This window comes from Petromyzon marinus, unplaced genomic scaffold, assembly GCF_048934315.1.
Source record: "Petromyzon marinus isolate PM22_M1 ecotype Great Lakes invasive population unplaced genomic scaffold, UKy_Petmar_22M1.pri1.0 PM_G_Scaffold_49, whole genome shotgun sequence".
Classification (NCBI taxonomy): domain Eukaryota; kingdom Metazoa; phylum Chordata; class Hyperoartia; order Petromyzontiformes; family Petromyzontidae; genus Petromyzon; species Petromyzon marinus.
Genome location: NW_027423001.1, coordinates 213,965 through 357,284, shown reverse-complemented (window position 1 = coordinate 357,284; position 143,320 = coordinate 213,965). Strand labels below are relative to the sequence as shown.

The 143,320-nt window shown below is 49.7% G+C and overlaps 3 protein-coding genes across 5 annotated transcripts; 1 reads left to right on the top strand and 2 right to left on the bottom strand.

Annotated features, from left to right (window-relative positions):
- Positions 1-33,831: 33,831 nt before the first annotated feature.
- On the bottom strand, positions 33,832-101,220 carry LOC142917410 (coxsackievirus and adenovirus receptor homolog). 2 transcript variants are annotated; one of them, XM_076062068.1, is made up of 8 exons: positions 101,121-101,220; positions 83,560-83,687; positions 78,522-78,717; positions 71,922-72,074; positions 52,824-52,937; positions 48,367-48,514; positions 47,088-47,127; positions 37,132-37,216 (listed from the first exon to the last, which is right to left on the bottom strand). In XM_076062068.1, the coding sequence occupies exons 1-8, from the start codon at positions 101,209-101,211 to the stop codon at positions 37,211-37,213; spliced, it is 876 nt and encodes a 291-aa protein (XP_075918183.1). In that variant the 5' UTR covers positions 101,212-101,220; the 3' UTR covers positions 37,132-37,210. The 2 variants fall into 2 exon arrangements, with proteins under 2 accessions (XP_075918182.1, XP_075918183.1); XM_076062067.1 differs by lacking the exon at positions 47,088-47,127 and having other exon boundaries at positions 33,832-37,216.
- Positions 101,221-105,874: 4,654 nt separating this feature from the next.
- Positions 105,875-125,341, bottom strand: LOC142917396 (uncharacterized). The gene is made up of 7 exons (XM_076062047.1): positions 125,271-125,341; positions 117,971-118,100; positions 115,478-115,662; positions 114,193-114,394; positions 112,146-112,324; positions 107,570-107,645; positions 105,875-105,938 (listed from the first exon to the last, which is right to left on the bottom strand). Exons 2-6 carry the CDS (start codon positions 118,020-118,022, stop codon positions 107,598-107,600), a joined length of 666 nt encoding a protein of 221 aa, XP_075918162.1. The 5' UTR covers positions 118,023-118,100; positions 125,271-125,341; the 3' UTR covers positions 105,875-105,938; positions 107,570-107,597.
- Positions 125,342-129,063: 3,722 nt separating this feature from the next.
- On the top strand, positions 129,064-137,752 carry LOC142917409 (speckle-type POZ protein-like). Of its 2 annotated transcripts, none has more exons than XM_076062065.1 (8): positions 129,064-129,162; positions 129,728-129,849; positions 130,024-130,175; positions 133,381-133,508; positions 134,293-134,470; positions 135,880-135,935; positions 136,363-136,485; positions 137,509-137,752. In XM_076062065.1, exons 1-8 carry the CDS (start codon positions 129,085-129,087, stop codon positions 137,662-137,664), a joined length of 993 nt encoding a protein of 330 aa, XP_075918180.1. In that variant the 5' UTR covers positions 129,064-129,084; the 3' UTR covers positions 137,665-137,752. The 2 variants fall into 2 exon arrangements, with proteins under 2 accessions (XP_075918180.1, XP_075918181.1); XM_076062066.1 differs by lacking the exon at positions 129,064-129,162 and adding an exon at positions 129,248-129,302 and having other exon boundaries at positions 137,509-137,750.
- Positions 137,753-143,320: the final 5,568 nt, after the last annotated feature.

Genomic DNA, 143,320 nt, shown 5'->3' with positions numbered 1-143,320 from the left:
GGGTAGTAATAGGATCGGGAAGGAGAGTAGTAATAGGATCGTGAAGGAGAGTAGTAATAGGATCGGGAAGGAGAGTAGTGAGTAGGATCGTGAAGGAGTGTAGTAATAGGATCGGAAAGGAGTTTAGTAATAGGATCGTGAAGGAGGGTAGTAATAGAATCGGGAAGGAGAGTAGTGAATAGGATCGTGAAGGAGTGTAGTAATAGGATCGGGAAGGAGAGTAGTGAATAGGATCGTGAAGGAGTGTAGTAATAGGATCGGGAAGGAGAGTAGTAATAGGATCGGGAAGGAGAGTAGTGAATAGGATCGTGAAGGAGGGTAGTAATAGGATCGGGAAGGAGTGTAGTAATAGGATCGTGAAGGAGAGTAGTAATATAATCGGGAAGGAGAGTAGTGAATAGGATCGTGAAGGAGTGTAGTAATAGGATCGGGAAGGAGTTTAGTAATAGGATCGTGAAGGAGGGTAGTAATAAGATCGTGAAGGAGTGTAGTAATAGGATAAGGACAAGGCGAGTGAGGGAGCGAACGAGCGACGGGCCTAGCAGGCGAGTGTTGTGTAATGAACTGTGATAAAGTGGACAGAAGACAAGAAATCGTCTTTATTTTCCACGCTGCAGGTAAGCACGAAGAGCAGCACGCATCAACTGGTTCAAGGCCAGCGTGCTTTGTCAACAATCTCGGCAAAAGCACCGGCGCTTGTGTCGCCGCAGAGTGTCCCCTATGGGGATGGAAAAATAAAAAAATGAATGCGGTCAAGCAATTGGCTTATTGCACCCCCCCCATCACTTTCGACTCAAGAGCTCACTCAGCATCTGGCTGTGATCGTGCTGCTGCACGCTGAGCGGCTGTCCAAGAGAAGCAAACAGCGGCTTCTTGACACCACCACCACCACCACCACCGCTACCCCCAGCACCACCACTCTCGGTGTCAGCGTCGGCAGATTGACGTCGTTTGGATGCTCACCGAGGAGCAGCGGCAGCGGCAGCTTGCCGCTCCACATGCTCCAGGTCATGCTCCATCCGCTGGAGCTTGCTGCCACTCCGGATGCTCCAGCCGCTGCTGCCGCTGCTGCTCCCGAAGATCCAGCTGCTCTAGCCGCTGCTGCTCCCGGAGCGCCAGCTGCTGCGGCCGCTGATGCTGCCGGTGCCTCAGCACCAGGTGCAGCTCCAGGTGTGGGTCCAGCTGCTGCTCCTCAAACTCAAACCGCTGCTGCTGCTCCAGCTGATGCTGTTGCTGCAGCAGCTCCATCTGCTGCTGCAGCTCCAGCTCCAGCTGCTGCTGCTGCGCCAGCTGCTGCTGGTGCCGCAGCTCCAGCGGCTGCTGCTGCTGCCGAAGTTCCAGCGGCTGCTGCTGCTGCAGCTGCTGCTGCTGCAGCTCCAGCTCCTGCTGCTGTTGCTCCAGCGCCTGCTGGTGCCGCAGCTCCAGATGCTGCTGCAGCTCCTGCTGCTGTTGCCGGAGCTCCGCCTGCTCCAGCCACTCATGGTGCTGAAGCCTCATCACCAGGTGCAGCTCCAGGCTCGCGTCCAGCTGCTGGAAAAGCAGCTCCTCCTGCTGACGCCTCAGCTGCTGCTGCTGCTGCAGCTCCAGCTGCTGCTGCTGGAATTCCAGCTGCTGCTGCTGCAGCTCCAGCTGCTGCTGCAGCTGCGGGAGATAACACATGAGCTCTAGGCAATACACTCCCCTATTCATCATCACGCAGCATCATCATCATCAGCAGCATCCATCATCACCCATCATCATGCAGTAACAAGCAGCATCATCAGCAGCAGCATCCATCATCACCCATCATCATGCAGTAACAAGCATCAGCATCATCATCATCAGCAGCAGCACCATCATCACCCATCATCATGCAGTAACAAGCATCATCATCATCAGCAGCAGCACCATCATCACCCATCATCATGCAGTAACAAGCAGCATCATCATCAGCTGCAGCAGCACCATCATCACCCATCATCATGCAGTAACAAGCAGCATCATCATCATCAGCAGCATCCATCATCACCCATCATCATGCAGTAACAAGCAGCATCATCATCAGCAGCAGCAGCACCATCGCTGTTTGCCTTTTCCGAAAATGTAACGAAGAATGATTCTGCCCGTTTGGGTGTCATCAGGACGTAGCGCGGAGGCGTGGAGAGGGAGCACACCGCTCACGGCCCGCTGCATCACCCCTCGCCACAGACACAGAGAGATAACACAGAGACAACAACAACAACCGCCGTTCGCCACTAAGTGGCGGTGACGTCACCACGACGCTTGTGCCAGGCCATGTGCACCCTGAGGCCACGTGAAGTGTCGAACGCCCGCTGGCAGGGGGTCACGGGGCAGACCCAGGTGCCACGGGTCGACTGACTGAGATGACTGGCTGATGCACCACCTGTGCCCCCTACTGTGCCAACCTGCTGTGCTTTAGCCACCCGGCGCTCCGCTCGCTGTTGTGAGCGTCGCTCCTCCGCCCTCCGTTGTTGTTGGAGGGCGACTGCCTCCAACTGGCCTGCAGCGTCCTTCACGAGCCTCCTCCACAGAGGCCGATCTTGACACCGCTGGTACCGGTCATCGGCAAGTCCACTCAGGTCCACGTCTTTCTGTACCACATCACTCCATCTTTTCTCTAGCCCGTGCCGCGCCCGTTTAGCCCCCTCAATCCGGCCGAACAAAAGCTGTTTAGGCATGTGGTGGCTGGGCATGCAGGCTACATGACCCAGCCAACGCAGCCTTGCCTGCCTGGAGGAGCTCACCGATGGGACTTTGTCCAGATCTTTCGAGGATTTGTGAGCTGCTCACACAATCCAGCCTGGTTAAACGCAGGATTGATCGTAGGCAGGCCAGCCTAAATGTTTTTAACCGGCGAAGATATTCCATTAGGGGGGTCCATGTTTCGCAAGCGTAGAGATGCGGAGCGACAGACCATGTAGCTTCCACACAGCGTTACGCAACCGATGAAAAGATAATGCCGCTCGACTGATTCGGAGTGAGACCTCTGCTGTTAAACCGGAGCCGGCCATGAGCACACTGCCCAGGTATGGGAAACTCTCCACTCTCTCCACAACTGTCCCATCACCGATTGGGAGTTTTGGGGGTGGAGTGCCCGATGGTACAAAATACCCAGGCAGGTGCTTAGTTTTGGTGGGGCTGATGGTAAGGCCCCACCTCTTAGTGGCACACTCCAGTTTCAGCAGCAGCACCTCCAACGCCTCCTCTGAGTGAACCCCAATTACCAGGTCGTCGGCATACATAACGTGGTTGACCAATAGGGAGCCATCCCTTGACTGCACCCGGGCATCGACCAGCCTCCCATTGTATCTGTACCAGATGGAAATTCCCCTGGTACAGCTACTGAAGGTTTCACGAACTACGTGGTCAAAATAGATGTTAAATCATGTGGGAGCCAGAGGACATCCCTGTCGCACCCCAAGGTGTACAGGGAATGGCTCTGACTCCCGGCCACGGGAGTCAGAGACCTGGCGATGCTGCGATGTATCGCGACAATATAAGTTCCGTTTTCATGACGGTAGTCATTCGGTGATTATCTTTGCGCGTATATTTTGTTCTAAAACATCGCATTTCCTGACGAAACGTTTATGAAATAACAAACCCAATGGTTAATGAAGCAAGCAAACATTCTATTATCCGTGAAATTAATGCTGTGTAACACGTTTTCATGGGTATATGACGTGGCGATTCTATTATGTAATCAACTTCCGTAGTTAATTTGCCCCTTCTGTTACTTTCCGTGTAACTGTCAGCACGTGTTTGCAGCATTACGGCGGGCACAGGCTGAGCGAACTGTGGTTGAATAACTATTGCGCAATCTCTATTCGCACCGAGACCGAAACAAGTTTTAAAAAGGCGCAAGATAAAAGCGAATCAACGAGTAAAAGTGACTTTGCGAAAAAACCGTCATCGCAAAACGTGTCACGTGGCACTGCCATCTGTCCGCCACATTGAATCCGCAGCTGAATGAAGGCTTCCCTGCGATGTGTCTGCTGCACTCGTCGTGACAAAGAGCACACAGCGCATTGTGGGGCGCAAGGCAGCTTGAGTGTCTTACGGATCTCAATACCTACGTAGTTACTTTAACTTGACGCTTGTTTACCCAGGAGCGTGTAACTTGGGCGCGAATACTTTTTCAGGAAAGCCCTGCCAAACTCTTTGGTTCTATTCGGTAAAGTCACGTAGGTAAAAAAATAAAACAACAACAAAAAATCACGACGTTTCGGCCACAACACAAGTGGCCTTCATCAGGTGAAGGGACCGTGCTGTCATGAGGAGAGCGTTGTCCTCGTGACAGGACAGGGCTGTCCTCGTGACTTTACCGAAAGAACCAAGAATATAATTACGTGTTGTTAAAGGCACTGCTCTGCGTGCGGGAGGGAGACGGAGTAACCCAGAGAAAAAAAAACTCGAGCGGATGATGGGATTTCACTCTTAAGTGGCACGCAGATCGATTCAAGAAGCCAATTTGCTGCACAGCTTTCTTTTGGCCACCTTGCAGTCAGGCAGATTTGGGCATTTAACAAATCTGCGATCCACCAACCGTGCTTCAAAACCACAGGGATGCGCCACAATGCCCGGTTGCTTAACGTGGCCTTAAAGTGCACGTAGCTTGGCACAAGCGTCGTGGTGACATCACCGCTGCGCAGTGGCGAATGGCAGGCGTAGTTGTTGGCAGCTTAATGCCTCAGCACGATTTCAGTTTTTCTTTCCTAACAAACTGTAACAGTGGAATAGGACTGTGGATGTCATTATTGTTTTGAATTCTGCACGTAAGAAGCAATTGCTTTTTCACTCATACATACGCCGTGGTGGAGCGGTGGGGCACTGGTTGACGTACTGAATTTTTTACCCGGTGACCAGACTCGGATTCGCTGCCACGGCTAACTGGTCCTCTGCCTTTACCAGCCCTTACTGACCATTGTGGTGAAGTATGGTCAAACACACCCCCAGAACTGTACGTACGTGTGATGAACTTCTATTCGCACCGTACGTAGCCAACCGCGCTAATCGAACACGCCATGGGGAGGCTTTCATCCATCAGGGAATTTACAAACGGCTGAAAATTATTATCATGGTTACATACTGCATGTTATTAGTTCTTGTAAATTATGCAGCCACTGTAAACTCCACATACACCACTGGCGCCAACTGAGACTTCAAGGATTACTTCTCATGCGAATTGCTGAACGTGTGAATGGCATCACATCCCAATGCACGGCCTGGCTCTTGAACATATTCTTGAGACTCAAGGAGGTTTTCCTGAATGCATCAACATATTACTGGGGGTGTAAACGATTCATCCATTAACGTGTGTGTGTGAAAATCGATTTTTTCTATAAATCACATTCGTTGTATGTCAGTTGGTCACGTGACCCCTGCTGCCACTAGAGGCGCGACATTCAGAGGCTTAAAAAAAATGTGTTGAGTGCAATCGCAACCTCGAATCGCAAACAGGGCGAATGTTCATGTTCAAGGTGAATGCCCTGATGATGGCACGATTGTGGTGAGTAAAATCTTCCCCGATCTAAATACGTGCTTCCGATCGAGTAGCAGGAGACCTCGTTGACAAAAAAAAAAAACCACGCAGTTTATTTCGGTTTTGCACTCGATTTATCAAGATTGCAGCTCTTACGAATGTAAATCTTCGGTTTGACTGCCATGCAACAATCCCATTGCAATGCATAGAAAGTGCGCCCCCTACTGTGTAAAGGTAAAAAGGGCACACGAAGGTTTCTTTGGTAAAAGTCCTGTAAAAATATAAATTCTGCAACTATTCCATGACACATGGGGTGCACTGCTCTAACATCCTGTGTCTCAAGGCATTGCTGCCAATAGCACACGGGAAGAACGCTAAACTAAACTATTGTTTATTTTACCGGGTGAGTCCCACTGAGCTACGTAGCTCTTTTACTGAAGCAACCTGGCCACACATACAGCTCGACAAAGTGGCTTCTAAGGTGGGAGTTTATCGCAGCCAAATACTCTAAACGCGTGTTTCCAAATGCGGAGGGGAAAACCGGAGGTCCTGGTGAGAATTTCACGCGACCACGGGGAAAACATGGAAATTCCAATTATGTGTAGTGCATCAGGATTGGGATCGAACCCACGACCTTTGACATACCAGGCGAGGGGGTTAACATCTCTCCACCGTGGCAATACTGAGGGAGCAAGACCCAAACTGTGAACAAATAGAAACGTTCTTTGGTTCCATTCGGTAAAGTCACGTAGGTAAAAAAATAAAACAATAAAAAAATCACGACGTTTCGGCCAAAACACAAGCGGCCTTCATCAGGTCCTCTGGACAGTCCGGTCCCTTCACCTGATGAAGGCCACTTGTGTTGTGGCCGAAACGTCGTGATTTTTATTGCTTTATTTTTTTACCCACGTAACTTTACCGAATAGAACCAAAGAGTATGGATCCCTGCAGTCACGAACGCTTCAAATCTCTTTAAAGAAACGTTGCTTGATTCCATGAGGCTGAACTCACGTGTGCATTTGGATGCCTTCTCTCAGCGAGTCAGGCAAACACATGTGTGCAATGGTGCAGGTGCAGGGGGTGAGGCTCGAGCAAGGAGGAGGTGGGGAGGAGGACCGTGGGGAGACCCTCGCATCCATCTCAGCTGACGGTCGTGTCACCCGCTAGGCCGTCCGCAGAGGCCTTGACTGCCAGGGTGAGACGCGGACACACACACACACGGCGGTATCGTGCGGCGTGTGCGCGTGTGGAATTATCGCCGTCAGTTGAGCAACGGTCTTTTCAGTTGTGTTGTAACGCGCAGTAAAACCTAATGTCTAACACGCACACACACACGCGCGTCAGATCTGACGAGGCTGAAGCAGGGAACGTAAGGATGAGGATGAGGCGCTCATTTGGAGGCTGGCTCGTGGAACCTGCGTCGACTTCCATCCTCAGAGTACGCATGCCTAATTGAATCCAGTTCAATAACTAAACTATTAAACTACTATTTAAATTTGTTTTTTGTTTACCACGTAAGGCCCACTGAGTGTGGAAATTTATAGCAGCCAAATACTCTTAAACGCGCGGTGACGTTGATCCTAAATACGGAGGGAAAAACCAGAGGACCCGGAGAAAAATCCACGCGACCACAGGGAGAGAGAGAGAGACACCGCAAACTCCAAGCATACAGCAGCAGCAGCAGGCGTCGTCAGGGTTGGGGTCCAACCCGCGACCGCTTGTGTACGAGGCGAGGCAGTTAACATCCAGTGGTCATCATCACCACTGAGGCCACCGCGCCTCACCATCACTCTCCTCCTCATGCCGGTTATGCGACCGGACATTTCGTTGACGAGCCCTACCGTCGACGAATCCAAGCGAGGCAAGCGAGCGGCCCGCACATTGAAGCGTCTGCGTGTACGCGTGTACACGCTCACCTGCGCGTCTGTGTGTACGCACGGACGCGCTCACCTGCGCGCGTTCATCTCTGCGTGCGCTCGCACTCATGAGCGCACGTGCAAGGACGGCGACGTGCACCTGGCCCGGGCACGGAGGAGGGCTCCGTCCACAGGTGCACGTGCTCTTGCAGCGAGCAGCACCTGCGCAGCGGCCCCGCTCACCAGGTGAGGCGTACGCCCCCACAACGCCACGCGCCAGGCTGCGCACGGCCACCATTTGCTGCGTCCGCTGCCATCTCTCACGTTCCAACGCTCTTTCCCTCGTTGCGCATTTCAACTTTTTTTTTGTTATCCGAAATATCCATTGGCTCACGATGTAAGTCACCTACGTGACTTTACCGAATAGAACCAAAGAGTGTGGATCCTTGCGGTCACGAAAGCTTCAAATCTAGAAGAGATGTAAAGCGCTTCAAGATATTTGATCTATTTACCCATTAATTTTAGTTTCGCGGAAAAGTAATCGTCAGTGACATCACGGTGCGCATTTTTTTGCTATCCGACATCGTATTTTATGGTGCGACGTCACAATGGTCATCGTCCTCCGTGCTCATCGTGTGCTATTCTCTACGCCGCGACTGCGCCCTTTGCCACCACATCAGAAACAGTCGAGGCAGAGGGTGCGCGTCACGACTGCTGTGTGTCACATTGCAAGCGAAACACCGATGTCGTTCTGGGTGGTGCCATGGCCCAGCGGTAACACGCTCGCCGCTCGGTGCAGAGGTTCGCGGTTCAAATCCAGCGGGGGCCACCCTGGTTATATTACTGTGGACGTATTATTACTACGCGCCATCGGTTACACCATGTCACGGTCAAATCCCGCGACATCATTCGCAAGAGGAGGCCATTGTGTCCCATTGGCGTCATGGCCCCGCAAATCACTCTGTCGGAATAGACGCAGCGATCATCGCCCCCTACGGCAAGAACTTGGCAAAGGAGGTCTAATGATGTAGATGCTCACCCCGAGCCCTCATTACTTTGATAGCGGCATTGTCTTTGAGCTGTGTGACGTCTTCTGGCGTCATCTGGTCGAGCACCAATTGGGTCGAGGCTCAAAAAGAAAGCCGTCACTTGGTGTGGACCAATCAGTTTCAAGGACAATGCATCATATATTATTATAGTGTGTTTTTGTTTGCATTTTGACTGCAGGTATTGTGGTTAATGCAGTGACATGAATCCTTGTAAAAAGGTTTCAGTTTTGTTGCCAGAAAAAAGGGGAAAAACCCTCTTATTATTACAACTTGGCAGGATCTTCCTATGCAAGTCACACGGCACTCGGTGAACACAAGTGCAGCAGTAGTAGTAACAATAAAATGACGAGCTGAATTTCTACCGGGCCTGAAGCAATCAGACCCACGCCGTGCAGATCCGTTCCTGAGAAGGCCAAGCCCAGCTCAGGTTTCTCCCCCGGGCCACTGGCTCGACCCCTCCCTTCCGCCCCCCTCCTCGCCATCACGGCGGAGAAGTGATCAGAATTGAAGGTTCAATGCATGTTTGGGGTTAGCCGGTGTTACCCCCGCCCCCCCCCCCCCAAAGCTTTCGTTTTTTTAGCTCTTTCGGTAAAGTCACGTTGAAGGGAAACAATAAAATATATAATATATATAAAACAATAAAAAATTCTCACGATGTTTCGACCATAACACAAACGGTCGTCATCACGTGTGTCGTTTGTGTTATGGTCGAAACGTCGTGAGAATTTTTATTGTTTTATGTATATTTTATTATTTTATTGTTTCCCTTCAGCGTGACTTTACCGAAAGAGCTAAGAATATGAATTACTGCAGTACGAAAGCTTTAAATCAAAATTTCGTTTTTTTACGTCGCTTTCGAGATTTTTCCGCATTCACTTTTTTGAACGTTGAAAAACGCGGATCCGTGAGTCGCATAACCGACAGACGCCGTTAGCAAACGCGCATCTTTGCCGTGAAGCCACGAGGCTTTCCGAGGGTCGGGCCCCGCTCAGAGTGGCTGGAGCCCCCCGCCGTTGGCGAAGTGGGCCATGCGGCCCACGTGAAATGATGACGCCGAAAATTACTCGGGCAGAGCTCGCGGACTTTCGTGGGAATTTGTGATTTGCGACTGTGCGTTCGTGTCTGAACTTGCCTGCATTATCACCAGCTGTGGTCTCAACAGGGGTTTCCCCCCGGGTGTGTAATAAAGTAAACCTGTCAACCTAAAATAACCATTTGTCACGTTAGACGTGGCTTAAAAACGTGCGTTGACGGAGACAAACTTGTACGCACGCACGTTGAACTTCTTTAGCACCGTACGTAGCCAACCGCGCTAACCGGAGGCGCGGTCGGCTAAATCGCCACCCGACGTCCGTGCGGCACAGGGCCCAGTCTACCGCGTGCCGCGGCCTCCCTTCGAGCCGGGAATCTTCCCGAGCGGCTCCTCCGACGGGAGCGTGCGGCTGTGGGAGGGTGGACCACGACGTCCCCCCGTGCCCACCCTGCGGTGCGGCGGTCAGGCTGCGCTGGACGCCGCCTGGTCCCCCCACAGCTCCGCGCTCGCTCGTGGCCGCGCTCGCCGCGGAGGCTTCGCGCGCGCGGGAACTGTCCAGCGGCACGTGCGTCAGGCCGTGTGCACGCCGCAGTGGCCGGGGTGTTAACCACACCTCGCCCGTTATGCAGCTCGCGGTGCGATCCCGAGGCCTGCGTATTTGGAGTTTTGCAGGCCTCTCTCCCCGCGTGGTTGCGTGGATTTTTCCTCCGGCTCCTCCGGTTTTTCCCTCCGCACGTAGGAAACATCGCGTCGGTCAGCTTCACAGTGGAACAGACTTCAGCAGCACGTCGCTATGCCAAGGAGCGTGAAAGGCAGCAGCGGAGAGGCCGGTCGTCGCTGTGCCGGTTTTTTGTCGACGCTAGAAGCTAGCCGCTAGGAGGGCGCTGAAGGCGACGGTCTGTCAGCAGCGGCCACGGCCGGTTCTGGATTCTGGCTCGTTCGGGAGGCAGTTACGGGTTGATGATTGGGGTCAAGTCTAGCGAGCAATGGCACGATCCATCGGCTTGGAGGTGGGCATCAAGCGGGACAGCCATGGCCGACAATTACCTCGATGGATTTAACCCTGTACGGTAATATACTGAACATGCATGGGCATACCAAGTACTTGCACCATATATTGATAGACGTTATGCTGTTTTAAAGCGTGAATTCTTGGGGACTTTTTTATGGGCCATCAGCCATCACGACAATTTCCATCTGCTTATGACAGCGTAACGTGCCGACTTATCCCGAGATCCACAAACAAAAAATATTTTGCGATCCACCCATGAATCACGATCCACGCATTGGCCACCGCTGACCTGCTCGCGCAACAGAATTGTTAACCGGTATAAAGCAGGAGATGTTTTGTGGACCACTCAAAATCCAGGGCCCCGAACGGCAGCCCCGGCTGCCCCTGGCGATTGTTTACGTACAATCCTTTTCACTTCAGTCGTAAAATTAAAGATTTTTTGTTAAACAATGGGCAGTGCCACCCGTTCCCAAGTTTGGTGTTTCCCGACTCCAGGGCGGTGCGGAGCGATCCTGAGAGATGCTGACAGATGCTGAGACACGTACCGCGTCGTCCCTCTACCCTGTCCGTGCATCAATCATGAGAGACGCTGGAAGATGCTGAGACACGCACCGCGTCGCCCTCTACCCTGTCTGTGCATCGATCCTGAGAGACGCTGACAGATGCTGAGACACGCACCGCGTCGCCCTCTACCCTGACCGTGCATCGATCCTGAGAGATGCTGACAGATGCTGAGACACGCACCGCGTCGCCCTCTACCCTGTCCGTGCATGTCTCGACATCTTAAGGCGTGAAAATTATTTCTAGCCAAGGGGGGGGGGATGGTTTGGCACACAAAGGACGTAGATTTATTTATCCCACATATGCACAATGTCTTAACAGCTGCAAAAAAACTGTCAATTTGTAATGAACGCCTTTTCAAAGGAGAAGTTTTTCATCAGTAAAGAAATGTCCATAATACAGGTTAACTCTCCAATGAGTGACACTTTTTGACAATACATTCAATGTGTATGTATTATACAGTTTTTCAGTACAAACAATGTTAGAAATAACATTTTTTTTTGGCGTGACATCAAACGTGCAGTGTGCAAATGTGTGACCGTGTGCGTCTATGGATGTCCTTTGTGGTTTCACGTCACGTGGCCTCAACGTGCACATAGCCTGGCACAAGCGCCGTGGTGACATCAATGCCACTTAGTGGCGAATGGCGGTTGTTGTTGTTGTGTTCTATGTTTGTACGCGTGGCTCTGGTTCTGTGTCTTTTGATGTCCTTGTCTGTGAGTGCAGAAATTGTGGCACTGTCGGATGTCATCGGTACCATAACGACCTCCCACAATGAGCAAACAGCAGCGATGGGGGAAACGTCGTGAACCAACCGCACTGCATCATCATACCTCGTGACGTTATGCCCTGTGGCAGCTTGTCATTACACTTTGGCTGGGGCCTAGACTTTGACTCAAAATTGACAGAAATTATTTACAATGCGTATTTTTATTCTTGGTTCTTTCGATAAAGTCACCACGTAGAAGGGAAACAATAAAATAATAAAAAACAATAAAATGTATCACGACGTTTAGACTGCAACACAAGCAATCATCATCAGGTGTGAAAACCACAGCAAGAAAATTTCAAATTGTTCTTGCTGTGGTTTTCACACCTGATGATGATTGCTTCTTGTGTTGCAGTCGAAACGTCGTGAGAATTGTATTGTTTTATATTTTTATCATTTTATTGTTTCCCTTCTACGTGGTGACTTTACCGAAAGAACCAAGAATATGAATCCCTGCAGTCACGAAAGCTTTAAATCAAAATTTAATGCATATTTTGTTTTTCTGAACAAAAATACGAGCGTGTTGTGTGTTGAATCCTAGGGTCAGAGTCTATGCCACACGTGCAGTCTCAAGTTACCTATTGACAACTTTTACTCAGCCTACCCTGTCAACTCCCATCATTCACTTTACTGGACTTCACCCAAGCTCGACTGCCAAGGTCTACACAAGTCTCACAATTTATCGATTTAAAGCTTTCGTGACTGCAGGGATTCATCTTCTTGGATTATTTCGGTAAAGTCACCACGTAGAAGGGAAAAAATAAAATAATAAAATAATTTTTTATTATGTTTTATTTGTATTACTTATGTTTTATTTGTATTATTGATGTAGTGGAGTAGATAATGCGCATGGGAATTGGCCATGTACAGTACATACAGACAGACAAGGAGAACGGATCACACGAGGGCGAACAGGTGGTCGAGTCGCAAGTGCCGTAACCAAACCCAAGTAATTAAGAGAGTTGTGACACGAGGGCTGTGATTGGTCGAGAGGCTGTTAGCGTTAAGTGGTGGCGTCGGAATGTCTGATGAGGGGGACAGGTGCGGGCTGGCGGGAAACGGCCAGCGAGCCACGTGGCAATTAATTAAGGCTAATGCGAGAGGGGATAAAACGCGAGGTGGTTTGAACAGAGGGGGGTTGCTGTTGGGGAGTTGCGGTTGGAGAGTTGCTGCTGGGAAGTTGTTGCTGGGCAGTTGTTGGCGAGAGGTGAAGAGATACGGAGAAGACAGCTGGAAATGTTCTGGAAGAATAGATAGAGAGCCGGATCCCAAAGACAGCAAATAGCGATAGGGAGAGTCAGCGTTAGCGGAGATAGATAGAGTGACTGTGTGTGGATAGATGGAAGTCACTGCGTGTGAAGAGATAGCAGCGATACTGTGTGTGAGGAGATAGAAGGCAAACCACTGTGTGTGGAAGAGATAGAAGACGAACCACTGTGTATGGAAGGGAAGACACTGTGTGTGAAGAGATAGGCGAAGAAACACTGTGTGTGGAAGGAGATGCACGGACGATGCTGAAGTAAATCGGAGCGTCCGAGTTGGCGGAGCACGGAGAGAATTACTGTGTGTATGGAACGATGGAATAAAAGTGACGGCGGAAAAAGAGACGGTTGTCGTCCGAGTGAATTCACGGCACTACATTTGGTGTCAGAAAACGTACGGAACACGCCACAATGTCAGGAAAGCGGCAAAGAAGAGAAATGTGCCAGTGGACTCGAGCGGCGACAGCGACAACAACGATTTGCAGCCCGGCCAGATGGCCGGCAGTACTCTGGACGGTGACAGCGGTTCGGGTGGTGCTGAAGGCCCGGGATCGCCGGAAGATTGGCGAGTCCTCATGACCCAGTGGGAGGCCAGAATGGAGAAGTTGTTGGAGGAATTCCAGAACTTCTTGACGGAGAACCGCATTCAACTACCCGTACCGGGTCCACCGCCGGAGGTTGCCGCTCAGCCGGAGCGGTTGGAAGAATCTGACGACGAAGACGACCCGTCGGAGGGACCGCCACGACGGCTACACGTACAACGATTTGAGGCCAAGGTGGGAGATTGGACGGCCCCTGCCGGGGCTGCGAGCACGGTGGCGGTGGTGGTGGACGAGGCGCCGCCGATGGCAGCGGCGGCCGGGGTGTCGACCGGAGACCGACGGCGTCGTCCCGGGGCATATGGAGATGGCGTGCATTGGACATGCTACGAGTGTGGGCAGAGGGGTCATCTCGCCCGCGACTGCTGGAGACGAAGAGGTTGTCCTCCATGGGCGCCGAACTACTACAGCGGGCGGTTCCCCCAAGACCAAGGATCCCGGGTGAGTCGAGATGCATTCAATACAGGGCCGCCCTATCCACATCACTCATCCGCGTCATCTCACCCGTATTCATCAGGTTCGGATAGTACGCATGGCCGGGATACGTGGGGCGCGTTGGTACATCGTGTGTTGGGGGCCGCGCCAGGATCGTTGGATGTGATGGCATGTATTCAAGGTGTTATGGTACGGGTTATTGTGGATACCGGGGCGTCGGCGACTCTCATTTCGTTGCAAACTTTTCGGTCGCTGCCGACGTCGCCTGGCTCGTTAGCGCCAGTGGAAGGGCCATGCGTAGCGGCAATCGGGGGTAGTTTGGGCATTATGGGCTGCGTGGTTGCGACAATTCAAATTGGGGAGGTGATTGTGACGGGAAGTGTTTTGGTTTCAACGGCCTTGGCGGTACCGTGTTTGTTGGGCACAGATTTCTTGCAAAAGATGCCAATTAAGATTTCAGTGGAAAGAGGTTGTTTGGAATTACCGTCGGGGAGATGTATGAAATTTTTGGGGACACCTTCGAAATTTGCGGTGGCGAACGCTGTGGTGCAGGCCGTGGTGAGCCGCACCGTGCGTGTCCCACCTGCATCGCAAATATTGATACCTCTACGGTTAAAGAAGGAATTGCCTTGGGATGAGCTGCAGGAGGGATTGCTGTTAACACCCTCAAATGCTGTATCGAGAATGCCCACCGTGGTAGGGGCTTTGACCATAATACCAACGTATTGCGATCCTTTCATTCAAATTGTAAACACGGGGCACGAAGAGGTTGTTATTCAAGAGGGCACTACGTTGGCGCACGCGATGGGTGCGCCGGGTCCAGAAACGAAAACATGCTTGCCTAGGGGACAGGATGAAATGTTGTCAAGGGAAGAAGACGATCCGGAATGGTTAAGGGATCTTTACAAACAAAACCCAGAGTTATTGCCTGTGCAGCAGTCGGGTTTGCATGCGTTGCTAGTGGAATTTAAAGATGTGTTCAGTTCAGGGAAATACGACGTGGGTCGAACGACGTTGTTGCAGCATCGTATTGACATGGGGAACGCACCCCCGATCAGGTTAAATTCGCATCGTGTAGGTCCTCTTGAGAAAGAATGTATTCGGCGATCTGTTGATGAAATGCTAGAGCACGATATTATTGCCCCATCGTCCAGCCCCTATTGTCCTCGTTAAAAAACGTGACTGAACCATGCGATTTTGTTTTGACTATCGGAAATTGAATAAAGTTTCGGTGGCGGAAGCGTACCCGCTTCCACGAATTGATGATTCGCTGGACGCCCTGTCCGGCACCAGAATCTTTTCAACCCTCGATTTGTTGTAGGGCTTTTGGCAATTGCCCCTGGATAAAGAGTCAAAACCTAAAACGGCATTTCGGACACCACAAGGATTGTATCAATTTAACGTGCTCCCGATGGGACTCCACTCAGCGCCGGCGACCTTCCAGCGATTAATGGAACTCGTGTTGTCGGGCCTGCAGTGGGAGTCGTGCTTGATATATTTAGATGATGTGATTGTTTTCAGTAGGAATTTCGATGAACATTTGCAACGGCTGCGCGCCGTTTTTGGCAGAGTGCGGCGCGCTGGATTGAAATTTAAACCACAGAAGTGCCAATTGTTGAGAACATCGGTGAAGTATTTGGGGCACGTCGTTAGTGCGTCAGGAGTGGCCACTGATCCGGAAAAGATGAGTTGTGTGCGTACATGGCCAGTGCCGAAAACAGCAGGGGAAGTGCGTAGCTTTGTGGGCTTTGCATCGTATTATCGGCGGTTCATTAAGGATTTTGCCACGATTGCTCGACCATTGCATACGCTGACCGGGAAAGGTGTGAAGTTTCAATGGGGGATTGCAGAACAAAAATCGTTCAAAGCGTTGCGGGCCGCACTGGCGGACGCACCGCCGTTGGGATACCCGGATTTTACGAAGCGATTTATACTTGACATGGATGCCAGTGATATGGGCATAGGCGCGGTTTTGTCACAAATGGTTGATGGCGTCGAGAGAGTAGTGGCATATGGCAGCCGGGTGTTATCGCCGGTGGAGCAAAAATACTGTGTGACGCGTTGAGAATTGTTAGCGATTGTCCATTTTGTTCGGCAGTACCGACCGTATCTGTATGGCAGGGAATTTTTGATCCGCACTGATCACGCGGCACTACAGTACTCGCTGCGCGTGGATCAGCCGTCGGGGCAGATGGCTCGCTGGCTTGAGACCCTCCAGGAGTACTCTTTCACGATCCAACATAGGAAAGGAACGCGCCATGTAAACGCGGATGCTTTGTCGAGGTTGCCGCGACCGGCTGAGACGTGTCGGTGCGCAGAGGGCTCGCTGCGTTGCGGCCTGCCGCTGCAGGAGGTTCCGCAAATGGTCGCTGCAACGGGTTCACGAGTGCCGGGGATAATCCCTGGAGCAGAAATTGGATTGTTGGGGTTGTCATTGAAACAGTGGAAGCAACTGCAGGTAGAGGATTCCTCGCTGACCAGGATGAGGCTGCGTGCCTCTCGTTCAAGGGGATCGGAGGATCGCTCATTTTTGATGTTGACGGAGGGGTTGCTTGTTCGCTGAAATGTGGAAGCACAAACATTTTGTATTGTTGTCCCAAGGATGTTGTGGGGGAAACTCATTAACGAGATACATGAGAAATTGATGCATTTGGGGGAGAAGAAAACCGCGTTGACAGTGGGGAATGAATTTTACTGGCCGGGAATGTTTAATGATGTGAAACAGTATGTAAAAGCGTGCCAGGAATGTGCGCGGAGGAAAGCGCTGGCACGGCCATATCGTGTCCCATTGCAATCGATTCAAGTTTCGAGAGTGAACGAAATTGTGGCACTAGATATTTTGGGTCCGTTCCCCGTCACCCCCCGAGGGCACAAATATTTTCTCGTCGGGGTGGAATACTTAACTCGTTGGCCGATGGCCTGGCTGCTAGTAGACCAGTCAGCGACATTGATCGCTGAGGCTTTCTTGAAAGGGTACGTCTTGTATAAGGGGGCCCCGGAACAATTGCTTACTGACCAAGGCAGAAATTTTCATCGATATTGATTAAAGACGTGTGTGACTCGCTGGGGACCAAAAAGATCCGGACGTCCCCATACGACCCGCAGACTGATGGGATGGTCGAGCGGCTGCATAGGACACTGACGTCCATGCTTTGTCACCAAGTAAACACCACTCAAGATGTTTGGGACCTGCATGTTGCAGCGACGCTGGCCGCGTATAGATTGGCCCCGCATGCCTCAATGGGGTACTCGCCATTTTTTCTAATGTATGGACGGGAACCAGAAGCGCCGGCTATTGTTAAATTGGGAATTCGGAAGCGAGAGAAATCTACGACGGTGCCTGCTCCAATGCAGGTGGCTTTAGACCGTCTGAGGGAAGCCAGGGAGACTGCATTGAAAAATACGGCACGACGACAAGCCGCTAACGAAAGATTGTACGGCAGGCAGCAGTCACGAGAGCCATGGAGTGTTGGAGATAAAGCCTGGTTGCACTGCCCCATGGTGCCGGTGGGAACGTCCCCGAAATTTCACCGCCCCTGGCAGGGGCCCGTTGATATTGTGGAGGTTTTACGGGATCAGAGTGTGCGAATAAAATTCGGTCGTCGGACACGGTTTGTTCACCCGTCGCGCTTGAAGAAATTTGTGTTACCATATGACGCGTCATCCCCGAGAGCGGCCTGTATTGGATGTGTCCGACGAACCTGTGGGGAGGTCACAAGTGCGCGTGTCCCAGAGATCTGCCCCCCGTGTGCCTGCAGGATCGCCCTTTTTGGGCAGGGTTACCGACCGGACGCCGATTGAACGGCCGCAAATCCGGACCAATGGCCATCCCTACCATGAACGATGGACAGCCCCGCCAGCGGAGTGTCGCTGGGACAGGGATGGGCGCAGGGTGGAGCCCAGGAGCGCCCCTCGTTGGCGAGACGAGCGAGGCCCTCCCTTACCGCAGGGTGTCGCGTGCAGGGGAGATGGGCCGGCAGCGGGAACCCGTTCCAGGAGGAATACAATACGTTGACTTAGGGGGTTTGGGAATTCTGTATAAAGGTGTTGAGTGCGTGTCGTTGTGTGGTTGTACAAAATGGTTATGTGTTGCGAATGCGTTCTGTATATATGTTGTCATCGTTCCGTCTGCTTCACTCCACTACTCCAATTCGAGTATATCGTAGCCGGGGACGGCTAGGTTCTTTCATCACGGGGGGGGGGGGGGGGTGATGTAGTGGAGTAGATAATGCGCATGGGAATTGGCCATGTACAGTACATACAGACAGACAAGGAGAACGGGTCACACGAGGGCGAACAGGTGGTCGAGTAACAAGTGCCGTAAACAAACCCAAGTAATTAAGGGAGTCGTGGCACGAGGGCTGTGATTGGTCGAGAGGCTGTTAGCGTTAAGTGGTGGCGTCGGAATGTCTGAGGGAGACAGGTGCGGGCTGGCGGGAAACGGCCAGCGAGCCACGTGGCAATTAATTAAGGCTAATGCGAGAGGGGATAAAACGCGATGTGGTTTGAACGGAAGGGGGTGGCTGTTGGTGGTTGCTGTTGGAGAGTTGCTGCTGGGAAGTTGTTGCTGGGCAGTTGTTGGCGAGAGGTGAAGAGATACGGAGAAGAGAGCTGGAAATGTTAGGGAAGAATAGATAGAGAGCCGGACCCCAAAGACAGTAAATAGCGATAGGGAGAGTCAGCGTTAGCGGAGATAGATAGAGTCACTGTGTGTGAATAGATGGAAGTCACTGCGTGTGAAGAGATAGCGGCGATACTGTGTGTGAGGAGATAGAAGACGAACCACTGTGTGTGGAAGAGATAGAAGACGAACCACTGTGTGTGGAAGGGTAGACACTGTGTCAAGAGATAGGCGAAGAAATACTGTGTGTGGAAGGGGATGCACGGACGATGCTGAAGTAAATCAGAGTGTCCGAGTTGGCGGAGCACGGAGAGAATTACTGTGTGTACGGAACGATGGAATAAAAGTGACGGCGGGAAAAGAGACGGTTGTCGTCCGAGTGAATTCACACGGCACTACATATACATCGGTGACATTTCTGAGAAATGGCCCTTTTTTCATGTAAAACTTGTCTATTTTTTTTTCTCTCTCCACGCAATTCATTTCCTAGCAGGGCAGTGTTACGGGCGAATGTTTTGAGATTCCGTGAAGTATATGATCACGTGACTTCAAACTGTTTATTTATTATTATTTTACCAGGTAAAGGCCCACCGAGCTATTTAGCTCTTTCTCAGAGGCGACCTGGTTACAAATGTAGGGGTGCTATGGGGAATAAACACATGGCACGGGAAGGTGTGGTTCACCCACACCTTGGTGGCTACAACAACGTCCGCTAAGGCTCCAGTGGGTATAAAGTGCGGGGAGCCAGGGAGCTCGGGGCAGAGTGTGGGGCCCGAGGCTGAAGCAACCAGTGAAGAAAGAAGGCCAGCTAGGTGAGACCCTGGAACTCCTGTGACCGCTGCCCTTTTCAGGGCCGGCACAGCAAGCCAGTGGTGCGGCCCCAGAGCCCCAGAGTCAGAGTCCTTCTAAGGGCCGGTCTGGTCGGCGGGGTGCCGAGATCTGTGCCTAACCAGGGCCGGATCTGATAGCCTCCCTTAGAGCCCTACCAGGAGGAACTGGGAGCCTAGAGCTTAGGCTAGAGAGCCTGGGGTGTGTTCCTGAGTTATACGGGTGGAGGGGCCGCTACCCCTTCTAGTGTAACCCTTGTTAAGGTTTAAATAAATAGTGCTGCTTCTATTCTGCCGTCTCCGTGTCCTGGAACCCACTACACAAATGACAGCTCAACAAAAGTGGCTTATCACGTGGGCATGTATAGCCGGCAGCAAGCAAAAAAAACTCTAAATGCACGTCGATTCCAAATGCGGAGGGGGAAGACCCCCCCGAGGAACCGGAGAAAAATCTGCTCGGCCACGGGGAATGGAGAGGATGCGCAGACTCCAAATATATACGGGCGTCAGGATCGGGATCGAATCGGTGACCTCCTGCGTACCTGGCGAGGGAGTTGTTGCCGTGGGCAAGACTGTGAGCCTTGACCACGTGTTCACGTCACGTCACAGAGTCTCTCGACTAGAATAGAACCAAAAATTACTCTTTGGTTCTATTCGGTAAAGTCACCACGTAGGTAAAAAAATGAAACAACAAAAATCACGACGTTTCGGCCACAACACAAGCGGCCTTCATCAGGTGAAGGGACGAGACTGTCTGGAGGACAGCGCTGGAGTGAACACAGCTAAGCTCAGACCGCGACCTTTAAGCTGTGTGAGAGGAATCAAGGTGCCTTGACAAAGGAATTAGCATACAAAATTAGCATTGTCAAAAATTATTTGTTGTGGTAATGTAGGACTACTTCACAAATAAGTGACCTGTAAAGAGAAAAAGGATTGTCGAAGTCTACGGTCACAACGTTACCATTTACGATTTAAAATTCACCTTCACGATTCATGAGATGTTACATCGGGAATTTTTCAACATCGTTGTCTTAATCTCATATCAGAAGGCATCCGTTTCGCAACAAATGGATTAGTGTCCATCACATATAAAAAAAAAATCCAATTATTTGGAGTCATAACCAGCATTTTATTTAATGTGAAACACACAAACGTTGTGATTTCCGAGCTCATACGACATGAATCTGCCCGACTTCCATTCGTGTGAACTGCGCAATTTTATTTTCGGGGGACGTGACATGATAGATGACAGTTGTAATTGGGAGCACCCAATAACGATAAAATCCCGCTCCCTCAACAACTTAAATTACAGCACAATTGTGGAGTTCTGACAATGTGCCCCCACGTGCACCACCGTCTAAAGTTACAGATGAATTAATTACCGGCCTGTCTGCTTGCAGGCCAAGGACTGAAATGTAGTGGAAGCCAACGGGTTTTGGCGTGACTGCCTCGCCCAATGGGGGTCATTTAATGGCACGTCAATCAAAACCAAGAGCCACAAGCTGCCGTGCACTTTGTCTCTCGGGATGGATGATCCCGGTGCACACAAAAAACATGGAAATAAACAAAACGAAAGGATCGACGGGGAGACCTGGGAGGGGTCGCGAGGGACACATGAGAGAGAGAGGGGCAAGACGAGCCGGAAGGGTCGAGTCGATGAAGACAGAGGACGAGAGAAGCCGAAGGCGGACCGGCCAAGCTCGCCAGGCTGAGAGTGGCCCTGTGTGGCCCTGCGTAGCTGCCTAGGGTAGGGCCGCTAGGGAGTCGAGTCGATGAAGACAGAGGACGAGAGAAGCCGAAGCCGGACCGGCCAAACTCGCCAGGCTGAGGTTTAGTCCTGTGTGGCCCTGCGTAGCTGCCTAGGATAGGGTCGCTAGGGGGTCGAGTCAATGAAGACAGAGGACGAGAGAAGCCGAAGGCGGACCGGCCAAGCTCGCCAGGCTGAGAGTGGCCCTGTGTGGCCCTGCGTAGCTGCCTAGGATAGGGTCGCTAGGGGGTCGAGTCGATGAAGACAGAGGACGAGAGAAGCCGAAGCCGGACCGGCCAAACTCGCCAGGCTGAGGTTTAGTCCTGTGTGGCCCTGCGTAGCTGCCTAGGATAGGGTCGCTAGGGGGTCGAGTCAATGAAGACAGAGGACGAGAGAAGCCGAAGCCGGACCCGGCCAAGCTCGCCAGGCTGAGAGTGGCCCTGTGTGCCCCTGCGTAGCTGCCTAGGATAGGGTCGCTAGGGGGTCGAGTCGATGAAGACAGAGGACGAGAGAAGCCGAAGCCGGACCGGCCAAGCTCGCCAGGCTGAGAGTGGCCCTGTGTGGCCCTGCGTAGCTGCCTAGGGTAGGGCCGCTAGGGGGTTAAGCGCGGTCCGTACGTCGGCACGCTTGACCCCCCGGGGGCTGCTGAGACACGGCGAGACACGGCAGCTGGGAGGGGTGAAACGGGGAGAGTAGGGAAGGAGAGTAGTGAATAGGATCGGGAAGGAGAGTAGTGAATAGGATCGTGAAGGAGAGTAGTGAATAGGATCGGGAAGGAGGGTAGTGAATAGGATCGTGAAGGAGGGTAGTAATAGGATCGGGAAGGAGAGTAGTAATAGGATCGTGAAGGAGAGTAGTAATAGGATCGGGAAGGAGAGTAGTGAGTAGGATCGTGAAGGAGTGTAGTAATAGGATCGGAAAGGAGTTTAGTAATAGGATCGTGAAGGAGGGTAGTAATAGAATCGGGAAGGAGAGTAGTGAATAGGATCGTGAAGGAGTGTAGTAATAGGATCGGGAAGGAGAGTAGTGAATAGGATCGTGAAGGAGTGTAGTAATAGGATCGGGAAGGAGAGTAGTAATAGGATCGGGAAGGAGAGTAGTGAATAGGATCGTGAAGGAGGGTAGTAATAGGATCGGGAAGGAGTGTAGTAATAGGATCGTGAAGGAGAGTAGTAATATAATCGGGAAGGAGAGTAGTGAATAGGATCGTGAAGGAGTGTAGTAATAGGATCGGGAAGGAGTTTAGTAATAGGATCGTGAAGGAGGGTAGTAATAAGATCGTGAAGGAGTGTAGTAATAGGATAAGGACAAGGCGAGTGAGGGAGCGAACGAGCGACGGGCCTAGCAGGCGAGTGTTGTGTAATGAACTGTGATAAAGTGGACAGAAGACAAGAAATCGTCTTTATTTTCCACGCTGCAGGTAAGCACGAAGAGCAGCACGCATCAACTGGTTCAAGGCCAGCGTGCTTTGTCAACAATCTCGGCAAAAGCACCGGCGCTTGTGTCGCCGCAGAGTGTCCCCTATGGGGATGGAAAAATAAAAAAATGAATGCGGTCAAGCAATTGGCTTATTGCACCCCCCCCATCACTTTCGACTCAAGAGCTCACTCAGCATCTGGCTGTGATCGTGCTGCTGCACGCTGAGCGGCTGTCCAAGAGAAGCAAACAGCGGCTTCTTGACACCACCACCACCACCACCACCGCTACCCCCAGCACCACCACTCTCGGTGTCAGCGTCGGCAGATTGACGTCGTTTGGATGCTCACCGAGGAGCAGCGGCAGCGGCAGCTTGCCGCTCCACATGCTCCAGGTCATGCTCCATCCGCTGGAGCTTGCTGCCACTCCGGATGCTCCAGCCGCTGCTGCCGCTGCTGCTCCCGAAGATCCAGCTGCTCTAGCCGCTGCTGCTCCCGGAGCGCCAGCTGCTGCGGCCGCTGATGCTGCCGGTGCCTCAGCACCAGGTGCAGCTCCAGGTGTGGGTCCAGCTGCTGCTCCTCAAACTCAAACCGCTGCTGCTGCTCCAGCTGATGCTGTTGCTGCAGCAGCTCCATCTGCTGCTGCAGCTCCAGCTCCAGCTGCTGCTGCTGCGCCAGCTGCTGCTGGTGCCGCAGCTCCAGCGGCTGCTGCTGCTGCCGAAGTTCCAGCGGCTGCTGCTGCTGCAGCTGCTGCTGCTGCAGCTCCAGCTCCTGCTGCTGTTGCTCCAGCGCCTGCTGGTGCCGCAGCTCCAGATGCTGCTGCAGCTCCTGCTGCTGTTGCCGGAGCTCCGCCTGCTCCAGCCACTCATGGTGCTGAAGCCTCATCACCAGGTGCAGCTCCAGGCTCGCGTCCAGCTGCTGGAAAAGCAGCTCCTCCTGCTGACGCCTCAGCTGCTGCTGCTGCTGCAGCTCCAGCTGCTGCTGCTGGAATTCCAGCTGCTGCTGCTGCAGCTCCAGCTGCTGCTGCAGCTGCGGGAGATAACACATGAGCTCTAGGCAATACACTCCCCTATTCATCATCACGCAGCATCATCATCATCAGCAGCATCCATCATCACCCATCATCATGCAGTAACAAGCAGCATCATCAGCAGCAGCATCCATCATCACCCATCATCATGCAGTAACAAGCATCAGCATCATCATCATCAGCAGCAGCACCATCATCACCCATCATCATGCAGTAACAAGCATCATCATCATCAGCAGCAGCACCATCATCACCCATCATCATGCAGTAACAAGCAGCATCATCATCAGCTGCAGCAGCACCATCATCACCCATCATCATGCAGTAACAAGCAGCATCATCATCATCAGCAGCATCCATCATCACCCATCATCATGCAGTAACAAGCAGCATCATCATCAGCAGCAGCAGCACCATCGCTGTTTGCCTTTTCCGAAAATGTAACGAAGAATGATTCTGCCCGTTTGGGTGTCATCAGGACGTAGCGCGGAGGCGTGGAGAGGGAGCACACCGCTCACGGCCCGCTGCATCACCCCTCGCCACAGACACAGAGAGATAACACAGAGACAACAACAACAACCGCCGTTCGCCACTAAGTGGCGGTGACGTCACCACGACGCTTGTGCCAGGCCATGTGCACCCTGAGGCCACGTGAAGTGTCGAACGCCCGCTGGCAGGGGGTCACGGGGCAGACCCAGGTGCCACGGGTCGACTGACTGAGATGACTGGCTGATGCACCACCTGTGCCCCCTACTGTGCCAACCTGCTGTGCTTTAGCCACCCGGCGCTCCGCTCGCTGTTGTGAGCGTCGCTCCTCCGCCCTCCGTTGTTGTTGGAGGGCGACTGCCTCCAACTGGCCTGCAGCGTCCTTCACGAGCCTCCTCCACAGAGGCCGATCTTGACACCGCTGGTACCGGTCATCGGCAAGTCCACTCAGGTCCACGTCTTTCTGTACCACATCACTCCATCTTTTCTCTAGCCCGTGCCGCGCCCGTTTAGCCCCCTCAATCCGGCCGAACAAAAGCTGTTTAGGCATGTGGTGGCTGGGCATGCAGGCTACATGACCCAGCCAACGCAGCCTTGCCTGCCTGGAGGAGCTCACCGATGGGACTTTGTCCAGATCTTTCGAGGATTTGTGAGCTGCTCACACAATCCAGCCTGGTTAAACGCAGGATTGATCGTAGGCAGGCCAGCCTAAATGTTTTTAACCGGCGAAGATATTCCATTAGGGGGGTCCATGTTTCGCAAGCGTAGAGATGCGGAGCGACAGACCATGTAGCTTCCACACAGCGTTACGCAACCGATGAAAAGATAATGCCGCTCGACTGATTCGGAGTGAGACCTCTGCTGTTAAACCGGAGCCGGCCATGAGCACACTGCCCAGGTATGGGAAACTCTCCACTCTCTCCACAACTGTCCCATCACCGATTGGGAGTTTTGGGGGTGGAGTGCCCGATGGTACAAAATACCCAGGCAGGTGCTTAGTTTTGGTGGGGCTGATGGTAAGGCCCCACCTCTTAGTGGCACACTCCAGTTTCAGCAGCAGCACCTCCAACGCCTCCTCTGAGTGAACCCCAATTACCAGGTCGTCGGCATACATAACGTGGTTGACCAATAGGGAGCCATCCCTTGACTGCACCCGGGCATCGACCAGCCTCCCATTGTATCTGTACCAGATGGAAATTCCCCTGGTACAGCTACTGAAGGTTTCACGAACTACGTGGTCAAAATAGATGTTAAATCATGTGGGAGCCAGAGGACATCCCTGTCGCACCCCAAGGTGTACAGGGAATGGCTCTGACTCCCGGCCACGTAGTTTTACCCGGGTCCGCTCACCATCATGAAGGTCCTTAATGATCGTGAGCAGAGGGTCAGGTACTCCAAAAGCACGAAGAACAACCCAGAGCCCAGGCCTACTGATGGTATCATAGGCCTTGACCAGGTCAATAAAGCAGAGATGTAGGTCTTGTTGGAATTGCCTACACCACTGCTAACACAGAGACACACAGATACACACAACATAGACACACAGACACAGAGAGAGACAACACAGAGACACAGAGAGAGAACACAGAGACAGACACAAAGAGAGAGAGACACAGCAACAACACAGAGAGAAACACAGAGAGAGAGAAACACAGCAACAACACAGAGACACAGAGAGACAGCAACAACACAGAGACACAGAGAGAGGCACACCACAGAGACACAGATAGAGAGAGACACAGCAATAACACAGAGACACAGATAGAGAGAGACACACAGAAACAACACAGAGACACAGAGAGAGACACAGATAGAGAGAGACACACAGCAACAACACAGAGACACAGATAGAAACACACAGCAACAACACAGAGACACAGAGAGAGAGACACAGATAGAGAGACACAGCAACAACACAGAGACACAGAGAGAGGCACACCACAGAGACACAGATAGAGAGAGACACAGCAATAACACAGAGACACAGATAGAGAGAGACACACAGCAACAACACAGAGACACAGAGAGAGACACAGATAGAGAGAGACACACAGCAACAACACAGAGACACAAAGAGAGAGACACAGCAACAACACAGATAGAGAAAGAGACACAGCAACAACACAGAGACACAGAGAGAGACACAGATAGAGAGAGACACACAGCAACAACACAGATAGAGAGAGACACACAGCAACAACACAGAGACACAGAGACACAAATAGAGAGAGACACACAGCAACAACACAGAGACACAGATAGAGAGAGACACACAGCAACAACACAGAGACACAGAGAGAAACACAGCAACACAGATAGAGAGAGAGACACAGCAACAACACAGATAGAGACACACAGCAACAACACAGAGACACAGAGAGAGACACAGCAACAACACAGATAGAGAGAGAAACAGCAACAACACAGAGACACAGAGAGAGACACAGCAACAACACAGATAGAGAGACACAGCAACAATACAGAGACACAGAGAGAGAGACACAGCAACAACACAGATAGAGAGAGAGACACAGCAACAACACAGAGACACAGAGAGACACAGCAACAACACAGATAGAGAGAGAGACACAGCAACAACACAGAGACACAGAGAGAGAGAGACACAGCAACAACACAGAGACACAGATAGAGACACAGCAACAACACAGAGACACAGAGAGAGAGAGAGAGAGACAGCACAGAGACACAGAGAGAGACACAGCAACGACACAGATAGAGAGAGACACAGCAACAACACAGAGACACAGAGAGAGAGACAACACAGAGACGCACTTTGGCTGCTGAAGTCAAAACTGCGGAAATGAAGGACGCGCGGTACGGGAGGTGGATGGGGGAGAGAGTCGGGGTAGGGGGAGAGAGAGAGAGAGAGATGGGGAGAGATGGGGGAGCGCTGAACGAGAGAGAGGGGGGTGTTATCTACTCACTTCCAGCGGAGATTTTACATTCTCCATCGCTACAACGGCAGATAAAAAAAAATTTTGTCAACTGAGAAGCGGAGGAGCAGATTCCACCACCACCACCGTCACCACCACCACCGCTGCTGTGCGTGTGGGGGTGGGGGTGTAACGTGTCAGTATTTAAATGTCTTAGCCCAGCCACGTGCTGTGTTCAAAGTGCCTAGCGAGTGTGTCACGTGTCAGTATTTAAATGTCTTAGCCCAGCCACGTGCTGTGTTCAAAGTGCCTAGCGGGTGTCACGTGTCAGTATTTGAATGTCTTAGCCCAGCCACGTGCTGTGTTCAAAGTACCTAGCGGGTGTGTCACGTGTCAGTATTTAAATGTCTTAGCCCAGCCACGTGCTGTGTTCAAAATACCTAGCTGGTGTGTCACGTGTCAGTATTTAAATGTCTTAGCCCAGCCACGTGCCTCCACTTAGTACCTTAATTAACTGAGTGGTTAATTGCTTTAGCGGGTGGCGCGTGAGTATTTAAATGGTTTAGCCCAGCCACGTGCCTCCACTTAGCACCTTAATTAATTGAGTGGTTAATTGCTTTAGCCAGGTGTGGTGGTGTGTATATAAAATCTCCTCTTGAAATCACGCGATACCCTCCACCTCATTATTTTGGCCAAGTGTATGAAATACAATTTTAAGACTTAAAACTTTAATGACTGCAGGAATTCATTTTCTTGGTGTTGGGATCGAAACGTCGTAGTTAATTTTATTTCCTTTGAAACCTTTATCCGTGACTTTACCGAATGACCCAAAGTCGCGTGACGTCATTTATGGACGTCCCCTTAATTATTATTTTTGTATAGAGGATTTTACCACGGTCAAGTCGTGCGTGAATGAAATGATCATTATTGCTGGGTTCCCAATCACTCAGTGTTCACACCTCGTTCACACCTCGTCACGCTGTGTGTGTGTGTTCACACCTCGTTCACACCTCGTCACACTGTGTGTGTGTTCACACCTCGTTCACACCTCGTCACGCTGTGTGTGTGTTCACACCTCGTTACAATGTGTGTGTGTTCACACCTCGTTCACACCTCGTCACGCTGTGTGTTTGTTCACACCTCGTCACACTGTGTGTGTGTTCACACCTCGTCACACTGTGTGTTCACACCTCGTCACACTGTGTGTTCACACCTCGTCACACACTGTGTGATCACACCTCGTTACAATGTGTGTTCACACCTCGTCACACTGTGTGTGTGTTACACCTTGTCACACTGTGTGTGTTCACACCTCGTTACAATGTGTGTGTGTTCACACCTCGTCACACTGTGTGTGTGTTCACACCTCGTCACACACTGTGTGATCACACCTCGTTACAATGTGTGTTCACACCTCGTCACACTGTGTGTGTGTTACACCTCGTCACACTGTGTGTGTTCACATCTCGTCACACTGTGTGTGTTACACTTCGTCACACTGTGTGTGTTCACACCTCGTCACACTGTGTGTGTTCACACCTCGTCACGCTGTATGTGTGTTCACACCTCGTCACACACTGTGTGATCACACCTCGTTACAATGTGTGTGTGTTCACACCTCGTCACGCTGTGTGTGTGTTCACACCTCGTCACACACTGTGTGATCACACCTCGTTACAATGTGTGTTCACACCTCGTTACAATGTGTGTGTGTTCACACTTCGTCACACACTGTGTGATCACACCTCGTTACAATGTGTGTTCACACCTCGTCACACTGTGTGTGTGTTACACCTCGTCACACTGTGTGTGTTCACACCTCGTCACACTGTGTGTGTGTTACACTTCGTCACACTGTGTGTGTTCACACCTCGTCACACTGTGTGTGTTCACACCTCGTCACACTGTGTGTGTGTTCACACCTCGTCACACTGTGTGTGTTCACACCCCGTCACGCTGTGTGTGTTCACACCTCGTCACACTGTGTGTGTGTTACACCTCGTCACACTGTGTGTGTTCACACCTCGTCACACTGTGTGTGTGTTCACACCTCGTCACACTGTGTGTGTGATCACACCTCGTTACAATGTGTGTTCACACCTCGTCACACTGTGTGTGTGTTACACCTCGTCACACTGTGTGTGTTCACACCTCGTTACAATGTGTGTGTGTTCACACCTCGTCACACTGTGTGTGTTCACACCTCGTCACACTGTGTGTGTTACACTTCGTCACACTGTGTGTGTTCACACCTCGTCACACTGTGTGTTCACACCTCGTCACACTGTGTGTGTTCACACCTCGTTACACTGTGTGTTCACACCTCGTCACGCTGTGTGTGTTCACACCTCGTCACACTGTGTGTGTGTTCACACCTCGTCACGCTGTGTGTGTGTTCACACCTCGTCACGCTGTGTGTGTCACACCTCGTCACGCTGTGTGTGTTACACCTCATCACACTGTGTGTGTTCACACCTCGTCACGCTGTGTGTGTTCACACCTCGTCACACTGTGTGTTCACACCTCGTCCCACTGTGTGTGTTCACACCTCGTCACACTGTGTGTTCACACCTCGTCACACTGTGTGTGTGTTCACACCTCGTCACACTGTGTGTGTTCACACCTCGTCACGCTGTGTGTGTTCACACCTCGTCACACTGTGTGTGTTCACACGTCGTCACACTGTGTGTGTTCACACCTCGTCACACTGTGTGTGTGTGTTCACACCTCGTCACACTGTGTGTGTTCACACCTCGTCACACTGTGCGTGTGTTCACACCTCGTCACGCTGTGTGCATTCACACCTCGTCACACTGTGCGTGTGTGTTCACACCTCGTCACACTGTGTGTGTTCACACCTCGTCACACACTGTGTGTGTTCACACCTCGTCACACTGTGTGTGTTCACACCTCGTCACACTGTGTGTTCACACCTCGTCACACTGTGTGTGTTCACACCTCGTCACACTGTGTGCATTCACACCTCGTCCCACTGTGCGTGTGTGTTCACACCTCGTCACACTGTGTGTGTTCACACCTCGTCACAATGTGTGTGTGTTCACACCTCGTCACACTGTGTGTGTGTTCACACCTCGTCACACACTGTGTGTGTGTTCACACCTCGTCACACTGTGTGTGTTCACACCTCGTCACGCTGTGTGTGTGTTCACACCTCGTCACACTGTGTGTTGACACCTCGTTACACTGTGTGTGTGTTCACACCTCGTCACACACTGTGTGTGTGTTCACACCTCGTCATGCTGTGTGTTACACCTCGTCACACTGTGTGTGTTCACACCTCGTCACGCTGTGTGTGTTCACACCTCGTCACGCTGTGTGTGTGTTCACACCTCGTCACACTGTGTGTGTTTTCACACCTCGTCACGCTGTGCGTGTGTTCACACCTCGTCACACTGTGTGTGTGTTCACACCTCGTCACACTGTGTGTGTGTTTACACCTCGTCACACTGTGTGTTCACACACCTCGTCACACTGTGTGTGTCACACCTCGTCACACTGTGTGTTCACACCTCGTCACGCTATCCTTGTTCACACCTCGTCACACTGTGTGTGTTCACACCTCGTCACACTGTGTGTGTGTTCACACCTCGTCACGCTGTGTGTGTGTTCACACCTCGTCACGCTGTGCTTGTTCACACCTCGTCACACTGTGTGTGTGTTCACACCTCGTCACGCTGTGTGTTCACACCTCGTCATGCTGTGTGTGTGTGTTCACACCTCATCACGCTATCCTTTTCACACCTCGTCACGCTGTGTGTGTTCACACCTCGTCACGCTGTGTGTGTTCACACCTCGTCATGCTGTGTGTTACACCTCGTCACGCTGTGTGTGTTCACACCTCGTCACGCTGTGTGTGTGACGAGGTGTTCTGGCTGTGGTGGGTGAGGCAGGGCGGGGCCAGGCACACACAAACACAAAGACAAAGATTCCCCACTGTGTAGCCTGTAACAGACTGTAGGGGCAAGTGCTGTTAGCGAGTATCAGCAGCAATGAAGGCTGCCGGCACTGTGGCACACGAGGGGGTGGGTGGTCAGCACCACGCCCGGCCGCCTTTGTTTCCCTCCTGGCGATGATTACTACACACCGCACCGGGTACTCATTTGAGGTGAGGTGGGTGGTGGTTGTAGTGGTGGCAGTGGTGGCAGTGGTGGCCGTGGTGGTGGCGGCCGTGGTGGTGGCAGTGGTGGTGGCAGTGGTGGTGGTGGCAGTGGTGGTGGTGGCGGCGGTGGTGGCGGTGGTGGTGGTGGCAGTGGTGGTGCGTGTTCACACACTAGGGGGCAGTGGGGGTGGTGTCTGTCTTAGTCCACTAGGGAGCAGTGGGGTGGTGTCTGTCTTAGTCCACTAGGGGACAGTGGGGGTGGTGTCTGACTTAGTCCACTAGGGAGCAGTGGGGTGGTGTCTGACTTAGTTAGTCCACTAGGGGGCAGTGGGGGTGGTGTCTGACTTAGTTAGTCCACTAGGGGGCAGTGGGGGTGGTGTCTGACTTAGTCCACTAGGGAGCAGTGGGGTGGTGTCTGACTTTTTTAGTCCACTAGGGGGCACTGGGGTGGTGTCTGACTTAGTCCACTAGGGGGCAGTGGGGTTGGTGTCTGACTTAGTCCACTAGGGGGCAGTGGGGTGGTGTCTGACTTAGTCCACTAGGGGGCAGTGGGGTGGTGTCTGACTTAGTTAGTCCACTAGGGGGCAGTGGGGGTGGTGTCTGACTTAGTTCACTAGGGAGCAGTGGGGGTGGTGTCTGACTTAGTCCACTAGGGGGCAGTGGGGGTGGTGTCTGACTTAGTTAGTCCACTAGGGGGCAGTGGGGGTGGTGTCTGACTTAGTTCACTAGGGGACAGTGGGGGTGGTGTCTGACTTAGTCCACTAGGGGGCAGTGGGGTGGTGTCTGACTTAGTAAGTCCACTAGGGGGCAGTGGGGGGTGGTGTCTGACTTAGTTAGTCCACTAGGGGGCAGTGGGGGTGGTGTCTGACTTAGTCCACTAGGGGGCGGTGGGGGTGGTGTCTGACTTAGTCCACTAGGGGGCAGTGGGGGTGGTGTCTGACTTAGTCCACTAGGGGGCAGTGGTGGGTGGTGTCTGACTTAGTCCACTAGGGGGCAGTGGGGTGGTGTCTGACTTAGTCCACTAGGGGGCAGTGGTGGGTGGTGTCTGACTTAGTCCACTAGGGGGCAGTGGGGTGGTGTCTGACTTAGTTAGTCCACTAGGGGGCAGTGGGGCGCCACCCCACCAGGCAGCTGGACATGAGAATGATTTTTCAAATAAAAAAGACTTTGCTATAGGTAACATTTTGAGTAGTTCGTATTAGAAACCGCCGCTGCAACGCCGCGCGGTCTGATGTGTGCCTCGTGGGAGGTCTCGAGACCTTTCGCCGTGGGGTTTATATCTTGCAGAACTAACAGACAACCTGAAGTGGCATCACCCTGTGTTTGAGCCGAAACGTCGTGAGAATTTTATTATTTTATCAATTTATTATTTTATTCTCATTCTACGTGGTGGTGACTTTACCAAAAGAACCAAAGAAGATGAATCCTTGCAGTCACGAAAACTTTAAATCGGAATTTAATGTTTGTTTGTGTTTTTTAATCAAGAGTATGTTTGTTCTGTTCTGTATGTACATGGACACAGTTCAACATTCAAAGCATCACAAGGGACAATATCCTCTAAATGCGATGGGTTTTATTCTGCTGTTTGGCCACTACTTAGACCGCTTCGAGTCACACCTTGGCACAGCGATGAGCAATGTCACCCGATTCTACCAAATGCGGTGTCCAACGTTTTGGCCCACGTGCCGTTGTCAGGTGCCGCCAGCCCACATGACCGTCTGTTGTGACGAGAATGTCGACCCGATTGTCGGTGTCACTCGCTGACGCCCCGTGCCCCTGCTGGACGTCTTTGGGGGGAAAAAATTAATGAGTGGGTGAGTGAGTGGGTGAGCGGGTGAGTAAGCGGGTGAGTGAGTGGGTGGGTGGGTGAGTGGGTGAGTGAGTGGGTGGGTGAGTGGGTGGTTGGGTGAGTGAGTGGGTGAGTGAGTGGTTGGGTAAGTGAGTGGGTGAGTGGATGGGTGAGCGGGTGAGTGAGCAGGTGAGTGAGCGGGTGAGTGGGTGAGTGAGTGGTTGGGTGAGTGAGTGGATGGGTGAGTGAGCGGGTGAGTGAGCGGGTGAGTGAGCGGGTGAGTTAGTGAGTGTAGGAATAGGTTTTACCCTTTTAACTGGCACAAACACTGACACCTTTATTCAAGTCATCATGTTTGCAATAACCACAACACAAGCAGTCAAAATGCAAAACTCTGATAATAATATGCACTGTCCTTGAATTTGATTGGTCCACACCCGAGACAGCTGTATGTCCAGTGTGTCCGGCCTTCCACCCCGCTGGCCGGCGCGCCGTTGAATTTGGCCGCTCGTCGCTCGTCGACTCGATGGGCGACGAGGTCACGGAGAGGGAGGAGGAGAGACAGAGAAGGGCGGGCGGGCGGCGAAGAGAAAGGAAGATAGCGCGTGAGTCTGTGACGCGGGTCGCTCCACGCGCAGCGAGCGCACGCGGAGACACAGAGAGACACGGAGAGACACGCGGAGACACGGAGAGACACGGAGAGACACGGAGAGACAGGGAGAGACGCGGAGAGACACGGAGAGACGTGGAGAGACAAGGACACGGAGAGACACGGAGAGATACGCAGAGAGACACGCGGAGACACAGAGAGACACGGAGAGACACAGAGAGACACGGAAAGACACGGGACGGCCTTGAGGGTTTTATTGGTGATTCTTGGTCCTTTCGATGAAGTAACGGTAGATAGAAAATAAAAATAACGCGGCAAAAATTAGATAGTAAACATGTTAAATAATCACTGGGAAAATAACAAAAGCCAAAAAAGCCCACGACGTTTCGATGGCAACACGAGCGGCCTTCATCAGGCGGAGAGAATAGTTGTTGTTAGTGTGAAAGCTGTACAGGGGCGGTGAGGAACGGCAGACGCCGGATTAACCCACTCACCGGCACGGCGACGGCCTCACCACTGGCACACACACAGAGAGAACAGCTCACCAATGACACAGAGAGAACAGCTCACCACTGGCACACAGAGAAAACAGCTCACCACTAGCACACAGAGAACAGCTCACCACTGGCACACAGAGAGAGAACAGCTCACAACTAGCACACACAGAGAACAGCTCACCACTGGCACAGCGATAGAACAGCTCACTACTGGTACACAGAGAGAACAGCTCACCACTGGCACACAGAGAGAACAGCTCACCACTGGCACACACAGAGAGAACAGCTCACCACTGACACACAGAGAGAACAGCTCACCACTGACACACAGAGAGAACAGCTCACTACTGGCACACACAGAGAGAGAGAACAGCTCACCACTGGCACAGAGAGAACAGCTCACCACTGGCACACACAAAGAGAACAGCTCACCACTGGCACAGAGAGAACAGCTCACCACTGGCACACAGAGAGAACAGCTCACCACTGGCACAGAGAGAGAACAGCTCACCACTGCCACACAGAGAGAACAGCTCACCACTGGCACACAGAGAGAGAGCAGCTCACCACTGGCACACAGAGAGAACAGCTCACCACTGGCACACAGAAAGAATAGCTCACCACGAGTCCACAAAGTTGCTCACCACTGCCAACCCAGCCAAAAGTGGACAGATTCCACACATCTAGTCCTGGTGCTACCACACACAAAGACCCCCAGTGTAGCGAGCAGCACCTACGAAGGCCGGCACAGAACAAGAGGGGGTGGGTGGCCGGCACCACGCCCGGCTGCCTTTGTCTCCCTCGAGGCCGATGTATACACACTACACCAGATTACTCATGTAAGGCTAAGTCGACCTAGGGGGTTGCCCGGGACCGGATGACAACAAATCGTCGCCGGTGCCGGTGGCCGTGAGCGGGAAGTGAACTGTGGGTCGCCGGGTTCGCAGTGCAGCGTGGCGCTAACTGCTGCGCCACCGCTCCGCACCTCCGGTTAGCGCACGGCCGGCTACGTACAAGGAACGAAACTGGTGGACTGCTCCACAAGTCTGGCTGTCGACCTGATGAAGCCGGTTGTAATTACTGGCGAAACGTCACGGCACTCGGATTGTAAATGTTGTGGCTTGGCTCTGCCCCCCCCCCCCCAGTAGGGATGTGGAATCTCCACCACCGACTCCGCACCCCACACACCACTTGTTTTGAGCGTTGACACGGAATACATTTTTTTGCAAATTTCCGCGTAAAAATTTAATGACGTCAACTAAAACAACGAAACGAATAGACGACTGTGCACAATCAAACACGCGCACAACCGGTGACGAATTTGCCACGTTCTGTTGACGTTGACAACCCTTGCTCGTTGGCTGCGTCCGGTGGTTGGCGGGTCTTTCACGACCCGTTTAAATATTCACGCCGTCTAACCCCCAAAACACCTCCGTTGCGGATGATATCGGTCGTGAAAGCCTCCTAAAGGAACCCGTTGACTTTGACCCACCGCCGTGACCCACCGTGTTCTGGGTTCAACGCGAAAGGAAAAAGCGTCACTGTGTGTGACGCCCAGAGGCTTCGCCCGAGGCAAGGCCGGTGAACTTCCAGACCACAAGAGGCAACTCACCCCCCCAGCCTCCCCCCTTCTCTATTCAATGCGGGTCCCTCCCACCCCCTCAGCTCGACACGAAACTCCACAGCAACACGGCAAGTTGCAGAACGTGCACCGTCACCACCGTCACGGTGTAGAACGTGACACTGTCACCGTGTACACCGTCACCACCGTCACGGTGTACAACGTGCACCGTCACCGTGTAGAACGTGCACCGTCACCACCGTCACGGTGTACAACGTGCACCGTCACCGTGTAGAACGTGCACCGTCACCACCGTCACCGTGTACAACGTGCATCGTCACGGTGTAGAGCGTGACACCGTCACGGTGTAGAACGTGCACCGTCACGGTGTAGAACGTGCACCGTCACCACCGTCACGGTGTAGAGCGTGCACCATCACCACCGTCACGGTGTACAACGTGCACCGTCACCGTGTACAACGTGTCCCGTCGCTACGCGCCTGTTATACCGCGGAATGCGGCGCCGTTGCCGGGAGCGTGCCGACCACCGCCGCCCGCTTGCGATGCCGCGCCGAGCGAGCGAATCGACGGGGCTCAACGTTGGACTCGCGAACCAAATTTTGGGCTCGCCAACAAAGCGACTTCGGGAACGGCCCCTCTGGAACCCAAACTCGCTTGCGAGCGGACGGAGTCACCCGCGACAAGCCAATTGCAGCCTCGCGAAGGCCGGAAACCCCCTCGCCGTGCCCCGCCCACCCCAACAGGCCACGCCCCCCTCGTCTGCCGCACGGCGGTTTGGCTCGCGATAAGCCGCGGGGTTAAATTGTGCAAATTTTTTATTTATTTTTTAAAGCAAAAATCGACAGATTTTAAGATTCGATTCTCTAATCCGGAACCCCCCCGACACTGAACAAACCTTTCGCCCAACTCGCTCGCCCGCCCGCCCTGCCGATTCCACCATCGACCGATCACGCGTCGGGGTGGAGGGGGAGGCGGGCGAGAGAGGCGCGCGGCACGTTCGCCGCTGGGAGCTACGCGCTGACAAAATTGAAATCGTGATCGCACGTCTAACCGGAACCGCCACCACCCCCACCGCTACCCACTCTCCCTCTCTCTCTCTCCGGATTACCGTTCGGCGATTCGCGGCGGCGACGACGTTCACCGCCTGACGCGTCGTTCCGCCTTCGTTTGAAACGTCGCTTTCGTTTACCGGGTCCGCGACGCGACGCCAACGGAGGGCTCCCGACGCCGCCGATTCAATCGGGCTTCGGGGGTCTCTCGCTCGCCGTCCCACAAGCCCCCCCCCACCCCCGCCCCCCCCCCTCCGAGAACCGGGAGCGAGCCGAGAGGTCGCCGCCGCACGACGGAACGGCGACGCTCTCACGGGCCGCTCTCCCCCCCCCTCGCGCCGGAGGAGGCCCCGGCCCCGGCGCGGTCCTCCGCTCGCCCGTGGGGCGACCCGCCCGGGGCCCGGCGGAGCGCCGGGAGGCCGTCGGGGGGCGCCGGTGCCGGGAGGCCGACGGAGGTGCCGGTGCCGGGCGGGTCGCGGGTCGCGGGCGTCAATCCTGCGGTGGGAGGTGAGGGAGGTGAGGGAGGTGAGGGAGGTGAGGGAGGTGAGGGAGGGAGGTGAGGGAGGTGAGGGAGGTGAGGGAGGTGAGGGAGGGAGGTGAGGGAGGTGAGGTGAGGGAGGGAGGTGAGGGAGGTGAGGGAGGTGAGTGGAGGTGAGGGTGAGGGAGGTGAGGGAGGGAGGTGAGGGAGGTGAGAGAGGGGAGGTGAGGGAGGAGGTGAGGAGGAAGGGTGAGGGAGGGAGGTGAGGTGAGGGAGGGGAGGTGAGGGAGGGTGAGGTGAGGTGAGGGAGGGGAGGTGAGGGAGGTGAGGGAGGTGAGGGAGGTGAGGGAGGGGAGGTGAGGTGAGGGAGGTGAGGGAGGGAGGTGAGAGAGGTGAGGTGAGGGAGGGAGGGAGGTGAGGGGAGGTGAGGGAGGTGAGGGAGGTGAGAGAGGGAGGTGAGGGAGGTGAGGGAGGGAGGTGAGAGAGGTGAGGTGAGGTGAGGGAGGGAGGTGAGGGAGGTGAGGAGGGAGGGAGGGAGGTGAGGGAGGTGAGGTGAGGGAGGTGAGGGAGGTGAGGTGAGGGAGGTGAGGGAGGTGAGGTGAGGGAGGTGAGGGAGGTGAGGTGAGGGAGGTTGAGGTGAGGTGAGGGAGGTGAGGGGAGGTGAGGGAGTGAGGGAGGGAGGTGAGGGAGGTGAGGGAGGTGAGGGAGGTGAGAGAGGGAGGTGAGGGAGGTGGGGAGGGAGGTGAGAGAGTGAGGTGAGGTGAGGGAGGGAGGTGAGGGAGGTGAGGGGGTGAGGGAGGTGAGAGAGGGAGGTGAGGGAGGTGAGGGAGGGAGGTGAGAGAGGTGAGGTGAGGTGAGGGAGGGAGGTGAGGGAGGGGAGGTGAGGGAGGTGAGGGAGGTGAGGTGAGGAGGTGAGGGAGGTGAGGTGAGGGAGGTGAGGGGAGGTGAGGGAGGTGAGTGGGAGGTGAGTGAGGGAGGTGAGGGTGGTTGAGGTGAGGTGTGAGGGTGGGTGGTGAGGGTGAGGGGGAGGGTGGGAGGTGAGGGGAGGTGAGGGTGAGGTGAGGGAGGGTGGGGTGGGAGGGTGGGTGAGTGGGGTTGAGGTGGGGTGGTGGGTGAGGGTGTGAGGGTTTATCTTCTTATCTTTCTTATCTTTCTTATCTTATCTTCTATCTTTGGGAGTGAGGGAGGTGAGGGAGGTGAGGGAGGTGAGGGAGGAGGTGAGGTGAGGGAGGTGAGCGAGGGAGGTGAGGGAGGTGGGGAGGAGGGGAGGGAGGGTGGGGTGAGGGAGGTGAGGGAGGGGAGGGAGGGAGGTGAGGGAGGTGAGGGAGGTGAGGGAGGGAGGTGAGGGAGGGGAGGGAGGGAGGTGGGGGGAGGTGAGGGAGGGGGTGAGGGGGTGAGGGAGGAGAGGGAGGTGAGGGAGGTGAGGGAGGCAGGTGAGGGAGGTGAGGTGAGGTGAGGGAGGGGAGGTGAGGGAGGTGAGGGAGGGAGGTGAGGTGAGGGAGGTGAGGGAGGGAGGTGAGGGAGGTGAGGGAGGGAGGGAGGGGAGGGGGTGAGGGTGAGGTGAGGGAGGTGAGTGAGGTGAGGGAGGTGAGGGAGGGAGGGAGGTGAGGTGAGGTGAGGGAGGGAGGTGAGGGAGGTGAGGGAGGTGAGTGAGGGAGGTGAGGGGAGGTGAGGTGAGGGAGGTGAGGGAGGTGAGGGAGGTGAGGGAGGAAGGTGAGGTGAGGGAGGTGAGGAGAGGGAGGTGAGGAGTGAGGGAGGGAGGTGAGAGAGGTGAGGTGAGGTGAGGGAGGGAGGTGAGGGAGGTGAGGGAGGGAGGTGAGGGAGGTGAGGGAGGTGAGGTGAGGGAGGTGAGGGAGTGAGGTGAGGGGAGGTGAGGGAGGTGAGGGAGGTGAGGGAGGAAGGGTGAGGTGAGGAGGTGAGAGAGGGAGGTGAGGGAGGTGAGGGAGGTGAGGGAGGGAGGGGGGTGAGGGAGGTGAGGGAGGTGAGGGAGGGAGGTGAGGGAGGTGAGGGAGGTGAGGGAGGGAGGTGAGGTGAGGGAGGGGAGGTGAGGGAGGTGAGGTGAGGGAGGGAGGTGAGGGAGGTGAGGGAGGAGAGGGAGGTGAGGGAGGTGAGGGAGGCAGGTGAGGGAGGTGAGGTGAGGTGAGGGAGGGGAGGTGAGGGAGGGAGGTGAGGTGAGGGAGGTGAGGGAGGGAGGTGAGGGAGGTGAGGGAGGAGGGGAGGGAGGTGAGGGGAGGTGAGGTGAGGGAGGTGAGTGAGGTGAGGGAGGTGAGGAGAGGGGAGGTGAGGTGAGGTGAGGGAGGTAAGGTGAGGGAGGTGAGGGAGGGAGGTGAGGGAGGTGAGGGAGGTGAGGGAGGTGAGGTGAGGGAGGTGAGGGAGGCAGGTGAGGGAGGTGAGGTGAGGTGAGGGAGGGGAGGTGAGGGAGGTGAGGAGGAGGTGAGGTGAGGAGGTGAGGGAGGGAGGTGAGGGAGGTGAGGGAGGGAGGGGAGGAGGTGAGGGAGGTGAGGTGAGGGAGGTGAGTGAGGTGAGGGAGGTGAGGAGAGAGAGGAGGTGGGTGAGGTGAGGGAGTAAGGTGGAGGGAGGTGAGGGAGGTGAGGGAGGGAGGGTGAGGGAGGTGAGGGAGGTGAGGGAGGTGAGGTGAGGGAGGTGAGAGAGGTGAGGGAGGGAGGTGAGGTGAGGGAGGTGAGAAGGGAGGTGAGGGAGGTGAGGTGAGGTGAGGGGGTGAGGAGGTGAGGGAGGTGAGGGAGGTGAGGGAGGTGAGGGAGGCAGGTGAGGGAGGTGAGGTGAGGTGAGGGAGGGGAGGTGAGGGAGGTGAGGGAGGGAGGTGAGGTGAGGGAGGGTGAGGGAGGGAGGTGAGGGAGGTGAGGGAGGGAGGGGAGGGAGGGGAGGGAGGTGAGGTGAGGGAGGTGAGTGAGGTGGGGAGGTGAGGAGAGAGGGGGTGGGTGGGTGAGGGAGGTAAGGTGAGGGAGGTGAGGGAGGTGAGGGAGGGAGGTGAGGGAGGGGAGGGAGGTGAGGTGAGGGAGGTGAGAGAGGTGAGGGAGGGAGGTGAGGTGAGGGAGGTGAGAAAGGGAGGTGAGGGAGGTGAGGTGAGGTGAGGGAGGTGAGGGAGGTGAGGTGAGGGAGGTGAGGGAGGTGAGGGAGGTGAGGGAGGAAGGTGAGGTGAGGGAGGTGAGAGAGGGAGGTGAGGGAGGTGAGGGAGGTGAGGGAGGGAGGTGGAGGGAGGTGAGGGAGGTGAGGGAGGGAGGTGAGGGAGGTGAGGGAGGTGAGGGAGGGAGGTGAGGTGAGGGAGGGGAGGTGAGTGAGGTGAGGGAGGTGAGGTGAGGGAGGGAGGTGAGGGAGGTGAGGGAGGAGAGGGAGGTGAGGGAGGTGAGGGAGGCAGGTGAGGGAGGTGAGGTGAGGTGAGGGAGGGAGGTGAGGGAGGTGAGGGAGGGAGGTGAGGTGAGGAGGTGAGGGAGGGAGGTGAGGGAGGTGAGGGAGGGAGGTGAGGGAGGTGAGGGAGGTGAGGTGAGGGAGGTGAGTGAGGTGAGGGAGGTGAGGGAGAGAGGGAGGTGAGGTGAGGTGAGGGAGGTAAGGTGAGGGAGGTGAGGGAGGTGAGGGAGGGAGGGAGGGAGGGAGGGAGGTGAGGGAGGTGAGTGAGGGAGGTGAGGGAGGTGAGGGGAGGTGAGGTGAGGGAGGTGAGAAAGGGAGGTGAGGAGGTGAGGGAGGTGAGGGAGGGAGGTGAGGGAGGTGAGGGAGGGAGGTGAGGTGAGGGAGGTGAGGAAAGGGAGGTGAGGGAGGTGAGGGAGGTGAGGGAGGGAGGTGAGGTGAGGGAGGTGAGGTGCGGGAGGTGAGGGAGGTGAGGGAGGGAGGTGAGGTGAGGGGAGGTGAGAAAGGGAGGTGAGGGAGGTGAGGGAGGTGAGGGAGGGAGGTGAGGGAGGTGAGGGAGGGAGGTGAGGTGAGGGAGGTGAGAAAGGGAGGTGAGGGAGGTGAGGGAGGGAGGTGAGGGAGGTGAGGGAGGTGAGGGAGGGAGGTGAGGTGAGGGAGGGGAGGTGAGGGAGGTGAGGGAGGTGAGGTGAGGGAGGGGAGGTGAGGGAGGTGAGGGAGGAGAGGGAGGTGAGGGAGGTGAGGGAGGCAGGTGAGGGAGGTGAGGGAGGTGAGGGAGGGAGGTGAGGTGAGGGAGGTGAGGGAGGGAGGTGAGGGAGGTGAGGGAGGGAGGTGAGGGAGGTGAGGGAGGTGAGGTGAGGGAGGTGAGTGAGGTGAGGGAGGTGAGGGAGAGAGGGAGGTGAGGTGAGGTGAGGGAGGTAAGGTGAGGGAGGTGAGGGAGGTGAGGGAGGGAGGTGAGGGAGGTGAGGGAGGTGAGGGAGTGAGGTGAGGGAGGTGAGGGAGGTGAGGGAGGGAAGTGAGGTGAGGGAGGTGAGAGAAGGGAGGTGAGGGAGGTGAGGGAGGTGAGGGAGGGGAGGTGAGGGAGGTGAGGGAGGGAGGTGAGGTGAGGGAGGTGAGAAAGGGAGGTGAGGGAGGTGAGGGAGGTGAGGGAGGGAGGTGAGGTGAGGGAGGTGAGGTGCGGGAGGTGAGGGAGGTGAGGGAGGGAGGTGAGGTGAGGAGGTGAGAAAGGGAGGTGAGGGAGGTGAGGGAGGTGAGGGAGGGAGGTGAGGGAGGTGAGGGAGGGAGGTGAGGTGAGGGAGGTGAGAAAGGGAGGTGAGGGGGTGAGGGAGGTGAGGGAGGGAGGTGAGGTGAGGGAGGTGAGGTGCCGGAGGTGAGTGAGGTGAGGGAGGTGAGGGAGAGAGGGAGGTGAGGTGAGGTGAGGGAGGTAAGGTGAAGGAGGTGAAGGAGGTGAGGGAGGGAGGTGAGGGAGGTGAGGTGAGGGAGGTGAGGGAGGTGAGGGAGGTGAGGGAGGGAGGGAGGTGGAGGGAGGTGAAGGAGGTGAGGGAGGGAGGGAGGTGAGGGAGGTGAAGGAGGTGAGGTGGAGAGGGGAGGTGAGGGGAGAGGGGAGATGAGGGAGGGAGGTGAGGGAGGTGAGGTGAGATGAGGGAGGTGAGGGAGGTGAGGGAGGTGAGGGAGGGAGGTAAGGGAGGTGAGGTGAGATGAGGGAGGTGAGGGAGGTGAGGGAGGTGAGGGAGGGAGGTGAGGGAGGTGAGAGAGGTGAGGGAGGTGAGGGAGGTGAGAGAGGGAGGTGAGGTGAGGGAGGTGAGGGAGGTGAAGGAGGTGAGGTGAGAGATGGGAGGTGAGGGAGGTGAGGGAGAGAGGGAGGGAGTTAGCATATAATTTAGCATTGAAATGGCTGAGTGATTAGCTTGTGACTGGTCACAGAAATAGCTATGTTAAAAGTTAAAGCATACACATCCGCAGAGGCACCCCTTGACAAAGGAATTAGCATAGAATTTAGCATTGAAATAGCTAAGTTAAAGCATACACATCCGCAGAGGCACCCCTTGACAAAGGAATTAGCATAGAATTTAGCATTGAAATAGCTGAGTGATTAGCTTGTAACTGGTCACAGAAATAGCTATGTTAAAGTCAGAGCATACACATTCACCGAGGCACTTAGTACAAATCAAACAGGAGAATTTAGCATTGAAATAACTAGGCGAATTTCGCATTGAAATAACTGAGTGATTAGCTAGTGACTGGTCACAGAAATGGCTATGTTGAAGTCAATGCCTACACATCTGAGCTATTCAAAGTACTATATAGTGAACCAATAAAAAACTAAAATATAAATTACCTTAATGTTATCAATAAACTCTATATTCTCCAATCAGCTAAGCTACCAACAATAAGTCGTTATATATCACAATGCTATATGGCGAAAAAATGGGTGGATTCTTACCCTCAACTTTAGCAACACGGATAGCTACGGGCCCCGTTCAGACGGACGAGTTCATCCATGGTCGGAACAGAGGAGGGGGAGAGAGACAGCTGCGAGGCGCTATTATACTCTATGTTGTAAACAATACCATTAACCGTGGTGTGAGAGGTATTAAGAGTCAAGGCTGGCGAAAGAGCTGCGGTCTGAAGGTCATCGTAAAATACAATTAATTAAGAACAGAAATGGTTTAAAACATCTTTCCAATGGTTACTAAGCCAGAATCCATCCTCTCGGTTGAAATTGTCTCTGTGCTTTTATATGTGAATGGCCTCATGAACGAATCTCTCATGGTAGCCGGTTGGTTTGCAAAGAACCTCCGTCTTGGAGAAGTCAATGTCATGTGAGCCCACTGAATTATAACAGTGATCTTCCACGGCAGAGGAGTTCGTTCTATCGTGTTTCAAGTCTGCTTTATGTTCGCGGATGCGGTCCGAGATATGTCGTTTGGTTTCTCCAATGTAGCTACTACCACAGAGGCACTTTAGTTTGTAAACGCCCGGGTACTGTATGTCTGGAACAGCATCTTTCACAGATGGAATTAAATCACGGATTTTATGTTCTGTGTTGAATCGGACCTGGATCTTGTGTTTATTCAGGATTTTGGAGCTCTTTTTAGTGACCCCTGCAATGTAGGGTAAGGTGATGGTTTTGAGTGGCTCCACAAGAGGATCCTACTTCATGACTGGAGTGATGGCTTTGCGGATTGTGTAGTCGGAGTAACCATTAGCCCTGAGAGCCTGGTGAACGTGCTTGAGTTCACTGGTAATGTGTTCCTGGTCGGCAATGCATTGGGCTCTATGGTATAGAGTCTTGATGAGGGAGTTCTTCTGGGATGGATGGTGGTGGGAATCCGGTTTCAAGTAAGCATCTGTATGGGTAGCTTTCCTGTAGACAGAGTGGCTCATTGAACCATCATGTCTTATTTTAATTAAGACATCCAAAAAGGGTAGTTTGCCATCTTTTTCGACCTCCATGGTAAATCTGATGGCTGGGTGTATGGAATTGATGTGGTCGCGGAATTGGTCTAGAGCAGGCTGGCCATGTGGCCAGATGACAAAGGTGTCATCAACGTACCTCTTCCATAAGGTCGTGCGTAGAGTGGCAGTCTGGATGGCGTCAGTTTCAATTTTTTCCATGAATACGTTGGCTACAACCGGAGATAGGGGGGAGCCCATTGGGGTGCCCTCAGTTTGTTTGTTGAAAGCTCCATTCCAGGTGAAGTATGTGTTGGTTAAGCAATGTCTCACCAGGGGGGGTACATCAGTTTGCAGTCCTTGATGAACCAGGTCTTCAATGATAGCGATGGTGTCAGGTACCGGGACTTTGGTGAACAAGGACACCACATCAAAACTGACAAGCAGGTCGTCTGGGGACAGGGAAATGCCTTTGATTGTCGATACCAGGTGAGTAGAATTTAGTACCGCAGAGGTGGTTTTTCCAGTGAAAGGTCGCAGTATATCAGCAAGAAAACGTGCCAGTTTGTAGGTGGGGGAGTTGATAGTAGAGACGATGGGACGAAGGGGTGTATCTTCTTTGTGTATCTTTGGAAGGCCATATAATCTTGGTGGTCTGGCAGCAGAGGGTTTCAACGAGAACTGTTTGATCTCATCAATTAATGCTGTTGAATCAGAGATGATTTTGTTCGTTTTGGTGACCAGGCTGTTGGTGAGATCTCTTTTTATTTTTGTATAGCTGCCATCGTTGAGTAGTTCTTGAATTTTGTTGTTATATTCTGTTTTGTCCATGATGACAGTGGCATTGCCCTTGTCGGCTGAGAGGACGACAATATCATCCCTCTTTTTTAATTGAGATAATTCAAAACGTTCGTCTTTGCTGATATACTGTGACCTTTCACTGGTAAAACCACCTCTGCGGTACTAAACTCTACTCACCTGGTATTGACAATCAAAGGCATTTCCCTGTCCCCAGACGACCTGCTTGTCAGTTTTGATGTGGTGTCCTTGTTCACCAAAGTCCCCGTACCTGACACCATCGCTATCATTGAAGACCTGGTTCATCAAGGACTGCATAATGATGTACCCCCCCTGGTGAGACATTGCTTAACCAACACATACTTCACCTGGAATGGAACTTTCTACAAACAAACTGAGGGCACGCCAATGGGCTCCCCCCTATCTCCGGTTGTAGCCAACGAATTCATGGAAAAATTTGAAACTGACGCCATCCAGACTGCCACTCTACGCCCGACCTTATGGAAGAGGTACGTTGATGACACCTTTGTCATCTGGCCACATGGCCAGCCTGCTCGAGACCAATTCCGCGACCACATCAATTCCATACACCCAGCCATCAGATTTACCATGGAGGTCGAAAAAGATGGCAAACTACCCTTTTTGGATGTCTTAATTAAAAGGAGACATGATGGTTCAATGAGCCACTCTGTCTACAGGAAAGCTACCCATACAGATGCTTACTTGAAACCGGATTCCCACCACCATCCATCCCAGAAGAACTCCCTCATCAAGACTCTATACCATAGAGCCCAATGCATTTCCGACCAGGAACACATTACCAGTGAACTCAAGCACGTACACCAGGCTCTCAGGGCTAATGGTTACTCCGACTACACAATCCGCAAAGCCATCACTCCAGTCATGAAGAAGGATCCTCTTGTGGAGCCACTCAAAACCATCACCTTACCCTACATTGCAGGGGTCACTAAAAAGATCTCCAAAATCCTGAATAAACACAAGATCCAGGTCCGATTCAACACAGTACATAAAATCCGTGATTTAGTTCCATCTGTAAAAGATGCTGTTCCAGACATACAGTACCCGGGCGTTTACAAACTAAAGTGGCTCTGTGGTAGTAGCTACATTGGAGAAACCAAACGACATATCTCGGACCGCATCTGCGAACATAAAGCAGACTTGAAACACGGTAGAACGAACTCCTCTGCCGTGGCAGATCACTGTTATAATTCAGTGGGCTCACATGACATTGACTTCTCCAAGACGGAGGTTCTTTGCAAACCAACCGGCTACCATGAGAGATTCGTTCATGAGGCCATTCACATATACAAGCACAGAGACAATTTCAACCGAGAAGATGGATTCTGGCTTAGTAACCATTGGAAAGATGTTTAAAACCATTTCTGTTCTTAATTAATTGTATTTTACGATGACCTTCAGACCGCAGCTCTTTCGTCAGCCTTGACTCTTAATACCTCTCACACCACGGTTAATGGTATGGTTTACAACATAGAGTATAATAGCGCCTCGCAGCTGTCTCTCTCCCCCTCCTCTGTTCCGACCATGGATGAACTCGTCCGTCTGAACGGGACCCGTAGCTATCCGTGTTGCTAAAGTTGAGGGTAAGAATCCACCCATTTTTTCGCCATATAGCATTGTGATATATAACGACTTATTGTTGGTAGCTTAGCTGATTGGAGAATATAGAGTTTATTGATAACATTAAGGTAATTTATATTTTAGTTTTTTATTGGTTCACTATATAGTACTGTGAATAGCTCAGATGTGTAGGCCTTGACTTCAACATAGCCATTTCTGTGACCAGTCACTAGCTAATCACTCAGTTATTTCAATGCTAAATTCGCCTAGTTATTTCAATGCTAAATTCTCCTGTTTGATTTGTACTAAGTGCCTCGGTGAATGTGTATGCTCTGACTTTAACATAGCTATTTCTGTGACCAGTTACAAGCTAATCACTCAGCTATTTCAATGCTAAATTCTATGCTAATTCCTTTGTCAAGGGGTGCCTCTGCGGATGTGTATGCTTTAACTTTTAACATAGCCATTTCTGTGACCAGTCACAAGCTAATCACTCAGCCATTTCAATGCTAAATTATATGCTAATTATTTTGTCAAGGCGCTTTGTTTCCTCTCACACAGCTTAAAGGTCGTGATCTGAACGTGGCTTTTTCACTCCAGCGCTGTCCTACCAGACAGTCTCGTCCCTTCACCTGATGAAGGCCGCTTGTGTTGTGGCCGAAACGTCGTGAGAATATTATTGCGTTATATCATTTGATCAATTTATTATTTTATTCTCATTCTACGTGACTTTACCGAAATAACCAAAGAAGATGAATCATTGCAGTTACGAAAGCTTTAAATCGAAATTTAGAGGGAGGGAGGTGAGGGAGGTGAGGGAGGTGAGGGAGAGAGGGAGGGAGGTGAGGGAGGGGATCAGACAAACGTCCATCTGTTAAAGTCACGACTGCTCAGAATCTCAGAATCAAGAATGTGTATTCAGGCTGTAGGAGGAAAGGAATCCGATGAGCTCTGAAGCTCTCTTTCACCGAGGTGCAGTGAGGGCAGGGGCTCAGCGAGTTGATGCTCACACACACACGGACGCTTCCACTTGCTGGAGTTTGTCCTCCGACTGTCACCGTCCGAGAATCTCAGGCAGATTCGGACCAACGCTGCTGCTGCAGCTGTGCGAGTGGGCGAGTGAGTCAGTGGGCGAGTGAGTCAGTGGGCGAGTGTGGTCAGTGGGCGAGTGAGTCAGTGGGCGAGTGGGTCAGTGGGTGAGTGAGTCAGTGGGTCAGTGGGCGAGTGGGTCAGTGGGCGAGTGGGTGAGTGGGTCAGTGGGCGAGTGGGCGAGTGGGTCAGTGGGCGAGTGGGTCAGTGGGTCAGTGGGCGAGTGGGTCAGTGGGCGAGTGGGTGAGTGGGTCAGTGGGCGAGTGGGTCAGTGGGCGAGTGGGCGAGTGAGTCAGTGGGCGAGTGAGTCAGTGGGCTAATGGGTCAGTGGGCGAGTGGGCGAGTGGGTCAGTGGGCGAGTGGGTCAGTGGGCGAGTGGGTCAGAGGCCGAGTGGGCGAATGGGTCAGTGGGCGAGTGGGTGAGTGGGTCAGTGGGCGAGTGGGTCAGTGGGCGAGTGGGTCAGTGGGCGAGTGGGTCAGAGGCCGAGTTGGCGAATGGGTCAGTGGGCGAGTGGGTGAGTGGGTCAGTGGGCGAGTAGGTCAGTGGGCGAGTGGGTCAGTGGGCGAGTGGGTCAGTGGGCGAGTGAGTCAGTGGGCGAGTGGGTCAGTGGGTCAGTGGGCGAGTGGGCGAGTGGGTCAGTGGGCGAGTGGGCGAGTGTGTCAGTGGGCGACTGAGTCAGTGGGCAAGTGGGCGAGTGGGCGAGTGATTCAGTGGGCGAGTAGGCGAGTGGGTGAGTGGGTCAGTGGGCGAGTGAGTCAGTGGGTCAGTGGGCGAGTGGGTCAGTGGGCGAGTGAGTCAGTGGGTGAGTGAGTCAGTGGGCGAGTGGGTCAGTGGCCGAGCGAGCAGGTAAGCGAGCGGGTAAAGCAAGTGAGCGGGCGGCCCGGGCTAGCGGGCGGGCGAGCGAGCGAGCGGGTGGGCCCTCACCGGATGTCGTTGTGGCGGTAGTCTCGGTCCCACGCCGCCTTGCGCTTGAGCAGCGGGTACAGGACGAGGAAGCCGATGGCGGCGACGACGACGAGGAGGAGGAGCACGCCCATCACGGCGCCCGTCACGACGCCGGCGTTAGCGCTCGCTGCACACGACACGATCACCCACACACGCGTAACCTTCACAGACTGTAGGGGAAAGTGCTGTCTGTAACAGACTGTAGGGGCAAGTGCTGTCTCTAACAGACTGTAGGGGCAAGTGCTGTCTGTAACAGATTGTAGGGGCGAGTGCTGCCTGTAACAGACTGTAGGGGCAAGTGCTGTCTGTAACAGACTGTAGGGGCAAGTGCTGTCTGTAACAGACTGTAGGGGAAAGTGCTGTCTGTAACAGACTGTCAGGGCGAGTGCTGTCTGTAACAGACTGTAGGGGAAAGTGCTGTCTGTAACAGACTGTAGGGGCAAGTGCTGTTAGCGAGCAGCAGCAGCTATGAAAGCCGGAACGGTACACGAGGGGGTGGGTGGCCAGCACCACGCCCGGCCGCCTTTGTCTCCCCAGTGGCGATGTTTACACACCGCACCAGGTACTCATTTGAGGCCGTGTCGACCGAGCGGAGGCCCAGGGACCGGTTCAGATAATGGTCACCGGCGGTGTTGGCCGTGAGCGGGAATCGAACCCCGGGTCGCCGGGTTCGTAGCACAGCCACACGCACACACACACACACGTACACACAACAACCGCCATTCGCCACTAAGTGGCGGTGACGTCACCACGACGCTTGTGCCAGGCTATGTGTACCCTGAGGCCACGTGAAGTGTCGAACGCCCGCTGGCAGGAGGTCACGGGGCAGACCCAGGTGCCACGGGTCGACTGACTGAGATGACTGCCTGATGCACCACCTGTGCCCCCTACTGTGCCAACCTGCTGTGCTTTAGCCACCCAGCGCTCCGCTCGTTGTTCTGAGCGTCGCTCCTCCGCCCTCCGTTGTTGTTGGAGGGCGACTGCCTCCAACTGCCCAGTAGCATCCTTCACGAGCCTCCTCCACAGAGGCCGATCTTGACACCGCTGGTACCAGTCATCGGCAAGTCCACTCAGCTCCACGTCCTCCTGTACCACATCACTCCATCTCTTCTCTAGCCCGTGCCGCGCCCGCTGAGCCCCCTCAATCCGGCCAAACAAAAGCTGTTTCGGCATGCGGTGGCTGGGCATGCGGGCTACATGACCCAGCCATCGCAGCCTTGCCTGCCGGAGGAGCTCACCGATGGGACCCTGCCCAGATCTTCGAAGGATTTGTGAGCTCCTCACACAATCCAGTCTGGTTAAACCCAGGATGGATCGTAGGCAGGCCAGCCTAAATGTTTCTAACCGGCGAAGATGTTCCATTAGGGGGGTCCACGTTTCGCAAGCGTAGAGAAGGGAGGGAATGACCGTGGCCGAGAAGACCTGAAGCTTAGTGCGGAGCGACAGACCAGGTAGCTTCCACACAACGTTACGCAACCGATGAAAAGATATTGCCGCTCGACTGATTCGGAGTGAGACCTCTGCTGTTAAACTGGAGCCAGTCATAAGCACACTGCCCAGGTATGGGAAACTCTCCACTCTCTCCACAACTGCCCCATCACCGATTGGGAGTTGTGGGGGTGGAGTGTCCGATGGTACAAAATACCCAGGCAGGTGCTTAGTTTTGGTGGGGCTGATGGTAAGGCCCCACCTCTTAGCTCCAGTCTCAGCAGCAGCATATCCAACTCTTCCTCTGACTGAGCAGCTATTACCAAATCATCAGCATACATAACGTGGTTGAGCAATAGGGAGCCATCCCTTGACCGCACCCGGGCATCGATTAGCCTCCCATTATATCTGTACCATATGGAGATTCCCCCGGTACAGCTATTGAAGGCTTCACGAACTACGTGGTCAAAATAGATGTTAAATAATGTGGGAGCCAGAGGACATCCCTGTCGCACCCCAAGGTGTACAGGGAATGGCTCTGACTCCCGGCCACGTAGTTGTACCCGGGCCCGCTCACCATCATGAAGGTCCTTAATGATCGTGAGCAGAGGGTCAGGTACTCCAAAAGCACGAAGAATGACCCAGAGCCCAGGCCTACTGATGGTATCATAGGCCTTGACCAGGTCAATAAAGCAGAGATGTAGGTCTTGTTAGAATTCCCTACACCTCTGCTGTAGCAGACGGACAGAAAATATGGCATCTGTGCAGGACCGCCCTTTCCTGAAACCGCATTGGGGCTCCGCAAGCCTCTCCTCAGCGTGCCTGGCAAGGCGATGCTGAATAATCCTTGCCAGGACCTTTCCCGGCACACTGAGGAGTGAGATGCCCCTGTAGTTGTTACAGTCTGTGCGGTCCCCCTTCTTAAAAAGGGGGACCACCAGGGCATCCTTCCAATCCTGCGGAACCCGTCCAGTGGTCCAGACTGTTGTTATGATGTCATATAGGGCAGTCTGTGCACAAACGCCACCCTCCCTCAGCATTTCGCTTGGGAGATCATCTCTGCCCGCTGCCTTTCCTGGTCTCAGACTCCGGATCGCCTTCAATACTTCCTCAGCAGATGGCACCTCAGCCAGCCACTCACAGGGGGTGACTTCTTCCAATATTTGAGGCACCGTAGCCTCAGCAGGGTCATCCTCACTTTGTGCCACGATGTTTTCCTGGCTGAGGGATTTTCCCTCCCCCAGGACCTCACAGAAATGCTCAGCAAATCTGCGAACCTGTTCCTGGGGGTCGGAGATTGGATCACCGTTTTTTCCCCTAATGATGGTAATAGGTGTGGCGCTGCAGGTTACTTTTTTGATGGAGTTAAATAGAGATTTGTGATCACGGGCCACTGAGGCAGACTCCATCTCCTCAGCAACCCGCGACCACCACCCATCCTTGCAGCGCCTCACGGCTCTCCGAACCTCCGAGCGAAGGCTGCGGTAAGCCTCCTCATTCTCTGACGTGGGATTCTGTAACCGATGACAGTGGGCCTGTCGCTTTTTCTCAACCATCCTGAACACCTCCTCTGTTAGGCAGGGTCTCTGGGGAGGTCTGGACCGCGTACCCAAAGCAGCCATTGCAGCTGCATGAGTCACAGTCCTAAACCTCGCCCATTTACCCTCGACATCAGGAGGAGTCGGGGACGATGCCAATCCCAGCCGCAAGCGATGATGAAATTCTCGCTTGCAACTTTCATCAGATAACTGAGACCAGGCCACTTTATGTTGGAATGGGGTCCTGGGTGTACACCCACCACCGGAGTGGAAGAATGGCAGGCGCATCTTACAGATGACTAGTCGATGGTCAGAGGGCAGTTCAGCTCCACAGTAGGTCCTGGTGTCAAGGACATGGGCTTGCATTCGCTGGTCCGTCACTATGTAGTCCAGCAGATGTTCTTGCTTGGACCCGGCATGCATCCATGATGTTGTGTGGATGCGCCGATGCCGGAACAGCGTGTTGGTAATTACAAGCCCATGGGCTGCACAAAAATCTAGCAGCCTCCTACCATTGTTATTGAGCTGATCTGGCCCATGCCCTCCAATCACTCCAGACCAGGTGCCAGTATCATGACCAACTCGGGCATTGAAGTCACCCAACATGATGACTATCCCGAGGGGCCACTTTAGCCAGCACCTGTGACAGGAGGTCATAGAGGCATCTGACTCATCGGCTTTGCCTGCATCCCTCCACGGATGTTCATCTTCGGTGGGGGCATAAGTAACCACGACCACCATTCCTCGCCTCCGGTTGATGGGAAGGCGAGCCCAAAGTAGCCTGGGGCTTACAGCTTCCCACACCTCACCGCCACGCTCCCACACCCCCTTCATTCTTTTGTTCAAAAGAAGACCCACATCCTGTTGTTTGGCAGTCTGCTGCCCCGAGTAGAGGACTGTCCACCCCTCATGGTGGCAGGAGCCAGAGCCGGTCCACCGGACCTCCTGAATGCCGCATAGATCCAGGCGGTACCGGTCCAGCTCCCGACAGAGGAGTGGCAGCCTCTCCTCTGCAGTGAGCGTTCGAACATTCCACGTGGCCACCCGTAGTGGCTTTTCGTTGTTTCTGGAGTAGCCCCGAGGGTAGGTATTCAATCTCCTGGCTCCGTCAATTGGGGTTTGGCCAGGAGACGTCATAGACGCCTGGCCCCCCGGGGCCTCCGGCACAAGCTTATTAGTTACATATTTCAGTTTAATTCGTGGTTTCGTGGTAATTAATTGAAGGTGGAGGGGTTACCAGCCCCTCGCACCCGTCCAGAGCCCCCGTTTAGCCCCTGTGGTGGACACATATGCCATGAGGGGAGGAGCCAATCAAAATTGGATCTCCCCCCACAGCACTGTCCACGACAGAGTTGCCCGTCCGGCACCGCGAGGAAGTAGGGGGTTGTTTTGCCGGACCACGTACACACACACACACACACACGCACACACACGCGTGGCGCCCGCGTGCGTAGCGAGAGGCAGACTCACGGCTCACGAGCGAGAGGGTCACGACGCACGACCGCCAGCCCACGCGGTTGCTGGCGTTGCACCGATAGGTCTCCGCGTGGCTCTCGCTCGCGTTGCTGATGCGCAGCGTTCCTCCTGCGTGCCGCACCAAGCGGGGAGAATCAACAAGCGGAGAGCTCACTCCTGTGGGTCTGTGTGTGGTGAGTCTGTGGGTCTGTGTGTGGTGAGTCTGTGGGTCTCTGTGTGGTGAGTCTGTGGGTCTCTGTGTGGTGAGTCTGTGGGTCTCTGTGTGGTGAGTCTGTGGGTCTCTGTGTGGTGAGTCTATGGGTCTCTGTGTGTGGTGAGTCTATGGGTCTCTGTGTGGTAAGTCTATGGGTCTCTGTGTGGTGAGTCTGTGGGTCTCTGTGTGGTGAGTCTGTGGGCCTCTGTGTGGTGAGTCTATGGGCCTCTGTGTGTGGTGAGTCTGTGGGTCTCTGTGTGTGGTGAGTCTATGGGTCTCTGTGTGGTGAGTCTGTGGGTCTCTGTGTGGTGAGTCTGTGGGTCTCTGTGTGGTGAGTCTGTGGGTCTCTGTGTGGTGAGTCTATGGGTCTCTGTGTGTGGTGAGTCTATGGGTCTCTGTGTGGTGAGTCTGTGGGTCTCTGTGTGGTGAGTCTGTGGGTCTCTGTGTGGTGAGTCTGTGGGTCTCTGTGTGTGGTGAGTCTGTGGGTCTGTGTGTGGTGAGTCTGTGGGTCTCTGTGTGATGAGTCTGTGGGTCTCTGTGTGTGGTGAGTCTGTGGGTCTCTGTGTGGTGAGTCTGTGGGTCTCTGTGTGGTGAGTCTGTGGGTCTCTGTGTGGTGAGTCTGTGGGTCTCTGTGTGTGGTGAGTCTGTGGGTCTCTGTGTGGTGAGTCTGTGGGCCTCTGTGTGGTGAGTCTGTGGGTCTATGTGTGTGGTGAGTTTGTGAGTCTCTGTGTGGTGAGTCTATGAGTCTCTGTGTGGTGAGTCTGTGGGTCTCTGTGTGGTGAGTCTATGGGCCTCTGTGTGGTGAGTCTGTGGGTGTCTGTGTGGTGAGTCTGTGGGTCTCTGTGTGTGGTGAGTCTGTGGGTCTCTGTGTGTGATGAGTCTATGGGTCTCTGTGTGGTGAGTCTATGGGTCTCTGTGTGGTGAGTCTGTGGGTCTTTGTGTGTGGTGAGTTTGTGAGTCTATGTGTGGTGAGTCTGTGGGTCTCTGTGTGGTGAGTCTATGAGTCTCTGTGTGGTGAGTCTGTGGGTCTCTGTGTGGTGAGTCTATGGGTCTCTGTGTGGTGAGTCTGTGGGTGTCTGTGTGGTGAGTCTGTGGGTCTCTGTGTGGTGAGTCTATGGGTCTCTGTGTGGTGAGTCTGTGGGTCTCTGTGTGTGGTGAGTCTGTGGGTGTCTGTGTGGTGAGTCTGTGGGTCTCTGTGTGTGGTGAGTCTGTGGGTCTCTGTGTGTGATGAGTCTATGGGTCTCTGTGTGGTGAGTCTATGGGTCTCTGTGTGGTGAGTCTGTGGGTCTCTGTGTGTGGTGAGTCTGTGGGTCTCTGTGTGGTGAGTCTATGGGTCTCTGTGTGTTGAGTCTGTGGGTCTCTGTGTGTGGTGAGTCTGTGGGTCTCTGTGTGAGTGAGTCTGTGGGTCTCTGTGTGTGGTGAGTCTATGGGTCTCTGTGTGTGGTGAGTCTAAGGGTCTCTGTGTGGTGAGTCTGTGGGTCTCTGTGTGGTGAGTCTGTGGGTCTCTGGGTGGTGAGTCTGTGGGTCTCTGTGTGTGGTGAGTCTGTGGGTCTGTGTGTGGTGAGTCTGTGGGTCGCTGTGTGTGGTGAGTCTATGGGTCTCTGTGTGATGAGTCTGTGGGTCTCTGTGTGTGGTGAGTCTGTGGGTCTCTGTGTGGTGAGTCTATGGGTCTCTGTGTGGTGAGTCTGTGGGTCTCTGTGTGTGGTGAGTCTGTGGGTCTCTGTGTGAGTGAGTCTGTGGGTCTCTGTGTGTGGTGAGTCTGTGGGTCTCTGTGTGGTGAGTCTGTGGGTCTATTTGTGAGTCTATGGGTCTCTGTGTGTGGTGAGTCTGTGGGTCTCTGTGTGGTGAGTCTGTGGGTCTCTGTGTGATGATTCTATGGGTCTCTGTGTGGTGAGTCTGTGGGTCTCTGTGTGGTGAGTCTATGGGTCTCTGTGTGGTGAGTCTATGGGTCTCTGTGTGGTGAGTCTATGGGTCTCTGTGTGGTGAGTCTATGGGTCTCTGTGTGTGGTGAGTTTATGGGTCTCTGTGTGTGGTGAGTCTATGGGTCTCTGTGTGTGGTGAGTCTGTGGGTCTCTGTGTGGTGGGTCTCTGTGTGGTGAGTCTGTGGGTCTCTGTGTGGTGAGTCTATGGGTCTCTGTGTGTGGTGAGTCTATGGGTCTCTGTGTGATGAGTCTATGGGTCTCTGTGTGGTGAGTCTGTGGGTCTCTGTGTGTGGTGAGTCTGTGGGTCTCTGTGTGGTGAGTCTATGGGTCTCTGTGTGGTGAGTCTGTGGGTCTCTGTGTGGTGAGTCTATGGGGCTCTGTGTGGTGAGTCTATGGGTCTCTGTGTGTGGTGAGTCTATGGGTCTCTGTGTGGTGAGTCTGTGGGTCTCTGTGTGGTGAGTCTGTGGGTATCTGTGTGGTGAGTCTGTGGGTCTCTGTGTGTGGTGAGTCTGTGGGTCTGTGTGTTGTGAGTCTGTGGGTCTCTGTGTGATGAGTCTGTGGGTCTCTGTGTGTGGTGAGTCTGTGGGTCTCTGTGTGGTGAGTCTGTGGGTCTCTGTGTGGTGAGTCTGTGGGTCTCTGTGTGGTGAGTCTGTGGGTCTCTGTGTGTGGTGAGTCTGTGGGTCTCTGTGTGGTGAGTCTGTGGGCCTCTGTGTGGTGAGTCTGTGGGTCTATGTGTGTGGTGAGTTTGTGAGTCTCTGTGTGGTGAGTCTATGAGTCTCTGTGTGGTGAGTCTGTGGGTCTCTGTGTGGTGAGTCTATGGGTCTCTGTGTGGTGAGTCTGTGGGTGTCTGTGTGGTGAGTCTGTGGGTCTCTGTGTGTGGTGAGTCTGTGGGTCTCTGTGTGTGATGAGTCTATGGGTCTCTGTGTGGTGAGTCTATGGGTCTCTGTGTGGTGAGTCTGTGGGTCTCTGTGTGTGGTGAGTTTGTGAGTCTATGTGTGGTGAGTCTGTGGGTCTCTGTGTGGTGAGTCTATGAGTCTCTGTGTGGTGAGTCTGTGGGTCTCTGTGTGGTGAGTCTATGGGTCTCTGTGTGGTGAGTCTGTGGGTGTCTGTGTGGTGAGTCTGTGGGTCTCTGTGTGTGGTGAGTCTGTGGGTCTCTGTGTGGTGAGTCTATGGGTCTCTGTGTGGTGAGTCTGTGGGTCTCTGTGTGTGGTGAGTCTGTGGGTGTCTGTGTGGTGAGTCTGTGGGTCTCTGTGTGTGGTGAGTCTGTGGGTCTCTGTGTGTGATGAGTCTATGGGTCTCTGTGTGGTGAGTCTATGGGTCTCTGTGTGGTGAGTCTGTGGGTCTCTGTGTGTGGTGAGTCTGTGGGTCTCTGTGTGGTGAGTCTATGGGTCTCTGTGTGTTGAGTCTGTGGGTCTCTGTGTGTGGTGAGTCTGTGGGTCTCTGTGTGAGTGAGTCTGTGGGTCTCTGTGTGTGGTGAGTCTATGGGTCTCTGTGTGTGGTGAGTCTAAGGGTCTCTGTGTGGTGAGTCTGTGGGTCTCTGTGTGGTGAGTCTGTGGGTCTCTGGGTGGTGAGTCTGTGGGTCTCTGTGTGTGGTGAGTCTGTGGGTCTGTGTGTGGTGAGTCTGTGGGTCGCTGTGTGTGGTGAGTCTATGGGTCTCTGTGTGATGAGTCTGTGGGTCTCTGTGTGGTGATTCTGTGGGTCTCTGTGTGGTGAGTCTGTGGGTCTCTGTGTGATGAGCCTGTGGGTCTCTGTGTGTGGTGAGTCTGTGGGTCTCTGTGTAGTGAGTCTGTGGGTCTCTGTGTGGTGAGTCTGTGGGTCTCTGTGTGGTGAGTCTGTGGGTCTCTGTGTGTGGTGAGTCTGTGGGTCTCTGTGTGGTGAGTCTGTGGGTCTCTGTGTGTGGTGAGTTTGTGAGTCTCTGTGTGGTGAGTCTGTGGGTCTCTGTGTGGTGAGTCTATGAGTCTCTGTGTGGTGAGTCTGTGGGTGTCTGTGTGGTGAGTCTGTGGGTCTCTGTGTGTGGTGAGTATGTTGGTCAATGTGTGTGATGAGTCTATGGGTCTCTGTGTGGTGAGTCTATGGGTCTCTGTGTGGTGAGTCTGTGGGTCTCTGTGTGTGATGAGTCTGTGGGTCTCTGTGTGGTGAGTCTATGGGTCTCTGTGTGGTGAGTCTGTGGGTCTCTGTGTGTGGTGAGTCTGTGGGTCTCTGTGGGAGTGAGTCTGTGGGGTCTCTGTGTGTGGTGAGTCTGTGGGTCTCTGTGTGGTGAGTCTGTGGGTCTCTTTGTGAGTCTATGGGTCTCTGTGTGTGGTGACTCTGTGGGTCTCTGTGTGGTGAGTCTGTGGGTCTCTGTGTGATGATTCTATGGGTCTCTGTGTGGTGAGTCTGTGGGTCTCTGTGTGTGGTGAGTTTGTGAGTCTCTGTGTGGTGAGTCTGTGGGTCTCTGTGTGGTGAGTCTATGAGTCTCTGTGTGGTGAGTCTGTGGGTGTCCGAGTGGTGAGTCTGTGGGTCTCTGTGTGTGGTGAGTCTGTTGCTCTCTGTGTGATGAGTCTATGGGTCTCTGTGTGGTGAGTCTATGGGTCTCTGTGTGGTGAGTCTGTGGGTCTCTGTGTGTGGTGAATCTGTGGGTCTCTGTGTGGTGAGTCTATGGGTCTCTGTGTGGTGAGTCTGTGGGTCTCTGTGTGTGGTGAGTCTGTGGGTCTCTGTGGGAGTGAGTCTGTGGGTCTCTGTGTGTGGTGAGTCTGTGGGTCTCTGTGTGGTGAGTCTGTGGGTCTCTTTGTGAGTCTATGGGTCTCTGTGTGTGGTGAGTCTGTGGGTCTCTGTGTGGTGAGTCTGTGGGTCTCTGTGTGATGATTCTATGGGTCTCTGTGTGGTGAGTCTGTGGGTCTCTGTGTGGTGAGTCTATGGGTCTCTGTGTGGTGAGTCTACGGGTCTCTGTGTGTGGTGAGTCTGTGGGTCTCTGTGTGGTGAGTCTGTGGGTCTCTGTGTGGTGAGTCTATGGGTCTCTGTGTGGTGAGTCTATGGGTCTCTGTGTGGTGAGTCTATGGGTCTCTGTGTGGTGAGTCTATGGGTCTCTGTGTGGTGAGTCTATGGGTCTCTGTGTGGTGAGTCTGTCGGTCTCTGTGTGTGATGAGTCTGTGGGTCTCTGTGTGGTGAGTCTATGGGTCTCTGTGTGGTGAGTCTGTGGGTCTCTGTGTGTGGTGAGTCTGTGGATCTCTGTGGGAGTGAATCTGTGGGTCTCTGTGTGTGGTGAGTCTGTGGGTCTCTGTGTGGTGAGTCTGTGGGTCTCTTTGTGAGTCTATGGGTCTCTGTGTGTGGTGAGTCTGTGGGTCTCTGTGTGGTGAGTCTGTGGGTCTCTGTGTGATGATTCTATGGGTCTCTGTGTGGTGAGTCTGTGGGTCTCTGTGTGTGGTGAGTTTGTGAGTCTCTGTGTGGTGAGTCTGTGGGTCTCTGTGTGGTGAGTCTATGAGTCTCTGTGTGGTGAGTCTGTGGGTGTCTGTGTGGTGAGTCTGTGGGTCTCTGTGTGTGGTGAGTCTGTTGGTCTCTGTGTGTGATGAGTCTATGGGTCTCTGTGTGGTGAGTCTATGGGTCTCTGTGTGGTGAGTCTGTGGGTCTCTGTGTGTGGTGAGTCTGTGGGTCTCTGTGTGGTGAGTCTATGGGTCTCTGTGTGGTGAGTCTGTGGGTCTCTGTGTGTGGTGAGTCTGTGGGTCTCTGTGGGAGTGAGTCTGTGGGTCTCTGTGTGTGGTGAGTCTGTGGGTCTCTGTGTGGTGAGTCTGTGGGTCTCTTTGTGAGTCTATGGGTCTCTGTGTGTGGTGAGTCTGTGGGTCTCTGTGTGGTGAGTCTGTGGGTCTCTGTGTGATGATTCTATGGGTCTCTGTGTGGTGAGTCTGTGGGTCTCTGTGTGGTGAGTCTATGGGTCTCTGTGTGGTGAGTCTACGGGTCTCTGTGTGTGGTGAGTCTGTGGGTCTCTGTGTGGTGAGTCTGTGGGTCTCTGTGTGGTGAGTCTATGGGTCTCTGTGTGGTGAGTCTATGGGTCTCTGTGTGGTGAGTCTATGGGTCTCTGTGTGGTGAGTCTATGGGTCTCTGTGTGTGGTGAGTTTATGGGTCTCTGTGTGTGGTGAGTCTATGGGTCTCTGTGTGTGGTGAGTCTGTGGGTCTCTGTGTGGTGAGTCTGTGGGTCTCTGTGTGGTGAGTCTGTGGGTCTCTGTATGGTGAGTCTATGGGTCTCTATGTGTGGTGAGTCTATGGGTCTCTGTGTGATGAGTCTATGGGTCTCTGTGTGGTGAGTCTATGGGTCTCTGTGTGGTGAGTCTGTGGGTCTCTGTGTGTGGTGAGTCTGTGGGTCTCTGTGTGGTGAGTCTATGGGTCTCTGTGTGGTGAGTCTGTGGGTCTCTGTGTGGTGAGTCTATGGGTCTCTGTGTGGTGAGTCTATGGGTCTCTGTGTGGTGAGTCTATGGGTCTCTGTGTGGTGAGTCTATAAGTATCTGTGTGTGCTGAGTCTATGAGTCTCTGTGTGGTGATGAGTCTATGAGTCTCTGTGTGCTGATTCTATGAGTCTCTGTGTGTGGTGAGTTTATGGGTCTCTGTGTGTGGTAAGTCTATGGGTCTCTGTGTGTGGTGAGTCTATGGGTCTCTGTGTGTGGTGAGTTTATGGGTCTCTGTGTGTCGTGAGTCTATGCGTCTCTGTGTGTCGTGAGTCTATGGGTCTCTGTGTGTGGTGAGTCTATGGGTCTCTGTGTGTGGTGAGTCTATGGGTCTCTGTGTGTGGTGAGTCTATGGGTCTCTGTGTGTGGTGAGTCTATGAGTCTCTGTGTGTGGTGAGTCTGTGGGTCTCTGTGTGTGGTGAGTCTATGGGTCTCTGTGTGTGGTGAGTCTGTGGGTCTCTGTGTGGTGAGTCTGTGGGTCTCTTTGTGAGTCTATGGGTCTCTGTGTGTGGTGAGTCTGTGGGTCTCTGTGTGGTGAGTCTGTGGGTCTCTGTGTGATGATTCTATGGGTCTCTGTGTGGTGAGTCTGTGGGTCTCTGTGTGGTGAGTCTATGGGTCTCTGTGTGGTGAGTCTACGGGTCTCTGTGTGTGGTGAGTCTGTGGGTCTCTGTGTGGTGAGTCTGTGGGTCTCTGTGTGGTGAGTCTATGGGTCTCTGTGTGGTGAGTCTATGGGTCTCTGTGTGGTGAGTCTATGGGTCTCTGTGTGGTGAGTCTATGGGTCTCTGTGTGTGGTGAGTTTATGGGTCTCTGTGTGTGGTGAGTCTATGGGTCTCTGTGTGTGGTGAGTCTGTGGGTCTCTGTGTGGTGAGTCTGTGGGTCTCTGTGTGGTGAGTCTGTGGGTCTCTGTATGGTGAGTCTATGGGTCTCTATGTGTGGTGAGTCTATGGGTCTCTGTGTGATGAGTCTATGGGTCTCTGTGTGGTGAGTCTATGGGTCTCTGTGTGGTGAGTCTGTGGGTCTCTGTGTGTGGTGAGTCTGTGGGTCTCTGTGTGGTGAGTCTATGGGTCTCTGTGTGGTGAGTCTGTGGGTCTCTGTGTGGTGAGTCTATGGGTCTCTGTGTGGTGAGTCTATGGGTCTCTGTGTGGTGAGTCTATGGGTCTCTGTGTGGTGAGTCTATAAGTATCTGTGTGTGCTGAGTCTATGAGTCTCTGTGTGGTGATGAGTCTATGAGTCTCTGTGTGCTGATTCTATGAGTCTCTGTGTGTGGTGAGTTTATGGGTCTCTGTGTGTGGTAAGTCTATGGGTCTCTGTGTGTGGTGAGTCTATGGGTCTCTGTGTGTGGTGAGTTTATGGGTCTCTGTGTGTCGTGAGTCTATGCGTCTCTGTGTGTCGTGAGTCTATGGGTCTCTGTGTGTGGTGAGTCTATGGGTCTCTGTGTGTGGTGAGTCTATGGGTCTCTGTGTGTGGTGAGTCTATGGGTCTCTGTGTGTGGTGAGTCTATGAGTCTCTGTGTGTGGTGAGTCTGTGGGTCTCTGTGTGTGGTGAGTCTATGGGTCTCTGTGTGTGGTGAGTCTATGGGTCTCTGTGTGGTGAGTCTACGGGTCTCTGTGTGTGGTGAGTCTGTGGGTCTCTGTGTGGTGAGTCTGTGGGTCTCTGTGTGGTGAGTCTATGGGTCTCTGTGTGGTGAGTCTATGGGTCTCTGTGTGGTGAGTCTATGGGTCTCTGTGTGGTGAGTCTATGGGTCTCTGTGTGTGGTGAGTTTATGGGTCTCTGTGTGTGGTGAGTCTATGGGTCTCTGTGTGTGGTGAGTCTGTGGGTCTCTGTGTGGTGAGTCTGTGGGTCTCTGTGTGGTGAGTCTGTGGGTCTCTGTATGGTGAGTCTATGGGTCTCTATGTGTGGTGAGTCTATGGGTCTCTGTGTGATGAGTCTATGGGTCTCTGTGTGGTGAGTCTATGGGTCTCTGTGTGGTGAGTCTGTGGGTCTCTGTGTGTGGTGAGTCTGTGGGTCTCTGTGTGGTGAGTCTATGGGTCTCTGTGTGGTGAGTCTGTGGGTCTCTGTGTGGTGAGTCTATGGGTCTCTGTGTGGTGAGTCTATGGGTCTCTGTGTGGTGAGTCTATGGGTCTCTGTGTGGTGAGTCTACAAGTATCTGTGTGTGCTGAGTCTATGAGTCTCTGTGTGGTGATGAGTCTATGAGTCTCTGTGTGCTGATTCTATGAGTCTCTGTGTGTGGTGAGTCTATGGGTCTCTGTGTGTGGTAAGTCTATGGGTCTCTGTGTGTGGTGAGTCTATGGGTCTCTGTGTGTGGTGAGTTTATGGGTCTCTGTGTGTCGTGAGTCTATGCGTCTCTGTGTGTGGTGAGTCTATGGGTCTCTGTGTGTGGTGAGTCTATGGGTCTCTGTGTGTGGTGAGTCTATGGGTCTCTGTGTGTGGTGAGTCTATGGGTCTCTGTGTGTGGTGAGTCTATGAGTCTCTGTGTGTGGTGAGTCTGTGGGTCTCTGTGTGTGGTGAGTCTATGGGTCTCTGTGTGTGGTGAGTCTATGGGTCTCTGTGTGTGGTGAGTCTATGGGTCTCTGTGTGTGGTAAGTCTATGGGTATCTGTGTGTGGTGAGACTATGGGTCTCTGTGTGTGGTGAGTCTATGGGTCTCTGTGTGTGGTGAGTCTATGGGTCTCTGTGTGTGGTGAGTCTATGGGTCTCTGTGTGTGGTGAGTCTATGGGTCTCTGTGTGTGGTGAGTCTATGGGTCTCTGTGTGTGGTGAGTCTATGGGTCTCTGTGTGTGGTGAGTCTATGAGTCTCTGTGTGTGGTGAGTCTGTGGGTCTCTGTGTGTGGTGAGTCTATGGGTCTCTGTGTGTGGTGAGTCTATGGGTATCTGTGTGTGGTGAGTCTATGGGTCTCTGTGTGGTGAGTCTGTGGGACTCTCTGTGTGGTGAGTCTGTGGGTCTCTTTGTGAGTCTATGGGTCTCTGTGTGGTGAGTCTGTGGGTCTCTGTGTGGTGAGTCTATGGGTCTCTGTGTGGTGAGTCTGTGGGTCTCTGTGTGTGGTGAGTCTGTGGGTCTCTGTGTGGTGAGTCTATGGGTCTCTGTGTGGTGAGTCTGTGGGTCTCTGTGTGGTGAGTCTATGGGGCTCTGTGTGGTGAGTCTATGGGTCTCTGTGTGTGGTGAGTCTATGGGTCTCTGTGTGGTGAGTCTGTGGGTCTCTGTGTGGTGAGTCTGTGGGTATCTGTGTGGTGAGTCTGTGGGTCTCTGTGTGTGGTGAGTCTGTGGGTCTCTGTGTGGTGAGTCTGTGGGTCTCTGTGTGGTGAGTCTGTGGGTCTCTGTGTGTGGTGAGTCTGTGGGTCTCTGTGTGGTGAGTCTGTGGGCCTCTGTGTGGTGAGTCTGTGGGTCTATGTGTGTGGTGAGTTTGTGAGTCTCTGTGTGGTGAGTCTATGAGTCTCTGTGTGGTGAGTCTGTGGGTCTCTGTGTGGTGAGTCTATGGGTCTCTGTGTGGTGAGTCTGTGGGTGTCTGTGTGGTGAGTCTGTGGGTCTCTGTGTGTGGTGAGTCTGTGGGTCTCTGTGTGTGATGAGTCTATGGGTCTCTGTGTGGTGAGTCTATGGGTCTCTGTGTGGTGAGTCTGTGGGTCTCTGTGTGTGGTGAGTTTGTGAGTCTATGTGTGGTGAGTCTGTGGGTCTCTGTGTGGTGAGTCTATGAGTCTCTGTGTGGTGAGTCTGTGGGTCTCTGTGTGGTGAGTCTATGGGTCTCTGTGTGGTGAGTCTGTGGGTGTCTGTGTGGTGAGTCTGTGGGTCTCTGTGTGTGGTGAGTCTGTGGGTCTCTGTGTGGTGAGTCTATGGGTCTCTGTGTGGTGAGTCTGTGGGTCTCTGTGTGTGGTGAGTCTGTGGGTGTCTGTGTGGTGAGTCTGTGGGTCTCTGTGTGTGGTGAGTCTGTGGGTCTCTGTGTGTGATGAGTCTATGGGTCTCTGTGTGGTGAGTCTATGGGTCTCTGTGTGGTGAGTCTGTGGGTCTCTGTGTGTGGTGAGTCTGTGGGTCTCTGTGTGGTGAGTCTATGGGTCTCTGTGTGTTGAGTCTGTGGGTCTCTGTGTGTGGTGAGTCTGTGGGTCTCTGTGTGAGTGAGTCTGTGGGTCTCTGTGTGTGGTGAGTCTATGGGTCTCTGTGTGTGGTGAGTCTAAGGGTCTCTGTGTGGTGAGTCTGTGGGTCTCTGTGTGGTGAGTCTGTGGGTCTCTGGGTGGTGAGTCTGTGGGTCTCTGTGTGTGGTGAGTCTGTGGGTCTGTGTGTGGTGAGTCTGTGGGTCGCTGTGTGTGGTGAGTCTATGGGTCTCTGTATGATGAGTCTGTGGGTCTCTGTGTGGTGATTCTGTGGGTCTCTGTGTGGTGAGTCTGTGGGTCTCTGTGTGATGAGCCTGTGGGTCTCTGTGTGTGGTGAGTCTGTGGGTCTCTGTGTAGTGAGTCTGTGGGTCTCTGTGTGGTGAGTCTGTGGGTCTCTGTGTGGTGAGTCTGTGGGTCTCTGTGTGTGGTGAGTCTGTGGGTCTCTGTGTGGTGAGTCTGTGGGTCTCTGTGTGGTGAGTCTGTGGGTCTCTGTGTGTGGTGAGTTTGTGAGTCTCTGTGTGGTGAGTCTGTGGGTCTCTGTGTGGTGAGTCTATGAGTCTCTGTGTGGTGAGTCTGTGGGTGTCCGAGTGGTGAGTCTGTGGGTCTCTGTGTGTGGTGAGTCTGTTGCTCTCTGTGTGTGATGAGTCTATGGGTCTCTGTGTGGTGAGTCTATGGGTCTCTGTGTGGTGAGTCTGTGGGTCTCTGTGTGTGGTGAATCTGTGGGTCTCTGTGTGGTGAGTCTATGGGTCTCTGTGTGGTGAGTCTGTGGGTCTCTGTGTGTGGTGAGTCTGTGGGTCTCTGTGGGAGTGAGTCTGTGGGTCTCTGTGTGTGGTGAGTCTGTGGGTCTCTGTGTGGTGAGTCTGTGGGTCTCTTTGTGAGTCTATGGGTCTCTGTGTGTGGTGAGTCTGTGGGTCTCTGTGTGGTGAGTCTGTGGGTCTCTGTGTGATGATTCTATGGGTCTCTGTGTGGTGAGTCTGTGGGTCTCTGTGTGGTGAGTCTATGGGTCTCTGTGTGGTGAGTCTACGGGTCTCTGTGTGTGGTGAGTCTGTGGGTCTCTGTGTGGTGAGTCTGTGGGTCTCTGTGTGGTGAGTCTATGGGTCTCTGTGTGGTGAGTCTATGGGTCTCTGTGTGGTGAGTCTATGGGTCTCTGTGTGGTGAGTCTATGGGTCTCTGTGTGGTGAGTCTATGGGTCTCTGTGTGGTGAGTCTGTCGGTCTCTGTGTGTGATGAGTCTGTGGGTCTCTGTGTGGTGAGTCTATGGGTCTCTGTGTGGTGAGTCTGTGGGTCTCTGTGTGTGGTGAGTCTGTGGATCTCTGTGGGAGTGAATCTGTGGGTCTCTGTGTGTGGTGAGTCTGTGGGTCTCTGTGTGGTGAGTCTGTGGGTCTCTTTGTGAGTCTATGGGTCTCTGTGTGTGGTGAGTCTGTGGGTCTCTGTGTGGTGAGTCTATGGGTCTCTGTGTGGTGAGTCTACGGGTCTCTGTGTGTGGTGAGTCTGTGGGTCTCTGTGTGGTGAGTCTGTGGGTCTCTGTGTGGTGAGTCTATGGGTCTCTGTGTGGTGAGTCTATGGGTCTCTGTGTGGTGAGTCTATGGGTCTCTGTGTGGTGAGTCTATGGGTCTCTGTGTGGTGAGTCTATGGGTCTCTGTGTGGTGAGTCTGTCGGTCTCTGTGTGTGATGAGTCTGTGGGTCTCTGTGTGGTGAGTCTATGGGTCTCTGTGTGGTGAGTCTGTGGGTCTCTGTGTGTGGTGAGTCTGTGGATCTCTGTGGGAGTGAATCTGTGGGTCTCTGTGTGTGGTGAGTCTGTGGGTCTCTGTGTGGTGAGTCTGTGGGTCTCTTTGTGAGTCTATGGGTCTCTGTGTGTGGTGAGTCTGTGGGTCTCTGTGTGGTGAGTCTGTGGGTCTCTGTGTGATGATTCTATGGGTCTCTGTGTGGTGAGTCTGTGGGTCTCTGTGTGTGGTGAGTTTGTGAGTCTCTGTGTGGTGAGTCTGTGGGTCTCTGTGTGGTGAGTCTATGAGTCTCTGTGTGGTGAGTCTGTGGGTGTCTGTGTGGTGAGTCTGTGGGTCTCTGTGTGTGGTGAGTCTGTTGGTCTCTGTGTGTGATGAGTCTATGGGTCTCTGTGTGGTGAGTCTATGGGTCTCTGTGTGGTGAGTCTGTGGGTCTCTGTGTGTGGTGAGTCTGTGGGTCTCTGTGTGGTGAGTCTATGGGTCTCTGTGTGGTGAGTCTGTGGGTCTCTGTGTGTGGTGAGTCTGTGGGTCTCTGTGGGAGTGAGTCTGTGGGTCTCTGTGTGTGGTGAGTCTGTGGGTCTCTGTGTGGTGAGTCTGTGGGTCTCTTTGTGAGTCTATGGGTCTCTGTGTGTGGTGAGTCTGTGGGTCTCTGTGTGGTGAGTCTGTGGGTCTCTGTGTGATGATTCTATGGGTCTCTGTGTGGTGAGTCTGTGGGTCTCTGTGTGGTGAGTCTATGGGTCTCTGTGTGGTGAGTCTACGGGTCTCTGTGTGTGGTGAGTCTGTGGGTCTCTGTGTGGTGAGTCTGTGGGTCTCTGTGTGGTGAGTCTATGGGTCTCTGTGTGGTGAGTCTATGGGTCTCTGTGTGGTGAGTCTATGGGTCTCTGTGTGGTGAGTCTATGGGTCTCTGTGTGTGGTGAGTTTATGGGTCTCTGTGTGTGGTGAGTCTATGGGTCTCTGTGTGTGGTGAGTCTGTGGGTCTCTGTGTGGTGAGTCTGTGGGTCTCTGTGTGGTGAGTCTGTGGGTCTCTGTATGGTGAGTCTATGGGTCTCTATGTGTGGTGAGTCTATGGGTCTCTGTGTGATGAGTCTATGGGTCTCTGTGTGGTGAGTCTATGGGTCTCTGTGTGGTGAGTCTGTGGGTCTCTGTGTGTGGTGAGTCTGTGGGTCTCTGTGTGGTGAGTCTATGGGTCTCTGTGTGGTGAGTCTGTGGGTCTCTGTGTGGTGAGTCTATGGGTCTCTGTGTGGTGAGTCTATGGGTCTCTGTGTGGTGAGTCTATGGGTCTCTGTGTGGTGAGTCTATAAGTATCTGTGTGTGCTGAGTCTATGAGTCTCTGTGTGGTGATGAGTCTATGAGTCTCTGTGTGCTGATTCTATGAGTCTCTGTGTGTGGTGAGTTTATGGGTCTCTGTGTGTGGTAAGTCTATGGGTCTCTGTGTGTGGTGAGTCTATGGGTCTCTGTGTGTGGTGAGTTTATGGGTCTCTGTGTGTCGTGAGTCTATGCGTCTCTGTGTGTCGTGAGTCTATGGGTCTCTGTGTGTGGTGAGTCTATGGGTCTCTGTGTGTGGTGAGTCTATGGGTCTCTGTGTGTGGTGAGTCTATGGGTCTCTGTGTGTGGTGAGTCTATGAGTCTCTGTGTGTGGTGAGTCTGTGGGTCTCTGTGTGTGGTGAGTCTATGGGTCTCTGTGTGTGGTGAGTCTATGGGTCTCTGTGTGGTGAGTCTACGGGTCTCTGTGTGTGGTGAGTCTGTGGGTCTCTGTGTGGTGAGTCTGTGGGTCTCTGTGTGGTGAGTCTATGGGTCTCTGTGTGGTGAGTCTATGGGTCTCTGTGTGGTGAGTCTATGGGTCTCTGTGTGGTGAGTCTATGGGTCTCTGTGTGTGGTGAGTTTATGGGTCTCTGTGTGTGGTGAGTCTATGGGTCTCTGTGTGTGGTGAGTCTGTGGGTCTCTGTGTGGTGAGTCTGTGGGTCTCTGTGTGGTGAGTCTGTGGGTCTCTGTATGGTGAGTCTATGGGTCTCTATGTGTGGTGAGTCTATGGGTCTCTGTGTGATGAGTCTATGGGTCTCTGTGTGGTGAGTCTATGGGTCTCTGTGTGGTGAGTCTGTGGGTCTCTGTGTGTGGTGAGTCTGTGGGTCTCTGTGTGGTGAGTCTATGGGTCTCTGTGTGGTGAGTCTGTGGGTCTCTGTGTGGTGAGTCTATGGGTCTCTGTGTGGTGAGTCTATGGGTCTCTGTGTGGTGAGTCTATGGGTCTCTGTGTGGTGAGTCTATAAGTATCTGTGTGTGCTGAGTCTATGAGTCTCTGTGTGGTGATGAGTCTATGAGTCTCTGTGTGCTGATTCTATGAGTCTCTGTGTGTGGTGAGTCTATGGGTCTCTGTGTGTGGTAAGTCTATGGGTCTCTGTGTGTGGTGAGTCTATGGGTCTCTGTGTGTGGTGAGTTTATGGGTCTCTGTGTGTCGTGAGTCTATGCGTCTCTGTGTGTGGTGAGTCTATGGGTCTCTGTGTGTGGTGAGTCTATGGGTCTCTGTGTGTGGTGAGTCTATGGGTCTCTGTGTGTGGTGAGTCTATGGGTCTCTGTGTGTGGTGAGTCTATGAGTCTCTGTGTGTGGTGAGTCTGTGGGTCTCTGTGTGTGGTGAGTCTATGGGTCTCTGTGTGTGGTGAGTCTATGGGTCTCTGTGTGTGGTGAGTCTATGGGTCTCTGTGTGTGGTAAGTCTATGGGTATCTGTGTGTGGTGAGACTATGGGTCTCTGTGTGTGGTGAGTCTATGGGTCTCTGTGTGTGGTGAGTCTATGGGTCTCTGTGTGTGGTGAGTCTATGGGTCTCTGTGTGTGGTGAGTCTATGGGTCTCTGTGTGTGGTGAGTCTATGGGTCTCTGTGTGTGGTGAGTCTATGGGTCTCTGTGTGTGGTGAGTCTATGAGTCTCTGTGTGTGGTGAGTCTGTGGGTCTCTGTGTGTGGTGAGTCTATGGGTCTCTGTGTGTGGTGAGTCTATGGGTATCTGTGTGTGGTGAGTCTATGGGTCTCTGTGTGGTGAGTCTGTGGGACTCTCTGTGTGGTGAGTCTATGGGTCTCTTTGTGAGTCTATGGGTCTCTGTGTGTGGAGAGTCTGTGGGTCTCTGTGTGATGAGCCTGTGGGTCTCTGTGTGTGGTGAGTCTGTGGGTCTCTGTGTAGTGAGTCTGTGGGTCTCTGTGTGGTGAGTCTGTGGGTCTCTGTGTGGTGAGTCTGTGGGTCTCTGTGTGTGGTGAGTCTGTGGGTCTCTGTGTGGTGAGTCTGTGGGTCTCTGTGTGGTGAGTCTGTGGGTCTCTGTGTGTGGTGAGTTTGTGAGTCTCTGTGTGGTGAGTCTGTGGGTCTCTGTGTGGTGAGTCTATGAGTCTCTGTGTGGTGAGTCTGTGGGTCTCTGTGTGTGGTGAGTATGTTGGTCAATGTGTGTGATGAGTCTATGGGTCTCTGTGTGGTGAGTCTATGGGTCTCTGTGTGGTGAGTCTGTGGGTCTCTGTGTGTGATGAGTCTGTGGGTCTCTGTGTGGTGAGTCTATGGGTCTCTGTGTGGTGAGTCTGTGGGTCTCTGTGTGTGGTGAGTCTGTGGGTCTCTGTGGGAGTGAGTCTGTGGGTCTCTGTGTGTGGTGAGTCTGTGGGTCTCTGTGTGGTGAGTCTGTGGGTCTCTTTGTGAGTCTATGGGTCTCTGTGTGTGGTGAGTCTGTGGGTCTCTGTGTGGTGAGTCTGTGGGTCTCTGTGTGATGATTCTATGGGTCTCTGTGTGGTGAGTCTGTGGGTCTCTGTGTGTGGTGAGTTTGTGAGTCTCTGTGTGGTGAGTCTGTGGGTCTCTGTGTGGTGAGTCTATGAGTCTCTGTGTGGTGAGTCTGTGGGTGTCTGTGTGGTGAGTCTGTGGGTCTCTGTGTGTGGTGAGTCTGTTGGTCTCTGTGTGTGATGAGTCTATGGGTCTCTGTGTGGTGAGTCTATGGGTCTCTGTGTGGTGAGTCTGTGGGTCTCTGTGTGTGGTGAGTCTGTGGGTCTCTGTGTGGTGAGTCTATGGGTCTCTGTGTGGTGAGTCTGTGGGTCTCTGTGTGTGGTGAGTCTGTGGGTCTCTGTGGGAGTGAGTCTGTGGGTCTCTGTGTGTGGTGAGTCTGTGGGTCTCTGTGTGGTGAGTCTGTGGGTCTCTTTGTGAGTCTATGGGTCTCTGTGTGTGGTGAGTCTGTGGGTCTCTGTGTGGTGAGTCTGTGGGTCTCTGTGTGATGATTCTATGGGTCTCTGTGTGGTGAGTCTGTGGGTCTCTGTGTGGTGAGTCTATGGGTCTCTGTGTGGTGAGTCTACGGGTCTCTGTGTGTGGTGAGTCTGTGGGTCTCTGTGTGGTGAGTCTGTGGGTCTCTGTGTGGTGAGTCTATGGGTCTCTGTGTGGTGAGTCTATGGGTCTCTGTGTGGTGAGTCTATGGGTCTCTGTGTGGTGAGTCTATGGGTCTCTGTGTGTGGTGAGTTTATGGGTCTCTGTGTGTGGTGAGTCTATGGGTCTCTGTGTGTGGTGAGTCTGTGGGTCTCTGTGTGGTGAGTCTGTGGGTCTCTGTGTGGTGAGTCTGTGGGTCTCTGTATGGTGAGTCTATGGGTCTCTATGTGTGGTGAGTCTATGGGTCTCTGTGTGATGAGTCTATGGGTCTCTGTGTGGTGAGTCTATGGGTCTCTGTGTGGTGAGTCTGTGGGTCTCTGTGTGTGGTGAGTCTGTGGGTCTCTGTGTGGTGAGTCTATGGGTCTCTGTGTGGTGAGTCTGTGGGTCTCTGTGTGGTGAGTCTGTGGGTCTCTGTGTGTGGTGAGTCTGTGGGTCTGTGTGTGGTGAGTCTGTGGGTCTCTGTGTGGTGAGTCTATGGGTCTCTGTGTGGTGAGTCTATGGGTCTCTGTGTGTGGTGAGTTTATGGGTCTCTGTGTGTGGTGAGTCCGTGGGTCTCTGTGTGATGAGTCTGTGGGTCTCTGTGTGTGGTGAGTCTGTGGGCTCTGTGTAGTGAGTCTGTGGGTCTCTGTGTGGTGAGTCTGTGGGTCTCTGTGTGTGGTGAGTTTGTGAGTCTCTGTGTGGTGAGTCTGTGGGTCTCTGTGTGGTGAGTCTATGAGTCTCTGTGTGGTGAGTCTGTGGGTGTCTGTGTGGTGAGTCTGTGGGTCTCTGTGTGTGGTGAGTCTGTTGGTCTCTGTGTGTGATGAGTCTATGGGTCTCTGTGTGGTGAGTCTATGGGTCTCTGTGTGGTGAGTCTGTGGGTCTCTGTGTGTGGTGAGTCTGTGGGTCTCTGTGTGCTGAGTCTATGGGTCTCTGTGTGGTGAGTCTGTGGGTCTCTGTGTGTGGTGAGTCTGTGGGTCTCTGTGTGAGTGAGTCTGTGGGTCTCTGTGTGTGGTGAGTCTGTGGGTCTCTGTGTGGTGAGTCTGTGGGTCTCTTTGTGAGTCTATGGGTCTCTGTGTGGTGAGTCTGTGGGACTCTCTGTGTGGTGAGTCTATGGGTCTCTGTGTGGTGAGTCTGTGGGTCTCTTTGTGAGTCTATGGGTCTCTGTGTGTGGTGAGTCTGTGGGTCTCTGTGTGGTGAGTCTGTGGGTCTCTGTGTGATGATTCTATGGGTCACTGTGTGGTGAGTCTGTGGGTCTCTGTGTGGTGAGTCTATGGGTCTCTGTGTGGTGAGTCTATGGGTCTCTGTGTGTGGTGAGTCTGTGGGTCTCTGTGTGGTGAGTCTGTGGGTCTCTGTGTGGTGAGTCTATGGGTCTCTGTGTGGTGAGTCTATGGGTCTCTGTGTGGTGAGTCTATGGGTCTCTGTGTGGTGAGTCTATGGGTCTCTGTGTGTGGTGAGTTTATGGGTCTCTGTGTCTGGTGAGTCTATGGGTCTCTGTGTGTGGTGAGTCTGTGGGTCTCTGTGTGGTGAGTCTGTGGGTCTCTGTGTGGTGAGTCTGTGGGTCTCTGTGTGGTGAGTCTATGGGTCTCTGTGTGTGGTGAGTCTATGGGTCTCTGTGTGATGAGTCTATGGGTCTCTGTGTGGTGAGTCTATGGGTCTCTGTGTGGTGAGTCTGTGGGTCTCTGTGTGTGGTGAGTCTGTGGGTCTCTGTGTGGTGAGTCTATGGGTCTCTGTGTGGTGAGTCTATGGGTCTCTGTGTGGTGAGTCTGTGGGTCTCTGTGTGTGGTGAGTCTGTGGGTCTCTGTGTGGTGAGTCTATGGGGCTCTGTGTGGTGAGTCTATGGGTCTCTGTGTGGTGAGTCTATGGTTCTCTGTGTGGTGAGTCTATGAGTATCTGTGTGTGCTGAGTCTATGAGTCTCTGTGTGGTGATGAGTCTATGAGTCTCTGTGTGCTGATTCTATGAGTCTCTGTGTGTGGTGAGTCTATGGGTCTCTGTGTGTGGTGAGTCTATGGGTCTCTGTGTGTGGTGAGACTATGGGTCTCTGTGTGTGGTGAGTCTATGGGTCTCTGTGTGTCGTGAGTCTATGGGTCTCTGTGTGTGGTGAGTCTATGGGTCTCTGTGTGTGGTGAGTCTATGGGTCTCTGTGTGTGGTGAGTCTATGAGTCTCTGTGTGTGGTGAGTCTGTGGGTCTCTGTGTGTGGTGAGTCTATGGGTCTCTGTGTGGTGAGTCTGTGGGACTCTCTGTGTGGTGAGTCTATGGGTCTCTGTGTGGTGAGTCTATGGGTCTCTATGTGTGTTGAGTCTGTGGGTCTCATCATCATCATCATAGTCATCATCGTCATCATCGTCGTCATCGTCGTCATCGTCGTCATCGTCCTCGTCACGTTCCTCGCGCCGTCTGAGGTGCCACCCACCCAGCACGGACGGTGAGGGACCCTCCTCCCCGCCGGCCTTGCTCCACCGATATCTGATGGGCGACGTCCCCTCCGTGGACAGGCACTGCAGCGACAGCTCCTCGCCCTGCTGCAGCGAACCGTTCACCACGCAGCTGGGCTGGGACGGCTTCACTGTGCCAGGTGGGACAGTGGGGGGTGGGGGTGGGGCAGCAGGAGAAAGGGCTCACAACAGGCCCAAGTCCTCTCTGTTGCGCTCCGTTTGGCGCCTGTGGCCACGTGACGAAACAAGATCAACGTGCGCACGTAACACTCGTAGACACCCACGGGCACCCAGACACCCACGGGCACCCACAGAGAGCCGCAGACACAGAGACACCCACAGAGACCCACAAGAGACACTCACAGAGACCCACAGAGACTCACAGAGACCCACAGACACCCACAGAGACCCACAGACACAGAGACACTCACAGAGACCCACAGAGACACCCACAGAGACCCACAGAGACCCACAGAGACTCACAGAGACCCACAGAGACCCGCAGACACAGAGACACTCACAGAGACTCACAAAGACCCACAGACACAGAGACACAGAGACACTCACAGACACTCACAGTGACCCACAGACACCCAGACCCACAGAGACCCACAGACACAGAGACACCCACAGAGACCCACAGACACCCAGACCCACAGAGACCCACAGAGACCCGCAGACACAGAGACACCCACAGAGACCCACAGAGACTCACAGAGACCCAGAGACCCGCAGACACAGAGACCCACAGAGACCCACAGAGACCCACAGACACCCAGACCCACAGAGACCCACAGAGACCCACAGACACCCAGACCCACAGAGACCCACAGAGACCCACAGACGCCCAGACCCACAGAGACCCGCAGACACAGAGACTCACAGAGACCCACAGAGACCCGCAGACACAGAGACACCCACAGAGACTCACAGAGACCCACAGAGACGTGCAGACACAGAGACACCCATAGAGACGCACAGAGACCCACAGACACCCAGACCCACAGAGACCCACAGAGACCCACAGACACCCAGACCCACAGAGACCCGCAGACACAGAGACACTCACAGAGACCCAGAGACCCACAGACACAGAGATCCACAGAGACCCACAGAGACCCGCAGACACAGAGACACTCACAGAGACTCACAGAGACCCACAGACACAGAGACACTCACAGAGACTCACAGAGACCCACAGACACCCACAAAGACCCAGAGACCCGCAGACACAGAGACACCCACAGAGACCTGCAGAGACCCACAGACACCCAGACCCACAGAGACCCACAGACACAGAGACACCCACAGAGACCCACAGACACCCAGACCAACAGAGACCCACAGAGACCCGCAGACACAGAGACCCACAGAGACTCACAGAGACCCAGAGACCCGCAGACACAGAGACCCACAGAGACCCACAGAGACCCACAGACACCCAGACCCACAGAGACCCACAGAGACCCACAGACACCCAGAGACCCACAGAGACCCACAGACGCCCAGACCCACAGAGACCCGCAGACACAGAGACTCACAGAGACCCACAGAGACCCGCAGACACAGAGACACCCACAGAGACCCACAGAGACCCGCAGAGACCCACAGAGACTCACAGAGAACCACACAGACGTGTAGACACAGAGACACCCATAGAGACCCACAGAGACCCACAGACACCCAGACCCACAGAGACCCACAGAGACCCACAGACACCCAGACCCACAGAGACCCGCAGACACAGAGACACTCACAGAGACCCAGAGACCCACAGACACAGAGACCCAGAGAGACCCACAGAGACTCACAGAGACCCGCAGACACAGAGACACTCACAGAGACCCACAGAGACCCACAGAGACCCACAGACACCCGCAGACACAGAGACACCCACAGAGACCCAAAGAGACCCACAGACACAGAGAAACCCACAGAGACCCACAGAGACCCACAGAGACCCATAGAGACTCGCAGACACAGAGACACCCACAAAGACCCACAGAGACCCACAGAGACTCACAGAGACCCACAGAGACCCGCAGACACAGAGACACTCACAGAGACCCACAGACACAGAGACACCCACAGAGACCCACAGAGACCCACAGAGACCCACAGAGACTCACAGAGACACTCACAGAGACCCACAGAGACCCACAGAGACCCACAGACACAGAGACCCACAGAGACCCACAGAGACCCGCAGACAATAGAGACCCACAGAGACCCACAGAGACCCACAGACACAGAGACACTCACAGAGACCCACAGAGACTCACAGAGACCCACAGAGACCCGCAGACACAGAGACCCACAGAGACCCACAGAGACCCACAGACACAGAGACACCCACAGAGACCCACAGCACGGTTGGCTACTTTACGGCGCGAAACAAGTTCAACGTGCACACGTACACTCGTAGACACCCACAGACACCCAGACCCACAGAGACCCACACGTACACGCACGCACACGTGTGTGTGCGTGCGTGCACGTACGTGCGTGTACGTGCGTGTACGTATGTCTACATGTGTGCGTGTACGTGCGTACGTGCGTGCAAGTGCGTGTACGTGCGTGTACGTGCGTGTGTGCGTGTGTGTACGTGCATGTGTGTACGTGTGTGTACGTGCGTGTGCGTGCGTGCATGTGCGTGCGTGCGTGTACATGCGTGTACGTGCATGTGTGTGCGTGCGTGCACGTGCGTGTACATGCGTGTGCGCGCGTGTACGTGTGTGTGTGTACGTGCGTGTGTGTACGTGTGTGTACGGGTGCGAGGGGCTGGTAACCCCTCCACCTTCAATTAATTACCACTAAACCACGAGTTAAACTGAAATATGTAACTAATAAGCTTGTGCCGGAGGCCCCGGGGGGCCAGGCGTCTATGACGTCTCCTGGCCAAACCCCAATTGGCGGAGCCAGGAGATTGAATATCTACCCTCGGGGCTCCTCCAGAAACAACGAAAAGCCACTACGGGTGGCCACGTGGAATGTTCGAACGCTCACTGCGGAGGAGAGGCTGCCACTCCTCTGTCGGGAGCTGGAACGGTACCGCCTGGATCTGTGTGGCATTCAGGAGGTCCGGTGGACCGGCTCTGGCTCCTGCCACCATGAGGGGTGGACCGTCCTCTACTCGGGGCAGCAGACTGCCAAACAACAGGGTGTGGCTCTTCTTTTGAACAAAAGAATGAGGGGGCGTGGGAGCGTAGCGGTGAGGTGTGAGAAGCTGTAAGTCCCAGGCTACTTTGGGCTCGCCTTCCCATCAACCGGAGGCAAGGAATGGTGGTCGTTGTTACTTATGCCCCCACCAAAGATGAACATCCGTGGAGGGATGCAGGCAAAGCCGATGAGTCAGATGCCTTCTATGACCTCCTGTCACAGGTGCTGGCTAAAGTGGCCCCTCGGGATAGAGTTATCATGTTGGGTGACTTCAATGCCCGAGTTGGTCATGATACTGGCACCTGGTCTGGAGTGATTGGAGGGCATGGGCCAGATCAGCTCAATAACAACGGTAGGAGGCTGCTAGATTTTTGTGCAGCCCATGGGCTTGTAATTACCAACACGCTGTTCCGGCATCAGCGCATCCACACAACATCATGGATGCATGCCGGGTCCAAGCAAGAACATCTGCTGGACTACATAGTGACGGACCAGCGGATGCGAGCCCATGTCCTTGACACCAGGACCTACCGTGGAGCTGATCTGCCCTCTGACCATCGACTAGTCATCTGTAAGATGTGCCTGCCATTCTTCCACTCTGGTGGTGGGTGTATACCCAGGACCCCATTCCAACCTAAAGTGGCCTGGTCTCAGTTATCTGATGAAAGTTGCTATGCGAGAATTTCATCATCGCTTGCGGCTGGGATTGGCATCGTCCTCCACTCCTCCTGATGTCGAGGGTAAATGGGCGAGGTTTAGGACTGTGACTCATGCAGCTGCAATGGCTGCTTTGGGTACGCGGTCCAGACCTCCCCATAGACCCTGGCTGACAGAGGAGGTGTTCAGGATGGTTGAGAAAAAGCGACAGGCCCACTGTCATCGGCTACAGAATCCCACGTCAGAGAATGTGGAGGCTTACCGCAGCCTTCGCTCGGAGGTTCGGAGAGCCGTGAGGCGCTGCAAGGATGGGTGGTAGTCGCGGGTTGCTGAGGAGATTGAGTCTGCCTCAGTGGCCCGTGATCACAAATCTCTATTTAACTCCATCAAAAAAGTAATTTGCAGCGCCACACCTATTACCATCATTAGGGGAAAAAACGGTGACCCAATCTCCGACCCCCAGAAACAGGTTTGCAGGTTTTCTGAGCATTTCTGTGAGGTCCTGGGGGAGGGAAAATCCCTCAGCCAGGAAAACATCGAGGCACAAAGTGAGGATGACCCTGCTGAGGCTGCGGTGCCTCAAATATTGGAAGAAGTCACCCCCTGTGAGTGGCTGGCTGAGGTGCCATCTGTTGAGGAAGTACTGAAGGCGATCCGGAGTCTGAGACCAGAAAAGGCAGCGGGCAGAGATGATCTCCCAAGCGAAATGCTGAGGGAGGGAGGCGTTTGTGCACAGACTGCCCTATATGACATCATAACAACAGTCTGGACCACTGGATGGGTTCCGCAGGATTGGAAGGATGCCCTGGTGGTCCCCCTTTTTAAGAAGGGGGACCGCACAGACTGTAACAACTACAGGGGCATCTCACTCCTCAGTGTGCCGGGAAAGGTCCTGGCAAGGATTATTCAACATCGCCTTGCCAGGCATGCTGAGGAGAGGCTTGCGGAGCCCCAATGCGGTTTCAGGAAAGGGCGGTCCTGCACAGATGCCATATTTTCTGTCCGTCTGCTACAGCAGAGGTGTAGGGAATTCCAACAAGACCTACATCTCTGCTTTATTGACCTGGTCAAGGCCTATGATACCATCAGTAGGCCTGGGCTCTGGGTTGTTCTTCGTGCTTTTGGAGTACCTGACCCTCTGCTCACGATCATTAAGGACCTTCATGATGGTGAGCGGGCCCGGGTACAACTACGTGGCCGGGAGTCAGAGCCATTCCCTGTTAACCTTGGGGTGTGACAGGGATGTCCTCTGGCTCCCACATTATTTAACATCTACTTTGACCACGTAGTTCGTGAAGCCTTCAATAGCTGTACCGGGGGAATCTCCATATGGTACAGATATAATGGGAGGCTGATCGACGCCCGGGTGCGGTCAAGGGATGGCTCCCTATTGCTCAACCATGTTATGTATGCTGATGATTTGGTAATAACTGCTCATTCAGAGGAGGAGTTGGAAACGCTGCTGCTGAGACTGGAGCGTGCCACTAAGAGGTGGGGCCTTACCATCAGCCCCACCAAAACTAAGCACCTGCCTGGGTATTTTGTACCATCGGACACTCCGCCCCCAAAACTCCCAATCGGTGATGGGGCAGTTGTGGAGAGAGTGGAGAGTTTCCCATACCTGGGCAGTGTGCTTATGACTGGCTCCAGTTTAACAGCAGAGGTCTCACTCCGAATCAGTCGAGTGGCAATATCTTTTCATCGGTTGCGTAACGCTGTGTGGAAGCTACCTGGTCTGTCGCTCCGCACTAAGCTTCAGGTCTTCTCGGCCACGGTCATTCCCTCCCTTCTCTACGCTTGCGAAACGTGGACCCCCCTAATGGAACATCTTCGCCGGTTAGAAACATTTATGCTGGCCTGCCTACGATCCATCCTGGGTTTAACCAGAATGGATTGTGTGAGGAGCTCACAAATCCTTGAAAGATCTGGGCAAGGTCCCATCGGTGAGCTCCTCCGGCGGGGAAGGCTGCGATGGCTGGGTCATGTAGCCCGCATGCCCAGCCACCGCATGCCGAAACAGCTTTTGTTTGGCCGGATTGAGGGGGCTACGCGGGCACGGCACGGGCTAGAGAAGAGATGGAGTGATGTGGTACAGGAGGACGTGGAGCTGAGTGGACTTGCCGATGACTGGTACCAGCGGTGTCAAGATCGGCCTCTGTGGAGGAGGCTCGTGAAGGACGCTACTGGGCAGTTGGAGGCACTCACCCTCCAACAACAACGGAGGGCGGAGGAGCGACGCTCACAACAACGAGCGGAGCGCCGGGTGGCTAAAGCACAGCAGGTTGCCACAGTCAGTCGACCCGTGGCACCTGGGTCTGCCCCGTGACCTCCTGCCAGCGGGCGTTCGACACTTCACGTGGCCTCAGGGTGCACATAGCCTGGCACAAGCGTCGTGGTGACGTCACCGCCACTTAGTGGCGAATGGCGGTTGTTGTTGTTGTACGTGCGTGCGTGCATGTACGTGCGTGTGTGTGCGTGTGTGTACGTGCGTGCGTGTACGTGTGTGTACGTGCGTGTGCGTGCGTGCATGTGCGCGTGCGTGCGTGTGTGTACGTGCGTGTGCGTGTACGTGTGTACGTGCGTGCGTGTACATGTGTACGTGCGTGTGCGTGCGTGTGCGTGCATGTGTGTACGTGCGTGTGCGTGCGTATACGTGTGTGTACGTGCATGCGTGTGTGTACGTGTGTGTGCGTGCGTGTACGTGTGTGTACGTGCGTACCTGCGTGTGCATACGTGCGTGTGCGCGTGCGTGCGTTCGTTACCCAGCACGGTGAGCCTGATGGTCTCCAGCTTGATGAAAGTGCCGAACTTCACCTTGCACGTGTAGACGCCGGCGTCGCTCGCCCGCAGCCCGGCGATCTGCAGCGACGCGTCCCTCCGCGTCGCGTTGCGGGCGAATCGCACGCGGGACGCGAAGTCCGGGTAGATGTGCCCCTCGCCCCCGGCGAACGTGGCAACCTGAGGGCAGGGGGGTGGGGGACGGACAAAAAGGGCTCCGCCATCGCCACCGCCGCCGCCGTGAGGCTATCCGCACGTACCTACACGGAGACAATTTCAACCGAGGAGATGGATTCTGGGCTTAGCAATCGTCGGAAGGATTTGACAAACCATTTGGGGTCTTAATTGATTGTTCACGCTTACAGTTACCAAGAGAGATTCGTTCATGAGGCTATCCGCACGTACAAACACGGAGACAATTTCAACCGAGGAGATGGATTCTGGGCTTAGCAATCATTGGAAGGATTTGATAAACCATTTGGGGTCTTAATTGCTTGTTCACCCTTACGGTTACCAAGAGAGATTCGTTCATGAGGCTATCCGCACGTACAAACACGGAGACAATTTCAACCGAGGAGATGGATTCTGGGCTTAGCAATCGTTGGAAGGATTTGACAAACCATTTGGGGTCTTAATTGATTGTTCACACTTACGGTTACCAAGAGAGATTCGTTCATGAGGCTATCCGCACGTACAAACACGGAGACAATTTCAACCGAGGAGATGGATTCTGGGCTTAGCAATCATTGGAAGGATTTGATCAACCATTTGGGGTCTTAATTGCTTGTTCACCCTTACGGTTACCAAGAGAGATTCGTTCATGAGGCTATCCGCACGTACAAACACGGAGACAATTTCAACCGAGGAGATGGATTCTGGGCTTAGCAATCGTTGGAAGGATTTGATAAACCATTTGGGGTCTTAATTGATTGTTCACGCTTACGGTTACCAAGAGAGATTCGTTCATGAGGCTATCCGCATATACAAACACGGAGACAATTTCAACCGAGAAGATGGATTCTGGGCTTAGCAATCGTTGGAAGGATTTGATAAACCATTTCGGGTCTTAATTGATTGTTCACGCTTACGGTTACCAAGAGAGTTTCGTTCATGAGGCTATCCGCACGTACAAACACGGAGACAATTTCAACCGAGGAGATGGATTCTGGGCTTAGCAATCGTCGGAAGGATTTGACAAACCATTTGGGGTCTTAATTGATTGTTCACGCTTACAGTTACCAAGAGAGATTCGTTCATGAGGCTATCCGCACGTACAAACACGGAGACAATTTCAACCGAGGAGATGGATTCTGGGCTTAGCAATCATTGGAAGGATTTGATAAACCATTTGGGGTCTTAATTGCTTGTTCACCCTTACGGTTACCAAGAGAGATTCGTTCATGAGGCTATCCGCACGTACAAACACGGAGACAATTTCAACCGAGGAGATGGATTCTGGGCTTAGCAATCGTTGGAAGGATTTGACAAACCATTTGGGGTCTTAATTGATTGTTCACACTTACGGTTACCAAGAGAGATTCGTTCATGAGGCTATCCGCACGTACAAACACGGAGACAATTTCAACCGAGGAGATGGATTCTGGGCTTAGCAATCATTGGAAGGATTTGATCAACCATTTGGGGTCTTAATTGCTTGTTCACCCTTACGGTTACCAAGAGAGATTCGTTCATGAGGCTATCCGCACGTACAAACACGGAGACAATTTCAACCGAGGAGATGGATTCTGGGCTTAGCAATCGTTGGAAGGATTTGATAAACCATTTGGGGTCTTAATTGATTGTTCACGCTTACGGTTACCAAGAGAGATTCGTTCATGAGGCTATCCGCATATACAAACACGGAGACAATTTCAACCGAGAAGATGGATTCTGGGCTTAGCAATCGTTGGAAGGATTTGATAAACCATTTCGGGTCTTAATTGATTGTTCACGCTTACGGTTACCAAGAGAGTTTCGTTCATGAGGCTATCCGCACGTACAAACACGGAGACAATTTCAACCGAGGAGATGGATTCTGGGCTTAGTAATCGTTGGAAGGATTTGATAAACCATTTGGGGTCTTAATTGATTGTTCACGATTACGGTTACCAAGAGAGATTCGTTCATGAGGCTATCTGCATATACAAACACGGAGACAATTTCAACCGAGGAGATGGATTCTGGGCTTAGCAATCGTTGGAAGGATTTGCTAAACCATTTCGGGTCTTGATTGATTGTTCACGCTTACGGTGACTTTCAGACCGCATCCATTATTTTCGTCTCCCCCCTCCTCTTTTCCGAACATAGATGGACTCGTCCATCTGAACAAACTTCCAAATCGCTCTCCGTGGTGCTGACGTTAAAAAAAACCCGCCATTTTTATTCAAATTGTTCTTGCTGTGGTTTTCACACCTGACGATGATTGCTTCTTGTGTTGCAGTCGAAACGTCGTGAGAATTTTATTGTTTTATATTTTTATTATTTTATTGTTTCCCTTCTACGTGGCGGTGACTTTACCGAAAGAACCAAGAATAAGACCCTAATAGTTCAGTGGGCTTTACCAGGTTTAAATTTACATTTATTTTTATACTGTTCAATTGATTTGTTTTCCTATACGTTGCACTCCTGACACGTGTTCTTGTAGCCGTTTGTTGTTGGAACGTTCTGACCCACCCCATCTGTGAACAAAGAGCTTTACAGCTCATCGGATTCCTCCTGCAGTGTATATACATATTCCGATTCTGTTTCGATTTAAAGCTTTCGTGACTGCAGGGATTCACATTCTTGGTTCTTTCGGTAAAGTCACCGCCACGTAGACTGGAAATAAAATAATGAAGTCAAGTAATAATGCAATTCTCACGACGTTTCGGCCACAACACAAGTGGCCTTCTTCAGGTGAAGAAACAGGGCTATCAAGAAGACGGAGCTTGAATGAACGCTGTTAAGCAAGGACCACGTCTTTTGAAGCTGTGTGGGCGGAATTTTGATTTAAAGCTTTCGTGACTGCAGTGATTCATATTGTTAGCTCTTTCGGTATGGTCACGTTGAAGGGAAACAATAAAATAATAAAATATATATAAAACAATAAATTTTTTATTGTTTTATATATTTTATTATTTTAATATATTTTATTATTTTATTGTTGCCCTTCAACGTGACTTTACCGAAAGAGCTAAGAATATGTGTGGGCAGAGTTGAATTAGCATGTTACCATCCCACCTCCCTCTCCGGAGGTGAGGCTGGTAACATGCTAATTCAACTTCGCCCACACAGCTTCAAAAGACGCGGTCCTTGCCTGACAGCGTTCATTCAAGTTCCGTCTTCTTGATAGCCCTGTTTCTTCACCTGAAGAAGGCCCACTTGTGTTGTGGCCGAAACGTCGTGAGAATCGCATTATTATTATTTTATTTCATTATTTTATTTCCAGTCTATGTGGCGGTGACTTTACCGAAAGAACCAAGAAGGTGAATTCTGATTCTGTACGAGCCTGTGAGGGCGGCTTCTGTGTAGGAGCCTGTGGGGGCGGCTTCTGTGTAGGAGCCTGTGGGGGCGGCTTCTGTGTAGGAGCCTGTGGGGGCGGCTTCTGTGTAGGAGCCTGCTGGTGCCTGTGTAGGAGCCTGTGGGGGCGGCTTCTGTGTAGGATCCTACGGGCGCCTGTGTAGGAGCCTGCTGGTGTCTGTGTAGGAGCCTGCTGGTGCCTGTGTAGGAGCCTGCTGGTGTGTGTGTAGGAGCCTGCTGGTGTCTGTGTAGGAGCCTGCTGGTGTCTGTGTAGGATCCTGCTGGTGTGTGTGTAGGAGCCTGTTGGTGCCTGTGTAGGAGCCTGCTGGTGTCTGTGTAGGAGCCTGCTGGTGTGTGTGTAGGAGCCTGCTGGTGCCTGTGTAGGAGCCTGCTGGTGTGTGTGTAGGAGCCTGCTGGTGCCTGTGTAGGAGCCTGCTGGTGCCTGTGTAGGAGCCTGTTGGTGCCTGTGTAGGAGCCTGCTGGTGTCTGTGTAGGAGCCTGCTGGTGTGTGTGTAGGAGCCTGCTGGTGCCTGTGTAGGAGCCTGCTGGTGCCTGTGTAGGAGCCTGTTGGTGCCTGTGTAGGAGCCTGTTGGTGTCTGTGTAGGAGCCTGCTGGTGCGTGTGTAGGAGCCTGTTGGTGCCTGTGTAGGAGCCTGCTGGTGTCTGTGTAGGAGCCTGCTGGTGTGTGTTTAGGAGCCTGCTGGTGTCTGTGTAGGAGCCTGCTGGTGTCTGTGTAGGAGCCTGCTGGTGTCTGTGTAGGAGCCTACTGGTGTCTGTGTAGGAGCCTGCTGGTGCCTGTGTAGGAGCCTGCTGGTGCCTGTGTAGGAGCCTGCTGGTGCCTGTGTAGGAGCCTGCGGACTTCTACGTAGGAGCTACGGGCGTCTCTGAGTAGGAGCCCAAGGGAGTCTCTGAGTAGGAGCTACAGGCGTCTCTGCGTGTCCGATGGGCGTCTCTGAGTAGGAGCTACGGGCGTCTCTGAGTAGGAGCTACGGGCGTCTCTGAATAGGAGCCCAAGGGAGTCTCTGCGTAGGAGCTACGGGCGTCTCTGAGTAGGAGCTACAGGCGTCTTTGAGTAGGAGCTACAGGCATCTCTGAGTACGAGCTACAGGCGTCTCTGAGTAGGAGCTAAGGGCGTCTCTGAGTAGGAGCTACGGGCGTCTCTGAGTAGGAGCTACGGGCGTCTCTGAGTAGGAGCTACAGGCGTCTCTGAGTAGGAGCTACAGGCGTCTCTGAGTAGGAGCTATGGGCGTCTCTGTGTAGGAGCTACAGGCGTCTCTGAGTAGGAGCTACGGGCGTCTCTGAGTAGGAGCTACGGGCGTCTCTGAGTAAGAGCTACGGGCGTCTCTGAGCAGGAGCTACAGGCGTCTCTGAGTAGGAGCTACGGGCGTCTCTGAGTAGGAGCTACAGGCGTCTCTGAGTAGGAGCTATGGGCGTCTCTGAGTAGGAGCTACGGGCGTCTCTGAGTAGAAGCTACAGGCATCTCTGAGTAGCGATGTGCGTCTCTGTATCCCTCTCTCTTCCTCACGTAGATGTTCGTAGTGGGCATCTGCAGGAACCACTCCACGTCCAGGACCTCGGTGTCCGTGGGGTCGCCCGTCCAGGTGCAGCCCAGCACCACCGTCTCCCCCTGCACTTTCTCCATCCACGAGACGGCTGCAAAGAGGGGGGAAAGGGGGTGGTGGTGGTGACACGGTTGTGAAGTAATATCTTCAAGTAGACTCACACAGAGACCCGTAGACTCACACAGAGACCTGTAGACTCATACGGAGACCCATAGACTCACAGAGACCCATAGACTTTACACAGATACCCGTAGACTCACACATATACCCATAGACTCACACAGAGACCCATAGACTCACACAAATACCCGTAGACTCACACAGACACCCGTAGACTCACACAGACACCCGTAGACTTACACAGAGACCTGTAGACTCACACGGAGACCCATAGACTCACAGAGACCCATAGACTTTACACAGATACCCGTAGACTCACACATATACCCATAGACTCACACAGACACCCGTAGACTCACACAGATACCCGTAGACTCACACAGAGACCCGTAGACTCACACAGAGACCCGTAGACTCACACATAGACCCATAGACTCACACAGAGACCCGTAGACTCACACAGAGACCCGTAGACTCACACAGAGACCCGTAGACTCACACAGATACCCGTAGACTCACACAGAGACCCGTAGACTCACACAGAGACCCGTAGACTCACACAGATGCCCGTAGACTCACACAGAGACCCATAGACTCACACGGAGACCCAAAGACTCAGAGAGAGCCATAGACTTTACACAGATACCCGTAGATTCATACAGAGAACCGTAGACTCACACAGAGACCCGTAGACTCAAACAGAGACACGTAGACTCACACAGATACCCATAGACTCACACAGATGCCCGTAGACTCACACAGAGACCCATAGACTCACACAGAGACCCGTAGACTCACACAGATACCCGCAGACTCACACAGAGACCCATACCCAGAGAATTACACGGGGACCGATAAGATTTTATCGTGGCCTCTTGCGTTTTCACCCGCTTGAAACAAAATCAGCTAAGGTGACCCACTCCTGGGCGGAGGGGTACGTCTATATGCACGCTGAACTTCTTTCGCACAACCGTAACGTAGCCAACCGTGCGAATCGGAAGTGCGGGGGAAGGACAAAAAAACTAAACGTTAAAAGCAGATTGTTGTTGTGGTGGTGGTGGTGGCTAGACTCTCGTTGCGAAAGCTCCCTCCTCGCGGTGGCCATGAACAACACAGAGCTGCCTCTGAGCTGCCTGCTTCTTCAAGTGACTCTCTGTGGTTCACTGGGAACGGAACCCGCGGAAGTGGACATCACAGAGCTGCCTCTGAGCTGCCTGCTTCTTCAAGTGACTCTCTGTGGTTCACTGGGAACGGAACCCGCGGAAGTGGACATCACACATTGAAGTATCACCTATGAAGTGTCACCTATGAAGTGTCACCTATGAAGTGTCACCTATGAAGTGTCACCTATGAAGCGTCACCTATGAAGTGTCACCTATGAGTATCACCTATGAAGCGTCACCTATGAAGTGTCACCTATGAAGTGTCACCTATGAAGCGTCACCTATGAAGTGTCACCTATGAGTGTCACCTATGAAGTGTCACCTATGAAGTGTCACCTATGAAGTGTCACCTATGAAGTGTCACCTATGAGTATCACCTATGAAGCGTCACCTATGAGTGTCACCTATGAAGTGTCACCTATGAAGTGTCACCTATGAAGTATCACCTATGAAGTGTCACCTATGAAGTGTCCCTATGAAGTATCACCTATGAAGTATCACCTATGAAGTGTCACCTATGAAGTGTCACCTATGAAGTATCACCTATGAAGTATCACCTATGAAGTGTCACCTATGAAGTGTCACCTATGAAGTATCACCTATGAAGTATCACCTATGAAGTGTCAACTATGAAGTGTCACCTATGAAGTATCACCTATGAAGTATCACCTATGAAGTATCACCTATGAAGTGTCACCTATGAAGTATCACCTATGAAGTGTCACCTATGAAGTATCACCTATGAAGTGTCACCTATGAAGTATCACCTATGAAGTATCACCTGTGGTATCACCTGTGGTATCACCTATGAAGTGTCACCTATGAAGTGTCACCTATGAAGTGTCACCTATGAAGCGTCACCTATGAGTGTCACCTATGAAGTGTCACCTATGAAGTGTCACCTATGAAGTATCACCTATGAAGTATCACCTATGAAGTGTCACCTATGAAGTGTCACCTATGAAGTATCACCTATGAAGTATCAACTATGAAGTGTCACCTATGAAGTGTCACCTATGAAGTATAACCTATGAAGTGTCACCTATGAAGTGTCACCTATAAAGTGTCACCTATGACGTGTCACCTATGAAGTGTCACCTATGAGTATCACCTATGAAGTGTCACCTATGAAGTATAACCTATGAAGTGTCACCTATGAAGTGTCACCTATGAAGTATAACCTATGAAGTGTCACCTATGAAGTGTCACCTATGAAGTGTCACCTATGACGTGTCACCTATGACGTGTCACCTATGAAGTGTCATCTATGAAGTATAACCTATGAAGTGTCACCTATGAAGTGTCACCTATGAAGTGTCACCTATGAAGTGTCACCTATGAAGTGTCACCTATGACGTGTCACCTATGACGTGTCACCTATGAGTATCACCTATGAAGTGTCACCTATGAAGTGTCACCTATGAAGTGTCACCTATGAAGTATCACCTATGATGTATCACCTATGAAGTGTCACCTATGAAGTGTCACCTATGAAGTGTCACCTATGAAGTGTCACCTATGAAGCGTCACCTATGAAGTGTCACCTATGAGTGTCACCTATGAAGTGTCACCTATGAAGTGTCACCTATGAAGTGTCACCTATGAAGTGTCACCTATGAGTATCACCTATGAAGCGTCACCTATGAGTGTCACCTATGAAGTGTCACCTATGAAGTGTCACCTATGAAGTATCACCTATGAAGTGTCACCTATGAAGTGTCCCTATGAAGTATCACCTATGAAGTATCACCTATGAAGTGTCACCTATGAAGTGTCACCTATGAAGTATCACCTATGAAGTATCACCTATGAAGTGTCACCTATGAAGTGTCACCTATGAAGTATCACCTATGAAGTATCACCTATGAAGTGTCAACTATGAAGTGTCACCTATGAAGTATCACCTATGAAGTATCACCTATGAAGTATCACCTATGAAGTGTCACCTATGAAGTATCACCTATGAAGTGTCACCTATGAAGTATCACCTATGAAGTGTCACCTATGAAGTATCACCTATGAAGTATCACCTGTGGTATCACCTGTGGTATCACCTATGAAGTGTCACCTATGAAGTGTCACCTATGAAGTGTCACCTATGAAGCGTCACCTATGAGTGTCACCTATGAAGTGTCACCTATGAAGTGTCACCTATGAAGTATCACCTATGAAGTATCACCTATGAAGTGTCACCTATGAAGTGTCACCTATGAAGTATCACCTATGAAGTATCAACTATGAAGTGTCACCTATGAAGTGTCACCTATGAAGTATAACCTATGAAGTGTCACCTATGAAGTGTCACCTATAAAGTGTCACCTATGACGTGTCACCTATGAAGTGTCACCTATGAGTATCACCTATGAAGTGTCACCTATGAAGTATAACCTATGAAGTGTCACCTATGAAGTGTCACCTATGAAGTATAACCTATGAAGTGTCACCTATGAAGTGTCACCTATGAAGTGTCACCTATGACGTGTCACCTATGACGTGTCACCTATGAAGTGTCATCTATGAAGTATAACCTATGAAGTGTCACCTATGAAGTGTCACCTATGAAGTGTCACCTATGAAGTGTCACCTATGAAGTGTCACCTATGACGTGTCACCTATGACGTGTCACCTATGAGTATCACCTATGAAGTGTCACCTATGAAGTGTCACCTATGAAGTGTCACCTATGAAGTATCACCTATGATGTATCACCTATGAAGTGTCACCTATGAAGTGTCACCTATGAAGTATCACCTATGAAGTATCACCTATTAAGCATCACCTATGAAGTGTCACCTATGAAGTGTCACCTATGACGTGTCACCTATGAAGTGTCACCTATGAGTATCACCTATGAAGTGTCACCTATGAAGTATAACCTATGAAGTGTCACCTATGAAGTGTCACCTATGAAGTATAACCTATGAAGTGTCACCTATGAAGTGTCACCTATGAAGTGTCACCTATGACGTGTCACCTATGACGTGTCACCTATGAGTATCACCTATGAAGTGTCACCTATGAAGTATAACCTATGAAGTGTCACCTATGATGTATCACCTATGAATTGTCACCTATGAAGTGTCACCTATGAAGTATCACCTATGAAGTATCACCTATGAAGTGTCACCTATGAAGTGTCACCTATGAAGTATCACCTATGAAGTATCACCTATGAAGTGTCAACTATGAAGTGTCACCTATGAAGTATCACCTATGAGTATCATCTATGAAGTGTCACCTATGAAGTGTCACCTATGAAGTGTCACCTATGAAGTATCACCTATGATGTATCACCTATGAATTGTCACCTATGAAGTGTCACCTATGAAGTATCACCTATGAAGTATCACCTATGAAGTGTCACCTATGAAGTGTCACCTATGAAGTATCACCTATGAAGTATCACCTATGAAGTGTCAACTATGAAGTGTCACCTATGAAGTATCACCTATGAAGTATCACCTATGAAGTATCACCTATGAAGTGTCACCTATGAAGTATCACCTATGAAGTATCACCTATGAAGTGTCACCTATGAAGTATCACCTATGAAGTGTCACCTATGAAGTGTCACCTATGAAGTATCACCTATGAAGTATCACCTATGAAGTGTCACCTATGAAGTATCACCTATGAAGTATCACCTGTGGTGTCACCTATGAAGTGTCACCTATGAAGTGTCACCTATGAAGTGTCACCTATGAAGCGTCACCTATGAGTGTCACCTATGAAGTGTCACCTATGAAGTGTCACCTATAAAGTGTCACCTATGACGTGTCACCTATGAAGTGTCACCTATGAGTATCACCTATGAAGTGTCACCTATGAAGTATAACCTATGAAGTGTCACCTATGAAGTGTCACCTATGAAGTATAACCTATGAAGTGTCACCTATGAAGTGTCACCTATGAAGTGTCACCTATGACGTGTCACCTATGACGTGTCACCTATGAGTATCACCTATGAAGTGTCACCTATGAAGTGTCACCTATGAAGTGTCACCTATGAAGTATCACCTATGAAGTATCACCTATGAAGTGTCACCTATGAAGTGTCACCTATGAAGTATCACCTATGAAGTATCACCTATGAAGTGTCACCTTTGAAGTGTCACCTATGACGTGTCACCTATGAAGTGTCACCTATGAGTATCACCTATGAAGTGTCACCTATGAAGTATAACCTATGAAGTGTCACCTATGAAGTGTCACCTATGAAGTATAACCTATGAAGTGTCACCTATGAAGTGTCACCTATGAAGTGTCACCTATGACGTGTCACCTATGACGTGTCACCTATGAGTATCACCTATGAAGTGTCACCTATGAAGTATAACCTATGAAGTGTCACCTATGAAGTGTCACCTATGAAGTGTCACCTATGAAGTGTCACCTATGACGTGTCACCTATGACGTGTCACCTATGAGAATCACCTATGAAGTGTCACCTATGAAGTGTCACCTATGAAGTGTCACCTATGAAGTGTCACCTATGAAGTATCACCTATGAAGTATCACCTATGAAGTGTCACCTATGAAGTGTCACCTATGAAGTATCACCTATGAAGTATCACCTATGAAGTGTCACCTATGAAGTGTCACCTATGAAGTATCACCTATGAAGTATCACCTATGAAGTGTCAACTATGAAGTGTCACCTATGAAGTATCACCTATGAAGTATCACCTATGAAGTATCACCTATGAAGTGTCACCTATGAAATATCACCTATGAAGTGTCACCTATGAAGTATCACCTATGAAGTGTCACCTATGAAGTATCACCTATGAAGTGTCACCTATGAAGTATCACCTATGAAGTATCACCTGTGGTATCACCTATGAAGTGTCACCTATGAAGTGTCACCTATGAAGTGTCACCTATGAAGTGTCACCTATGAAGCGTCACCTATGAGTGTCACCTATGAAGTGTCACCTATGAAGTGTCACCTATAAAGTGTCACCTATGACGTGTCACCTATGAAGTGTCACCTATGAGTATCACCTATGAAGTGTCACCTATGAAGTATAACCTATGAAGTGTCACCTATGAAGTGTCACCTATGAAGCGTCACCTATGAAGTGTCACCTATGAAGTGTCACCTATGAAGCGTCACCTATGAGTGTCACCTATGAAGTGTCACCTATGAAGTGTCACCTATGAAGTATCACCTATGAAGTATCACCTATGAAGTGTCACCTATGAAGTGTCACCTATGAAGTATCACCTATGAAGTATCAACTATGAAGTGTCACCTATGAAGTGTCACCTATGAAGTATAACCTATGAAGTGTCACCTATGAAGTGTCACCTATAAAGTGTCACCTATGACGTGTCACCTATGAAGTGTCACCTATGAGTATCACCTATGAAGTGTCACCTATGAAGTATAACCTATGAAGTGTCACCTATGAAGTGTCACCTATGAAGTATAACCTATGAAGTGTCACCTATGAAGTGTCACCTATGAAGTGTCACCTATGACGTGTCACCTATGACGTGTCACCTATGAAGTGTCATCTATGAAGTATAACCTATGAAGTGTCACCTATGAAGTGTCACCTATGAAGTGTCACCTATGAAGTGTCACCTATGAAGTGTCACCTATGACGTGTCACCTATGACGTGTCACCTATGAGTATCACCTATGAAGTGTCACCTATGAAGTGTCACCTATGAAGTGTCACCTATGAAGTATCACCTATGATGTATCACCTATGAAGTGTCACCTATGAAGTGTCACCTATGAAGTATCACCTATGAAGTATCACCTATTAAGCATCACCTATGAAGTGTCACCTATGAAGTGTCACCTATGACGTGTCACCTATGAAGTGTCACCTATGAGTATCACCTATGAAGTGTCACCTATGAAGTATAACCTATGAAGTGTCACCTATGAAGTGTCACCTATGAAGTATAACCTATGAAGTGTCACCTATGAAGTGTCACCTATGAAGTGTCACCTATGACGTGTCACCTATGACGTGTCACCTATGAGTATCACCTATGAAGTGTCACCTATGAAGTATAACCTATGAAGTGTCACCTATGATGTATCACCTATGAATTGTCACCTATGAAGTGTCACCTATGAAGTATCACCTATGAAGTATCACCTATGAAGTGTCACCTATGAAGTGTCACCTATGAAGTATCACCTATGAAGTATCACCTATGAAGTGTCAACTATGAAGTGTCACCTATGAAGTATCACCTATGAGTATCATCTATGAAGTGTCACCTATGAAGTGTCACCTATGAAGTGTCACCTATGAAGTATCACCTATGATGTATCACCTATGAATTGTCACCTATGAAGTGTCACCTATGAAGTATCACCTATGAAGTATCACCTATGAAGTGTCACCTATGAAGTGTCACCTATGAAGTATCACCTATGAAGTATCACCTATGAAGTGTCAACTATGAAGTGTCACCTATGAAGTATCACCTATGAAGTATCACCTATGAAGTATCACCTATGAAGTGTCACCTATGAAGTATCACCTATGAAGTATCACCTATGAAGTGTCACCTATGAAGTATCACCTATGAAGTGTCACCTATGAAGTGTCACCTATGAAGTATCACCTATGAAGTATCACCTATGAAGTGTCACCTATGAAGTATCACCTATGAAGTATCACCTGTGGTGTCACCTATGAAGTGTCACCTATGAAGTGTCACCTATGAAGTGTCACCTATGAAGCGTCACCTATGAGTGTCACCTATGAAGTGTCACCTATGAAGTGTCACCTATAAAGTGTCACCTATGACGTGTCACCTATGAAGTGTCACCTATGAGTATCACCTATGAAGTGTCACCTATGAAGTATAACCTATGAAGTGTCACCTATGAAGTGTCACCTATGAAGTATAACCTATGAAGTGTCACCTATGAAGTGTCACCTATGAAGTGTCACCTATGACGTGTCACCTATGACGTGTCACCTATGAGTATCACCTATGAAGTGTCACCTATGAAGTGTCACCTATGAAGTGTCACCTATGAAGTATCACCTATGAAGTATCACCTATGAAGTGTCACCTATGAAGTGTCACCTATGAAGTATCACCTATGAAGTATCACCTATGAAGTGTCACCTTTGAAGTGTCACCTATGACGTGTCACCTATGAAGTGTCACCTATGAGTATCACCTATGAAGTGTCACCTATGAAGTATAACCTATGAAGTGTCACCTATGAAGTGTCACCTATGAAGTATAACCTATGAAGTGTCACCTATGAAGTGTCACCTATGAAGTGTCACCTATGACGTGTCACCTATGACGTGTCACCTATGAGTATCACCTATGAAGTGTCACCTATGAAGTATAACCTATGAAGTGTCACCTATGAAGTGTCACCTATGAAGTGTCACCTATGAAGTGTCACCTATGACGTGTCACCTATGACGTGTCACCTATGAGAATCACCTATGAAGTGTCACCTATGAAGTGTCACCTATGAAGTGTCACCTATGAAGTGTCACCTATGAAGTATCACCTATGAAGTATCACCTATGAAGTGTCACCTATGAAGTGTCACCTATGAAGTATCACCTATGAAGTATCACCTATGAAGTGTCACCTATGAAGTGTCACCTATGAAGTATCACCTATGAAGTATCACCTATGAAGTGTCAACTATGAAGTGTCACCTATGAAGTATCACCTATGAAGTATCACCTATGAAGTATCACCTATGAAGTGTCACCTATGAAATATCACCTATGAAGTGTCACCTATGAAGTATCACCTATGAAGTGTCACCTATGAAGTATCACCTATGAAGTGTCACCTATGAAGTATCACCTATGAAGTATCACCTGTGGTATCACCTATGAAGTGTCACCTATGAAGTGTCACCTATGAAGTGTCACCTATGAAGTGTCACCTATGAAGCGTCACCTATGAGTGTCACCTATGAAGTGTCACCTATGAAGTGTCACCTATAAAGTGTCACCTATGACGTGTCACCTATGAAGTGTCACCTATGAGTATCACCTATGAAGTGTCACCTATGAAGTATAACCTATGAAGTGTCACCTATGAAGTGTCACCTATGAAGCGTCACCTATGAAGTGTCACCTATGAGTGTCACCTATGAAGCGTCACCTATGAAGTGTCACCTATGACGTGTCACCTATGAAGTGTCACCTATGAGTATCACCTATGAAGCGTCACCTATGAAGTGTCACCTATGAAGTGTCACCTATGAAGTGTCACCTATGAAGCGTCACCTATGAAGTGTCACCTATGAGTGTCACCTATGAAGTGTCACCTATGAAGTGTCACCTATGAAGTGTCACCTATGAAGTGTCACCTATGAGTATCACCTATGAAGCGTCACCTATGAGTGTCACCTATGAAGTGTCACCTATGAAGTGTCACCTATGAAGTATCACCTATGAAGTGTCACCTATGAAGTGTCCCTATGAAGTATCACCTATGAAGTATCACCTATGAAGTGTCACCTATGAAGTGTCACCTATGAAGTATCACCTATGAAGTATCACCTATGAAGTGTCACCTATGAAGTGTCACCTATGAAGTATCACCTATGAAGTATCACCTATGAAGTGTCAACTATGAAGTGTCACCTATGAAGTATCACCTATGAAGTATCACCTATGAAGTATCACCTATGAAGTGTCACCTATGAAGTATCACCTATGAAGTGTCACCTATGAAGTATCACCTATGAAGTGTCACCTATGAAGTATCACCTATGAAGTATCACCTGTGGTATCACCTGTGGTATCACCTATGAAGTGTCACCTATGAAGTGTCACCTATGAAGTGTCACCTATGAGTGTCACCTATGAAGTGTCACCTATGAAGTGTCACCTATGAAGTATCACCTATGAAGTATCACCTATGAAGTGTCACCTATGAAGTGTCACCTATGAAGTATCACCTATGAAGTATCAACTATGAAGTGTCACCTATGAAGTGTCACCTATGAAGTATAACCTATGAAGTGTCACCTATGAAGTGTCACCTATAAAGTGTCACCTATGACGTGTCACCTATGAAGTGTCACCTATGAGTATCACCTATGAAGTGTCACCTATGAAGTATAACCTATGAAGTGTCACCTATGAAGTGTCACCTATGAAGTATAACCTATGAAGTGTCACCTATGAAGTGTCACCTATGAAGTGTCACCTATGACGTGTCACCTATGACGTGTCACCTATGAAGTGTCATCTATGAAGTATAACCTATGAAGTGTCACCTATGAAGTGTCACCTATGAAGTGTCACCTATGAAGTGTCACCTATGAAGTGTCACCTATGACGTGTCACCTATGACGTGTCACCTATGAGTATCACCTATGAAGTGTCACCTATGAAGTGTCACCTATGAAGTGTCACCTATGAAGTATCACCTATGATGTATCACCTATGAAGTGTCACCTATGAAGTGTCACCTATGAAGTATCACCTATGAAGTGTCACCTATGACGTGTCACCTATGACGTGTCACCTATGAGTATCACCTATGAAGTGTCACCTATGAAGTGTCACCTATGAAGTGTCACCTATGAAGTGTCACCTATGAAGTATCACCTATGATGCATCACCTATGAAGTGTCACCTATGAAGTGTCACCTATGAAGTATCACCTATGAAGTATCACCTATGAAGTGTCACCTATGAAGTGTCACCTATGAAGTATCACCTATGAAGTATCACCTATGAAGTGTCACCTATGAAGTGTCACCTATGAAGTATCACCTATGAAGTATCACCTATGAAGTGTCAACTATGAAGTGTCACCTATGAAGTATCACCTATGAAGTATCACCTATGAAGTATCACCTATGAAGTGTCACCTATGAAATATCACCTATGAAGTGTCACCTATGAAGTATCACCTATGAAGTGTCACCTATGAAGTATCACCTATGAAGTGTCACCTATGAAGTATCACCTATGAAGTATCACCTGTGGTATCACCTATGAAGTGTCACCTATGAAGTGTCACCTATGAAGTGTCACCTATGAAGTGTCACCTATGAAGCGTCACCTATGAGTGTCACCTATGAAGTGTCACCTATGAAGTGTCACCTATAAAGTGTCACCTATGACGTGTCACCTATGAAGTGTCACCTATGAGTATCACCTATGAAGTGTCACCTATGAAGTATAACCTATGAAGTGTCACCTATGAAGTGTCACCTATGAAGCATCACCTATGAAGTGTCACCTATGAGTGTCACCTATGAAGCGTCACCTATGAAGTGTCACCTATGACGTGTCACCTATGAAGTGTCACCTATGAGTATCACCTATGAAGCGTCACCTATGAAGTGTCACCTATGAAGTGTCACCTATGAAGTGTCACCTATGAAGCGTCACCTATGAAGTGTCACCTATGAGTGTCACCTATGAAGTGTCACCTATGAAGTGTCACCTATGAAGTGTCACCTATGAAGTGTCACCTATGAGTATCACCTATGAAGCGTCACCTATGAGTGTCACCTATGAAGTGTCACCTATGAAGTGTCACCTATGAAGTATCACCTATGAAGTGTCACCTATGAAGTGTCCCTATGAAGTATCACCTATGAAGTATCACCTATGAAGTATCACCTATGAAGTGTCACCTATGACGTGTCACCTATGACGTGTCACCTATGAGTATCACCTATGAAGTGTCACCTATGAAGTGTCACCTATGAAGTGTCACCTATGAAGTGTCACCTATGAAGTATCACCTATGATGCATCACCTATGAAGTGTCACCTATGAAGTGTCACCTATGAAGTATCACCTATGAAGTATCACCTATGAAGTGTCACCTATGAAGTGTCACCTATGAAGTATCACCTATGAAGTATCACCTATGAAGTGTCACCTATGAAGTGTCACCTATGAAGTATCACCTATGAAGTATCACCTATGAAGTGTCAACTATGAAGTGTCACCTATGAAGTATCACCTATGAAGTATCACCTATGAAGTATCACCTATGAAGTGTCACCTATGAAATATCACCTATGAAGTGTCACCTATGAAGTATCACCTATGAAGTGTCACCTATGAAGTATCACCTATGAAGTGTCACCTATGAAGTATCACCTATGAAGTATCACCTGTGGTATCACCTATGAAGTGTCACCTATGAAGTGTCACCTATGAAGTGTCACCTATGAAGTGTCACCTATGAAGCGTCACCTATGAGTGTCACCTATGAAGTGTCACCTATGAAGTGTCACCTATAAAGTGTCACCTATGACGTGTCACCTATGAAGTGTCACCTATGAGTATCACCTATGAAGTGTCACCTATGAAGTATAACCTATGAAGTGTCACCTATGAAGTGTCACCTATGAAGCATCACCTATGAAGTGTCACCTATGAGTGTCACCTATGAAGCGTCACCTATGAAGTGTCACCTATGACGTGTCACCTATGAAGTGTCACCTATGAGTATCACCTATGAAGCGTCACCTATGAAGTGTCACCTATGAAGTGTCACCTATGAAGTGTCACCTATGAAGCGTCACCTATGAAGTGTCACCTATGAGTGTCACCTATGAAGTGTCACCTATGAAGTGTCACCTATGAAGTGTCACCTATGAAGTGTCACCTATGAGTATCACCTATGAAGCGTCACCTATGAGTGTCACCTATGAAGTGTCACCTATGAAGTGTCACCTATGAAGTATCACCTATGAAGTGTCACCTATGAAGTGTCCCTATGAAGTATCACCTATGAAGTATCACCTATGAAGTGTCACCTATGAAGTGTCACCTATGAAGTATCACCTATGAAGTATCACCTATGAAGTGTCACCTATGAAGTGTCACCTATGAAGTATCACCTATGAAGTATCACCTATGAAGTGTCAACTATGAAGTGTCACCTATGAAGTATCACCTATGAAGTATCACCTATGAAGTATCACCTATGAAGTGTCACCTATGAAGTATCACCTATGAAGTGTCACCTATGAAGTATCACCTATGAAGTGTCACCTATGAAGTATCACCTATGAAGTATCACCTGTGGTATCACCTGTGGTATCACCTATGAAGTGTCACCTATGAAGTGTCACCTATGAAGTGTCACCTATGAAGCGTCACCTATGAGTGTCACCTATGAAGTGTCACCTATGAAGTGTCACCTATGAAGTATCACCTATGAAGTATCACCTATGAAGTGTCACCTATGAAGTGTCACCTATGAAGTATCACCTATGAAGTATCAACTATGAAGTGTCACCTATGAAGTGTCACCTATGAAGTATAACCTATGAAGTGTCACCTATGAAGTGTCACCTATAAAGTGTCACCTATGACGTGTCACCTATGAAGTGTCACCTATGAGTATCACCTATGAAGTGTCACCTATGAAGTATAACCTATGAAGTGTCACCTATGAAGTGTCACCTATGAAGTATAACCTATGAAGTGTCACCTATGAAGTGTCACCTATGAAGTGTCACCTATGACGTGTCACCTATGACGTGTCACCTATGAAGTGTCATCTATGAAGTATAACCTATGAAGTGTCACCTATGAAGTGTCACCTATGAAGTGTCACCTATGAAGTGTCACCTATGACGTGTCACCTATGACGTGTCACCTATGAGTATCACCTATGAAGTGTCACCTATGAAGTGTCACCTATGAAGTGTCACCTATGAAGTATCACCTATGATGTATCACCTATGAAGTGTCACCTATGAAGTGTCACCTATGAAGTATCACCTATGAAGTATCACCTATTAAGCATCACCTATGAAGTGTCACCTATGAAGTGTCACCTATGACGTGTCACCTATGAAGTGTCACCTATGAGTATCACCTATGAAGTGTCACCTATGAAGTATAACCTATGAAGTGTCACCTATGAAGTGTCACCTATGAAGTATAACCTATGAAGTGTCACCTATGAAGTGTCACCTATGAAGTGTCACCTATGACGTGTCACCTATGACGTGTCACCTATGAGTATCACCTATGAAGTGTCACCTATGAAGTATAACCTATGAAGTGTCACCTATGATGTATCACCTATGAATTGTCACCTATGAAGTGTCACCTATGAAGTATCACCTATGAAGTATCACCTATGAAGTGTCACCTATGAAGTGTCACCTATGAAGTATCACCTATGAAGTATCACCTATGAAGTGTCAACTATGAAGTGTCACCTATGAAGTATCACCTATGAGTATCATCTATGAAGTGTCACCTATGAAGTGTCACCTATGAAGTGTCACCTATGAAGTATCACCTATGATGTATCACCTATGAATTGTCACCTATGAAGTGTCACCTATGAAGTATCACCTATGAAGTATCACCTATGAAGTGTCACCTATGAAGTGTCACCTATGAAGTATCACCTATGAAGTATCACCTATGAAGTGTCAACTATGAAGTGTCACCTATGAAGTATCACCTATGAAGTATCACCTATGAAGTGTCACCTATGAAGTATCACCTATGAAGTATCACCTATGAAGTGTCACCTATGAAGTATCACCTATGAAGTGTCACCTATGAAGTGTCACCTATGAAGTATCACCTATGAAGTATCACCTATGAAGTGTCACCTATGAAGTATCACCTATGAAGTATCACCTGTGGTGTCACCTATGAAGTGTCACCTATGAAGTGTCACCTATGAAGTGTCACCTATGAAGCGTCACCTATGAGTGTCACCTATGAAGTGTCACCTATGAAGTGTCACCTATAAAGTGTCACCTATGACGTGTCACCTATGAAGTGTCACCTATGAGTATCACCTATGAAGTGTCACCTATGAAGTATAACCTATGAAGTGTCACCTATGAAGTGTCACCTATGAAGTATAACCTATGAAGTGTCACCTATGAAGTGTCACCTATGAAGTGTCACCTATGACGTGTCACCTATGAGTATCACCTATGAAGTGTCACCTATGAAGTGTCACCTATGAAGTGTCACCTATGAAGTGTCACCTATGAAGTGTCACCTATGAAGTATCACCTATGAAGTATCACCTATGAAGTGTCACCTATGAAGTGTCACCTATGAAGTATCACCTATGAAGTATCACCTATGAAGTGTCACCTTTGAAGTGTCACCTATGACGTGTCACCTATGAAGTGTCACCTATGAGTATCACCTATGAAGTGTCACCTATGAAGTATAACCTATGAAGTGTCACCTATGAAGTGTCACCTATGAAGTATAACCTATGAAGTGTCACCTATGAAGTGTCACCTATGAAGTGTCACCTATGACGTGTCACCTATGACGTGTCACCTATGAGTATCACCTATGAAGTGTCACCTATGAAGTATAACCTATGAAGTGTCACCTATGAAGTGTCACCTATGAAGTGTCACCTATGAAGTGTCACCTATGACGTGTCACCTATGACGTGTCACCTATGAGTATCACCTATGAAGTGTCACCTATGAAGTGTCACCTATGAAGTGTCACCTATGAAGTGTCACCTATGAAGTATCACCTATGATGCATCACCTATGAAGTGTCACCTATGAAGTGTCACCTATGAAGTATCACCTATGAAGTATCACCTATGAAGTGTCACCTATGAAGTGTCACCTATGAAGTATCACCTATGAAGTATCACCTATGAAGTGTCACCTATGAAGTGTCACCTATGAAGTATCACCTATGAAGTATCACCTATGAAGTGTCAACTATGAAGTGTCACCTATGAAGTATCACCTATGAAGTATTACCTATGAAGTATCACCTATGAAGTGTCACCTATGAAATATCACCTATGAAGTGTCACCTATGAAGTATCACCTATGAAGTGTCACCTATGAAGTATCACCTATGAAGTGTCACCTATGAAGTATCACCTATGAAGTATCACCTGTGGTATCACCTATGAAGTGTCACCTATGAAGTGTCACCTATGAAGTGTCACCTATGAAGTGTCACCTATGAAGTGTCACCTATGAAGCGTCACCTATGAGTGTCACCTATGAAGTGTCACCTATGAAGTGTCACCTATAAAGTGTCACCTATGACGTGTCACCTATGAAGTGTCACCTATGAGTATCACCTATGAAGTGTCACCTATGAAGTATAACCTATGAAGTGTCACCTATGAAGTGTCACCTATGAAGTGTCACCTATGAAGTGTCACCTATGAAGTGTCACCTATGAAGTATCACCTATGATGCATCACCTATGAAGTGTCACCTATGAAGTGTCACCTATGAAGTATCACCTATGAAGTATCACCTATGAAATGTCACCTATGAAGTGTCACCTATGAAGTATCACCTATGAAGTATCACCTATGAAGTGTCACCTATGAAGTGTCACCTATGAAGTATCACCTATGAAGTATCACCTATGAAGTGTCAACTATGAAGTGTCACCTATGAAGTATCACCTATGAAGTATCACCTATGAAGTATCACCTATGAAGTGTCACCTATGAAATATCACCTATGAAGTGTCACCTATGAAGTATCACCTATGAAGTGTCACCTATGAAGTATCACCTATGAAGTGTCACCTATGAAGTATCACCTATGAAGTATCACCTGTGGTATCACCTATGAAGTGTCACCTATGAAGTGTCACCTATGAAGTGTCACCTATGAAGCGTCACCTATGAGTGTCACCTATGAAGTGTCACCTATGAAGTGTCACCTATAAAGTGTCACCTATGACGTGTCACCTATGAAGTGTCACCTATGAGTATCACCTATGAAGTGTCACCTATGAAGTGTCACCTATGAAGTGTCACCTATGAAGTGTCACCTATGAAGTGTCACCTATGAAGTGTCACCTATGATGAAGGTCTGACACGCGAGGGAGACTGTGTCCAGGAAAGACAAAGCTCCCCCGTGTAGCCTTCAACAGGCTGTAGAGGCAAGTGCTGCTAGCGAGTCAGCAGCAGCAGCTGCTACAACATGTGACACAGCACCACGCCCGGCCGCCTTTGTCTCCCTCCCTCCCCCCCCCAGTGGCGACGTTCAACCCAGTCGCTAACCACTGCGCCACCGCTCCCCGTTACCGCACCAGCCTCGTGTGCCAGGCTAGGTTCACTTTGAGACATCGAACACCCCCTCACAGATCCGCACCGCCCGCACCGCCCCCGCCCACCACCGTTATCAACGCCGCTCGTGCCAGGCTAGGTGCACTTGGGAAAACAGAACAAACTTACCCAAACAAACACACACACAAACACAAAGCCTCGCCAATAAGACGGCACGACCAGCGAGACAGCCGCCGACTCACCGCTCATAGCGATCGCAGTCACCTGCAGCAGCAGCAGCGGCAGCAGCAGCGGCAGCAGCAGCGCAGAGCGAGACGCCGCCATAGCCGCCATCTTGTCTTCTCCTCGTCTCTCTCGCGTCCTGACGTCACGCATCACGTGGGCGAGGGGCGGAGCTCCGGTGGATTCACCCCACCCCCCCCCACACGCAACCCCCACCCACGAAACTACCCCCACCCACGCCCACGCCCCTCACCCCATTCACCCAACCCACTCTCTCTCCCACCCCTACGCTCTCAACACGTCACGTGGGTGAGGGGCGGAGCTCCGGTGGATTCACCCCCCACCCCCTCCTCACGCAACCCCCACCCACGAATCTACCCCCACCCACCCACCCACGGCCACGCCCCTCACCCCATTCACCCAACCCCCTCTCTCTCTCCCCCACTCCGCTCTCAACACGTCACGTGGGCGAGGGGTGGAGCTCCGGTAGACTCCCCCGCCCCAACCACGCCCCTCTTTACAGGGACCCTCCCCCTTCCCTAAGACCTCGGCAAGGTTAAAGGTCAAAAGCAACGAGCCGACTTTTGCCCGATCTTTGACCCTTACCGTCATTCACCATCATCACCGTCATCATTACCATCATCACCATCATCGTCATCATCATCACCATCACCGTCAACATCATCATTACCATCATCACCATTATCATCATCACCATCACCGTCATCATCACCGTCACCATCATCACCATCATCACCACCGTCATCGTCACTGTCACCGTCACCATCATCACCGTCATCATTACCATCATCACCATCACCGTCAACATCATCATTACCATCATCACCATCACCGTCAACATCATCATTACCATCATCACCGTCATCATCATTACCATCATCACCATCACCACCATCACCGTCATCATCACCGTCGTCACCATCATCACCGTCATCATCACCATCACCATCAACCTCATCACCGTCATCATCACCATCACCGTCATCATCATCACCGTCATCACCGTCATCACCATCACCGTCATCATCACCATCACTGTCATCACCACCGTCACCATCATCATCACCGTAATCATCATCATCACCATCATCATCATCACCGTCATCATCACCATCATCATTACCATCACCATCATCACCGTCACCATCATCACCATCATCACCGTCGTCACCGTCATCATCACCATCACCGTCATCGTCACCGGTGGACCAAGCAACTCTCCTCACGTGACCCCTCAACAACAATGGACTACACCCACGGGCGGAGTTTTGGGGTGGGGTGGGGGGCAATGCCCCCCCTAACCTGCACACCTTCATCAATGTATGTTCAGTAGTTTACAAGTTAGGGGCGGGGGGGGTGGAAGTTTTATTAAATGGACCCGCGATTCCGAACGCGAGGGACAAAGCAAACTGGAACCCAACTGTGCTTCCATTCCGCTGCATCTTGCATAGAGAGCGATGCAAAATAATCCACCGCATTCTCCTGTTCAAACTCGACAAGTACTTATTAAATTATTACACAAACCCCCTGCCACTAACTACCACCCCCCCACCCCCCCCCCCCTCGGTAAATATGAAAATCAAACGCTGCCTATGAATACGACGCAAATCCTGATGCAGGTTTGTGTCTCTAGATCATCGGGCGTTCTTCATCACCCCCAGGGGGAATGCGAGATGCCCTCTCTGGGCGTGCGAGACGACACGGCCAGACGTTTCTTTAGAAGGCAAATCGGAAACACAAATCAGGCGTGGGCACGTTGGCGTTGCAGCTCTTTCTTACGTCTCAACGAGAGCATCGTGGGGGTGGGGAGTGTTTGAGGAAGGGAGGGGGAGCGGTTGTCGTGCATGGAGCGACCGGTGACGGTGCTTTAGTAGCAATGTGGAATTTCCACAGACCAATTCAGGACCTCATATTCTTGGTTCTTTCGGTAAAGTCACCGCGTAGAAGGGAAACAATAAAATTATAAAAATTAAATCACGACGTTTCGACAGCAACACAAGCAATCATCATCAGGTGTGAAAACCACAGCAAGAACCATTTGAGAAAAAAAACGCCACTTTTTTCAAATTTTCTTGCCGTGGTTTTTCACACCTGATGATGATTGCTTCTTGTGTTGCAGTCGAAACGTGGTGATTTAATTGTATTGTTTTATATTTTTATTATTTTATTGTTTCCCTTCTACGTGCTGGTGACTTTACCGAAAGAACCAAGAATATGAATCCCTGCAGTCACGAAAGCTTTAAATAAAAAATTCAATTCAGGAGCGTGAACAGGGAAGAGGCGGTGACGGAGCTCAGCGCTCGTTTGAGGCTCAGTCTCTGAAACGAGACGCTACGTCGAGTTACTGCAGACACACGGTCGGTATGAAAAACATCACCAACGTTTATTCAACTCGCCATAGTACAGCACGCTACGCACGGTCACACGGCAGCGGTCACACGGCAGCGGGGGAAATGAACAACCTTCTCTGGTTCTTTCGGTAAAGTCACCACCACGTAGAATGAGAATAAAATAATAAAATAACATGATGAAATTCTCGCGACGTTTCGGCCACAACTCAAGCGGCCTTCTTCAGGTGAAAGGAACAAACCTGTCGGGACGACGGAGCCTCTTCTCTGTTCAGAGCTACATTGAAGCTCTGTCGTCCCGGCAGGTTTGTTCCTTTCACCTGAAGAAGGCCGCTTGCGTTGTGGCCGAAACGTCGTGATAATTTTATTGTGTTATTTTATTATTTTATTCTCATTCTACGTGGTGGTGACTTTACCGAAAGAACCAAAGAAGATGAATCCTTGCAGTCACGAAAGCTTCAAGTCGAAATTTAAAATGAACAACGGTTCACAGCAACGCAACGCGTCCTCACGCAAGCACCCTCCTGAAGCGCGCGTCCCGAGACTCGGGCGAGGCTTTCCCGGGAAATCGACGACGCATCATCATCATCATCATCAGAAGAACGGTTAGCGCGCCGTCCTCTGAACCCGCTGACCCGACCTTCATTGCCGGCCGCGGCTAACTTAAATGGCAAGCGATGTCCGGATCGGTCCCCTTCAGCAACCCGCGCCGACCGGCACGGTGAAGTATGGCCTCGCAACCCCCCTATTACATATTCTTAGCTCTTTCGGTAAAGTCACCACTGGCACAAAAACTGACACCTTTATTCAAGGCATCATGTTTGCAATAACCACAACACAAGCAGTCAAAATGCAAACAAACAAAAAAGACAACTCTGATAATGATATTGGCACTGTCCTTGAATTTGATTGGTCCACACCCGAGACAGCTTTTCTTAGAGCCCTTTAGTCTCCACTGGTGTTGGACCTTTTGGCGTCTTCTGGTCCAACACCAATGGAGACTAGGCTCTAAGAAAAGCCGTCTCGGGTGTGGACCAATCAAATTCAAGGACAGTGCCAATATTATTATTATCAGAGTTGTCTTTTTTGTTTGCATTTTGACTGCTTGTGTTGTGGTTATTGCAAACACGATGCCTTGAATAAAGGTGTCAGTTTTTGTGCCAGTTAAAAGGGTAAAACCTATTCCTATATCTTGTTACTGGCAAAGGAGGTCTCATAATGAGAATGATTCTGCGAGGCCGTTGGCGATGGAGGTTAAGCCCATCGGCTCGCCGTCAACTCGCCGCGCGCTCGCGCCGAAAGGCGAGCCGTGTCCGCGAAGAACCAACGCCGGCTGAAGCCGCGATCGGACCGCGGGAGTGGAACCCGTGGTCCTCGGTGGTCCCCCAGTCCCCGACGGAGCTCAGCCACTCGTGGACGCCCGCCCGAGGTACACGCAACAACCTCCTTCCCGACGTGCGACACGCGACTCCGTCACGATCGCGCCGCAGAAACCCCACCGTGGATTTCGTGGTGGTTTCCGTGCCGTTCCCACCCCCCCCCCCCCCCAAACATTTTTATATCATTAGAACGTAAAACAACGTAAACAACGCATTATAATAATAATCTAATTATACGATGTGCATGGGCATCGTTGGGTATTCAAGAAAAGAACGAGGTTTTTGTAACGGATGCACCGGGGCTTCCCAAACTTGTCTCCGTTGTCTTGTGGCACTGGGCGGAGTCGGGATGCCCTCCGGATGTCTGCAATTTGACGCCGTTTGCAAAACCTTAAAGGGAAAAGAACCCCGCCACAAAGAACAAGGAATGAAGATCCGAAGGCCGGCGGTCCCTCCCCACCCACCGGCGGTCCCTCCCCACCACCCATCGGCAGTCCCTCCCCACCCTCCGCCGGTCTCTCCCCACCACCCACCGGCGGTCTCTCCCCACCCACCGGCGGTCTCTCCCCACCACCCACCGGCGGTCTCTCCCCACCCACCGGTGGTCCCTCCCCACCCACCGGCAGTCTCTCCCCACCACCCACCGGCGGTCTCTCCCCACCACCCACCGGCGGTCTCTCCCCACCACCCACCGGCGGTCCCTCCCCACCACCCATCGGCGGTCTCTCCCCGCCCACCGGCGGTCTCTCCCCACCACCCACCGGCGGTCTCTCCCCACCACCCACCGGCGGTCTCTCCCCACCACCCACCGGCGGTCTCTCCCCACCACCCACCGGCGGTCCCTCCCCATCACCCATCGGCGGTCCCTCCCCACCCACCGGCGGTCCCTCCCCACCCATCGGCGGTCCCTCCCCACCCACCGGCAGTCCCTCCCCACCCACCGGCGGTCCCTCCCCACCCACCGGTGGTCCCTCCCCACCCACCGGCGGTCTCTCCCCACCCACCGGCGGTCCCTCCCCACCCACAGGCGGTCTCTCCCCACCCTTTCTCATCGTCTTCATCGGCCAAACCTCCACTTCCTCCCCCTCTCCTGCCGGGAAAACAACAACAACATGATAATTGTTTTTTTTTACCCTTTTATCTGACAACAAAACTGACACCTTTTTTAACAAGGAGTCATGTTTACATTGACCACAATACCTGCGGTCGGAACGCAAACGCAAAACAACAACTCTGATAATGTATGTGGCACTGTACTTGAAATTGATTGGTCCACACCCGAGACAGCTTTCTTTAGAGCCTCGTGCATACATTATCAGAGTTGTTGTTTTTTGGTTGCTTTCCGACCGCAGGTATTGTGGTCAATGTAAACATGACTCCTTGCAAAAAAGGTGTCAGTTTTGTTGCCAGATAAAAGGCTAAAAAAACAATTATCATATTTTGTTACTGGCAAATGAGGTTTCCAATGGAACAACAACAACAATTACCATCGTCATCGTTGCCTGTAGATGGTTGTTGCCTTCAATGCCGTTGCAAAGTACCTTCGTCTTAGAGAAATCAATGTCGTGTGAGCCCACCGCATTAAAACAATGATCAGCACACGGCCGAGGTATTGGTCCTACCGTGTTTCAGATCTGACTTATGGTCACGAGAACGGTCCGAGACACGTCGCTTAGTTTCCCCAATGTAACGACAGCTTAGTTTGTAGACGCTGGGGTATTGCATGTCAGGGATCACATCCTTCACAGATGCGATCAGATCACGAATTTTACGTGCTGTGTTAATTCGAACCTGCATTTTGTGTTTGCTCATTGTTTTTTAATTATTTTTGGTGACCTCTTGCTATGGCAAGGTGATGTTTTTGAATTGTGTCCTCAGACGGTTATTTCCCAACAGTTGGGGTGATAGCTTTACGGATTGTGTAGTCTGAATATCCATTCATCTTGAGAGCTTGGTGTACGTGTTCAAGTTCACTGGCTCGGTGATGACGGTCGGAAATACATCCAGCTCCATAGTGTAGAGCTTTGATGAGGGAATTCTTCTGGGAAGGATGGTGGTGGGAGTCAGGTTTTAGATAAGCATCCGTATGGGTGGCTTTCCTGTAGACAGAGTGTCCCATTGAGCCATCTGGTCTCCTTTCGATTAAAACATCCAAGAAGGGTAGCTTGCCATCCTTTTCCACTTCCATTGTGAATTTGATGTCTGGGTGTATGGAGAGTTGATGCGGTTGAGGAATCTGTTCAGAGCTGGTCGGCCATGTGGCCAGATGACGAATTTGTCATCCACGTACCGCAAGGATGGACGTAGGGTGGATGCCTGGACGGCATCCGTCTCAAAGTTGTCCATGCAAAACATTGGCTAGGATTGGAGATAAGGGAGAACCCATTGGGGTACCTTCAACTTGTTTGCAGAATGTTCCATTCCAGGTGAAGTAAGTGTTGGTGAGGCAGTGTGTCACCAGGGCCGGTACATCAGCATTCAGCCCTTGTTGGACCAAATCTCCAATGCTTGCAATTGTGTCAGGCACAGGAACTTTGATAAACAAAGAGACTACATCAAAACTATCGCGGCGGTGGTGTTGGGAATGGTGATGGTGGAGCTGCTGGTGGTGGTGGTGGTGTTGGGAATGGTGATGGTGGAGCTGCTGGTGGTGGTGGTGGTGGGGGTGGTGGTGTTGGGAATGGTGATAGTGGAGCTGCTGGTGGTGGTGGCGGTGGCTACCTGCACTCGGCAGAGACGGCGTGACTCATCAGCAGGCACTCGGGAACCAGGATTGGGACGCTCCGTCGCTCCCTCGCTGGAGGAAAGAGAACGAGAAGATCACGCGCAGGGTGGGAAGATAAACTCAACAACGCACGGAACTCCGTTGACGCTTCCCGAAATACAACAGCAGCAGCAGCAAGCAGCATCGTCAGGTCTGTTGATGTTTCTGGTTGTTGTTGTCGTAGTTACCGGTGAAATGTCACCAGGTACTCGAATTGTAAAACGTTGTAGTGGATTTACTCTCCAACACACAACCAGTTAGTACTGAACTAGTATACTACACTATAGACTACACGATACACTACACTATATACTACACTATAGACTACACTATACACCACACTGTATACTACACTATAGACTACACTATAAACTAAACTATAGACTACACTATACACTACACTGTATACTACACTACACTATAAACTACACTATAATTGTAAATGTTGTAGTGGGTTTACTCTCCAACACACAACCAGTTAGTGTTGAACTAGTATACTACATTATACACTACACTATACATTAAACTGTATACTACACTACACTATAAACTACACTATAATTGTAAATGTTGTAGTGGATTTACTCTCCAACACACAACCAGTTAGTAATGAATTAGTATACTACACTATAGACTACGCCATACACTACACTGTACAGTACACTATAGACTACGCTATACACTACACTGTACAGTACACTATAGACTACACTATACACTGTATACTACACTACACTATAATTTGATTTGAAGCTTTCGTAACTGCAGGGATTACTCTTTGGTTTTTTCGATAAAGTCACGTATAAATAAGAAATAATGAAATAACATAATAGCGTACGACGTTTCGGTTGCAACACAAGCAACCATCATCAGGTACAGAAGAGCTAAATTTACAAGACAGGGGAGACACATAACCTCAGATGTATATACAAACACCCAAGTAGGGGGAACTGACACAGATACAACAGGGGACACAGAGAGAGAAGCATACCAGACAAACAGGGTTTAGCAAAATTTTTGGAAACCATATAAAGCAACACAGACAAATGTTGTGTGCTGCAGCGCCCTGCTTTGCTCCGTGCATGCCTCGTGCTGATTTTGTCCCATTGTCACTCAGCCTTGCCTTCTCTGCCTGTTTGGGGCGGCTTTGCTGTGTCCTTGTCTCTGTGCTGGCTCGCTCCACTTGGTTGTCTGTGTGTGTGTGTCTGTATTTTGAGTCCGGCAAAACAACCCCCTACCTCCTCGCGGTGCCGGACGGGCAACTCTGTCGTGGACAGTGCTGTGGGGGGAGATCCAATTTTGATTGGCTCCTCCCCTCATGGCATATGTGTCCACCACAGGGGCTAAACGGGGGCTCTGGACGGGTGCGAGGGGCTGGTAACCCCTCCACCTTCAATTAATTACCACGAAACCACGAATTAAACTGAAATATGTAACTAATAAGCTTGTGCCGGAGGCCCCGGGGGGCCAGGCGTCTATGACGTCTCCTGGCCAAACCCCAATTGGCGGAGCCAGGAGATTGAATACCTACCCTCGGGGCTACTCCAGAAACAACGAAAAGCCACTACGGGTGGCCACATGGAATGTTCGAACGCTCACTGCAGAGGAGAGGCTGCCACTCCTCTGTCGGGAGCTGGACCGGTACCGGCTGGATCTATGCGGCATTCAGGAGGTCCGGTGGACTGGCTCTGGCTCCTGCCACCATGAGGGGTGGACAGTCCTCTACTCGGGGCAGCAGACTGCCAAACAACAGGGTGTGGGTCTTCTTTTGAACAAAAGAATGAAGGGGGCGTGGGAGCGTAGCGGTGAGGTGTGGGAAGCTGTAAGCCCCAGGCTACTTTGGGCTCGCCTTCCCATCAACCGGAGGCGAGGAATGGTGGTCGTGGTTACTTATGCCCCCACCGAAGATGAACATCCGTGGAGGGATGCAGGCAAAGCCGATGAGTCAGATGCCTTCTATGACCTCCTGTCACAGGTGCTGGCTAAAGTGGCCCCTCGGGATAGAGTCATCATGTTGGGTGACTTCAATGCCCGAGTTGGTCATGATACTGGCACCTGGTCTGGAGTGATTGGAGGGCATGGGCCAGATCAGCTCAATAACAACGGTAGGAGGCTGCTAGATTTTTGTGCAGCCCATGGGCTTGTAATTACCAACATGCTGTTCGGGCATCGGCGCATCCATACAACATCATGGATGCATGCCGGGTCCAAGCAAGAACATCTGCTGGACTACATAGTGACGGACCAGCGAATGCGAGCCCATGTCCTTGACACCAGGACCTACCGTGGAGCTGATCTGCCCTCTGACCATCGACTAGTCATCTGTAAGATGCGCCTGCCATTCTTCCACTCCGGTGGTGGGTGTACACCCAGGACCCCATTCCAACATAAAGTGGCCTGGTCTCAGTTATCTGATGAAAGTTGCAAGCGAGAATTTCATCATCGCTTGCGGCTGGGATTGGCATCGTCCCCGACTCCTCCTGATGTCGAGGGTAAATGGGCGAGGTTTAGGACTGTGACTCATGCAGCTGCAATGGCTGCTTTGGGTACGCGGTCCAGACCTCCCCAGAGACCCTGGCTGACAGAGGAGGTGTTCAGGATGGTTGAGAAAAAGCGACAGGCCCACTGTCATCGGCTACAGAATCCCACGTCAGAGAATGAGGAGGCTTACCGCAGCCTTCGCTCGGAGGTTCGGAGAGCCGTGAGGCGCTGCAAGGATGGGTGGTGGTCGCGGGTTGCTGAGGAGATGGAGTCTGCCTCAGTGGCCCGTGATCACAAATCTCTATTTAACTCCATCAAAAAAGTAACCTGCAGCGCCACACCTATTACCATCATTAGGGGAAAAAACGGTGATCCAATCTCCGACCCCCAGGAACAGGTTCGCAGATTTGCTGAGCATTTCTGTGAGGTCCTGGGGGAGGGAAAATCCCTCAGCCAGGAAAACATCGTGGCACAAAGTGAGGATGACCCTGCTGAGGCTGCAGTGCCAGAAGAAGAAGAAGAGGGGGCTAAGCGGGCGCGGCACGGGCTAGAGAAGAGATGGAGTGATGTGGTACAGGAGGACGTGGAGCTGAGTGGACTTGCCGATGACTGGTACCAGCGGTGTCAAGATCGGCCTCTGTGGAGGAGGCTCGTGAAGGATGCTACTGGGCAGTTGGAGGCAGTCGCCCTCCAACAACAACGGAGGGCGGAGGAGCGACGCTCAGAACAACGAGCGGAGCGCCGGGTGGCTAAAGCACAGCAGGTTGGCACAGTAGGGGGCACAGGTGGTGCATCAGCCAGTCATCTCAGTCAGTCGACCCGTGGCACCTGGGTCTGCCCAGTGACCTCCTGCCAGCGGGCGTTCGACACTTCACGTGGCCTCACGGTGCACATAGCCTGGCACAAGCGTCGTGGTGACGTCACCGCCACTTAGTGGCGAATGGCGGTTGTTGTTGTATTTTGAGTTTCATACTTTACTTGCAATTTAGCAATCTTTTGAAATAGCGTGATCAACCGGACTATGCGTTAATTGTGTTTTGACCGACCGACTGTGTTGCTTTACATGGTTTCCAAAAATTTTGCTAAACCCTGTTTGTCTGGTATGCTTCTCTCTCTGTGTCCCCTGTTGTATCTGTGTTAGTTCCCCCTACTTGGGTGTCTGTGTATACATCTGAGGTTATGTGTCTCCCGTCTCGTAAATTTAGCTCTTCTGTACCTGATGATGGCTGCTTGTGTTGCAACCGAAACGTCGTACGCTATTATGTTATTTCATTATTTCTTATTTATACGTGACTTTACCAAAAAAACCAAAGAGTACACTATAATTGTAAATGTTGTAGTGGATTTACTCTCCAACACACAACCAGTTAGTGTTGAACTAGTATACTACTTTATACACTACACTATACATTAAACTGTATACTACGCTACACTATAAACTACACTATAATTGTAAATGTTGCAGTGGGTTTACGCTCCAACACACAACGAGTTAGTGTTGAACAAGTATACTACACTATACACTACACTATACACTACACTATAAACTACACTATAATTGTAAATGTTGTAGTGGGTTCACGCTCCAACACACAAACGGTATGTGATGAACTCGTATACTACACTATAGACTACACTATACACTACACTGTATACTACACTATAGACTACACTGCATACTACACTGTACACTACACTATACACTACACTGTACAGTACACTATAGACTACACGATAAACGAGTAACTACTTAGCACGTTTTGTTTATGTGACACAAACCTTACTAATTGGCTGTGTCAGGTGATGGCGGGTTTAACGACATAGCATTTATATTTACACGATCTCACCCAAACAAACTCTACTATGGACAGGATCAAAATCTCGTGTTTAGAAAGACAGAGAGAGACGCAGACTTCAAATGTACAGCAGACATCAGGGTCAGACCCATGACCTCCTGCATACCGGGCGAGGTAGTTAACATCTCATAGCCACCGTGATGATGAGAGACACCACAAATTCAAAATACAGAACAGGTGGCGGGCTTCAGCGCACCTTGCAGACGAACGCGGCGACGACGGCAGCAGCCCCGGCCACCAAGCCCAGCGCTGTCAACATCGCCACCGCCACCGCCTCCACCACCGCCGCCACCAGCCACGTCCCCTTCGTGGGCGAGGGGAGCGGCGCGGTCGCTGTGGGGTCGGAGGCGGCGTCGCCACCGCGCCGCCGCGGGGCTGACAGAGAACCGGGGCGGCGACGGAGAAGGGGCTCGGTGAGACCGGCACGCGGCGCCACCGGCTCAACGCGGCTTCGCGTTTTGTTCGTTCGCTGTTGTTGCTGCACCCGACCTGAGAGCCGCGCGGCTCGCAGGGCCGCGCCCGATAAAATGAAATGAAAAAAAAAACTTTAAACTTCGCCTGCGGCAAGGCAGGCAGGAGGATCAATCGCTAAAACGTGGCACTGCCTGGACACGGCTCACCGGGGGGAGGGGGGGGGCATCTTCACCGTTATCACTCTAACCCCGCACGCTCTCTTCTAAGGGCGTCGACAACAACAACAACACGGCGCTTGTCGCCAGGCTCGGCGCACTTGAAGACTGGCGGTAGGTCACGGGGACAGACCCAGCAGCAGGCGCCGTGGGGTCGACCGATGCGCACCAGACGTGCGACGTTATCACGCAGGACGCTCAAGGGTATCAAAGGCGTAGCCTCGACAGACGGTTAGGTCAAGTGCCGCTAGCGAGCAGCGGCAATGGAAGCTGGCACGCCACACCAGGGTGGGTGTCCAGCACCACGCCTGCCCGGCTCGCCTTTGTCTCCCCAGCGACGGTGTTTACAAACCGCACCGGGGAACTCGTTTCAGGCCGACGCCGGATCAAATCACCGTCACCGGCGTTGGCCGCGAACGGGAATCGAACTCGGGCCGCCAAATTCGTAGCAGCAGCAGCGTAGCGCTAACCGCCAACGCAGCTGCTCCCCGCTCGGGCCGTCGCACGGGATGACACCGGCTTCATCCTTCGGGCCCGCGTGAATCGTGCTACACGAGAATTCTCCCCTCGCGCGCACGCCACCGGTACACTGCAGGCAGGCCTCCCTCAGTGCTCGAGGTGCGGCCCCCTGGGAAAAGTGAGCGCTAAAGGAATCCTCGTTAAAGGGGGGCGGTGGGGGGAGTCATTATGCTAGCGTGTATAGATGCTAAACGCGATATCAGAATTTACAAATATAATTTATATTTCGATTTAAAGCTTTCGTGACTGCAAGGATTCATCTTCTTTGGTTCTTTCGGTAAAGTCACCACGTAGAATGAGAATAAAATATTATTGTGTTATTTTATTTTATCAATTTATTATTTTATTCTCAATCCGCGTGACTTTACCAAAAGAACCAAAGAAGATAATTTATATTATTATAATAATTGATCACAGGGACTCCCTACTTACGAATGTCCTACTAGGAACTTTCAGAGATACGAACAAACCGGGTACCCGTGCGTCAGGTCGCCTAATTTGGACCGAGAGTCCCAAGCTCAACAGACGGCGGCAGTGGCGTCTGCAACATCTTCAGGACGTGACGAACGGAAAGGGGTAAAAAAAGCAGCCTCTTCTTTTCGTCATCATCATGAGACCGCCAAAAATGTTCCCGTAGATATATAAAACCAACCCACACTCTTTGGTTCTATTCGGTAAAGTCACGTAGGTAAAAATAAAATAACAAAAAATCACGACGTTTCGACCGCAACACGAGCGATCATCATCAGGTGTGAAAACCACAGCAAAAGACATTTGGAAAAAAAAGTGTCTAATGGCGGGAGTTTAGGCATTGTGAGCCAGATTGAGGCGTCGATATGGATTGGTGATGTAGAAAGGATTGTCCCGGCGTTGGTTTCAAGTTCACTGGCGATGCCTTGTTTATTGGGGACGGATTATTTTAAGAGGATGCCCTTTTGGATTTTAATTGACCGGGGTTGGGTGGGGTTACCGTTGAGGTTTTTGGAGTCCCCTTCAAATCTAGAATAAAACCAACCCACACCCACCCACCCATCTTTTGCCAAGTGGCCTTTTGTGATCGGACGGTCCCCCCCAAACGCCGCTCGCTCCGTTCACCTGCGACCGTCACGTTCAGCGTCGCCTCCCGTGCCACCGCAACGTCCTCCGCGTTGCACCGCCCGCAGACCACCATGCACCCAATCACGGGGCCGAGGCCCGCGGAGACGCGCCGGAGCCTCACGGAGCAGTCGCCCTTCGCCACGTCGCCCACGAGCGCGGCCACCCCGACGCCGACGACGTCGACGCCCGAGTTGTAGATCTGCGGACGAGAAAAAAGGAAAGGCCGCGATCCGGTGTTGCCGCCCGCCCGCCCGCCCGCCCGCCGTCTCCGGCCCGTCTCTCCCGAGCGTCCCACAGCGGCTCCCGGCGACTCGCGCAGCGTTCCCAGACTCCGGTGCGGAGGAGGCGGCGAAGTTTCGCGATGCACGACTTTTTTATTTTGTTTGATTCCTGCAGCGTACGAATTCGGCCGCGATTTGATTGATGCCCGATTGGCTGTGGCCCCGCCGTCATCCGCTTAAGTGGGCGGAGCCTTCTGCTGGGCAGGGGCAGTAAAGTGTTATCATTCGGCATGCGCGTCTCGTCAGTGACATGTAAATATTCTTTGGGTCTTCCGGTAAAAGTCACGCAGATAGGTTCAAATAAAATGAACCTATCTACGTGACTTTGCCGAAAGAAGGGAAATAATAAAATAATAAAACATAATAACATTATTAGGTTTTATTTTTATAATTTTATTGTTTCCCTTCTACGTGGTGACTTTACCGAAAGAACCAAGAAGATGAATCCCTGCAGTCACGAAAACTTGAAATCGAAATTTTAGCGAAAGACCCAAAGAATATGAACTCGTGAAGTCACGAAAGCCTTAAGTCTAGTAATGTATAACTTATATTAGTGGTTTCTGGCATAGAGATCCACAGAAACTGGTTAAAGTTGTGGATTATCCGTGACTTTGAATTATCCACGGCCGTCTTCCCGATCTGTAAGTGCGGATAATCAAAGAGTCCACTTTATTTGTTTGGAACATCGCACGCTCTTTCCTTGTGCACGTGGGGCTTTATCCCTTGGGTGTGCCAGTTTCATTCAATAGGAAGCCGTTCAATTACGAAATTAGGCAAACTTCTTAAAACGAGATCCTTATTTAAAACAACAAAAAAGTGGCACTCGACGAGACGTTAGCTGGGTCGTTGAGTGACACCGTCACTCCTCCGGAGCAAAACAAACACGCGCAAATAACGTGCCGCCGGTTAAACAAAAACCGCGGCGTGTCAATGCCAGCGGCGACACGGACGGGGGAGTCAGGTCGTTCAAAGTTAGAGCCGGGATGAGGTCCGCCCATCACCTGGATGACGTCGCCAATGGGCGTGTTCTTCGAGTAGAACGCGGGCAACACGGACCACTTGACGATGACGTGATTCGGGTCGGTCGGCGGCGGTGAGAAAGAGCAGTTGATGGTCAAGCTCACCCCCTCCGTCACGTCCAGCCTCTCCGGCAGGGAGAGCCGGAGCTTTGCTGCGAACGTTACATCTGCACGGGAAGAGAGGAGAAAGAGAGTTTAACACGTAGTAGGCTTTCGCGACCAATATTATTCACAATAAAGGTTGTTTTTGGGTTAGATCGCGTTATTTATAAATGTGTCGTAACCCTCCACCACCCGACACGGCCAATCAGCAAAAAAAAAGTGTCACGTTGACAAAAGACAAATAGTTCACTACTTTAGCCCCACACCGGTGGTGTTGAAGAGTGAATCCACAACATTTACAGTTTGAGTATTATTAAATAATACATATTACAATTCCTTATAGGGGAAACACATGCTAATTAACGGATTACTAACGTAGCATATAATCACTAACACACATTACAACTAATTACTAATCTACAACTCATTACTAATCATAACCAATGGCTGATTACCAATCGATTATATAATTACAATTCCCCCCCTGCCTCTCATCACTGCACCTGATATGAGTTAAATGATGACATCACCCTGCTGCTGTATTTAAGACCGGGAGCAAGCGAGGGCTTTACCATTCTGGCAAATTGCCCGATGATGCTGGATGTATTTACCAGCGAAACGTCGTACTCAAACTGTAAATGTGGATTCACTCTTTAACACACCGGTGGGCTAAAGTAGTGAATTATTTGTCTTTTGTCAACGTGACACTTTTTTTTGCTGATTGGCCGTGTCGGGTGGTGGAGGGTTACGACACATTTATAAATAACGCGATCTAACCCAAAAACCTTTATTATGAATAATATTGGTCGCGAAAGCCTACGTGTTAAACTAATCAAAGAGGAGTTGTGTTAAGATGTTCCAACACCAAATAGACACCTTTTGCAGGGAACCAAGTCTGAAAATGACCACACATACGGTACGTGTGGTGACCATGCAAACAACCTCTGATAATATATGCAGTGCTTTAATAATAATAATGTAACTATATTCTTGGTTCTTTCGGTAAAGTCAAGTAGAAGGGAAACAATAAAATAATAAATACATTGTTTGCCGTGGTTTTTCACACCTGATGATGATTGCTTGTGTTGCAGTCTAAACATCGTGATAATTTTATTGTTTTATATATATATTATTATTTTATTGTTTCCCTTCTACGTGGTGACTTTACCGAAAGAAGCAAGAATATGAATCCCTGCAGTCACGAAAGCTTTAAATAAAAAAAGTAACGTGACTATAATGTTATATGCATTGTCTTTGAGAAACCGATTGGTCTACACCAGAGACAGCCTTGTTCTTAATGGCCTAGCCTCACCATTGTCAGACCAGGGAACGCCAACAACAGTACAAAGACAATGCGCTATTTCTAGATTTGAAGATTTCCTGACTGCAAGGATTCATACTCTTTGGTTTTTTCGGGAAAGTCACGTGGGTAAAAAAAAATCAATAAAAGAAATGAAAACAACTAAATTAAATCATTTAATTTAGTTGTTTAATTCAGCTGTTATCATTTAGATTCTAGATTTTTTTTTTACCTACGTGACTTTACCGAAAAAACCAAAGAGTACAATGCACTATATATATATTTTTTTATCAGACCATGTCTGTTTGCATGTTCACCACAAGTACGTGTAGCTGATGCAGTAATTGATTCCTTGACAAAGTTATCTATTTGGTATTTGAACATAATAACATGTTTTCTTGGTCATTTCGGTAAAGTCACATAGAAGGGAATTTTATTGTTTTATATTGTTATTATTTTATTGTTTCCCTTCTACATGGTGACTTTACCGAAAGAACCAAGAATATGAATCCCTGCAGTCCCGAAAGCTTTAAATCAAAATATAATAACATCTGTTTTCTTGGTCAAAAGGGTCAAATCTATTCTTATATTTAATACTTTGATACTGGTGAAAAGGTATCCCATGATAGAGCTGCTCACCCCGAGCTATGAATGCTCCGATACGTGTGGCATTCTCCTGTAGCTCGCCATTGCTCAAGCGCAGGCCCTGGGCTGTTTATTTGTTCAATGCACAGAACACTGGCGATTCCAGCCACCCTATTAGCCTCTCCAAATGATGAACTCTGCTGATAACAGCGATGTCGGAAACCTGCTGCCACAACTACGGATTATACGATGGCGGTGCTGACGCGTCTACGGATGACGACGACGATGACGACGCTAGACAAGCCGATGCCGAACAACGGCGTCAATGACGATTACCGTCACGGTGACGCTTGCTGGATGCTGCCGCTGCGGTTTCTTGTTCGTGTTATTGTTTCGTTGCGGTTGCAACCCGATTCAAGAGCCGCATGGCTCACAGGGCTCTAACCAATAAGCGAACTGGACTGGTCGGTGTTCACGGTGGTTGTTACCTCGGACCGCGACGGAGGCCAGAAGGAGCACCGCTAGACACCGCGGCAACATGGCGTGGCCGGCGCGTTCTTGCTGCCGCTGGTGTAGCTGGTACACCACCACCGTCCCCTTCTCCTCCCGCCGTGAACCCTATGTATTTTGCGTATTAAAACACAATGCATTTCACACCATTAGATTATTGATTAAGACAATGCACACACCACTACAATGACATTATACAATACAAATAAGTTAACATCTCTAACCTGCAATAAGTCGATCAGACACCATCCTTCCACCGCGCTTCATATTTTAGACCTTAATAATTCACAGTATTTTATAGCATTGAAATGGACGTTCACATTCAGCTCTGAGGCGGCGACCATTGGTTCTTGTACCTCGTCAACAACACCAGCGTTATCGACTGTTACATCACAGCAACATCGCACTCTCCTCACCAAAACGCATTTACAGTGGACGACCGCTTTGGAATACGTTGAATTTGGTCCACGTCGTGTATTTGACGAGAGAAAAAATGTCTTGGGATACGTCTTGCTTGGGGTACGACGCGCTTGCTGCAACTTGTATGGGTCGGGATGAGTCACCGCGTAGAGTAGAGCCCGTTCACGACTTAAACAAAGCGCCGCTCCTCAGTCTGCCTGTCCAGTAGATCTCGTTCAGTGCGCAACCCTTTTGCTACAACTCTCCGTGAATTTCCACGTGGTGTTTTTTGTCATTTTAACGTTAATTTTTTTTGTCAATTCATTCAAGGTTAGTGAGGAAAGCCAAGCTGCGAAGAAAATGGCGAGGATCACTGTCGACGTGAAATAAGAGATCGTAGAAAAAAGTATGACAGCGGCGTGCGCGTCACTGATCTTGCGGTGGCATCGCGTATATGCCGAGAGCAACAATTTAGACGATGGTGAAGAAAACATAACGAAGCCATCGAATCAGCTAACGTTGCAAAAGGGGGTGAAATTTATATCAAACACAAAGATCACGGACATCAGAGCAAGTAGAAACATTGTCTTCTTTGGTTCTTTCGGTAAAGTCACGTAGAATGAGAATAAAATAACAAATTGATAAAATAAAATAAAATAACACAATAATATTCTCACGACGTTTCGGCCACAACACAAGCGGCCTTCATCAGGTGAAGGGACGAGACTGTCTGGTAGGACAGCGCTGGAGTGAAAGAGCCACGTTCAGATCACGGCCTTTAAGCTGTGTGAGAGGAACAAAGCGCCTTGACAAAGGAATTAGCATATAATTTAGCATTGAAATGGCTGAATGATTAGCTTGTGACTGGTCACAGAAATAGTTATGTTAAAAGTTAAAGCATACACATCCGCAGAGGCACCCCTTGACAATGGAATTAGCATAGAATTTAGCATTGAAATAGCTAAGTTAAAGCATACACATCCGCAGAGGCACCCCTTGACAATGGAATTAGCATAGAATTTAGCATTGAAATAGCTGAGTGATTAGCTTGTAACTGCTCACAGAAATAGCTACGTTAAAGTCAGACCATACACATTCACCGAGGCACTTAGTACAAATCAAACAGGAGAATTTAGCATTGAAATAACTAGGCGAATTTAGCATTGAAATAACTGAGTGATTAGCTAGTGACTGGTCACAGAAATGACTATGTTGAAGTCAAGGCCTACACATCTGAGCTATTCACAGTACTATATAGTGAACCAATAAACAACTAAAATAAAAATTACCTTAATGTTATCAATAAACTCTATATTCTCCAATCAGCTAAGCTACCAACAATAAGTCGTTATATATCACAATGCTATATGGCGAAAAAATGGGTGGATTCTTACCCTCAACTTTAGCACCACGGATAGCTACGGGCCCCGTTCAGACGGACGAGTTCGTCCATGGTCGGAACAGAGGAGGGGGAGAGAGACAGCTGCGAGGCCCTAGTATACTCCATGTTGTAAAACCATACCATTAACCGTGGTGTAAGAGGTATTAAGAGGCAATGCTGGCGAAAGAGCTGCGGTCTGAAGGTCATCGTGAAAATACAATTAATTAAGAACAGAAATGATTTAAAACATCTTTCCAGTGGTTACTAAGCCAGAATCCATCTTCTCGGTTGAAATTGTCTCTGTGCTTGTATATGTGAATGGCCTCATGAACGAATCTCTCATGGTAGCCGGTTGGTTTGCAAAGAACCTCCGTCTTGGAGAAGTCAATGTCATGTGAGCCCACTGAATTATAACAGTGATCTGCCACGGCAGAGGAGTTCGTCCTACCGTGTTTCAAGTCTGCTTTATGTTCGCGGATGCGGTCCGAGATATGTCTTTTGGTTTCTCCAATGTAGCTACTACCACAGAGGCACTTTAGTTTGTAAACGCCCGGGTACTGTATGTCTGGAACAGCATCTTTTACAGATGGAACTAAATCACGGATTTTATGTACTGTGTTGAATCGGACCTGGATCTTGTGTTTATTCAGGATTTTGGAGATCTTTTTTAGTGACCCCTGCAATGTAGGGTAAGGTGATGGTTTTGAGTGGCTCCACAAGAGGATCCTTCTTCATGACTGGAGTGATGGCTTTGCGGATTGTGTAGCCGGAGTAGCCATTAGCCCTGAGAGCCTGGTGTACGTGCTTGAGTTCACTGATAATGTGTTCCTGGTCGGAAATGCATTGGGCTCTATGGCATAGAGTCTTGATGAGGGAGTTCTTCTGGGATGGATGGTGGTGGGAATCCGGTTTCAAGTAAGCATCTGTATGGGTAGCTTTCCTGTAGACAGAGTGGCTCATTGAACCATCATGTCTCCTTTTAATTAAGACATCCAAAAAGGGTAGTTTGCCATCTTTTTCGACCTCCATGGTAAATCTGATGGCTGGGTGTATGGAATTGATGTGGTCGCGGAATTGGTCTAGAGCAGGCTGGCCATGTGGCCAGATGACAAAGGTGTCATCAACGTACCTCTTCCATAAGGTCGGGCGTAGAGTGGCAGTCTGGATGGCGTCAGTTTCAAATTTTTCCATGAATACGTTGGCTACAACCGGAGATAGGAGGGAGCCCATTGGGGTGCCCTCAGTTTGTTTGTAGAAAGTTCCATTCCAGGTGAAGTATGTGTTGGTTAAGCAATGTCTCACCAGGGGGGGTACATCAGTATGCAGTCCTTGATGAACCAGGTCTTCAATGATAGCGATGGTGTCAGGTACCGGGACTTTGGTGAACAAGGACACCACATCAAAACTGACAAGCAGGTCGTTTGGGGACAGGGAAATGCCTTTTATTGTCGATACCAGGTGAGTAGAATTTAGTACCGCAGAGGTGGTTTTTCCAGTGAAAGGTCGCAGTATATCAGCAAGAAAACGTGCCAGTTTGTAGGTGGGGGAGTTGATAGTAGAGACGATGGGACGAAGGGGTGTATCTTCTTTGTGTATCTTTGGAAGGCCATATAATCTTGGTGGTCTGGCAGCAGAGGGTTTCAACGAGAACTGTTTGATCTCATCAATTAATGCTGTTGAATCAGAGATGATTTTGTTCGTTTTGGTGACCAGGCTGTTGGTGGGATCTCTTTTTATTTTTGTATAGCTGCCATCGTCGAGTAGTTCTTGAATTTTGTTGTTATATTCTGTTTTGTCCATGATGACAGTGGCATTGCCTTTGTCGGCTGAGAGGACGACAATATCATCCCTCTTTTTTAATTGAGATAATTCAAAACGTTCGTCTTTGCTGATGTTGCTGGGTGGCAACTTAGCGTTTTTGAGGGTTGCAGCGATTTCAGATCTTGCTACGCTGCAGAGATGTGACTCAAGCCCTTGAGTGCAACGTCGACATGGGCAATGATATCATTAACCCTCAAAAACGCTAAGTTGCCACCCAGCAACATCAGCAAAGACGAACGTTTTGAATTATCTCAATTAAAAAAGAGGGATGATATTGTCGTCCTCTCAGCCGACAAAGGCAATGCCACTGTCATCATGGACAAAACAGAATATAACAACAAAATTCAAGAACTACTCGACGATGGCAGCTATACAAAAATAAAAAGAGATCCCACCAACAGCCTGGTCACCAAAACGAACAAAATCATCTCTGATTCAACAGCATTAATTGATGAGATCAAACAGTTCTCGTTGAAACCCTCTGCTGCCAGACCACCAAGATTATATGGCCTTCCAAAGATACACAAAGAAGATACACCCCTTCGTCCCATCGTCTCTACTATCAACTCCCCCACCTACAAACTGGCACGTTTTCTTGCTGATATACTGCGACCTTTCACTGGAAAAACCACCTCTGCGGTACTAAATTCTACTCACCTGGTATCGACAATCAAAGGCATTTCCCTGTCCCCAAACGACCTGCTTGTCAGTTTTGATGTGGTGTCCTTGTTCACCAATGTCCCGGTACCTGACACCATCGCTATCATTGAAGACCTGGTTCATCAAGGACTGCATACTGATGTACCCCCCCTGGTGAGACATTGCTTAACCAACACATACTTCACCTGGAATGGAACTTTCTACAAACAAACTGAGGGCACCCCAATGGGCTCCCCCCTATCTCCGGTTGTAGCCAACGTATTCATGGAAAAATTTGAAACTGACGCCATCCAGACTGCCACTCTACGCCCGACCTTATGGAAGAGGTACGTTGATGACACCTTTGTCATCTGGCCACATGGCCAGCCTGCTCTAGACCAATTCTGCGACCACATCAATTCCATACACCCAGCCATCAGATTTACCATGGAGGTCGAAAAAGATGGCAAACTACCCTTTTTGGATGTCTTAATTAAAAGGAGACATGATGGTTCAATGAGCCACTCTGTCTACAGGAAAGCTACCCATACAGATGCTTACTTGAAACCGGATTCCCACCACCATCCATCCCAGAAGAACTCCCTCATCAAGACTCTATGCCATAGAGCCCAATGCATTTCCGACCAGGAACACATTATCAGTGAACTCAAGCACGTACATCAGGCTCTCAGGGCTAATGGCTACTCAGGCTACACAATCCGCAAAGCCATCACTCCAGTCATGAAGAAGGATCCTCTTGTGGAGCCACTCAAAACCATCACCTTACCCTACATTGCAGGGGTCACTAAAAAAGATCTCCAAAATCCTGAATAAACACAAGATCCAGGTCCGATTCAACACAGTACATAAAATCCGTGATTTAGTTCCATCTGTAAAAGATGCTGTTCCAGACATACAGTACCCGGGCGTTTACAAACTAAAGTGCCTCTGTGGTAGTAGCTACATTGGAGAAACCAAAAGACATATCTCGGACCGCATCCGCGAACATAAAGCAGACTTGAAACACGGTAGGACGAACTCCTCTGCCGTGGCAGATCACTGTTATAATTCAGTGGGCTCACATGACATTGACTTCTCCAAGACGGAGGTTCTTTGCAAAACAACCGGCTACCATGAGAGATTCGTTCATGAGGCCATTCACATATACAAGCACAGAGACAATTTCAACCGAGAAGATGGATTCTGGCTTAGTAACCACTGGAAAGATGTTTTAAATCATTTCTGTTCTTAATTAATTGTATTTTTACGATGACCTTCAGACCGCAGCTCTTTCGCCAGCATTGCCTCTTAATACCTCTCACACCACGGTTAATGGTATGGTTTTACAACATGGAGTATACTAGGGCCTCGCAGCTGTCTCTCTCCCCCTCCTCTGTTCCGACCATGGACGAACTCGTCCGTCTGAACGGGGCCCGTAGCTATCCGTGGTGCTAAAGTTGAGGCTTAAAGGCCGTGATCTGAACGTGGCTCTTTCACTCCAGCGCTGTCCTACCAGACAGTCTCGTCCCTTCACCTGATGAAGGCCGCTTGTGTTGTGGCCGAAACGTCGTGAGAATATTATTGTGTTATTTTATTTTATCAATTTATTATTTTATTCTTATTCTACGTGACTTTACCGAAAGAACCAAAGAAGATGAATCATTGCAGTCACGAAAGCTTTAAATCGAAATATTTGTCTTTGTTGTGTGTATGAGATGCATGTGTGTGTGTATATGGGAAGCGGTAGTGCAGCGGTGAGCGTGCTGCACTACGAACCTGGCGACCTGAGTGATTCCCACTCACGGCCCACACCAGCGACGATGATCTGAACCAGTCCTGGGCTTCCCCTGGGTCGACTCAGTTTAAAACCTAGTAGGCTTTTGCGACCAATATCATCCATAATAAAGGGACCTTTTTTTGGGTTAGATTGCGTAAATATAAATGTGTCGTTAAACCCGCCACCACCTGACACAGTCAATTAGTAAGGTTTGTCACGTAAACAAAACGTGCCAATTAGTTACTGCTTCAGCACACTGGTTGTGTATTGGATAGTAAACCCAGAACATTTACCATTAGAGTATGACGTTTCACTGATTATTACAACCAGCTTCATCAGGCGATTTGCCATAATTGTGAAGAAGTATTCCTGTTTCCGTCTTTGAAGTTAACTCAGCCTTAAATGAGTACTTGGTGCAGGGTGTGAACATCGCCACTTGGGAGACAAATGCGGCCGGGCGTGGTGTTTGGCCACCCACCCCATCGTGTGCTGGGCCGGCCTTCATAGGTGTTGGCTCCCAGCGATTGCCCCGAGTCTGTTAAGGCTATACGGGGGTCTTTGTCTTTGTGTGTATGAGATGCATGCGAGTGTGTGTGTATGAGATGTGTGTGTGTATGAGATGTGTGTGTGTGTATGAGATGTGTGTGTATATGAGATGCATGTGTATATGAGATGCGTGTGTGTGTATGAGATGCATGTGTGTGTATGAGATGCGTGGGTGTGTATGAGATGTGTGTGTGTATGAGATGTGTGTGTGTATGAGATGCGTGTGTGTATGAGATGCGTGTGTGTGTGTATGAGATGTGTGTGTGTGTATGAGATGCACTGCTGTATAATAATGTACTACTCACTACTGAGTACACAGACAGTCCCCACTGTGTTCACAGCTACCACCCCAATGCACGCATAAACTCAACTCAGTCATTAAAAATGTTAAGTTATGTTTAGCAAACAATAGTCATTGCAACGTTATACTTGAATCTTATAACAAGTTTAAGGCACTGCTGTATAATAATGTACTTGTCACTACTAACCACACAGTACCCACTGTGTTCACAGCTACCACCGCAACGCACACATAAACTCAACACACACTCACACAGTGCGCTAACCACTGCACCGCCGCTCCCCACACACACACAGTGCGCTAACCACTGCACCACCGCTCCCCACACACACACAGTGCGCTAACCACTGCACCACCGCTCCCCACGTCCACCACAACCTGGCACCCGATGATGTATCGATCGGCTCGGCTTACCGTGGCTGCTGCGCCAAGTCACCTGCAGAGAAAATCGATTCAAATTTCGATTAACTATTCTCGCGCCGATTCCTAATGGGATAACATTAGGAATCGATTATAATAGAATTACGGATGTATGAGTCGATTTCAATTGGGACAACATGGGAACCGATTTATTTGTGGCTTAGGCTAATAAAATCGATTTGCATTGGGATAACATGGGAATCAACAGTGGTCTAAAATGAACCTTCATTAATCGATTCCTACTGTGTAGACGTCGGAATCGACCACGTTAGACGATCACGTGTGTGGGCGTGGTCTCTCAACGTCAATCAACCAGGTAGGGCGTTGACTGGTGGAGAGTTTGGGATCTGATTGATTGATTGATTGCTTCTGTGGACAGGTGTCTTTTATACAGGTAACGAGCTGAGATTAGGAGCACTCCCTCTAAGAGTGTGCTCCTAATCTCAGCTCGTTACCTGTATAAAAGACACCTGGGAGCCAGAAATCTTTCTGATTGAGAGGGAGTCAAATACTTATTTCCCTCATTAAAATGCAAATCAATTTATAGCATTTTTGACATGCATTTTTCTGGATTTTGTTGTTGTTATTCTATCTCTCACTGTTCAAATAAACCTACCATTAAAATTATATTTCTTAAAATTATATTTCTTAAAATTATATTTCTTAAAATTATATTTCTTTGTCAGTGGGCAAACGTACAAAATCAGCAGGGGATCAAATACTTTTTTTCCCTCACTGTAAACCCCAATGATCCGATCGAAATGAGGGATTTTGATCGGATCATTGGGGGGCCACGTGTCACCACCACCCCCCCCCCCCCCAAACAGTCATGAGCAGCACCTCCCCACACGCCCTGCCACCAAGAAAAATGTTTCACGTACGAGAGTGAAACTGATATTTTCATTCTCAGCTGGAATTTAGCCAAATGCAATACGCTTGAGAAACCTGGTTTAAAATCACAAGCAAGTTGCCTGAATTTCAAACCCATGGTCTCAGCGGTACAGCTCGGTGCTCTTGACAGGCTGAGCCAACCGGTCACTTCATCGCAAGCAACCGGAAGCATCAAGGTTGTCAATGCCGTGTGCGTCGTCCTAATGGGGAGCGGCAGTGTGGTGGCTTGCAATGCTGTGTTGCGAACCCAGTGAACAGAGTTCAATTCCTCCCCACTCACGACCAATAATGGTGCCGAATATTTAAACCGCTTTCCATGGGTCGGTATGGCTTTAAATGAGTACCTGGTGCAGTGTGATCGTGGTGGTGGTTGTGATGGTGGTGATGATCATGGTTGTGATGGTGGTGGTGATGGTGTCTCTATGGGTCTCTGTGAGTCCCTGAGCCTCTATGGGTGTCTACGAGTCTCAGTCACTCTGGGTCTATATGGGTCTCTATGAGTCTCTACGGGTCTGTACGGGTCTCTGTGTGTCCCTGTGGGTCTCTATGAGTCTCTGTGTCTGTTGGTCTCTGTGTATCTCAGTGTGTCTCTGTGGGTGTCTCTGGGTCTCTGTGTGTCTCTGTCGGTCTCTCTGAGTCTCTGTGGGTCTCTGTGTGTCTCTGTCAGAATCTATGTTTCCCTGTGGGTCTCTGTGGGTCTCTGGTGGCCCGGCCTGCTGTTGGCCACCCACTGCTCGTGTGCTGTGCCAGCCTTCATAGACGCTGTTACTCGCCAACAGCAATTTCCTCAACAGTCTGTTATTCAAGTTTCATTTCAAGTTTTCATGTATTAGGTATAGCCCTGTGACATGGGAATCAATAGTGGTCACCCACCTAAGTTCATTATAAATGTGGGAGCATTATATGCATTAGTTCGCTATCACGACATACAGTACCCTGGTGTCTACAAACTAAGTTGCCTCTGTGGTAGTAGTTACATTGGAGAAACCAAACGCCATGTCTCGGACCGCATTCGTGAACACAAAGCAGACCTTAAACACGGTAGGACCAACACCTCGGCCATGGCAGATCACTGTTATAATTCAGTAGGCTCACATGACATTGACTTCTCCAAGACAGAGGTTCTTTGCAATCCATCTGGCTACCATGAGAGATTTGTTCATGAGGCTATCCACATATACAAACACAGAGACACTTTCAACCGAGAAAATGGACTCTGGCTTAGCAATCATTGGAAGGATTTGATAAACCATTTCAGGTCTTAATTGATTGTTCACGCTTACGGTGGCTTTCAGACAGCATAAATTTATTTTTCGTCTCCCCCCTCCTCTTTTCAGAACATAGATGGACTCTTGATTTAAAGCTTTCGTGACTGCAGTAATTCATATTCTTAGCTCTTTCGGTAAAGTCACGTTGAAGGGAAACAATAAAACAATAAAATATATATATAACACAATATATATATTTTATTATTCTTAGTTTTTTCGGTAAAGTCACGTTGAAGAGAAACAACAAAATAACAAAATATATATAAAACAATAAAAAAATCTCACGACGTTTCGACCATAACTCAAACGGTCATCATAATTTATAAATAAATGTGCCGTTTAAAAATAAATTTATGCAAACCAACACACCTGATGATGACCGTTTGAGTTATGGTCGAAACGTCGTGAGAATTGTTTATTGTTTTATATATATTTTGTTATTTTGTTGTTTCTCTTCAACGTGACTTTACCGAAAAAACTAAGAATATGAATTACTGCAGTCACGAAAGCTTTAGATCAAAATATATTTTATTGTTTCCCTTCAACGTGACTTTACCGAAAGAGCTAAGAATATGAATTACTGCAGTAAGGAAAGCTTTAAATCAAAACATCAACAGGCTGATGTGCCACATCTCCTCCTTCAAGAAGTCTCACAGCCCTGCGATGTTGTGTCCACACAACCCAAACTACGGAGTGCCTGGTGGTAAACCGCTGTGCTGTAGCCTGCGCCCCTCCAGTGGAGGAGGAACAGTAAAACCTCGCTGATGCTCTCCTGAAGCACTCCTGTGCGCAACAATCATTGAGACTAGTTGCACGTGCATCGATTGTAAAACCCCGTTCCGTTTCAGGAAGTGGGGACAGTTGGTGCCGTGTGCTCGTTTCACGTCGGGGTGCCACTAAAGGCGCAGGTCCCACTCCTGAGTGATCGGTTACGCGACGCTCTTTTGCACGAATAATCAATCTCTTGCAATTTTATTTAATTATTTAAATCTTTCGTGACTGCGGCGATTCATATTCTTTGTTCTTTCGGTAAAGTCACCACGTAGAAGGGAAACAATAAAATAATAAAAAAATATATAAAACAATGAAATTCTTACGACGTTTCGACCGCAACACAAGCAATCATCGTCAGGTGTGAAAACCACAGCAAGAACATTTAACTCGTAATCTCGTAGTCACTTACGTGTTAATATCGCCTGATGATGTCACTTACATGTTAATATCGCCTGATGATGTCACTTCCCTCTTAATGTCGCCTAATGATGTCACTTCCCTCTTAATGTTGACTGATGATGTCACTTCCCTCTTAATGTCGCCTGATGATGTCACTTACCTCTTAATGTCGCCTAATGATGTCACTTCCCTGTTAATATCGCCTGATGATGTCACTTCCCTAATAATATCGCCTGATGATGTCACTTCCCTCTTAATGTCGCCTGATGATGTCACTTCCCTCTTATTGTTGCCTATTGATGTCACTTCCCCTCTCAATGTCACCTGATGATGTCACTTCCGTCTAAATGTCGCCTGATGTCACTTCCTTCTTAATGTCGCCTGATGATGTCACTTCCTGCTTAATGTCACCTCATGATGTCACTTCCTTCTTAATGTCACCTGATGATGTCACTTCCCTCGCATTCAATGCAAACATGTCCAGGGCCCCGAGCCCCCCACCTTCGTCTGAAATGTCCAATGCGCCCATCGCAGAAAGCTGGTGCTACACACAGGTAACTTGTTCCCCTGTGGCCAATCACATTCAACGGGTCTCCGTCTTGTGCCGGTCAAAGTATGCGCATGGCTAATGCATTTAACTTTTACACGTTTTTTGTTCATTGCAAAGCCATCCAAAATGGTTTCATAATTATGTGTAAGTGCAATTATGGATTATCATTGTACAGGCTATTTTTGTACATCAGATTGCAAAGTTCATAGAATTGCACTAACAACATTATACTAGATAATTGTCTCTGATTTTGACTGGTAGTGTATTTTTACAAAAGGGGCAGCAGTTTTTATCAAATAAAAAAAATAAAAAGGCCTTTTATTGCACACTCTAATCTATGACATGTTGAGACTTGTTGTGTTAACGCTGTGCAGTAATGAACATGCAAGGTAATCCCAGAACACTAATAAGACCCTTTCATGTACAGTAATGTTTCTTTCCTTATAGGCAGTTTGTGTTTTTGAGCACAATATTCAGATGTGTGGGTGAAATACTTGAGGGTTTGTCAATGGTCATGTATTTATGGTAATGAATGAGCTTTATAGCTGTTATGTGCTCGTGTATTTCAGGTTAAGGTTGTAAAGTTCTCTTATATGTGGACCATCAACAATTTCAGCTTCTGTCGTGAAGAAATGGGCCAAGTTCTCAAGAGTTCTACATTTTCAGCAGGCACCAATGATACATTGAAATGGTACAGTAAATTCTGGCTATTTTATGACATTAAAAAAAAAATCACAATGCTCACGGAGGTGCTTTACTAGAACAATTTTGCATAGTGCATGTTTTAGTTCATACTATATTGTTTTAGCAATGTAGTCTGCGCGTACATACACACCTAATATGTCTTGTTTATATGTTCAATCAGGTGCCTACGCATACACCCCAAGGGTCTTGACGAAGAGAGTAAAGATTACCTATCGTTGTACTTGTTATTGGTCAGCTGTCCCAAGAGTGAAGTCTACGCCAAGTTCAAGGTTTCTATTCTTAATGCCAAGGGAGAGGAAACCAAGGCTATGGGTGAAACTACTTGTATTTAAGTATCAATTCACGTCATATGTGTATTTGGTAACAGGATTATATCATAATCAGCCATTATTTATCGACTGCTTGAAACATTGTATAAACCTTACGAACACCATCCCTCATCCTTCACATGAGCTGATCTAATATCTCCTTGTCTACGTTTGACATCGTCTTGGGCATGTACTCTACTTTTCTTCCTATTCGACCACTAGTCTCATCCATCAACCATCCCATTTAGCGATGTGTCCTGTCCAAGCCCAATCTATATTTACAACAGTCAATATGTTGTCTTTGATTTGACCAACGTGTTCCTCTTTCAGTTTCTCACTGTAATTCTCAACATACTTCTCTCCACGCTTTGTGTACTTTTTGGTTTTGTTCCATTTGTCAGTGTTTCTATTTGTAATCAGTGTTTCATAGTAGGTAATATGCACTAGATTGGAATCTTTCATCCTGTAGCACATTGCAACTTTTCATTATCAAATTAATATTCCAAAAGTGCTCTTGATCCTGTTCCACCTTCAGAAGTTGCCATTATGCATATTTTTTGTGTTTTCCATGATATTGACCCTCCAATAATTATTTTATTTTGCTTAGTGTACCTGGACATTGTCATTCACGGACATTTCTTTTCCTAGTTTTACAATCTTCACCATGTGTTATTCCATTGTAATTTATCAAGTGACGGCTTTATTTTTCTGCTTGCACTCACTGTTTATTACAACTTCATTATTTTTGTTTGTATTCTCATCCATTTTTTTATTCATTTCTGGTGGTTTTACAAAGGTTGGCATTTTCATCCCATTTCACACTTCTCCTTTACCTTGCTTTAGTGGTTCATATTGTTTGTTTTATAATTGCCTTATTACTTTCAGGATACTCTTTCAATGCGCGATAACTATTTTAAGTGATGACATCCATACATTTACTGTGCTTTGCTAAGGCTATTAACATGTTTCTGAGAGTCTAAATCTATCTTTTTGTTTTAAACTTTCATGTTTTTTTCTTATTATTTGCTTTGGTGTTGTCTTTGGTAATGTTAACATGTAACTCACGTCACACAACCATGTTTACAAAGACAAGCATTATTAATACACAAACACATTCAACTAATCCATATGAACTATATCTTCATACACTTAAATCCAGGTCTGATTTTCATCTACCTTGAAGTTAAAAGCTAAACTGAACTATTTTTATTTTACCAGGCAAGGCCCACTGAACTACAGTGTGGGAAAAAAGTATTTGATGCCCTGCTGATTTTGTACGTTTGCCCACTAACAAAGAAATGATCAGTCTATAATTTTAATGGTAGGTTTATTTCAACAGTGAGAGACAGAATAACTACAACAAAATCCAGAAAAACGCATGTCAAAAATTGTATAAATTGATTGGCATTTTAATGAGGGAAATAAGTATTTGACTCCCTCTCAATCAGAAAGATTTCTGGCTCCCAGGTGTCGTTTATACAGGTAATGAGCTGAGATTAGGAGCACACTCTTAAAGGGAGTGCTCCTAATCTCAGCTTACCTGTATAACAGACACCTTTCCACAGAAGCAATCAATCAGATTCCAAACTCTCCACCATGGCCAAGACCAAAGAGCTCTCCAAGGATGTCAGGGACAAGATTGTAGACCTACACAAGGCTGGAATGGGCTACAAGACCATTGCCAAGCAGCTTGGTGAGAAGGTGACAACAGTTGGTGCGATTATTCGCAAATGGAAGAAACACAAAAGAACTGTCAATCTCCCTCGGTTTGGGGCCCCATGCAAGATCTCACCTCGTGGGGTTGCAATGATCATGAGAACGGTGAGGAATCAGCCCAGAACTACACGGGAGGATCTTGTCAATGATCTCAAGGCAGCTGGGACCATAGTCACCAAGAAAACAATTGGTAACACACTACGCCGTGAAGGACTGAAATCCTGCAGCGCCCGCAAGGTCCCCCTGCAAAACAAAGTACATATACATGCCTGTCTGAAGCTTGCCAATGAACATCTGAGTGATTCAGAGGACAACTGGGTGAAAGTGTTGTGGTCAGATGAGACCAAAATGGACCTCTTTGGCATCAACTCAACTCGCCGTGTTTGGAGGAGGAGGAATGCTGCCTATGACCCCAAGAACACCATCCCCACTGTCAAACATGGAGGTGTAAACATTATGCTTTGGGGGTGTTTTTCTGCTAAGGGGACGGGACAACTTCACCGCATCAAAGGGAAAATGGACGGGGCCATGTACCGTCAAATCTTGGGTGAGAACCTCCTTCCCTCAGCCAGGGCATTGAAAATGGGTCCTGTATGGGTATCCCAGCATGACAATAACCTAAAACACACGGCCAAGGCAACAAAGGAGTGGCTCAAGAAAAAGCACATTAAGGTCCTGGAGTGGCCTAGCCAGTCTCCAGACCTTAATCCCATAGAAAATATGTGGAGGGAGCTGAAGGTTCGAGTTGCCAAACATCAGCCTCGAAACCTTAATGACTTGGAGAAGATCTGCAAAGAGGAGTGGGACAAAATCCCTCCTGAGATGTGTGCAAACCAGGTGGCCAACTACAAGAAACGTCTGACCTCTGTGATTGCCAACAAGGGTTTTGCCACCAAGTACTAGGTCATGTTTTGCAGAGGGGTCAAATACTTATTTCCCTCATTAAAATGCAAATCAATTTATAACATTTTTGACATGCGTTTTTCTGAATTTTGTTGTTTTTCTGTCTCTCACTGTTCAAATAAACCTACCATTAAAATGATAGACTGATAATTTCTTTGTCAGTGGGCAAACGTACAAAATCAGCAGGGAATCAAATACTTTTTTCCCTCACTGTACATAGCTCTTTTTCAGAAGTGCCCCGGCCACAAACGATAGCTTAACGAGATGGCTTATTGTGTGGAAATGTATAGCAGCCAAATACTCTGGATTTTTATAAATATGGAGGAAAAAACCGGAAGATCTGGATAAAAATACATGCAACCACAAGGAGAACATGCAGATTCCAAATATACAGGCATCAGGGTTGAGATCGAACCCATGACCTATATACCAGGCGAGGTAGTTGACTGCCACCGTGGCGCAGGGCTTTAGAATACATTGCTGTCTTTACACTTTGAAAATAAAATAAAAAATGTTTTTCCCATTACATGAAATTACCACCGTTTATTGTAAGAACTGGTGAGTATTGTTTGAAATCTATTTTTTTACAGAGAGCCCGCGAGCATACCGCTTTTTCCAAGGAAAAGACTGGGGATTTAAAAAATTCATTCGAAGAGATTTTTTGCTTGATGAATCTAATAGCTTGCTTCCAGATAACAAACTGACACTATTTGGTGAAGTAAGTATGACATGCTGCAGCTAATGTGTAATTTTCTATTTTAGTCATTACAATTGCACAGTTGGAGTCAATATTCTACTTAATTGAAGATTGTAATAATTACTTTCCCTGTTCCATACAAGGAAATTGTTAACATGAGTTTTACAAGCACGTTTTTCCTCCACTGGTGCTAGAGTTAACATAGCACAACAATTAAATAATCAAGCGTAATTTTTTTTAGGTTTTCTCCCTCTGGATAGTGTTTATATTTAAACCTTGACATTTTTATAAACTAGAATGTCAGGTATTACATAAAGTGTTTTGTTTAAATGTCGCCACATGAATTCCTTTTCCTATTCTCGGACATCAGCCAGTTTGATGTAAATGTTTCTTGTCCTTAGGGGGGTCCTTTTAATCAGCCAGATTTATATTTTTTACCTTTAAAATACTTTACAAAATACAAGCATTTTTGATAATGAAAGGAAGCACATCAAGAAGGGCTGTTCACTTCCTCTGTTGTTGTGCAGAACCCATAATTAGGGGCCTCACTACCTGTTTAAACTGTTTATACAGTGTAAAATAACTTGACAAAAATATAGAATGAAAATTGATTAATATGAAAAACATTTCACGGACCTCTATTTTGGCATTATTCACAACACTTGTTCTGATATAGGATGTCTGTGCAGATTTGCTTGCTTGATTGAACCAAAGCCTACATCTTCATGCAAAATGTGTAGTTAAGTGAGGATTTGTAAAAAAAAATCATCAAATGCCTTCTCAAAGCTGGTTGATGTCTATGCAGGTTAGTGTGGTGCAGGATTCCGTGAACATTTCTGGTCAATCCAGCATGAGTACATTGATAGTGCCAGATTGCCGGCTGGCAGTTGACTTCGGGGAGATCTGGGACAATTACCGCTTCACTGACTGCCTGCTTCGTGTTGGTGGCCAGGAGTTTAAAGCACACAAGGCCGTATTGGCAGGTCTGTGCCACAACAAGCAACACATGCGTCGTTTAGTGTACAATAGAACCATATAATTAATGATACTGTAATTAGTTTGGGGTAATCAACTACAGCCATTTCCTGTTTTACACTGAATTTTATTAACTTACACTGGCAAATGCTTACGTCAATTTGTAATGCTTTTTGTTAAAGGATACATCAGTAAATATGTGTAATGAATTCAACTGAGTCACAGACGCACTTCTTCAACCGACACACGGGGTACTACCCCGTAACACATGAACAACCTATGCTGGTGGACCACCAGGCTATCTACACTAATTACACGGGAATTAGCTACGACGGACCGGACCCTGGCCGGGGTCCGGGTCCATGTGTTGGTGACTCTTGTAGGACGTAGATTCTTCAGGATGAACAACAGCAGCCGGTCCCTCTCAGGGACCCGGCTTTTATCCTCTGTGGCGGGGGTGGCTCCGCCCTTGGCCACGACCACCTTCTGGAATCCTCTAGCGGGTTCCCGGCCCTGACACGTGACCACCCCTAGCCCCCACCTGGGGGCCCTGTGTACACTTTACCGGTCACGTGTCCTTCGTGGTCAAGTGCCATGGCCCTTGGTAACCCCATTCCCATGGCCAGCACTCTCACACCCTATCCTGTAGGGGTCGGCACCCCACGCAGAGCGTGGTGCCACTCAGCACTGTCAGACAGCGCTCACCATGCCCCTCTCGGGCCGGTACTGCACCCACATCCACGTGGTGCCCGCGATGTTAATACATCGCACGCCGTGCCTCTCTATAGCCGGCATTACACAGTGACATTCGCGATGTCACTACATATATAAATGTAATATTGTATTGTGTGAGAGATGAACATATTTAATTAGCCTGTTGCTAAAGTTTTTATTCCGTTTTTATTTACTTCACTATATCGTTGTTGTGCAGGAATTCATTTTTCACAATGCAGTTATGGTGTAGGTTTTGAGCCTCTAATTTGGACATTTATTTGCGTCCATGTTTGACAAATCTGTAATGGATATGCCATATGAAATAAAATATGGATCTGGATTTTACCTCTTTTGTATCTAGATTATTTGATCTCTAGATATAACATCTAAATGTGTCTGTACCACATTCTGGTGTTTTTCCAATTCACTGTACAGTAAAACCTTGAATTGCGAGTAACTTGGTCTGCAAGTGTTTTGCAAGACGAGCAAATTTTTTAAATAAATATTAATTTGATAAACGAGTGAGGTTTTGCAATACGAGTAGTACGTATACGCTTTGTCTGCCGAGCGTCACGTGATCACAACTGATATACGAGTGCTTTGATATACGAGTGCTTTGGATTACAAACACGTTTCCGGAACAAATTATTCTCGCAATCCAAGGTTTTACTCTATTTGTTAACAGTTGCTTTACCTTTTTCAGGTCGGTCACTTGTTTTTAATGCTATGTTTGAACATGAAATGGAAGAGAGCAAAAAGGTATCTTTAAATGCAATCTTAATACAGCACATTAATACTGTGATCATACATTTCCAAGGTGCATTTGTCACAATGGATCGGTTGATAAGTATCTCTTGAGAGTGCTGTCAAATGTTGAACTATTACCCTAGTAACTCTTTTGGCGCATTGCACGTTTATTATCAAAAAGTATTCATTCCGAGGGAATGTTAGATTGTATTTTATAGCTATTTTTTATACAACATTTCACAGAAGGCCATTGCATGTGTGTCAAGAATGGATTTATTACGCGCAATAAATAGTCATCGGCAAGTTGAATACAACTTGAATGGAGCCACTTTACATGTGTTGTGTAGATATAAAGGATGTTTATTTAATTTAATGCTATATTTTCGTCTCCCAATATATGCCGAAGTTAATTTGAATATATTGTGTTGCTACCTTGCAGAATCGAGTGGAGATTAATGATGTGGAGCCTGACGTGTTCAAGGAAATGATGAGTTTTGTCTATACGGGAAGGGCTCCAAACCTGGAGAAGATGGCTGATGAGCTGCTGGCCGCTGCTGACAAGGTTACACGCTTAAAATATTAACATGAGATCGCACCACCTTGTGATGTATCGGTATGCAGTTGTAGGTCGCAAGTGAAATTAAAACAGCATTTAGGTATTTTCTAAAGCCCGTGTCACAAATAATATGAATAGCAAATGTATATGATGTAGACGTTCACATTAGTGCTTTCAGGTTTTGGAATTGATGTCCTGGGAGATGATTGAATTTTCAACAAAAAATATAAATTGTCATGCAATTTCACAATTGAATTGAATGTCAAACTGGTATTAGTCCATGCTAGAGGCTAGTACGTGTGCATTGAAGTGCATTCACATGCAGCATTTTTATCCTAAGTGCAACCATTTGGCTGTGTGTTCTTGTATTGAGGGTTTTTTGTTAATCACATTAACAATTGATACAATTAGTAATAAAATAAAGGGAAGTGTTTTAAAAGATTGTTTGATATGGCATGGCTGTATAGAAATAAATTGGAACAAATATACTTTTATTAAGGAAACGGATATCCTGCTGTTCCTGAAGATCTGCCAGATAATCAGTTAAGAGTCATTACTCTCCCTTCTGGAACATCATATTCAATAGTTCCTAAAGCGATTGTAATGAAATAAGAATACAAATCGTATAAAGTCGCATGTTCAAGCTTTGTTCATTAAAGTTTAATATTATGCTAGAGTTGAAATATGGTGGCTTGCAGTTGCATTGTTTATCAGCTTAACAACCAAACTCTTTAAGCTCTTGGAAAACAACATCTCACCTCCTTTGTAATTTGCATGACTTTGTAACCAATATAATAAAGTTTAGGACAAGGACCCCTAATTATAGTAGAGATCAATAAATACATGACTTAAAACATAAATATGCTGAAAGGTTGATGCCATGTTTTAAGAAAATTCTCAAACATTTGACTGCTATATACTGCATTTATAAAGTAGTTCATGGGGTGAGGGAATGTTATACAAGCGAAATAGGTAGAGAAAATAGTGTTCTTAATACTGAAATTGCACTTTGTTTTTACTTTTCTCAAGTATGCATTAGAGAGGTTGAAGGTGATGTGCGAGGAGGCACTATGCACAAACTTGTCGGTGGAAAATGTTGTAGAGACTTTGATCTTGGCCGATTTGCACAGTGCAGAGCAGTTGAAGGCCCGGGCCATTGACTTCATAATAAACAGGCAAGTCTAGTGAGAGTGTGACTGTCACTGAGCTGCGTAACATTGATGATGTTACCTGGCAATTTGCATTACAGTCCCTTTTAATGGAGACTAACCGTTTGCCCCAATCCTTATAGACACTGTTTATTAGGAGCTCGCTTAACCCTGACTTGTACTTGCAGTCATGCGATGGACGTAATGGAGACGGCGGGCTGGAAGTCCATGGTTCTGTCTCGCCCTCACCTGGTTGCGGATGCTTTCCGTGCCTTGGCCACGGCCCAGTCTCCACAGCTGGGACCTCCATGCAAGCGTCTCAAACAGACTTAACGGTGGCAGGCAAAGAACATCTATGACCAGGAAAACTTTGGCTGCACGGTGCGGTTATTTACCTGTGGCCTCCATGCAAACAACCGTGAAGACTTTGCATCAGACTACCAACTTTCCTCTGCTTTGAAAATAATGTTAATTTAAGCAAATATGTTTACTTTCACAAAAAGGTGGCCAAATTCACTTTACCATGTAATATAGTGTTACATCTATACATCTACAACTCTATAAACAAGTATATATGTAGAAAAAGTGGAAAACTACAACCTAATAAACACCACGACATATCCCAATTGAGAGAGTGTAAAATAAAACGTTCGATGTGATTGTCCCTAGGTGGCAGGACAATTTGGTTCAATTGTTTAGTTAAGCAAAAACAATGGTCTAAAACCCTGCAATGTCTACCTTAACGTGAAGGATGAGTATTCGTCCAGTGTCTGTGTACTCAAGGTTACAGATAGTGGTATAGGGAACAACCAGTTCTAAAAGATAAGAATGTGCCAAGCCATATAAGGCCTTAATTCAAGAGGTAAACTTTTCAGATTGATTTTTCATTGCACAGACAGCTTATGCATTGACTAGAACAGGAGTACTATGATTGCGCGAGTTTGAAGACTGACAAAGATAATATTGCAGTCGTGTATCCTGCGTATAACAAAGCATGGATGGAGTGCTCGGTGTAAGAAAAGGCAAGGCACAGCATCAATTTGGCCATGTTACGCAGTTGATAACATTTCACTTTTTTGCTCGTATGGGCTTTCATGTATGACCCAAAGGTTTTTGACTTACAACAAAAGTAAATCTTATGTCCATCAATTTAGTAGTTTGTATTCACGGAAACAAGATGTGCTGTTTTCTAAGTTTTGTTTCGTATTATATTGTAATGATTTGTTTTTATTATGAATTTCATCTATTACCAACTCGTAGCATCATGTCAACCCAGAGTTTTACGTGATTGGAAGGACCATAATTTTTGCATCAGCGCTGTTTTACGTAACCTCTCACTTAAAATTAAATTGTACATAAAATTGCATAAGCTTTGAAGGATTACACACATAGATTTGGAAGCACAGATTTAAATAATATTCAAAGCTGCAGGATATAATATGAAAGTACAACAAATGAGCAGTGTCATGGATTTGAGTCGATTTGAAGAATATTACAATCTAATGCAATGTGTTGGGATATGAACAAATGCAAACGACGAGAATGTTGGAGTTTTTTTTACGTGTTAAACGTACAAAACAAGTTGGATAATACATGCAAAATTAAGGATAGCCAGTGTTGTAAGCAGTCTATTTATTTTGTTATTTGTTTAATATTTTAGTTTCGTCCTTATATATATTTGATGCTAAAGATGTATATGGTACATTGCACTCTACCTATTCAATTAAAAACTGATTAGGTGATTCGGGGAAGTTATTTGTTGTCATGGTGAGAGTTAAAGCATTGAAATCTGATTGGGGTTCTAATCTGCAGCAAGTCTATGCTGTCATAAGTGAGTGTGAGTGCGGTGGACTAATTGACCCCTGAAATGTATCAGGCAGTTACCGATAATGTACTCTTCAAATTGTTGCCTTGTATGACTTCCGAAATTGAAAACACTTTGCGCCAAATGTAAATGTTTATTGGAAAATGGATATACTGTAATTGCCAAAAAATATATATAATTGCAGAAATAATAATATGGTCTTTGTAAAAAGTGTGTGTTTTGAAAAAGTGTGATTGCATGCAAGACAGTTTTGGGTTCTTCCCACGAGTTTTTTTGCATATTCAGAGATGAAAATATGTTAATTGGTTAAATTAAAATTTTTTGCTACAATTGTAATACAAAAATATAAACTTGAAGCTAGAAATGCGGTATAGTGCCCCAATGTTTGACCTTTTTATCTTTTTCCATTACAGATAATACTGTTTTGGATGTAATATAAATGTTTTGTAAGGCCCTTTTACAATGAATTGTCAGCAGATGATTGGAATTGCAAAATGAACCATTCTTGTATATTACGTGTTTTCTAAATTGATTTGCATTATAAATGGCAATATAAACCCTTTTCATGTGGTAAATATATTACCGTTATCTGATCTCTTCTAGAAATCAGTATTTGGATATAAGAAAAAAAGCTGCTTTTAGCTCTGCACCACTTATTCCACATTTTTTTCATTAAAATTGTTTTTGATGTTAATATTTTCATTCATGACATTTTGCAGTGTTACACTTTTTATTTTCGGTAAAGTCTCGTCGAAAGAAATTACTACACTTTACCCGAAAGAACCAAAGAGTCATTCCTGCAGTCACGAAAGCTTTGAATCTATTTTGCTGTGTATTTAAAAGTTGAAAAAACATGAATGTACCTGGAAATATGTCCAGTTTAAGTTGTCATGTTCTTTACTCTGGGAATGTTACAGATATGTGGATTTGTCAAATTTCAATTGACACCCAACAACAACATTTTAACAAGTTGTATTTTGGAGCCTTGCCACTTTTATAGGCATGTTTACCATGTGTTGATAAACAGTTCACTGGAGAATTGTAATGTGTTCACTGTTCATCATTTGCAGCGTTTTGTCAACCCACTGCTTAAACGAAGGCCTCACCACACCATGTCGGTCATTATTCACCCACTGATGTTAACTGTGGCTGGGAATTGAACTGGTTGTTTCGTCAGTTTCCTAGTGCCACCACTCCATTCAATTACATCCTGTTTAATGTGTATAATTATAAGTGGCATTCTTACTCTTTGGTTCTATTCGGTAAAGTCACGTAGGTAAAAAAATTAAAACAACAAAAATCACGACGTTTCGGCCACAACACAAGCGGCCTTCATCAGGTGAAGGGACCAACCTGTCCAGCGGGCAGCGTTGGAGTGAAGAAAGCCAAGCGCTGGTCGCCTCCCTTTAAGCTGTGAGGGGGCAAACAGCAAACGCTCTGACAAAGGAAATTAGCATGAAACGCACCACTGACAAAGTTTGGAATTAGCACAAGATGATAATACACCTCCCTGGGAGTTTGGAATACCACTATGCATGTTGTTGTTGCGTTGCAACAACAACATGCATAAATACAAACTGACAATTTCATCCTTGCAGTCACGAAAGCTTCAAATCTAGAAGTCGCATTCTATTTTTGGTGGTCATACGTTCAGTATTTTCTGCTGAACTGAGTGTTGGATTTATTCATTTTAAATGTACTTTTTGCTTGGTTACATTTTGCTCAGGTAACAGCTCGCATTTGCGGTAATTGGTGCCATAAATCAATGTCTTGTCTGGCATTAGACACGTCTGTACGAACAGTGTTTTCATTAGCCTCCATTTATCAGTTAGGGGAACAACTAAGCTCGAAGGGGCAGTACGTGTCGTTCTGGTCACTCAACACGACGTGTACTGTTCACGGACCACTGAGAAAACGCGTTGCAACAACATGCATAAATACAAACTGACAATTTCAGCCAGTGCAGCAGCTTTATATAGCATGACCACATCGATTCAAGTTTCACAAACCTCTTATTCGTATGTGCAGACGTGTAGCAACTACAATAATGTTTCTTTGAGGTGGTAGAGCCGGATGACTGCGTCAGCTGTAGCAGATTGTATCACTGTAATGCCTCCATTATGTTTGTGAATCGGGCATTGAATTGTTATATGTTCCATGGTTCTGGGTGAGCCCAGTCGCACACTGGAGAGTTTTTTCTGTTTTCCTTTTTTGTGCATCGACCGGATGTTGTTTAGGGTAGCCCGTAAGCTTTACGGAAGATCGAAGCCAGGTACCTTTTACATCGGGTCTTTCATGAGGTGTTTGTGTCTTGTGGACTTCATTCGGATTTCCAAGAATCACGTTTGAATGTTGACTTAAAGCTTTCGTGACTGCAGGAATTCACATTCTTGGGTCTTTCGGTAAAGTCACGTAGATAGGTTCAAAGAAAATAACAAAAAAACTACGACGTTTCGATCACAGCACAAGCAGTCGTCATCAGGAGAGCAATCTTATTATCCCTGAGATCAGGGCTAGGCCAGCCCTGAACAAGATCCGTTTACCATTGGGAGAAGTGACAACAGCAGATGTCAGTGTGAAGGCGATCGGTATTACCTTAGTGTCGCGGCATCTCTTCAGAAATGTGAGTGACTTGATCGAGTCGACGGATCTTGTTCAGGGCTGGCCTAGCCCTGATCTCAGAGATAATAAGATTGCTCTCCTGATGACGATTGCTTGTGTTGTGATAGAAACGTTGCAGTTTTTTTGTTATTTTTATTATTTTCTTTGAACCTATCTACGTGACTTTACCGAAAGACCCAAGAATATCACGTTTGAAGTTACATTGTTGAAGGTTAAGCGCGTGGGTCCAAAAAGGCTTGCGCGACTCGAGTGCTGGCGAGGGACTGTATTGAGATCCGAATGGATGGGGAGACGTTCGTTTTTCCACGATTTGCTGTGCTTCCCGGACAGTTGCAGTATTGAGGCAAATGGATGGGGAAGTGATGCGTGGCAACTCGAGAAGCCAGGATTTTGGATCCTGCTTTAAGGTTCCAGTGCCACCGCATTGCATCGTTCAATTGGACATCAACAAGCCGGGTGTGTGCCGAGCTATTTATGGTCCATGCCGTTGCACAGAATACACAAGGACCATGGCTTATACCATAGCACCGGTGATAAATAAGAATTATCAAACAAGAACATGGAACAAAAGCTGAAAAGTATTTAGGAAAAAAGCGTGGAGCGGTGCATGCTGAGAGTTACTCTGGGATGGAAAGAGGAATGCAGATGTACTGACGTCGCAGACGTCGCTGTGTAATGCCGGCACTAGAGGGGCACGGTGTGCGATGTACTCACATCGTGGACACCACTTGTATGCGGGTGTCGTGCTGGCCCGAGAGGGGTTCTGTGAGCGCTGAGTCATAGCGCTGAGTGACACCACGCTCAGGTGTGCATTGCCGACCCCTACAGGATGGGGTGTGAGAGTGTCAGCCATGGAATCGGGTTACTTTAGGCCATGGCACTCGGGTTGACCCCGGAGAACACGTGACTGGTAAAGTCTACACAGGGTCCCCAAGTGGGGGGGCTAGGGGTGGTCACGTGTCGGGGCGAGATCCTGCTCGAGGATTCTAGAAGGTGGTCGTGGCCAAGGGTGGGGCCAGCCACGGCCACGGAGGATATAAGCTGGGTTCCCCAGAGTTGCTGTTGTCATCCTGAAGATCTACATTCGACGTCCATGAAGAGTCACCAACACGTGGACTTGGACCCAAGCTGGGGTCCTGTCCGTTGTAGCTACTCCCAGTGTAGTTAGTGTAGTTAGCCTGGTGGTCACGTAGCTAGTTACGGTGTAATTAGTGTAGTTAGCCTGGTGGTTACGTAGCTAGTTACG

Excerpts from the sequence above, each read along its gene's own strand:
- LOC142917410 (XM_076062067.1), bottom strand. The coding sequence starts at position 101,211 with ATGGCGGCTATGGCGGCGTCTCGCTCTGCGCTGCTGCTGCCGCTGCTG. Across the intron at positions 83,688-101,120 it reads GACTGCGATCGCTATGAGCG|CCGTCTCGTGGATGGAGAAA; the intron begins GTGAGTCGGCGG and ends CCCTCTTTGCAG. Across the intron at positions 72,075-78,521 it reads CATCAGGCTCACCGTGCTGG|TGAAGCCGTCCCAGCCCAGC; the intron begins GTAACGAACGCA and ends CACCTGGCACAG.
- LOC142917396 (XM_076062047.1), bottom strand. The coding sequence starts at position 118,022 with ATGTTGCCGCGGTGTCTAGCGGTGCTCCTTCTGGCCTCCGTCGCGGTC. Across the intron at positions 114,395-115,477 it reads CCATTGGCGACGTCATCCAG|ATCTACAACTCGGGCGTCGA; the intron begins GTGATGGGCGGA and ends TCTCGTCCGCAG. Across the intron at positions 112,325-114,192 it reads GCTGAACGTGACGGTCGCAG|CCCCGCGGCGGCGCGGTGGC; the intron begins GTGAACGGAGCG and ends GTTCTCTGTCAG.
- LOC142917409 (XM_076062065.1), top strand. The coding sequence starts at position 129,085 with ATGTCCAGGGCCCCGAGCCCCCCACCTTCGTCTGAAATGTCCAATGCG. Across the intron at positions 129,850-130,023 it reads ACCAATGATACATTGAAATG|GTGCCTACGCATACACCCCA; the intron begins GTACAGTAAATT and ends ATGTTCAATCAG. Across the intron at positions 135,936-136,362 it reads AAATGGAAGAGAGCAAAAAG|AATCGAGTGGAGATTAATGA; the intron begins GTATCTTTAAAT and ends GCTACCTTGCAG.